Below are 144,179 nucleotides of genomic sequence, written 5' to 3' on the forward strand. Positions count from 1 at the left end.
CAGAAGAAAAATGTGCCGAGAAAAGACTATTCAAGATGTGCTTAATAGGAAGCACAACGGCTTCACAAAGGAAAATTTTATGCAGTCTTCATAGACTATACAAAAGCCTTCGACATAATAGACAGGAATATACCAATGTCAAAACTCCAAACTATGGCTGGAAATACTCCCCTTACAGCTCTAATAAGAAATATTCTGGCATACAACCAGATCACCATAGATGATGCGACCCATAAAACAAAGGAAATCACCCAAACTAATGGAGTGCTGCAAGGTGATCCACTCAGCCCCATACTATTCAATATTGCCACCGCGGACGTAACAAAAGCAATCAGAGAAAGAGCAAAGGATGCAGTGTTATGCAGACGACATGGTCCTGGGGTCAACAAAGAGGGAAGAGCTCCAACACGCTTTCTCAGCGCTGGCTGAATGGGCAGGAAATAACAGCCTGAAAATAAACTGGAAAAAAACTCAACAGATGGTCTTTCGGAAAGGCGGACGAAACGCAGCAAACGACAACGTAGAATACGAAGACGGCAAAGTGGAAATAGTAAACTCATTCAAATACCTGGGAATAACCTTACAGACTACAGGAACGTTCAGACTACACATAAAAGACAAAGCAGTTGCAGCCATGAAAGCCATGTACGACATCAACAATCTACAGCAGTTATCCTTAAAAACAGCTATGCGCCTATTTGACACAACGATCCTACCAATACTCACCTATGGAATCCACTTGATATGGGAAAGACTAACAAAGAGAGACCTGGCCACCATAGAAGGAGTTAAGGCAAAATTCCTAAAGACCATAATGGGCATCTCAAAATAAACGCGTTCCCGCCTAACATACGAACAAGCACGGGAACCCTTTCTTATTGAAGAACTGAGGATAAAACTACCACTGCCATCCACAATGAATGTAGAAGCACACCTAGCGGAGAGGCGGAACAAGAGAGAAGAAATTCCGCTAGAGTTCTACAGCACAGATGCCATGTTGGATCGAAATTGGACGAACGCCAACCAGAAGCTAAGACATGTGATAATAAAACTAGCAGTACACGGGTACCACCATAAAATATGTAAAAAATATGTCTTATCACGACCCAAATGAAAAATGTGAATGTTCACTGTGTGATCAGTTCTGTGACATGTATCACATCACAAGATGTAAAAACAACAACAAATCTCTATGCGATTATAGCAAAGACTAAAACGGTGAATGATCTTTGTAATGCACATTCGTGCGCTTTTCTAATAATAATTAATAGGCTCTTGATTGCATTTGACTGATGCATTTCAAGCATGGAAGAAAAAGACATCTTTTGATAAAGAAGTTTTAGATATGTTGCTGCCACCAACCATTAACTCTGGTTGTGAAACTGATTCAATTAGTAATAGTCCAGATTTTGACTAAAAGCACATACGGTTTTGTTATAAACACGCGTTTCTGTCAATTATGTTACCAAAATACCATTCAGAAAATGTTCGCCAACTTTTCTCCCTTCTTCGGTCCCATTGCATGTCGGGAGCCCTGCAGATGGTTTTCCGTGGTTTCCTCATTTCCATACCAGGCAAATGCTGGGGCTGTACCTTATTTAAAGCCACGGCCGCTTCCTTCCCTATCTCATCGTCGCCATAAGGCCTATCTGTGTCGGTGTAATGTAAAGCAAGTTATAAAAAACAAAAATTAAAAACATTCTGATGGTGAAGTGGCCTCCGTGGCTCAAGTGGCAGCGAACGGGCCTCTCACCGCTGGGTTCCGTGGTTCAAATCCCGGTCACTCCATGTGAGATTTGTGCTGGACAAAGCGGAGGCGGGACAGGTTTTCTCCGGGTACTCCGGTTTTCCCTGTCATATTTTCATTCCAGCAACAATCTCCAATATCATTTCATTCCATTCACTCATTAATCATTGCGCCAGAGGAGTGCGACAAGTCTCGGCAGCCGGCACAATTCCCATCCTCGCCGCTAGATGGGGGCTTCATTCATTCCATTCCTGACCCGATCACATGACTGGAAACAGGCTGTGGATTTTCATTTTCATTCTGATGGTGAAACTTTCTTTGACCAAAGTGACTTGAACCGGCTAACCGCGGTGTCAGACCATAATAATAATAATAATAATAATAATTAAGTATGACAAGAAAACATGTAAAAAAAACTCCTGTCTCGCTTTCTCAGATGATCTTGCGATCCTCGCAACAAATGAACAACAGGCAATCAGCCAAATCGAAACCCTCAAGAAATGCTCAGAAAAATTCGGCCTATAAATCTCCTTCTCAAAAAACCAAGGTCATGTGCAACCACTGCAACCTCCAGAATTTGAACACGAAATTTGGCACAATCGAAAAAGTTACTCAGTGCCCATATCTCGGAGAAATTGTAGTAAACAACAGGAAAAGAAGAGAAGGACCTCGAGGTCCGCATCCAGAAAATGAAGAGAGCCCTCGGCTGAACGAGAAAATTTACAACGAAAAATGCCTCTCAGCCTTCACCAAAATTCGGCATTACAACAGCATGATCAAACTTGAAATATTATACGTGAGTGAAACACTGGATCTTCACAAAAAAAATAGTATTCGAAGACATCGTGAAAGAGGAACGTAAAATCATCAGAAAAATTCTCGGCCCAAAACTGACTGACGAAGGATACCGACTGCAATCTCGTAAAAAAAACCGAGGAGCTCTCGAACCTTGCGACCGACATCAGAAAAAAAACACCTGAAATTTTATGGACACATCAAATTCCTTCCGGAAACCAAACCGACAAGAATCTTACTAGAGGCAACAGAAAACATCAAAACAAATAGGTGCGCAACGGGAATCCGCCAAAACCTGGATAAATGACGAAACAAAATGGGCAACATCGCTGACCGAACCTGCTACAGAACGAAAATCAGCAAATGGGAAGTAGAGTCAGAGAGAAACCACAAGAAGAAGACAGAAGCCAAGTGGACAGAAGAACGAAGAACCACGATGAGAGAAAAATTGAAGGCTGCCTGGCGAAAATGGAAATGCACAACTTCTAAGTGAGCTTTGCGTGATCAGTTTTCTGGTCTTTTTCGCATCTAATAATAATAAGAATAGAATTCTATTTACAAGGTCTAGATTATCTTTCACAATTATTATTATTATTATTATTATTATTATTATTATTATTATTATTATTATTATTATTATTATTATTATTATACCGGGAGGTACACCTCTACGCTGCACATTTAAATCTTGCGCCAATAAAACCTCCTCTACAGGAGAAGCATTGAACTTGAAACTAGATCTACTTAAACTTTTACTCAGAAGATGTCATCACCACCTTAATTTTGTGATTGTGAAGTTTCCAGTACTGTATGAAATTCTACGTGTTTTGTTTACCCTTTATCAAGAAGTTTGGACTTTCTGCAACAGATGTCACTACAAAAACTATGATCATGCACCCTGGTGCGAAGTGAAGGAACTTTATTTGAAGAAATTTTGTATTCATAAGTTTGTTCTTTACTAAATTATGTTCATCATTTTTGGGTTAGCAATATTGATCTTTTCTTTCCGCCAGTTTTGAATTCAGCCAATCCCTAATTTCTGTAATTAATTTTCGGCCTATCCCAGGCTTCTTCTTCGATTTGGTGTGTAACTTTACGCTAGCCAATAAAAGTAAGAGGGTGTGGCTTGATTATTCATGAAAGGTATCGAACTTTCCCCGAGGGTTTATATACTGCGGATTTTCACGGCTCTTGGCCACTTGATCAACATCTAACTAAGTGTGTGTATGTGAAGCAGGAGGCGGGAGGTGCCTCTTTCATCAGGCAGCAGTCCTTCAGCAAGGTAATGGCCGTTCATCATCTTCATTTCTTGCTCGCTCCGCAGTTTAACCCGAGGGATAGGTCCGAAACTTTAATATGTAACCTTCTTCTCTAAAATGTAAGTTTCTGCCGGCTAATGTGAAAATTTCCTAAAATTTGCAATTGTAATTCGGGGATAGAGAGTGATTCACCCTCTCGAGCTCCCCTTCATCTTGGTTTGAGGTGACTACGCTTTGTAACTGTTTTTCCTTCTGTAAAGTGTTAAAGTAATTTCTATACGAGTCACCTCAGTAGTTTGGGAATAGCCCCTGTTTCATCGGCCTAGAGCCCTTTAGGTCTTTTAGTTTTCATTTTTTGGAGCGCAGTGTACGCTTCCATTCCTTTTTCCGTTTTTGGCCAGTTATTTAACTTGTTCTTTTCCATGAAGGCCCCGTAGGTTGGGTATTAAATACCCGCGTATAAAATTAATTTCATATTGTAAGTTGTGCCTTGAAAGGCCAGTGATTGTAAATTGATGTCGCCTTGAGTAGGCTTGGAAAACTGAGAGCCTGTTGGCTATTTTTCAAAGTTTTGTAACTGTTAAGTGTGCCTCTGGGAGGCTAGATATTGTGATTTAGGGAGGAAGTGCTCTTGAATTAGGGGATTTCTGCCCCTAATTAAACTATACCACTTCCATTCGTAAAACTGTAAAACTAGGGGCTTGTAGCTCAGAACCTGTAAAAATCACTAATCTTGGACTTTACTAGTCTTGCTCTAAGATTGCTTTTGTACCTGATATGTTTTGTATGTTCACCAAGTGAAAATTGTTAAGTTGTTGTTTTCTGACAAAAATATAACCTTCAGTTCAAGTTTTAAATTAATTTTGATATTGTAGATAGACCCATTCAGCCCAGCACCTTCTTTAACCTCTTTCTGCTCCACGGGTATCCCCGGAGCAATTATTATTATTATTATTATTATTATTATTATTATTATTATTATTATTATTATTATTATTATTATTATTATTATTATTATTATTATTATATATTTCTCCCACACACCCGATTCTGGTGTACTCAAAGCCTACTCTTCCACCACTCCCTAAACAGTTGATTCTCATGTTCAGCTCTCTGCCAAAGACGGTGCATCATTGCAGCCATTGCAGACGTGATCCGATGGTGCATACGCGGGCGGAGTCTGTTTTGGCAGCTGTGGTATTTACAACCACAAGCGCCTTCTTTGCGGAAGGACCATTAGTGCACCGTAGTAAACTTCATTATTCTCTTAGTATACCTGTTTCCTCAACTCACCTGTCTGTTGTATACAGAACTTAACCGCCTACAAAATGCAAGACTCGCCAATACACCATCGTAAATCTTTCTACCTGTGTTTTGTGCCCTTCCATTTTGTGACATCGCTCGTAAATAAAAGACAAGTCGAAGAGATAAGTCGTTGACTCCGGGGTAGCTGGACGATCTGCACAAGTCCCGGTGTGGTTGGAGCGAAATACCTGGCGAGGGATGGTTTAAATTAGCCATGGGAAGGTGAAAGACTTGACAGTGCAATAACCTGCCCACAAAGGAGGATACTTGCCCCTTTCCGCTTTCAATACATTTTATTGCGTCAGGATGGGGATTTATCTTCATTGCTTACGTCTTGAAGACGCAAGACATCATTCTAAGAGACTGTGTGTTTTTACTGCCGGCTTGTCACAGAGCCTGTCACTAAGCATTTTAGGAGTTTCTGCCAGCATCCGCCAGTTCTTCATAACTTAGGGCAGCACTCAAAACAATATGGATTCCCAGCTATGTGAACGAATAGTATCCATCGAATTTCATTACTATTTTTGTCGTTAATGGAGCATAATAATTTCTTTCACGTGAAACAACATTTAAATTACCGGACGATTAATAAATTCCGTTATGACCAGGCAATGGTACGACGATAAACGGGGTTAAAAGTCAGGTTGTGAGTTTCACAAATAGGAAAAGTCGTCTCAGTTTTAATTACTGCGTTGATGGGGTGAAAGTTCCTTTTGGGGATCATTGATCTTCATTGGGGTATTCATAAAAATATGATTGTAAATATGGCGTGGAATGACATCAGTAGACGAATAAGTTTGAGTGGTGTCTTTAAAAGTAGAAAAGAACACAATGTGAAGATAAAATTGGAATTCAAGAGGACAAATTGGGGCAAATATTCATTCACAGGAAGGGGAGTTACGGATTGGAATAACATAACAGTTAATACAGGGAATCAAACAGGAATTTTGAAAAGGAATTGCAGTTCAAGGGAAGAAAATCAAAACGCTGAGATTTTCCAATGATATTGTTAGCCTTTTTTTCATCTGAGTCTAGAGCAATTGCTGAATTGTATGGGTATAAGAATACAAGATTAAAATAAATCAAAAAAGAAGGACTGCACTGCAGTCGAACGAAGTCAGATGACGCAGGAAATATTAGATTAGAAAATGAAGGAAGTAGATGAATGTTGTTACTTGGGTAGTAAAATAACTAACGGTGGCAAAAGTAAGGAGGACATAAGATGCAGACTAGCCCAAGCAAGGAAAGTCTTTCTTAAGAAAATAAATGTGTTCACTTCGAACAATGATATAGAATTAGAAAGACGTTTTTGAGGATTTTCTTCTGGAGCGTGGCACTATATGGAAGTAGTTCTGGAAAATGATCTTGGAGAGTTGGAGTACGTGAAGCTTTATCTGGCCCTGTAATAATTGAGATGGGAATTCCTCAAGGCAGTATTATCGGACTTTTATGTGAGAAGTTGCAAATTAACCTCGATAATGTTCGCGATACGGACAGTAGGCAATGGTATGATGATAAACGGGGTTGAGGGTCAGGTTGTGATTTTCACAAATAGGAAAAGTCCTCTCAATTTTAATTACTGCATTGATGGGGTGAAAGTTCCTTAAGGGGATCACTGGAAGTACCTAGAGGTTATAGGGAAAGATCTTCATTGGGGTAATCACATAAATTGGATTGTAAATAAAGGGTACAGATCTCTCCACATGGTTATGACGGCATTTAGGTGTTCCAGTAAGGATGTAAAGGAGAGGGCATATAAGTCTTTGGTCAGGCCCCCAACTGGAGTATGGTTCCAGTGTATGGGACCCTCATCAGGATTACCTAATTCAAGAACTGGAAAAAATCCACAGAAAAGCAGCTCGATTTGTTCTGGGTGATTTCCGACAAAAGGGTGGCGTTACAAAAATGTTGCAAAGTTTGGACTGGGAAGACTTGGGAGCAAGGAGACGAGCTGCTCGACTAAAGGGTATGTTCCGAGCTGTCAGTGGAGAGATGGCGTGGGAGGACATCAGGAGATGAATAAGTTTGAGTGGTGTCTTTAAAAGTAGGAAAGATCATAATATGAAGATAAAATTGGAATTCAAGAGGACAAATTGGGGTAAATATTCGTTTATAGGAAGGGGAGTTAGGGATTGGAATAACTTACCAAAGGATATGTTCAACAAATTTCCAATTTCTTTGCAATCATTTAAGAAACGTCTAGGAAAACAACAGATAGAGAATCTGCCACCTGGGCAACTGCATTAAATGCAGATCAGGATTGATTGATTGATTGATTGATTGATTGATTGATTGATTGATTGATTGATTGATTGATTGATTGATTGATTGATTGATTGATTGATTGATTGATTGATTGATTGATTGATTGATTGATTGATTGATTGATTGATTGATTGATTGATTGATTGATCTGAAATAGGACAATAACTAGCTCACAAACAGAATAGAAGCTTTTTAATCTGGTCTTACAGAAGAATGGTGAAGGTGAGATGGATAGTTCGAATCACGAATGAAGAGATAGAATGATAGCACACATCTTAAGACACCGAGGACTTGCTCAGTTCGTTTTTGCGGGGAAGTGTAGGCGGTAAGAACGGTAGGGGTCAACCAAGGTATGAATATGACAAACGGATTACAGTAGATGTAAGTTGTAGTAATTACGTAGAAATGAAAAGTTTAGCACAGGATAGGCTGGCATGGAGAGCTGCATGAACCAGTCTATGGACTAACGTATTCACTGTTGCACGTTTCTGTATGTTGTATGCAAATAAAAAGCTGTGTATTTTGATGATGACTAGGGCTCGGATATTTATGGCATGTCATATTTTATTTCCTTACATTATTTTCATGGAAAATATAAGTTAATCATGATTTTATCTACAGTGACTGAAATTATGCAATTTTCACGGGTCGTATAAAGTGATATTTTGGCATTTTCCTGTAATTGTTCATATTATGGTCATATTTCTCCCCGAATTTTCGTTTTTGTCATAATTGTATCTTTTTATTGCTTTGTCGCATTGCTGCTTTCAGTCTTCTCAGAAACGGATTTTTCACATCTCCTAATTGTCGTCTGTAATTTCTTAGACTACAATTATCTTTCTTACAAATATATATTTATATGAATCAAAAGGTAAGCTGTATAGAAAGAGACAGATGCGTGTAAAGCGACAGAATAGTGGGCCTCGGTTGAACTCTAATGATTTGACCTATTTCAAATATATTGCGATGCTGAGCAGTCTTTTTTCCCGTTACAAGTCACTGTTGCGTGAAAATAGAAGAAAACTTTAATATATATATAATTTGCTATCGTAATTCTTTATGATCGCCCATCAAAATGTGACATTCATTTCATTCTGTGCAGAGTCGAGAGTTACCTCTAGATTAAGTAATTAAATAAATTCAGAATATAATAATGAAATTAATATATTACTTATTTATTATTATTGAATATGCTAGACTTTTTCTTATTATTCTTATTTTTTTTTCTTCTGTTTACCCTCCAGGGTCAGTTTTTCTCTCGGATTCAACGAGTAATCCCACCTCTACCGCCTCAAGGGCAGTGTCCTGGAGCTCCAGACTCTGGGTCGTGGATACAACTGGGGAGTATGACCAGTACCTCGCCCAGGTGGCCTCGTCTGCTATGCCGAACAGGGGCCTTGTGGGGGATGGGAAAATTGGAAGGGATAGACAAGAAAAAGGGAAGGAAGCGGCCGTGGCCTTAAGTTAAGTACCATCCCGGCATTTGCCTGGAGGAGAAGTGGGAAACCCACAGAAAACCACTTCGGGGATGGCTGAGGTGGGAATCGAACCCAATCTACTCACTTGACCTTCCGAGGCTGAGTAGACCCCGTTCTAGCCCTCGTACCACTTTTCAAATTTCGTGGCAGAGCCGGGAATTGAACCCGGGCCTCTAATCACACTACACCACAGAGGCGAACGTGCTAGACTTTAACAGTATATTTTCAATATAACGTTAATTTAAACGTTGACAAGATTTTGAATATTTCGAAAACGTGACCAAAAAATCTTTCAAGTCATATTTATTGGCATATTTCTAACATTTTAGCTCATAAACATTCCCGCCCTAATTATGGCAAACATCTAGTTCCCGAGCCACGAGAACCAACCAGATGCAGCTAAAATTTCTTACTTACTGCTATTTGCTTTACGTCGCACCGACACAGATATGTCTTATGGCGACGATGGGATAGGAAAAGCCTAGGGATTGGAAGGAAGCGCCCGTGGCCTTAATTAAGGTACAGCCCCGGCATTTGCCTGGTGTGAAAATGGGAAACCACGGAAAACCATCTTCAGGGCTGCCGACAGTGGGGCTCGAACCCACTATCTCCCGATTACTGGATACTGGCCGCACTTAAGCGACTGCACCTATCGAGCTCGGTAGCTAAAATTTCTGCCCGATCGGGAATTGAACCAAGGGCCCCCTGAATCGAAGACCGCTATTTCAGCATCATATAGCTCCTCAGTTTGTCGTGACGTAGCCCTCAAATCCAGATAAAAATCCAAGACCCGGCCGGGAATAAATAAATAAATAAATAAATAAATAAAATAAATAAATAAATAGCACCGATATTTGTGACCGTGTGTAGGAGTAACTGCCAGTAACTGCCTTTCTGCAATAAATAATCTCTTCTTTGGCAGAGGAGGCAAGTTTCTACCCGAACTGCAACACCAACTCTTTTAATGATGGAAGAATAGAATGTACCTGTTGTTGGTGGGGACAACACTTAAAAAGGACAAGTTCCTTTGAAGCTGCAAATAAAGGAGAAGTACTTTGTGTGATCTTCAGTTCCGGTCAGGCGGGCGCTCATCTCCAGGGTGATTTATCTCCAGACCAAGACATCCAAAACACTGTCGTTGTTACCTGCAATATTTGCAAACAATCGCTCACCAGGTAATTTACAGTTTCACGCTTTAAGGGGCTACCTCTCCGTTATCCTCCCAACACTTCCTCTTCCTGCTCCCACGTCTCAAAGGAACCATACAAATACGCAGTTTAGATATGCGCTTATTTCTCTATAACAGGACCAGACTTTTAGTAGGTGTCGATTAATGGAAATGAGATGCTGTCGGACGAACAGCGAGTTTCAGTAGTTTCCAATACCAAGCGCGTTGACCTCGCGGGAAGGTACTTGCATTCAGGAAATAGTGATTTGTTTATAGTGATGCTGAGCTGATGTGTAGCGGTAACTGATGGCATAACGTATTGACAACGTGGCCATTCACACATTTCTATCCTCTCCTTGGCGACTTTGGGGCATGACTTGTGAGGGGCCCATGACTATTTCTTACTTCAGTAGCTGAAGAGTGAATTTACATATTGATAAAGCAACAGCACACAACACAGTAATATTTGTATTACAAACCAAACCAAACCAAACCCCATGGCACTACAGCCCCTGAAGGGCCATGGCCTACCAAGCGACCGCTGCTCAGCCCGAAGGCCTGCAGATTACGAGCTGCCGTGTGGTGAGCACGACGAATCCTCTCGGCCGTTATTCTTGGCTTTCTAGACCGGGGCCGCTATCTCACCGTCAGATAGCTCCTCAATTCTAATCACGTAGGCTGAGTGGACCTCGAACCAGCCCTCAGGTCCAGGTAAAACTCCCTGACCTGGCCGGGAATCGAACCCGGGGCCTCCGGGTAAGAGGCAGGCACGCTACCCCTACACCACGGGGCCGGCAATATTTGTATTACAGAGGGTTATTCCAACCTTCGGCAGTCCTAGCGCAAGGCTTCTTTCATCAATAGGAGTACGGTAGGTGGTGGTGGTGATTATTGTTTTAAGAGGAAGTATAACTGGGCAACCATCCTCTATATAACACTAATCAGAGAGAAAAAAGGAAGGGGTCCGACACTTTGAAAAATGAAGGTATCGACCAAAGGAAGACAAGGGCCACGAAGAGCGGGAAAATGAAAGACTCCCTAGGCCTCCATATGTAATGCCGTCGGGGTCGGAAAAGAACAAGAGTTGACCAAGAGAGGTCGTACAGGATAGATGAAAGTGAGGAGCCTGGCACAAGTAAGTGGAAGCAACGCCAGGACTCAGCTGAAGGCCCCGTGGTCGCCAACCCACGCTCCAAAGTTAAGAGCCCCTGGCGCCCCTTTTAGTCGCCTCTTACGACAGGCAGGGGATACCGTGGGTGTTATTCTACCGCCCCCACCCACAGGGGGAGAGTACGGTAGTTATTTCTTTTATGTATATGATTTTTTACAATTAACCGAGTCCTATCGTTTACTTTTATTAGCCAAGAAAATTTTGCAAGTCAAAGGATCCTTCGGGAACCTGTGATAAACTATGTCTATTTACAGATTTTTTTTCGTCTTTCAAGAATCATTTGAATGGATGAAAACCATAACGGTATAAGTGACATTTAAAAAAAAAAGTGAGTTAAGTGCAGGATGTAACTCTAGGAGGATGTATCTCTTCACCAGCAAAGAGATACAAGTGATAGCGGTAATATTCTGCGCTCTAGTGATTGATGGTATAACTACAAATAGCATGCTTTATATGAGTGTTAAGATGTTTAAATGCCTTTTTCTCTGAATGAACAAAATGCTACTTATACCGCTATGGTTTTCACCCATTCATTTTACACGTAACGACCCCACAACAACTCATTCTACCTCTCAGAACAAATTAAAGGCAGCACGAAACCTGAAGAAAAAACAATTTGAAAGCTTCATCATAGGCTGGTCAAAAATGCATGAGATGAGTTATACACAGAACAAGAGAAGGCAACATCTTAAAATGTATCCAGAATTTTAGTCAGGCCAAAAATATCATTGTCTTGTTGAAATGATCAGAACGTTATTTCCAAGTAATTGCGAAAGTGATTCAAGTTGCTGACTACTGCTACAAATTTGCACTGGGTATAACTGTACTGTATAGTGTTCGCACTAAACTCAAGCACGAAATGAGTGATACTTCTTTGTACTCTGTTGCTTTGGAAGAACCTTGTGTAACCAGGAACCAATCACAGCATGACCAGCACCTATCTTACTCAACCAAATATTTCGACCTCAGAACCCGCTTTATTGCAATATTAACATCAATTTTGGACCCCGGGGGAAAAAATGAAGATCAAGATTTTTAGTATTGGGTTAACGAAAACAGTAAATTGCTCTTTCTAAAAAAAAAAAACGGGATAAACCCATCGGGGACAAGAGTGACTGAATGGGTGGCTATATTTCTAGAAAATAGAACCCAGAACATTAGAGTAGGTGAAGCTTTATCTGACCCTGTAATCATTAAGAGGGGAATTCGTCAAGGTAGTATTATTGGAACTTTAAGTTTTCTTATATATATATATCAATGATTTGAGGAAAGAAGTGGAATCAGAGATAAGGCTTTTTGCAGATGATGTTATTAGAGATTGAGACGGTGGTGCTGTATAGAGTAATAAATAAGTTACAAGATTGTGAGCAACTGTAAAATGACGTCGATAATGTTGTGAGATGAACAACTGGCAATGGTATGGCGATAAACGGGGTTAAAAGTCAGGTTGTGAGTTTCACAAATAGGAAAAGTCCTTTCAGCTTTAATTACTGCCATGAGTGGGGGGAAAGTTCCTTATGGGGATCATTGCAAGTATCTAGATGTTAATATAAGGAAAGATAGTCATTGGGATAATCACATACATGGGATTGTAAATTGAAGGGTGCAAATCTCTGCACATGGTTATGAGGGTATTTAGGGGTTGTATTAAAGATGTAAAGGAGAGGGCATTTAAGTCTCTGGTAATACCTCAACTAGAGTATGGTTCCAGTGTATGAGACCCTCACCAGGATTACTTGATTCAAGAACTGGAAAAAAATCCAACGAAAAGCAGCTCGATTTGTTTTGGGTGATTTCTAACAAAAGAGTAGCGTTGCAAAGTTTGGGCTGGGAAGACTTGGGAGCAAGGAGACGAGCTGCTCGACTAAACGGTATGTTCCGAGCTGTCAGTGGAGAGATGGCGTGGAATGACATTAGTAGACGAATAAGTTTGAGTGGTGTCTTTAAAAGAAGGAAAGATCATAATATGAAGATAAAGATGGAATCCAAGAAGACAAATTGGGGCAAATAATCGTTTATAGGAAGGGGAGTTAGGGATTGGAATAACTTACCAAGGGAGACGTTCGATACATTTCAAATTTCTTAGCAATCATTTGAGAAAAGGCTAGGAAAATAACAGATAATGAATCTGCCATCTGGGTGACTGCGCCCCCTTTTCCCTTTAATTATTGGGAAAAAATCGGCTATTAGCGAAAAATCGCGGCTAACCGATTTGTAAAACAGCAAGCAGCGGACACTTTGCATGTGCCCTGAGGAAGGGTAGCAGAGTATATTTTTTGCCAAGTCAGTCTGGCAGTCTCTTTGGTGTCTGTTCGTTTCTTCGCGTGTAGTCAAATACTAAATGATTTTTAATTGTATAATCACACCGTACTCCTATTTAATTGTAATACATGTGTAATATTGTTCCTTTGGTGAAAATTGTATTGTAGAGTATTCAATCAAAATCTCAAAAATCTATTATTAGCGCACTAAAGTTGGTACAATGTCAATATTTACCTTTGCCGAAATTCGCTCAGAGAGCATAAAATACTTATCATTTTGTAGCTTCCTCCTTCCCGCACTTAAGTACTTAAGTTTGCTAAAGATCGCTTTAACTAACCCCGTTTTTACATGTACATCATAACCTTCCTTTTTCCGCCTTGAGAAAATTAAAAACTTACCTGCGCAGTAGCATGACGCAAGGAAAATTGAACGACCATGCAATCATGTCCATAACCTCGAAATTGTGGCGAACATTTTCATCAAACCATCGACTGTTCGTAGGAAGACTTTTTATGAGTGAAGTGAGACTTAAGCCTTTCAATTTCTCTTTTATTATTATTAATAATTTTAAAAAACGCCATATTTGAGGCAGTTTACTTTTTTTAACCCGATTTGGTATCATTCTAAGAGAAAACAAGACTATTATGTTTTATACTCTAAGATTTTAGTGACAATTTGTATTTCTTTAGCTTCCATCTTTTTAACTCAAACATTTTAAAATGTAAAATGTCTTACTTTTGATGCGTAAAACACTCATTACATTTACATTTTATGTGGACTTTTGTTTGTACTCATTCTTCTTCTTCTTCTTCCTCCTCTTCTTCTTCTTCTTCTTCTTCTTCTTCTTCTTTCGTAGCTATAGGCCGGCTAAGGACCACGATATTCAACGTTTGCGTTTTGGGGTGGGTTTGGGTGCTTGCTCAGTAATTGTGCAATCCTCTGTCTGTATTGTTCCTTCCTCTCCTTTACCCAGAGGGTACCTGTATTTCTCCTTGGCCGTTTGTCCTGGAACCTAATTTGTTTAAGTATCCTCCTGAGAGTTGTCCGATCTTTTAAGTCTCTTTCTATTCCTCCAAGTTCCTGCAATCTTTGTCTGATGGTCACTTGTTCTTCCTTCTTTGCCAGCAAACGAGAAGCTGGTTGGTTAAGTCTATTTCTGATCCTCCAAGTTCCTGCAATCTTTGTCTGATGGTCACTTGTTCTTCCTTCTTTGCCAGCAAACGAGAAGCTGGTTGGTTAAGTCTCTTTCTGTTCCTCCAAGTTCCTGCAATCTTTGTCTGATGGTCACTTGTTCTTCCTTCTTTGCCAGCAAACGAGAAGCTGGTTGGTTAAGTCTCTTTCTGATCCTCCAAGTTCCTGCAATCTTTGTCTGATGGTCACTTGTTCTTCCTTCTTTGCCAGCAAACGAGAAGCTGGTTGGTTAACCTAGCATGATATATCCTGTAGACGTGTTCATAAAATGCCAGACATCCCTTCCTGGCCACGTCCGTGAATTTTTTCACAATTTTTTGTCGAGTTGGGTCGCATTTTGTATTCACTCCCTTGAGTGGTCCACCCCAAAAACTGGTTCTATGCTCGCGATTTTCCAGATTAGCGGCCGTGAAAACCATTTTTGGAATTGTATCTCCATGGGGAGTACATATTTTTGAAAACGGAGAATTCACTTCTCCTTTAGCAGGTTGCTAACACAGCGTGACCACGGCACATTCAACTAAATGCAACAACAACACAAAACAATTTAATAATTTGTAAATTAATAACATCAAGAAAAGAACTCAAAAAGTGAACGAAAAGTATTAATCCTTGCGAATACTGTTATACTGAATAATAATCAAAAACTCTGAAATAAGAAGAAATGCATATAACATTAAAAATATAAATATTGTACAACTGTGTAAATTCATAAAAGTTTCAAACCAGGCGGGTGTGGGGCGGGACTCTCACTGTGTGACGCCTTCTTGTGACAACCCACACTCCAGAAACAATGAAGAAAACCTACAACATGTTTTCCAGTCATTGATCGGGTCCGGGAGGGAACTGTGCCGAGGCCTGTCGCACTCGTCTGGGGCAATGATTAATGACTGACAGATGAAATGAAATTATACTGGAGTGTGTTGCTGGAATGAAGATGAGAGGAAAAACCGAAGTACCCGGAGAAAAACCTGTCCCGCCTCCGCTTTGTCCAGCACAAATCTCACATGGAGTCAACGGGATTTGAACAACGGAACCCAGCGGTGACAGGCCGACGCGCTGCCGCCTGAGTCACGGAGACTGCACACGCCAGAAACAAGCACATCAATAGTTAGATAATTGGGTAACAAGACTCCCCTAGTTGGACTGGTGGCCCGTTCCCAAATAGCGAGAAGCAGTAGCAGCAGACCCGGTGGGCATGGCTCTGCCGTGGCTCTACGCTTCTGCACTCGGGAGACGGAGATGGGCTGTTCACCACCGTCGGCTGTCCCAAGAATGGTTTTCCGTGGTTTTCCATTCTCCTGCACTAAGGCGAATACCACGGCCGCCAACCCCCTCACCTTCTCCGAACATCTCCTTCACCGTAACAAATCTCCCGGTCTGAGAGACGGCGTCACCATCTAAGAGGCCCGCCTCCCTCCTTCAGGGGATGAATGAAAACCTTTTAGTAGTGGTAAAATAGTTGGTCGGCCATACTGCAATTACTAGTTGTTTTTTCTTGTTTTTTTTTGTTTTGTTTTTTTGCGTCGCACCGACACAGATAGGTCTTAAGGCGACGATGGGATAGGAGAGGCCTAGGAGTTGGAAGGAAGCGGCCATGGCCTCAATTAAGGTACAGCCCCAGCATTTGCCTGGTGTGAAAATGGGAAACCACGGAAAACCATTATTTTCAGGGCTGCCGATAGTGGGATTCGAACCTACTATCTCCCGGATGCAAGCTCACAGCCGCGCGCCTCTACGCGCACGGCCAACTCGCCCGGTGCAATATTACTAGTAAACCGCTCGCAATAAGAGATCATAATATCAATGACCACATGTTTACAACTAGGCTACCACATTGTTGACAACACTGACTCACTCTCTAACAGTGACCATTACGACTTATGAATGAAATTGAAGCAGGGAAATCAAAAACCCACTAACTCCAGTAAACCTAATTTTACAGGAGAGAGAAAAAACTGATAATCTCCCTTATTGATTTTAAATCTAATGCGTTTATGTGCTCACATTTAGTAAAAGTATGTCATTTATTAATTAAATGCTTCATAACTTAACTATTTATATTATTTAATGCTAAATTTAGAATTAAATAGTGGTGGAGTTAGGGGCTTTTTGACTTCCGGAGTGTATGAAATAATGAAATATAAAAAATGTGAGAGAAAAGGCACCAGTATACCATAACTACCATATGAAAGGATACAATATGAAAGTTCGTTATTAAAATTAGCACTGTTACATTTTTAAATTTCAAATGTACAGCGTGAGGCTGATATCCATTAAATACTCTAATCTTTTTTTTTTTTGCTAGGGGCTTTACGACGCACCGACACAGATAGGTCTTATGGCGACGATGGGATAGCAAAAAGGCTTAGGAGTTGGAAGGAAGCGGCCGTGGCCTTAATTAAGGTACAGCCCCAGCATTTGCCTGGTGTGAAAATGGGAAACCACGGAAAACCATTTTCAGGGCTGCCGATAGTGGGATTCGAACCTACTATCTCCCGGATGCAATACTCAAATCTAAATTATACCAAAATACATAATTAAAACCATAAAAAACTTCAAGACTTTCCTTACAGATATTCTGTTTCAGTTTCATTCTCTTGTTCAGTCTGAAAATCAGGGTTATTACTGTCAGCAAACAAGAGTTTTGTAATACATCCTACTTTTCTCCGAAGTGAAATTCATTAAATTTTGTAAGTCCTTTTGCTTTTCTATTCTCAGTGACAAGTGTGAGTTGTACTTTTGTTGAGTGGCAAAAGATGAAGTTGTATTGGGTCTCTGGATGTTAAATCGACTCCATATTGTACTTTTCACAGTTTTACTGATTTCATGGATTTCATTTTTGTGGGATGCCGAATATCGTATTACTTTACTTCGTGATATGAGGAATTTCTCGTTTCAATAATGTGTTGGTTTATTCCATCAGGGTATTTAGAAGAGCACTGCTTTTTGCACCTAGAAAATTACGAATGCTAATACTAACACATTTATTTAAAGCGTATGGTTATATATAACATTTATACTAGAGAAGAAAACTCCTATTTCACATCTCAGCAGTGATACATTGTTTAATGTTCAACTTTTCGGGTAATACAATATCAAATTAAACATTTCAGGTTAGGTAATTGCCCTTTGCTTTAAGCCTTTAAATATTATTTCGCTTCCAATTTTCTTCATTTATTCGTTTCTTTCCACTTATTTTCCTTTCGGAACTAGAATTTGATTCCATTTTAACCTTTCAATCTCTGGTTAAATGATGGTGTTGCCATCTACCTGGAAATAAAGCATGGAAAGCAAGAACTCTCTAATTCCATGGAGTAAGAGGTGTTTTGCTTTCCACGGATTTTAAAAACACCTTCTGTATGCGGATGAATGACGGAATTAGGGTATTTTTGCCTTCCATCGATGCAGAACACACTAAAAAGCCCCATCCAGCCCATAACTCAATTTCGCCAAAAATTGGAGTTAGTGGGTTTTTGATCTCCCTGCTTCAATCCGTAAGAAATATACAGTGTGTTAAGTAGCACTACCACATTTGTTTAAAATACAAAAAGTAACACCTCAAGAAAAGGACACAAAGACTCAAGCCAAACTGAGGCGTACAAAGCAATGAAAAATAAATGTATACAATGTATATAATGTTATGTAAATTATGTAAATACTATGTTGTTTTTATTGAAATACCTAAGAAACATATGTTAAACAGTACTTCCACAGTTGTCTTAAAAATACGCAAATTAACCACAAGAAATGGACACAAAGACTCAAGCCAAACAAGAGGCATATATATATTGCAAGTTGCTTTACGTCACACTGACACAGATAGGTCTTATGGCGACGATGGGAGAGGAAAGGACTAGGAGTGGGAAGAAAGCAGCCGTGGCCTTAATTAAGGTACAGCCCCAGCATTTGCTTGGTGTGAAAATGGGGAAACACGGAAAACCTCCTCAGGGCTGCCGACAGTGGGATTCGAACCCACTATCTCCCGAATACTGGATACTGGCCGCACTTAAGCGACTGCAGCTATCGAGCTCGGTAAGAGGCGTACAAAACAAATAGAAAAATAAAGGTATACAATGTATATTATACTATGTAAAATACGTAAATACTATGTACATAAAAATGCTAAAATAAACGGGAGAAAACTATGGGTGGGGGGGGGAGTGCGGGCCTCTCCTTGGGGTGCCCCTTGTGGCTCCGGCGATCCCTGCGCCAAAACCAAATAATGTAATAACATACAAATCCACCTATCAAAATCAACAGTTCTAAATCAAGTTTAGCTAGTCTAAAAAGGACAGGAATGAAATAACTTCGTTCGGTTGGATTCAGTTGGTCTGCCACTGCTAAGCAGAGTCTTGGAGGGCCGTGCGAATCCAACTGATGAGCCCAAATGGCACGTCTGTCTAAACTCTGCAAACGCACACGCCGTAACCACCCAAAAGCTGGTTCTATTACGTGATTTTTAGACCTCCGTCGTGAAAGTCATGTTTGGACCTAACACTGCATTTTCATGTGGGTTAAATTTCGGCATTTTCCGGGGGCCTTCCTACCAACACCCCCACATTTTTGGATTAATGTAGTAATTTTCAAAACCCGACGCCCTTGGGAGAACAGGTTAAACTAGGGTGAGGTCTGGTCTCTTTACCTTAAAACATAAATGATAACCATTATTAAACCCTAGCCGCCGTGCGTGCACGCAGACATCAGTATAACTAGGTTTCTGTGTGATTACGTCCCTCCCTCCGACCGCCCGCTCGCATCAAGTAGAGCAGTTCCACCGCCGTCATGGCGGGCTGCTCGTTCAACTTGTTCCGGTGCACTGCGCATGCTCAAGGGAAATAGAGCATGCCGGGAAGCAACACGTGACCTAGCACGCTGCCCAATCACATTCTTCTGTGAAAAGAGAAAGCGATCCCCTCATAATTTAATATTATAAGAACAAAAGAAGTGGATAGCAAACCGTGCGTTAACAAGGAATAATATTTACTTCAAATCGTTAAAAAAAAAAAAAAAAAAAAAAAGAGGATTGTGTCTCTGTTTATGTTCTTACTTCAAACAGCATTGTTTGCCTTTAAGGAGATGATAAACCTGTAACCATTCTCTGGAACACTGTACTCGTGAGCCTTTTAAACTGTAAAAATCAGAATTGTTCCGTTTTTTTTTTTTTTTTTTGCTCGAGGTACTAACAGTGTAATGCACGCTTTACTATGTCAGCAATCGTAATAGAGAGTAGGAAAACAATTTATTCATGTTAGTTTCTTATCATACCTCAGCTAATTTTAACGTAGAATAGTTTGTTTTTTTGGTAGACTTATTTGGTCAAAAGAACACAAAGATTGCGTTATCAACAGAGCCAGGATTTTGATGACCTAAACATGTTTAAAAAATGACGCCAAAAATTCAGTAAAATGATCCAAACAATGAAATGTCGTATGGCTTTTAGTGCCGGGATATCCCAGGATGGGTTCGGCTCGCCAGGTGCGGGTCTTTCTATTTGACTCCCGTAGGCGACCTGCGCGTCGTGATGAGGATGAAATGATGATGGAGAAAACACATACCCCCAGCCCCCGTGCCATTGGAATTAACCAATTAAGGTTAAAATCCCCTACCCGGCCGGGAATCGAACTCGGGACCCTCTGAAACGAAGGCCAGTACGCTGACCGTTCAGCCAACGAGTCGGACAATTTTACAATCAATTTACTAATCGAGTTGGTATAGCCTGTATTTATGTTGTAGACATTATAATCAGTTTTTGGGCTTTTGCCATGTCAAGAAAACAAGGTGAAATTCTTTACGTTTCGCAGAGAACTTTGCACTGAGTCTTTAGACATTGAAGACAGCCATTTTTGAATGTGCTACCCTCCAGAAATCGCAGGATTTGTAATGTTTTCTTTTAATTCTTTCAATGTTACGGTAAGCCATGATTAAAACAACTTTTGGAATATTTAGAAAGACCGCACTTTCTTCTACATAAAAACGAGTTTTAATTATCATAATAGTGCAGCAATTTTTAAAAATAAATTTATGAAAACATTAAGTTTTACAAACGAAAAAAAAACCAGACGCAGCTATGGATGCCAGCTCTGTTAATATTTCGAAATCTGTCTGATATTATGGACACATCTACCGAAACACAATAATACGGATTCTAACCTAATTGGCCAATTGGCACCGGTATCCTTGTTTACAATAAGGAATTTCTTCCCCACTGTTCGTTGTTTGACGACGGGGTTGCATCGAGTTGCTGCAGGTTGTCATCTGTACAAGGGAAACACCCACATTTTGAGGAAGCGGTATTTCAAGGATTGGAATAACTTACCAAGGGAGATGTTCAATAAATTTCCAATTTATTTGAAATCATTTAAGAAAAGATTAGGAAAACAAGAGATAGGGAATCTGCCACGTGGGCGACTGCCATAAATGCAGATCAGTAGTGACTGTTTGAAATTACGTTACTCTTCGCACCAATTTGAAATTAGCTCATTATCTAGATTTACTTGCCTAAAGCGCCAGAATCATCATGTTTACATTGTGTGTAATTGTTATCCTCATCCTCATTTCCAGAATCGCGTCTTCCATAAGAACATCCATTATGGAATCGCTGTCGAAATTTCGTACACTTGAATTAGATTCACAAGAATTACTCAAACAAGCCTGCCTCTCGAACACACACTCTTCCTGTCCGCAGGTGTGTTTGAGTCATCAGTCCATAGACTGGTTTGATGCAGCCCTCCATGCCACCCTATCCTGTGCTAACCTTTTCATTTCTACGTAACTATTGCATCCTACCTCTGCTCTAATCTGTTTGTCATATTCATACCTTGGTCTACCTACCCCTACCGTTCTTACCACCTACACTTCCTTCAAAAACCAACTACAAGTCCTGGGTGTCTTAAGATGTGTCCTATCATTCTATCTCTTCTTCTTGTCAAATTTAGCCTAATCGATTTCCTCTCACCAATTCGATTCAGTATCTCTTCATTCGTGATTCGATCTATCCATCTCACCTTCAGCATTCTTCTGTAACACCACATTTCAAAAGCTTCTATTCTCTTTCTTTCTGAGCTAGTTATCGTCCATGTTTCACTTGCATACAATGCCACGCTCCACACAAAGATCTTCAAAAACATCTTTCTAATTCGATCAATGTTTGAAGTGAGCAAATTTCTTTTCTTAAGAAAGCTCTTCCTTGCTTGTTCTAATCTGCATTTTATGCCCTCCTTACTTCTGCCATCGTTAGTTATTTTACTACCCAAGTAATAATATTCATCTACTTCCTTTAAGAATTCGTTTCCTAATCTAATATTTCCTACATCACCTGCCTTCGTTCGACTGCGCTCCATTACGTTTGTTTTGGACTTATTTATTTTCATCTTGTACTCCTTACCCAAGACTTCATACATACCATTCAGCAACTTCTCGAAATCTTCTGCAGTCTCAGATAAAATAACAATATCATCGGCAAATCTCAAGGTTTTGATTTCCTCTCCTTGGACTGTGATTCCCTTTCCAAATTTCTCTTTGATTTCCTTTGCTGCCTGTGCTATGTAAACATTGAAAAGGAGAGGGGACAAACTGCAGCCTTGCCTCACTCCTTTCTGTATTGCTACTTCTTTTTCAAAGCCCTCGATTCTTATCACTGCAGACTGATTTTTATACAGGTTGTAGATAATTCTTCGTTCTCGGTATCTGATCCCTATCATCTTCAGAATCATAAATAGCTTGTTCCAATCAACATTATCGAATGCCTTTTCTAGATCTACGAATGCCATGTACGTGGGCTTGTCCTTCTTGATTCGATCCTCTAAGATCAGACGTAAAGTCAGGATTGCTTCACGTCCGCAGGTACCGTACGTAATTTCCCGCTCATTTCATAGCTGAGAGTCAACGACGACGCAGCCCCAGGTTATGTAGGAACATGGCTGTGTTATCAATACCTTGAAAGAAGAGCTTCTGCTCATGGCTAGTACAATTTACGTTTATAGAAGCATTCAACAGTGAAGTCACAGCTTGCTGAAACGGCAGCTGCTATTTTTTAGCTATAGTGAAAACGTGCCCGTAGATTCTTCGCGTGGCGTCTCCAATGTGTTAGAAGAAAATCTCGACTGTTAACGACGTAGACTTCTCCAACTGGAGGTGTCTCTCCTGGAATGTGGACATTTCCAAGAAATAAGTGGTGAACAAAGTCTCTTTAGTCCCCAGATTGACAAAGCGTTGTGAAGATTATCAAGTCTTCGTATTCACCCTCACTTAAAGTTGCGATAATATCCAATACCACATACGTAAATGCTTCAAAATCCTCAAACGTAAGAAAATTACACAACAAGTATAAAATAGCCTAATCAATTCCATAAAATTACCAAATAACCATGTATAATTTTAGAAAATGACTTAAAAATTCAAATTTTTGGCAAAAAAAAAAGACAAAAAAATTACCTAAAAAAATTACTATGTCTACAATGTGGGAACTATGATTGGGATTTCTGTACAACTTAGCAATATCTGTTGTGAACCAATTAAAAGATGACATGTCATTAAAATCCTAGCCCTGATTATCAACCTCCATACAATGTGTGAGTGGACGCTCTGCCGCGGTCATTGTTAATACTAGCTAAAGTAGTGGTGGTGGTGATTATTGTTTTACGAGGAAATACAACTAGGCAACCATCCTCTATATAACACTAATCAGAAGGAAGAAATTGAAGGGATCCGACACTTCGAAAAATGAAGGTATCGGCCAAAGAAAGGCAAGGGTGAAGGGCGTGAAGATGAAGAACTCCCTAGGCTTCGAGTGCTCCAATACCGTTGGGGTCGGAAAAGAACACGATTTGACTAAGGGAGGTCGGATAGGATAGATGGCAGTGAGGAGGCTGGCACAAGTAATTGGAAGCAATGCCAACCCATGCTCCAAAGTTGAGAGCCCCTGGGTTCCCTTTTAGTCACCGTGGGTGTTATTCTACCGCCTCCACCCACAAGGGGACTAGCTAAAATACCCGAACTTCATACGGACTTATGAACAGAGATTAAAGTGGGCAATGGCGCAGTGTATAAGATGTATGATACATCCGATTTTCGGCAGAATGTTACATCTATTCCCAAGAAATCAGGTGCTCACAAGTGTGAAAACTACCGCACCATTAGTTTAGTATTATTTACAGAAGAATGGAAAGACAAGTTAAAACCGAGGTGAGAAAACATGAATTCAGAGGAAATGTGGGAACACGTGAAGCAATCCTGATCTTAGAGGACCAAATTAAGAAGGACGAGTCTATGCACACGGCTTTCGTAGATCTACAAAAGGCATTCGATATTGTTGATTGGACCAAGCTATTTGAGATTCTGCAGGTAATCGGGATCAGGTACGGAGAAAAAAGAATTATCAACAGTCTGTACAGAAAGCAGTCTGTCGTGATAAGAATCGAAGGCTATGAAAAAGCAGCAATCCAGAAAGGAGTGATGCAAAGCGGCTGCATTTTGTCCTTCCTCCTTTTCAGTGTTTACATAGAACATAGAACAGATTATAAAGGAAATCAAAGAGGAATTTGGAAAAGGAAACCAAAACTCTTGACATTTGCCTATCAGATTGTTATTTTGTCTGATTCTGGAGAGGATCTGGAGAGGATCTGGAGAAACTGCTGAATGGTTTGGGCACAGTCTTGGAGAAGGAGTACAAGATGAAAATAAATAAATCCAAGACAAAATTAGTGGAGTGCTGTCGAATGAAGGCAGGTGATGCAGGAAATATTAGATTAGGAAATGAAGTCTTAAAGAAAGTAGATGAATACTGCTACTTGGGTAGTAAAATAAGTAACAATGGCAGAAGTAAGGAGAACATAATGTGCAGACTAACAAAAGGAAGAACTTTCTTAAGAAAAGAAATATGCTCACCTCGAACGTTGATACAGATGATGATGATGTTGATGATGATGATGTTGATGATGACGACGACGACGACGCTTGTTCTTTAAAGGAGCCTAACATCTAGGTCATCGACCCCTAATGATACGAAATGTAATGGCAGTTTAAAAGTTCAAAATCATCCACTGACCAGAATAAACCATGCGATGAGGAATGAATGGATATGAATTTAAAACAATCAGTGGATCCGGCCCAGAAACAATAGTATTACTGACCAAGGAACTGTTTCTAAAGCAAAATCATGAATAGAGGATGCTTGTTGTCTAAAAGGGGTCCAAAATCCAAGTCAGCGGCCCCTCATAATGGTACTTATCGCTAGGAAAGTAGAACCATGGTATTTGTCATGTTGCGGTACTAATCAAAAGTAGCGAGGACTCGCGGCATTCCACACATTATGGTACTTTTCAGAGGTAATGAAATTCGCACATGTAATACAGACCTATGGTGTTCATCACAGAAGTGTACTAACCACAGGGACTCGTACTACCCCGTGGTGTTCCTGATATAGTGGGTACTAATCACAAACCTATTGTGTACCTAACACAGTGGTACTACGCGCAAGTAAAAGCGACCCATGGTGTTCCCCGCGTGGTGGTACTAATTACAAGTAGTTTCATGGTTCAAATTCGATCATCCCTCGGTCGCCCCTTTTAGTCGCATCTTACGACAGGCAGGGGATACCGTGGGTGTATTCTTCGTCTGCGTCCCCCGCCCACAGAGGTAGACAGAGAGGAAAAAGAAGAAAAAATATGGGAGCCGTCACTTCGAAAAATGAAGTAATGGACGAGGAACGGCTGTCGGAAAAGAACAAGAACGCCAGGACTCAGCTAAGGGCCCCAAGTTGAGCCCCTGGGACCCCTTTTAGTCGCCTCTTACGACAGGCAGGGGATATTGTGGGTGTATTCTTCATCCGTATCCCCACCCACAAGATACAGAAATTAGAAACACGTTTTTGAATAGTTTCGTCTGGCGTTCTGTGAATGTTAAACGTGGACGATATCTATCTCAGAAAGAAAGAAAGAGAATATAAGCTTTTGAAATGTAGTGTTACAGAAGAATGCTGAATTCTTTTTTTTCTTTTTTTTTTCTTTACGTCGCGCCGACACAGATAGGTCTTATGGCGACGATGGGACAGGGAAGGGCTGGGAGTGGGAAGGAAGCGGCCGTGGCCTTAATTAAGGTACAGCTTCAGCATTTGTCTGATCTGAAAATGGGAAACCACGGAAACAGTTCGTTTCTTAGAGAAGTGTTAGTGGTAAGAACGGTTGGGGTACACCAAGGTATGAAACCAGTCTATAGTCTGATGGCCCAAACAACATCATACAGTGGCTTTATTTTATTTTGTAAACACTTTGTCCTTTTTGTTTTGTAATTTACCATAGTTTTTATTCAGTATCTTGAGTATCAGTTTTGTTTCTTTTTCACAGCGATACAATATGAAGAGAAGAGAAGTACAAACGGCATTCGCCAGTCAACGTGTCTGCAGTTCGGGCTGAGGCGTGTCTATACTGCACCTCTTTCTACACCTTGTTTCTATTCTTACTGCTGATTCGCAAGTACGGTACTTGGGAAAAGACTAGTTTGTCCCAATATGCATAGCAGCAATCAGAGTGTGACACACAAAAGTGCACCCATACAAAATAACTGTGTACGATTGTTTTGTACAGTCATTATCTATAGTTTCACTTTTATTGGGTTTGTTAACATTGACATGTACAGACAGACGGTAAAGAAAATATGATGTAAGTTTAAAATATAAGACACAATTTAAGAACAGGAATTTTAAGTCTAAGGATGTCTGATAATGTTCGCATTAGACAGACATGGTTGGTGTACGTTTTGTGAAGATTTTGATTTTTAGAGAACTATTAGGCGTCGGCAGTAGTGTTGGCTACTGAATGCATGATTCGAAGCAGTGTATCGATTCATTCAAGTGTCCGAGTGAATCGATTCACAGGAACGGCGAGCTCACGGCACACGATTCAGCTTACTCCCAGCGGACAATGCTGAGTGGCGCACTCACTGGACGTTGACGGGGAGCCGAGCTTCCGCTGCAGCGAGACATACAGTGAGCCATGGCACATCGAAAGAATCGTGAACGAGCGCGGCTCAGTGAGACACATGATACACACGGCTCCTTGTCGGCTCACTGGACACGCGGAGAGCCGAGCTTCCGCTGCAGCGAGACATACAGTGAATCATGGCACATCGAAAGAATCGTGAACGAGCGCGGCTCAATGAGACACATGATACACACGGCTCCTTGTCGGCTCACTGGACACTGGCGGAGAGCCGAGCTTCCGCTGCAGCGAGACAGTGAATCATGGCACATCGAAAGAATCATGAACGAGCGCGGCTCAGTGAGACACATGATACACACGGCTCCTTATCGGCTCACTGGACACGTGGAGAGCCGAGCTTCCGCTGCAGCGAGACAGTGAATCATGGCACATCGAAAGAATCGTGAACGAGCGCGGCTCAGTGAGACACATGATACACACGGCTCCTTATCGGCTCACTGGACAAGAGGAGAGCCGAGCTTCCGCTGCAGCGAGACATACAGTGAGCCATGGCACACCGAAAGAATCATGAACGAGCCGGCTCAGTGAGACACAAGATACACACGGCTCCTTATCGGCTCACTGCAGCGAGACATAGAGTGAGCCATGCTACACTGAAAGAATCGTATGCTATAATGGACTCTCGAGCTCAGCTCATTTGAAAATAATACCCATTTGCATTCACTGTCCTCTTCTTACAGGGAGTTTGAAATAATAGATGGATTTATTTGCAGTGTTAAAAAGGTAGTCACAACATAATTCTGAAGTAGCTAGTAAGTAGGTAGGCTATTAGGTTATAATATTTATTAGTTTAATGAATCTTAGTATAATAACTTAGTTGGCATTTGACAATTAAACTCGACTCTAGCCTGCCCTATGACTATGAGTCATGCTCATGACCACTCAAAAGTACCTGTTTTATATTGGGAAGAACGGCTCAATATTCTCTCAGTTCATATGTCACATTGTTGCACAAGACTTCAATCATATGTGGACAGACGCAATAACAGTATGTTGAATCAGAAAACCAGCGGGCTACTGTACATCTCGGGTAGCCTATACAAAATATGACGATTAAAAAAATCCTCAGCTGATAGAAAAATACTTTTTTTTAAATGACTGAGCGAGTTGTTGTGCGGTTAATATCGCGTGGCTATGCGCTTGCATTCGGGGGATGGTGGGTTCGAATCCCACCGTCGGCAGCAGTTAAGATGGTTTTTCCGTAGTTTTCCCATTTTCACACCAGGAAATGCTGGGACTGTACCTTAATTCAGGCCATGGCTGCTACCTTCCTAACCTTTCCCACTCTGCGTCGGCGGAAACCTTCGATGTATTAGAGTAACTAGCATTTTTTCTAAGAAAGGAGTTCATAGTATGAAGACCAGATGGCAGCTGCGAGCACTGAATGCTGTTGCTGCTGTCTTACCAGCACATACTATACAGATGCAGTAGGAGCGGTGACCAATGAGCCGTGAATCGGATCACTGTATCGGTTCAGTAACGTGAACGGAATCAAATGAATCGATTCAGTAAAATGAATCGAATGTCCCATCACTAGTCGGCAGTAGCGTAGCCAGGTACTGAAGATGGGAAAGGCTTATCCCTTACTTACACTGAACATGTTTGTGACATAAAAGCTTCGGCTGTTAGCATCATTCTGAAGATTCACAAATAAAGGTTGATGATGATGATGATGATGATGATGATGATGATGATGATGATGATGATACTTGTTTTTAAAGGGGCCTAACAACTAGGGCATCGGCCCCCTAATGGTACGAAATGAGACGATATGAAATGACAAATTAAAAGCCAAAAACATCCACTGACCACAATTCAAAATGTGTGGACGAAGAATGAGTGGATGGATGGAAATGAATTTAAAAGAATCAGTGGATCCGACCTGCAATGCCCCACATTCCCAGAAACTGGCGTAGAACAATAGTATTACTGACCAAGGGACTGCTTCTAAAGCACAATGCTGAATCGATGGTACTTGTAGTCGAAGGGGGTCCAAAATCCAAGTCAGCGGCCCCTCACAATGGCACTTATCGCTAGGAAAGTAGAACCATGGTATTTGTCATGTTGCGGTACTAATCAAAAGACTCGCGGTATTCCACACATTATGGTACTACTCACAGGTAATGAAATTCGCACATGTATTACAGACCGACACTGTTTCGCATATTGTGGCTCCATTTACAGGCAACGCAAACCTATGGTGTTCATCACATAAGGATACTAACCACAGGGACTCTTACTATCCCGTGGTGCTCCTTATATAGTGGGTACTAATCAAAGCCAGAAACCATGGGTTCCCTCATCCCATGGTGTCGCTCATAGAGTGCTACTAATCACAAACCTATTTGGTACACAACATAGTGGTACTACGCGCAAGTAAAAGTAACCCATGGCGTTCCCCGCGTGGTGGTATTAATCACAAGTAGTTTCATGGCTCTGAGACAATCATCCCTTGAGTCGCCTCTTCCGACAGGCAGGGGATACCGTGGGTGAATTCTTCCTCTGCATCCCCCACCCACAGTGGGTTGTGTGTTTGGTCCGCGAGAGGTATTTTATTTCCCTCAAGTCCGCCGACAAGCCGGTTAGGACGCCCTATCCGCCACCTGGGACGCGCCACGTGGAAGTATCACCTCTCCCACTGCTACGCCAGCGTAGTAGGTTCGTGGCACAAATAAAGGGAGGGCCACCTACTTCACATACCTGTGACGGTATTTTCTGCTAATCTGTGGGGCTTTCTTTTCGCGAAATAGCTCTGCAATCATAAATTGAATCATGACTTGTCGAAAGTCCACAGAACCTAACTTTAAGAGACATAAACAAATGTTATTTATCAACCAATTAATTTTGTTCTTGTAAATTGCACTAGAGTATTCTAATTATTCAACCTGTAATGTATAACATGTAGGATACAAGTTCTTTAATTTTAATGTAATTTCACATCCAGATTAAGGTATTTAAAGTACATGGACTTAAGTCCTTTAACAATTCATTCTTGAATATTGTTAGTATGCGACATAGTTTGAAACCATACACAAGTAAATAGTTTCATTACGCCTGTTTATATATATATATTAATACCACTGAAGTTACATAGACACACGTTTTACAGACATGTTATAAATGGTCACGTTGTAGTGGCTGTTCGGTTTTCATTCCATTATATCATTTCTCAGCCATGATTCAACTCCTATTACAATATCTGGTATGTATGTATATATCTATTAAATTAATTAATTCTATTCCTTTCTTTACAATACTTCTACAGTTCAGCACTAACATTTTATGTCATCCCTACTTGATTTCCACTTCCCTGTTCCCTTATCACTGCTCCCTAGGCCACCCTGTTTCCCTGAATGTATCTCCCTATAACCCTTCTAAACAAATTTCCTAACTTATATGTACCACTGCGGTTTCTCTGACTGCCCATTATAGATACTTATTAGGTTAGTATAAAATGTCATTTGCAAGGTATTAAGATATCAAAGGCTAACAAAGTTATGAGTGTGACAATATTATTTCATTAGCCTTCACTGTTCCGCCACAGAATCTCCTGTAAAATGCGTCTTCTTCTGTACCACAAGGAATGTACGGTAGCACCTGTTGAATATTAGCTAGATTTTTTGTGTTGAGGGAAACGCTACCCTATGGGTATGCTAAAGCCTTTTGAACAACTATTGCCGCTACTCCTGGTTGTGCAAAGTCTGAAAATATGACAGACAGGACTGCTGATGTACGGAAAGGTAACTACACCAACTTTTCATATCTGCAGAGTAATCGAAACAAACTTTCAACGTATTAGGTCGTGTTACGTACATGTAGTACATGTTGAGGAGATGTTAAGTACAGAACAAAAATGGCCAGCCGGACACCAGTGGGATCCGAACCCACAACCTCCCGATTTCGCGTCGGTTGCTCTACCAATTGAGCTATGGTGGCCTAGGCCATCTTTGTTCTGTTTGAAAGGATCTGAGCTACAGGTCTGGCACTGCTGCTAACACACTGTAGAGTGCGTTTAAGTCGCCCGTTGTGGGGCATGTCAATGAATATTGAATTTTCACGACCGCATTGTAATCGAAACAGACTTTCAACGTATTAGGTCGTGTTACGTACATGTTGTGGGTTTGGATCCCACTGGTGTCCGGCTGGCCATTTTTGTTCTGTACTTAACATCTCCTCAACATGTACTACATGTACATAACACGACCTAATACGTTGAAAGTCTGTTTCGATTACAATGCGGTCGTGAAATTCAATATTCATATCTGCAAAGTATTTGAACCCCATGTATTCTGTAGGTTTGAAACTTACCTTCTCAGAATGTGGGACAGAACGTTTCATGGTTTCCAGTGATATTGTTGTTTCCTTAAATCCTATTAACACTTCAGCTCAGAAAAACATCTTCAATATTTTGCTGCAGGATTCCAGGGCTAAAGTTGTTTGTGTATTGAGCTCTGTAGACCTTGAATTGATACTTAACTCAAAATCGCTAAAAACTGGACTTAAGCCCTTTTAACAAGTCATGATTCAATTGTTAACCTCTGGGGATATGTATTTGCTTGTTTGTTCAATGGTTTCATTGTATTTTGTTTGTTTGCTACTTGTACTTTTATTTGTATTGGCTGTATCAAGTAACGAACGTTGTCGTTATGCAGCACCCTCCAGCAGGCGCGCCTTGAAATGGTACATGACCAGGCGCTTGGTGTACTTTATACCCCACACTTCAACAACACATAATACTAGTAAATATCTAATTTTCATCAAATTTTATTTATCCACATCACTAATAATTACAAATATTAGCATATTATACACTATACCAAGTGAAAATGCAACAATAAATGTTATTTGCACGTTTGAAAACTTTTCAGAAATTTGATCTTCTAATGCACAGGCACTGCGCAAGTTCTAATGTACATGTTCGTGTGAGTTACTGTGTCATCTACCATATCTTCATCACCTATTTTATGGAAGGAAGATATTTCATCTTTGATTCCTCTTGCATTACATTTAGGACCAGCAAATACTTTGACATCATTTTTGGTTTTAGTTTTGCATACCTTCGAAAAATCAGTTTTCCTCCACCTGGTGGTTTTGTTTTTTCCAATAAAATATTCATAAAGTTCATTTTCACTTTCTGAGTCAGATACACGTCCTCTGAATTGAGACCTTCCTCAGATTCGTGTTCACTTCACATTCCTTACCTGATTCTGCGCTGTCCAAGTTGCCTTCCTCTGGCTGTTCGTGAAGTAATTTTGGCTATTTCCTCAGGCGCCAATGTCCTAAATAAACGGAAAATATATTTTAATTAGAGAAATGATAATAAATTGAGTGTTTTAAACGGAGACGTGCTTGAAAATATTCGTAAATAATGTAGTCGAAATACTTACTCCATCGAGCGCGCGGGGTACTTTGTAGCCCGCCTGTGACACGTTCTGAATTGAAGCTACAATTCAGCACTCATAGAGACTCCAAACTATCACATTCAACAACTAAGGTCACACTGAAGGAAAAGCAGACGAGCAAGCAATCTTGGAAAAGTTATAGTGTTGCCAAGTTGAAAAAAATCAGCAGTGATGTACTTTATACCCCAGCGCGCCTCATGGAGGATTAACAGTAACAAAGACTCTCAAAAAAGGAAGGCAGGCAGCATACTTTTGCCACATTTTGCGTAACGAGAAATACCACCGCCAACAACTCATATATCAAGGAAAAGTAAGAGGAAGAAGAGGTCCTGGGCGACGACGCACTTCCTGGTCGGGAGGTGGTGGTGGTGATGATTATTGTTTTAAGAGGAAGTACAACTAGGCAACCATCCTCTATATAACACTAATCAGACGGAAAATTGGAAGGCGTCCGACACTTCGAAAAATGAAGATATCGGCCAAAGGAAGACAAGGGCCACGAAGGGCGTGAAAATGAAAGACTCCCTAGCCCTCGCAAACCTAATAGCGTCGGGGTCGGAAAAGAACAAGAGTTGACCAAGGGAGGTCGGATAGGATAGATGAAAGTGAGGAGCCTGGCACAAGTAAGTGGAAGCAATGTCAGGACTCAGCTGAGGGCCCCGTGGTCGCCAACCCACGCTCCAAAGTTCAGAACTCCTGGGGCCCCTTTTAGTCGCCTCTTACGACAGGCAGGGGATACCGTGGGTGTTATTCTACCGCCCCCACCCACAGGGGGAATCCTGGTCGGGAAACCTCCACCAGTGATCCAATTCTTCATCAGCTGGCTTACTTACAGCACCTGTCAGTAGGAAGGTCTGGACCAGAATGACCGCTAACGTCCACTGGTATATGGCACTTCCAGAAGAAGAAAATAGTACATTACATTGTCTGCTACCTTTTCTAACATTTCTTGCTAGACAAAGTAGCGGTCCCCGTAAAAGTAAGCAATTTCCTCAATTGTGCCGAATTTTGTAGGGCTAAAGGACCCGGAAATATTTCAAATACTCAGTCTTGAATAGCCCTATCAAACTTAAAAAAAAAAAAAATCGAAAAACTCCCGACCTATATTGTAACAGTAAATGTGGTACTTCGGTAGAGATGAAACGCAGGGCGTGTACCATTCGTTGAAGTGCATACAGAGGGAGAGGGTTTGTTTAAATAAATCTTTTTAAAAAAATTCCAGAGTTTATTAAGAAATTGAAAGTAATGTCACCTCTGTACAGCGGATACAGTAGAAAATGTTCCTCGTCCTATGGCTGGCGATGTCCTTGGATTCCGGCAGCTCCATTTTCCGTATCAGCGAACCACCATTCGTCCCCCGATGGAAGTTCTAGAAAATCCATTCGATGTCTTGAAGATCCATGCGACGTTAATGAATGGCGTTGAGGTAGTCCTTGTGAATGGTGAACATGAATGAACATCGTTAAGCCCTGGGGCGAGTTAATGTAAAGGCTGCTTCTGCACAGATGAGAAGAACGTTTATAAATGGTTTTAACAAAGTTCAAACACAAAACGTATCTTTATCACACGGTGAAATGTCACTCAATTTTGTCCCGTGTTAAGTGAAAGAATGCCACTAGACTCGAATAAGCATGTAAGTTACTACTCATAAAATAAAAGTCCACTCGAAACTTATCGTCGAGTTTAACAGAGTCACTTAAAGTTTGTGGCACTTGGTACAACGTAAGGTAATGCCGCATGACTTAATTCTTTGAAGCACTGTTCAACATAATTCATTCAAAATAAAGATGTTCCACTCGTGAATTAGAACTCATTCACGTATTGAAAATAACATGAAATCAAAAGACGAAATTAATCGAGTATTGACAGTCCTTGGTTCGACTGTTCGTAAACTGAATGTTCGCAGAATTGAAATGTGCTGTTTATTAGAATTGAAATGCACTGTTCACACATGCAAAGTTCACAGTTCATGACCTAAAATATTGACACAGTTCATGGAATAGTAAATTAAATTTGGATTCAAACACAGTCTTATAACTCGAAGTATTTAGTACTCGGTAAGGAGCAATCAGTTCTAAGTCCTGTCCATAACATAAAACTTCAATTTCGAGCACTCGAAAACGTTTGCGAGTCTTAGACACTCGTATAGAGTAACAGTCAATAGATAATGTCCAGACGAGACACAATTCATCTCACGTCCTATCGGAGTAAAAAGTTGTCACAGTATAAAGAAATCTGCATAAGTCCATATTCAACACGATTAGGTTAAAGTCCACGGACTTGAAACTTAATAGCGGCTTCACGCTCGATCACGGTGCCCGCGAACCGACTGTGCGAACACTACAGTCTAGCGTGCACATAGATACTCCGGCCACACACTGGCATCACACTCTGGCAACATGCTGTAACACACTGCAGCGCACTGCAGCACACTCTAACATGCTGGAACACACACTGGTCTGCTGAGCGAAGCAGTACGTATTTATATCTGATCCGGGCCTCCACCCCTTGTTCCATAACTTTATCGTCCCAAGTCAGATTCACGTGAAATTCGGCAGGAACATAGCTAAGGGATCAAGTTATATGGTGATGTTGTTCAATTTGTTCAATCATTATCGTGGGAAAAGTTATTACCCGTCGAAACTCGAAGAACATTCTACATCAGTCTAGGCTCTGTAGTGCGGCGAGGCATGCTGTGACGTCACCCGCTCACTACGTCACACGCGCACAGCTGTTGCTCGCCGTCCAGTCAGTCCTTCGTAAGCGGCCCGGAGCGTAACACGTAAGTTTTAAAATTTCTATGACGGGGACTTAGTTTGTACCGCCATTACCGGTACAATATGCAGTTCCGAAAAAAAGGCCTAAAATCGCTTGTTTTTTACTCGTTTTCTTTTTTATTCAAATCCTAGCCAAATTAAATTATTTACGTGATTCTCGGAGTAAACACATGGTGTAAAGACCTTGCAGTACTCCGTCTGTTAATACAGCTACATTCCTCAGCTGGTCTCCCATATCGGGACGTACAACACTTGATGAGTCGTGGTACTACACTCCACGTATACACTTAATCAAATAAGGGCAATGGTTACTGTAACCATCACAGAATAGAATTGAATACTATAATACGAAAGGGACCTAACCACACGGCCATGGAAGTGAAATATTTTGAGTTTTGCATTTGTCTTTATGCGTGAAATTTAGCGTATTAGCAATCACATTTTTGGTTCATAAACTAACTATTTATTTATTTATTTATTTATTTATTTATTTATTTATTTATTTATTTATTTATTTAATAAACGTGCCACCAACAGAGACACACTCCAATTATAGGTGGCTTTTACAAATTATTTGACACAAATAACACATCATCATCAGAGTTCTGCCATACGTCAGGTCTTCACATGGCAGCTTTCCATGCAATCCCGTCTCTTGCCACCCTCTTTGTTTCCTCATACTTGTATTCTATCCTGATACTGTCCAGCATCTGATATCTTCTCCGTCCTCTTTGTCTTTTTCCATTTACCGTTCCTTCTACAGCATCTATAAGCAAGCAATCTCTCCTCATCCAATGACCAATCCAATTGTGCTTTCTCTTCTTGATTACTTTTAATATATTTCCCTCTTCCCCAACTCTTCTCAAGACTTCTTCATTCTTTACTTTTTCTATCTATTGTATACGTTCCATTCTCCTCCAAATCCACATCTCAAATGCTTCAGTCTTCTTTCGTCCTCTTTTCTCAATGTCCAAGTCTCAACTCCATACAGTGCCACGCTCCATACAAAGCATTTCACGAATCGCTTCCTCAAGTCTCTATCCATGCCCCCACAAAAAAGTCTGCTCTTCTTATTAAATGCTTCCTTCTCCAATCGCAATACGAGTTTTCACCTCTCGACTGGACCTCATGTCCTCTGTTATTACAAATAACACAGAAATACCAAAACGAAGAAAATATGAAAATGCTATGTAAATAATGCTGTATGAAATGGATGAAAGAATATCTCATATACAGAAGCCCGTTAATACATAAGACAAAAAGATTGTAAGCAAATCATGTAAATATTATACATATGAACAAATCACTCTGATGAGAAAACTTCTTTTAATATACTTTCATATGTGTCATATTCATAAGCAAATTCAAGGTCTACATGATACTCATTAATTAAGTTATTGTATGTTTCACACATATTGATAAACGGAGAGTTCTTAAAAAATACAGTTTTGGAGACTGGAGTTATAAACAATTGCCGAAATCTTAAATTTCCTTTTCTAACATTAAAGTAAAACTCGTGAAGCAAACTATTATCGTCAATTAATGCATTAATAATCTTATATATATATATAAATTTGTTGAGCTATTACACGCCTACTGGCTAGCGATACATGCCGTATTGCACAATTAATGTTAATAATAATGTTACTGGTTTTACATCCCACTAACTACTTTTTTTCGGTTTTCGGAGACGCCGAGGTGCCGCAATTTAGTCCCGCGGGAGTTCTTTCACGTGCCAATAAATCTATCGACACGAGCCTGACGTATTTGAACACCTTCAAATTCAAACCGGACTGAGCCAAAAATCTGCAACCTGGGCGACTGCCCTAAATGCAGATCAGGATAGATAGATAGATAGATAGATAGATAGATAGATAGATAGATAGATAGATAGATAGATAGATAGATAGATAGATAGATTGATTGATGTATTGATTGATTGATTGATTGATTGATTGATTGATTGATTGATTGATTGATTGATTGATTGATTGATTGATTGATTGATTGATTGATTGATTGATTGATTGATTGATTGATTGATTGATTGATTGATTGATTGATTGATTGATTGATTGATTGATTGATTGATTGATTGATTGATTGATTGAACCAGCCACAGTTTATGTTACACACAATTTCAGTTACAAAGGATTTTTTTTTTACTTCAGGGAAGGAAATCTTTGCTTCGAGAAATTGAGAAATAAATACACGTGAAGCATAGGATAAACGGCCGGGAAATTTTAAGTTACTTCAAGATACTGAAACTTCTAGTAAGGAAGGTTCGAGATATTGAGGTTCGAGATATCCAGGTTCGACTGTATTCATATATTGTGGGCTAATACTCGTATATAATAGTAATATCCAAATATGTCAATAACTCGTATTTTTTTACGATTTGTGGGTTAGCTCCCTCTCGCATTCCAGTACACAATTGAATTTATTCCATCATTAACATAAATTGCCAAAGAAATAAAGATACATGCAAATTTCTCCGCGACACGAATAAGCATAAAATCATGGATTATTTTATTTTATTTTTTTTTTTTTTTTTTTTTTTTAGCTCAAAAGACGACAGAGCGGGTACAGATTCTTTGGTTCTTCCCCTCTTGGGAGCCTCTTACGACATGCAGGGGGTATAGAAATTGCATCCTTTGACTCCACGCACAGAAGGCATAAAGAGTTCCAATAAATGGAAAGAAATATGTAATATCATGATTAGGGCTCGGATGTTTAAGACCTTTTTTTTTTTTGCTAGGGGCTTTACGTCGCACCGACACAGATAGGTGTTATGGCGACGATGGGATAGGAAAGGCTTAGGAGTTGGAAGGAAGCGGCCGTGGCCTTAATTAAGGTACAGCCCCAGCATTTGCCTGGTGTGAAAATGGGAAACCACGGAAAACCATTTTCAGGGCTGCCGATAGTGGGATTCGAACCTACTATCTTCCGGATGCAAGCTCACAGCCGCGCGCCTCTACGCGCACGGCCAACTCGCCCGGTGTGTTTAAGACCTAAAAATAGCCCAAATAAGCAAGCAAATATGACCTCAAATGTGACGAAATATGACCTCAAAAGTGATGAAATATGACGCAAAAATTACAAAATATGACCCTAAAATTATTACTCTAAATATGGCCAAGTTAAAATAAATTATAAATCGAAACGGCAATTCCTTTGGTAGATTTTGTATTTATTCCTCCTTTCATAATGATTTTCTGAATATAGTCTACATGTTTAGCAGTTATTCACAGTCTAATTTCCTTGAATCACTTACCAAACATGTGTGAATACATACCTATAAAGTACGAAGTTCACTAAGATTATCAGATCACGCAGCATTTTGAAAGTCAGGACTTGTTTGCAACGTGTATTGCTGGTTTGAAATACGAGAAAACTAGAAATTTATCTACTTTCTAAAATATTCATTAATATTATTCAAATGCATTAAAGTTCAAATTGAGTACCACGAAACAAATTAAGGGCTGCAGGGCGTATAATGCAAACTCACACACGTTTTTCATTCTTCTCCGCGGCTGGAATTGAAGTGCATGACAAGATTCGTGTTTTGTGAACACTCGTTCGCATTCGGTAAGTTGGAGATGATTTTGCACAGCTACATCTGTCGTCAAACTGTCGAAAAATGACCGAAATATGACGTTTCTACGAAAATAGCTCAAAATATGACCTTATGACAAAAAGTAGCCAAAATATGCATTTGTATGACAAATAAAGATCACTAAGTTGTGACCATAATCACCTCGTCTGCACCAAAATCCAAACAGGCAAGAAAATAGAGACAAAGAAAAAATATGACTTTTCCTAAACATCCGAGCCCTAATCATGATGTACGTCCAACAAAATTGTCACAAATTTAGCACACAATGTTTTGGCCATACGTACGTAAGGTGCGTCAACACCAAGATGTTTTGGTTAACTTTGTTAACCAACAACAATGTTCATGAACATTTTTTACTATTATTAAACAAAATAGCGTGTTCGTTAACATTTCGAGCATGTTGACAAAAGAACTATCGTCATCTTCTGTAAATGAAACTGTTCATTAACTTTCCGTGTTTTCGATAACGTTTAGGCTCGCACATGCGCAAGAACGCAATTAGAGCACGCAAATTTGAAGCGCGGAATAAGATTTTTTCAATCACTACTGATCTGCATTTAGTGCAGTCGTTCAGGTGGCAGATTCCCTATCTGTTGCTTTCCTAGCCTTTTCCGAAATGATTTCAAAGAAATTGGAAATTTATTGAACATCTCCCTTGGTAAGTTATTCCAATCTCTAACTCCCCTTCCTATAAACGAATATTTGCCCAATTCGCCCTCTTGAATTCCAACTTTATTTTCATATTGTGATCTTTCCTACTTTTAAAGACACCATCCAAACGTATTCGTCTACTGTGTCATTCCACGCCATCTCTCAACTGACAGCTCGTCTCCTTTCTCCGAAGTCTTCCCAGCCCAAAGTTTGCAACATCTTTGTAACGCTACTCTTTTGTCAGAAATCACCTAGAACAAATCGAGCTGCTTTTCTTTGGATTTTTTTTCCAGTTCTTGAATCAAGCAATCCTGGTGAGGGTCCCATACACTGGAACCATACTCTAGTTGGGGTCTTACCAGAGACTTATATGCCCTCTCCTTTACATCCTTACTACAACCCATAAATAACCTCATAACCATGTGCAGAGATCTGTACCCTTTATTTACAATCACATTTACGTGATTACCCCAATGAAGATCTTTCCTTATATTAAGACTTAGATACTTACAATGATTCCCAAAGGGAACCACCTTTTTTTCTTTTTTTCTTTTTTTTTCTAGGGGTTTTACGTCGCACCGACACAGATAGGTCTTATGGCGACGATGGGATAGGAAAGGCCTAGGAGTTGGAAGGAAGCGGCCGTGGCCTTAATTAAGGTACAGCCCCAGCATTTACCTGGTGTCAAAATGGGAAACCACGGAAAACCATCTTCAGGGCTTCCGATAGTGGGATTCGAACCTACTATCTCCCGGATGCAAGCTCACAGCCACGCGCCTCTACGCGCACGGCCAACTCGTCCGGTAAGAGAACCTTCACCCCTATCAACGCGGTAATTAAAACTGAGAGAACTTTTCCTATTTGTGAAACTCATAACCTGACTTTTATCCCCGTTTATCAACATACCATTGCCTACTACCCATCTCACAACATTATCGAGGTCATTTTGCTGTGCTCACAACCGTGTAACTTATTTATTACTCTGTACAGAATAACGTCATCTGCAAAAAGCCGTATCTCTGATTCCACTTCTTTACACATATCATTGATAAATATAAGAAAACATAAAGGTCCAATAATACTGCCTTGAGGAACTCCCCTTAATTATTACACGGACAGATAAAGCTTCGCCTACTCTAATTCTCTGAGTTGTATTTTCTAGAAATATAGAAACCCATTCAGTCACTCTTTTGTCAAGTCCAATTGCACTAAATTTTGCCAGTAGTCTCCTATGATCTACCCTATCAAATTCCTTAGATAGGTCAATCGCGATACAGACCATTTGAACTCCTGAATGCAGGATATCTACTATATCTTGCTGGAATCCTGCAAGTTGAGCTTCAGTGGAATAACCTTCCTAAACCCAAACTGCCTTATATCAAACCAGTTATTAATTTCGTAAACATGTCTAATATAATCACAAAGAATGTTTTCCCAAAGCGTACATGCAATGCATGTCAAACTGACTGGCCTGTAATTTTCAGCTTTATGTCTATCAGATGATTTTTTTATTTCTTCTAAAAATGTACTATCAAATCGCAAGCGAAAGTTCTAATATACAGTATTTTTAATTCTAGATGGTATTCTTTTAGCTGTGATCTAACATACGTAGTTTTATTTTCCAACTTCGCTCCTCGCTGAATAAGCTAACCTTCCATAATCACTTGTATATGATCAAAATAATTCTATCCTAACTATGTACTGTAGGTTAAATTAATATTTTCTGCATTTCGTGCCTTTACCGATGCCTTGAGATGGTTGTATAAAGCACAATAACTGAATTTGCTTGTTTTGATACTCTAGACAAATATATACAGTCCGAGTCATTAGTGGGGTCGGCTTTCCGATAAACTATCATTTCTTACAATATCAGACCCAATTTTTACAGTCATCATGAACTGAAAGTGCTAACGTGAGTGTTCTCTCCAAACTTAATACCAAACACCTTTCCAATATTTTTCTTTGCCACACTTCGCGTCTATTTCCTTCTTCCTGACGCTATGCATCGTAACCTCATAAACAGCTTTCTTCATGTGGACAGAATGTTAAAGAAGTCTGTTGACTATGATGAGAAATGTTTTCATTAACATTGTTTATTAACTTTGGTGTGGACTAGTCATTATGAGAAACATTCTGCTAGCTTCGGTGGCGTTACTGCGTGTAATGGGCTTTGATGTGATCTAGACGAAACGCCAGTCAAAGACATCGGAAACTCGTTTTAAACCAAACACGGTGACATTTGTCCCTAGGTCTTCTGTATGTAGAAGACAAGAGTTCTGGCACACGTTAACAACGTGAGGAAGACGGCAACGTAGACATAGATGACGAACACTGGTTTCCATGCTTACCACAGAGTCGGTTTTCTGTCCAATTACCCCCAAAACATATCCATGTTAATAAAGCCTGAGGTGTACATACGCATGCTCAAATCGCCTTTTTCTAATTGTATTTGTGAATTTTTCTGTGCCTTTATAAAATTTCTGTGATTTCTATTCCTTCCAAATTCCATTTTCGTATTCTGGTCCTAAGATATTTCCCAGAATTTTCTTCTCTTGTTTCTCGATGTTTTAAAGTTATCATGGTTTCGGACGCATGAAGTGCCTCTGGATTGATGACCGTGTTGTAGTGTCGTAATTTTATATCTTTTATGTAGATTACTTGTTGTCTGTTCCAGGTAATTTTCTAAGCTCATTGCAATTTAGCAGTTCACTGTTCGTTTGCTTTCTGATTTACCTCGAGTGGTTGACATATTTCGCCCAGATATTTGCATTTTTCGACTTGAAAGATCTTTGCCGATGATGTTGTATTTTATCTGAGTGTGAAGAAGATCTGGAGAAATTGCTGAATGGTATGGACAGAGTCTTGGAGAGGGAATACAAGATGAAAATAAATAAATCCAAAGCAAATTTTGGGAGTGCGGTAGAACGAAATCTGGTGATGCAAAAAATATTACATTAGGAAATGAAGTCTTAAAGTAGATAGATGAATGTTGTTACTTAGGTATTAGAATAACTAGCGATGACAGAAGTAAGGAGGACCAACACAAGCAAGAAGGTCTTTATTAAGAAAAGAAATTCGCTCAAATGGAACGTTGATATAGAAATTAGAAAGATGCATCTGAAGACTTTCACCTGGAGCGTGGGTAGTAATGTATAGAAATGAACCATGGACGATAACTAGCTCGGAAAGGAAGAGAATAGAAGCTTTTGAAATGCGGTGTTACAGAAGAATGCTGAACGTGACAAGGGTAGATCGAATCACGAATGAAGAGATGCTGAATCGAATTAGGCGACATTTCACCAGAAGAAGGAGAAGAAGAAGAAGAATATGATGATGATGATGATGATCATGATGATGATGTTTGTTGTTTAAAGGAGCTTAACATCTAGATCATCCGCCCCTAATGGTACGAAATGAGATGAAATGGAATGACAAATTAAAAGTCCAAAATCCTCCGCTGACCAGAATTCAAAACGTGAGGACGAAGAATGAATGGATATGAATTTTAAAACAATCAGTGGATCAGACCCGCAATGCCTCACATTCACAGAAACTGACGTCAAACAAGAGTATTACTGACCAAGGGACTGCACCTATAGCATAATACTGAATCGATGAGGCTTTTAGTCTAAAGGGTTCCAAAATCCAAGTCATCGACCCCTCGTAATGGTACTTATCGCTAGGAAAGTAGAACCATGCTATTTTTCTTGTTGTGGTACTAATCAAAAGTAGCGTAGACTCGCGGTATTCCACACAGCATGGTACTACTCACAGGTAATGCAATTCGCACATGTAATACAGACCTATGGTGTTTCGCACATTGCGGCGCCATTTACAGGCAACACAAACCTATGGTGTTCATCACAGAAGTGTACTAACCACAGGGACTCGCGCTATCTCGTGGTGTTCCTCATATAGTGGGTATTAATCACAGGTAATGTAAAAGCCGGCACCGTACTCTTTTGCTACTAATCACAAACCTATTTGGTACCTAACATAGTGGTACTACGCGCAAGTAAAAGCAACCCATGGTGTTCCCCGCGTGGTAGTACTAATCACTAGTAGTTTCATGGTTCTGATTCAATCATCCCTTGATCGCCCCTTTTAGTCGCTTCTTACGACAGGCAGGGGATACCGGAAGAAGCGATAGAATGTTAGGGCACATCCCACGATTGGTCCAAGTGGGTTTTTAGAAAAGTGTAGGCTGTAAGAACGGTAGGAGTAGAGCTAGGTTTGAATATGACAAGCAGTTTAGAGTAGTCATTACGTAAAAATAAAAAGGTTAGCACGAGATGGGTGGGATAAAGAGCTACATGAAACCAGACAATAGATTGATGACTCGAAAACAACATGGTTGATTATCGAATATTTATTTAGTTCTCTTCAAATACTGCGTCTTCTCAAATGAAATTTGGAGTCCGCTTTTGGCCACTGTTTCATGACGTTTTTCTATGGACTGAATTGCGTCCTCTCTGTTGTTGGAGAGGATTGGAAAGTCATCTCGAAAAGCTAAGCAATGAAGGTGAATTTTGTTTCTAAGAAGTATTCCCTTTGGTTCCTTCTTTTCATTCACGAATCACTTTTTGATATCTAAACGGATATTAACATACCTTCAAGATAAGAAAGACAAAGGGTTATGGTTTACATAAGTTGAGAAAGATCTACGAGATACGGAAATTTCTCCTAAAGATATCCAGGAGCGTGTTCCGTTTAAGGAAAAACTACGTACGCACAAAGGTTTTCAGGAAAAGCCGAAGCTGAAGACAGGGAAGGCGTGGACCCAAGAGAGAAAAGAATAACACCGGAGACGAACGTAGGAGCATTGGGTGGCAGTTAAAGCTCAGAAAAGGAGACCGTTGAACTGACGTGGTCCCTGGTTGGCAGAAACGAAGAAATAGAAATAATAATAATAATAATAATAATAATAATAATAATAATAATAATAATAATAATAATAATAATAATAAGACATACATTATTATCACGGAAGAGGAAGTCATATTATTTGCCTGAAGTGGAGGAATGGTGCTATGTCGGTCACGAGAGACGGGACCTCATTGTGGTTTATTACTCATGAAGCCTCATTGCTGGCCGTTGAAAGTGAACGGTAAGCTTTTTATCTCGTCATTAACGAACTAAGAGCTCTTAATAACCCTTCATCCAATACCGCAGATGGAGTAAGTTGATAGAGATCGTGACAGAATTTGGAGGGACATAATTAGCTATAGTTTAACAACTTAGGAAAAAAATATTTCCTTTCTTCGAGTTGTTTCGTAGGCAGCGTTTATGTTAGGTTTAAAAAAAATCACAGTTCAATATTTAATATATGAAAACCCTTCCCGCGAGATCCTTTAGGCACAGTGGAAACTAGATTTTTTTTTAAAAAGTTCTATCCCTTCAGGCAAACAACTCGATGTTGAAAACATCCTAGGGATATGAGCTACGAATTTTAGGTAAATAAAAAATAAAGTATGAAAATATATTCTTTATTTATTTCTAAAAATTACAATCATTTTCTTAATCATCGTTATCCGGTCGATTAGATTAGCAGTTTGCCTTTTTCTACCACTACGAGTGCTAATGCGAGTTAATGCATTGTTTCACTTAAGCACCCCTACGAGCGCTAATGTGAGGCAATGCAGAGTTTCACTTAAGCACCACTACGAGCGCTAATGTGAGTCAATGCAGAGTTTCACTTAAGCACCACTACGAGTGCTAATGCGAGTTAATGCATTGTTTCACTTAAGCACCACTACGAGTGCTAATGCGAGTTAATGCAGAGTTTCACTTAAGCACCACTACGAGTGCTAATGCGAGTTAATGCAGAGTTTCACTTAAGCACCACTACGAGCGCTAATGTGAGTCAATGCAGAGTTTCACTTAAGCACCACTACGAGCGCTAATGTGAGTCAATGCAGAGTTTCACTTAAGCACCACTACGAGCGCTAATGTGAGTCAATGCAGAGTTTCACTTAATCACCACTACGAGCGCGAATGTGAGTTAATGCATTGTTTCACTTAAGCACCCCTACGAGCGCTAATGTGAGTCAATGCAGAGTTTCACTTAAGCACCATTACGAGCGCTAATGTGAGTCAATGCAGAGTTTCACTTAAGCACCCCTACGAGCGCTAATGTGAGTCAATGCAGAGTTTCACTTAAGCACCACTACGAGCGCTAATGCGAGTTAATGCATTGTTTCACTTAAGCACCACTACGGGCGCGAATGTGAGTTAATGCAGAGTTTCACTTAAGCACCACTACGAGCGCTAATGCGAGTTAATGCAGAGTTTCACTTAAGCACCTCTACGAGTGCTAATGCGAGTTAATGCAGAGTTTCACTTAAGCACCACTACGAGCGCTAATGTGAGTCGATGCAGAGTTTCACTTAAGCACCACTACGAGCGCTAATGTGAGTCAATGCAGAAATTCACTTAAGCACCACTACGAGCCCTAATGTGAGTTAATGCATTGTTTCACATAAGCACCCCTACGAGCGCTAATGTGATTTAATGCAGAGTTTCACTTAAGCACCAATACTAGCGCTAATGTGAGTCAATGCAGAGGTTCACTTAAGCACCACTATGAGCGCTAATGTGAGTCAATGCAGAGTTTCACTTAAGCACCACTACGAGCGCTAATGCGAGTTAATGCATTGTTTCACTTAAGCACCACTACGAGTGCTAATGTGAGTTAATGCAGAGTTTCACTTAAGCACCACTACTGCGCTAATGTGAGTCAATGCAGAGGTTCACTTAAGCACCACTATGAGCGCTAATGTGAGTCAATGCAGAGTTTCACTTAAGCACCACTACGAGCGCTAATGCGAGTTAATGCATTGTTTCACTTAAGCACCACTACGAGCGCTAATGCGAGTTAATGCACTGTTTCACTTAAGCACCACTACGAGTGCTAATGTGAGTTAATGCACTGTTTCACTTAAGCACCACTACAAGCGCTAATGTGAGTTAAAGCATTGTTTCACTTAAGCACCACTACGAGCGCTAATGTGAGTCAATGCATTGTTTCACTTAAGCACCACTACGAGCGCTAATATGAGTCAATGCATTGTTTCACTTAAGCACCACTACGAGCGCTAATGTGAGTCAATGCATTGTTTCACTTAAGCACCACTACGAGGGCTAATGTGAGTCAATGCAGAGTTTCACTTAAGCACCACTACGAGCGCTAATGCGAGTCAATGCAGAGTTTCACTTAAGCACCACTACGAGCGCTAATGTGAGTCAATGCATTGTTTCACTTAAGCACCACTACGAGCGCTAATATGAGTCAATGCATTGTTTCACTTAAGCACCACTACGAGGGCTAATGTGAGTCAATGCAGAGTTTCACTTAAGCACCACTACGAGCGCTAATGCGAGTCAATGCAGAGTTTCACTTAAGCACCACTACGAGCGCTAATGTGAGTCAATGCAGAGTTTCACTTAAGCACCACTACGAGCGCTAATATGAGTCAATGCATTGTTTCACTTAAGCACCACTATGAGCGCTAATGTGAGCCAATGCAGAGTTTCACTTAAGCCCTTATAACTACATTCTGTGTGGACATTTTTCAAAACTAAAAATGCCTGAGGGTATCGAACCAAGGAACACATTATAGAAATAATTATGTAAGTAGTATTTTTGGCTAGGATCTGAATTTTAAAAAGCTGTTCTTTTCGGAACTGCATTTAAGCCGGAAGTGATTTTTCGGAACGTGTTTATTTTTATTTTGATAGAGCTATCCAAGACTCACAATTTGAAACCTTTCTGGGCCCTTTAGCCCTTCAACGTTCAGCACAATTGAAGAAATTTATTACATTTACGGTTTTCGTAGTATGGAGACCTCTGCTTTCTCGGCTAAGATATGTTTTCAACATTAAAATCTTTCCTTTCTTCGAGTTGTTTTGTAGACACTGTTTCTGTTCGGTTTAAAAAAAATCACGGTTCAATATTTAATATGCGAAAACCTTCTTCCGCGAAATATTCTAGATATCAGTGAAAACCGGAAAAAAGTATCTCCAGCTGTTACTGAGTTATAGAATGCTCTTCTCGTACCTACTACAGAATTTCGACCGTTAACAAACATGAAAACTGCAATTAAAAATGATAGCGTTATTTATTTTATGGTTTCCTAACTACTTTTTCGGCTTGCGGAGATGCTGAGGTGCCGGAGTTTTGTCCCATAGCAGTTCTCCTACCTGCCTGTAAATCAACCTACAGGAGGCTGACGTATTTGAGCAACTTCAAATACCACCGGACCGGGCCGGGATCGAACCTCACAAGTTGGGGATCAGAACACAGAGGCTCTACCGACCGATCTGTTCAGCCCAGCATTATTCTATCATTTAGGCTACTCGACGCGATACAGCCTGCAAGATCACATCGACCATCTGTATTTTAAGGCACCTCTTTAAAAGTATGTCTCTCAGTTATGTCCATCTATTAATACATCACATCACAGCCTACAAGATCACATCGACATCTGTACTCTAACGCCACTCTTTGATAATATGTCCCTCAAACATGGCCATCTATTAATACTTCGCATCACAGCCTACAAGATCACATCGACATCTGTACTCTTAACGCCCCTCTTTGATAATATGTCCCTCAAACATGGCCATCTATTAATACTTCGCATCACAGCCTACAAGATCACATCGACCACCTGTACTCTAACGCCACGTTTTGAAAATATGTGTCTCAATCATGGCCATCCATCTATACCTCACATCACACCCTACAAGATCACATCTACCATCTGTACTCTAACGCCACGCTTTGAAAATATGCCACTCAGTCATGGCCATCCATCAATACTTCACATCACAGCCTGCACGGTTGCTAGGTAATATCGCGTGACAAATTTTGCATCGCTAACTTCAGATGATCCGCATCCATAAGGCATATTTATGTCATAAGAAATAAGTTTAATCCTTCAACACGTTGAGATATTGACAAAAGAAGGGGCGAGAATTCGGTATTTATTCATCTTATGTCAAGCAGGAGATAACGCGGACGTATGTTATGCCCCCTATATACAGGAGAACCCCCAGTTAATGTTCACATGTTGTAAGCTCCAAGAGCTATTAACTTGTGGATGTTTTCTCCACTACTCCGAGCAGTTCTGCAGACAAAAACGTACTTGCTATGAAGCCTTCATTTTCATTGTCAGTGTTGGTAGTTGGCCGTGAACAATGGACCATTGACTTCCACATCCACATGCGATGTAGGTCAGCCTCTTAACAGCTGAGCTCACGGACACACTTTGATCTTGCAATTTACCAACTCGAGCTCTATATTTTTAACCCTTAAGCGCACAATTCTTATGTCTTTGAAATAAATTGTTTCGTTCCAAAAATAATGCAGCTTTACTCTTACTTTTAACCTCCTCTCGAAATGATAATAATAATAATAATAATAATAATAATAATAATAATAATAATAATAATAATAATAAGTTCATAAGTTAGAAGTAACAGATATTGGGAACAATGGCAGGAGGGTACTCGGAACGAGGAGGTAAAAGCTAAGGAATGAACTCGATGGATGAAGTTGTGTGCATAAACCGGCTTCGGTGGTGGGGTCATGTGGGACGAATGGGGAGGAGGATAGGTTACCTAGGAGAATAATGGACTCTCTTATGGAGAGTAAGAGGAATAGAGGGAGACCAAGACGACGATGGTTAGACTCAGTTTCTAACGACTTAAAGAGAAAAGGTATAGAACTAAATGAAGCCACAGCACTAGTTACAAATAGAGGATTGTGGGGACGTTTAGTAAATTCACAGAGGCTTGCAGACTGAACCCTGAAAGGCATAACGATCTATAGTGATAATTTATGTATGAATAATAATAATAATAATAATAATAATAATAATAATAATAATAATAATAATAATAATAATAATAATAATAATAATAATAATAATAATAATAATAATAATAATAATCTCTTCTGATCAATTCACCAGTATACACTCCATTGTCAGTGGATAGGGCCTGCCACATTCCACTCTGATGAGTCTGGTGCCAGGCCTAAGATGAAATGCTGGTTTATGGAGTAAACCCCTGAAAAGACTTAGACCCATTTTTGTCATTCTTAAATGCCTATTTTCATTCTTTTACCATCTATTTACTAAATGTTAAGTGCTTCAGATAAATGTCTGAACTTCTTGACTGTAATTATAACATTGTCCACGGATAACGTTTTATCAGCACATATATACTAATCAGCCTTTACACAAATAAACGAAAGACAGGGAAAATTTCCCTTTAACATTTGAGAATGTATTAAAAAGCTAACCCTGAAAGAAAAGTACCATAGACACACGAAATCCTGTCAACATGCAAATTGGAATACAAGGTGGTGAACTAGCAAGCAGGGTTTCTTCACTGCATATGGGTTTTAGTGCCGGGAGAGTCCGAGGACTAGTTCGGCTCGGCAGATCCAGGTCTTTTGATTTTACTCCCGTAGGCGACCTGCGCGTCATGATGAGGATGAAATGATGATGAAGACGACACGTACACCAAGGCTCCGTGCCAGCGGAATGAACCAATTATGATTAAAATTCCCGACTCTGCCTGGAAACGAACCCAGGACCCCCGTGGCCAAAGGCCAGCACGGTAACCATTTACCCATGAAGTCGGATAAAACAACTATAAATCACTTCCTCCAGTAGTAATGCTCGCAGTGGTGGTGATTATTGTTTTAAGAGGAAGTACAACTAGACAACCATCCTCTATATGACATTAATCGTAACGAAAATATGGAAGGGATCCAGCACTTTGAAAAATGAAGGTATTAGGTCAAAGGAAGACAAGGGCCACGAAGGGCGTGAAAATGAAAGTTTCCCTAGATTTCGACTCACCAAGCTCGATAGCTGCAGTCGCTTAAATGCGGCCAGTATCCAGTAATCGGGAGATAGTGGGTTCGAGCCCCACTGTCGGCAGCCCTGAAGATGGTTTTCCGTGGTTTCCCATTTTCACACCAGGCAAATGCCGGGGCTGTACCTTAATTAAGGCCACGGCCGCTTCCTTCCACTTCCTATGCCCTTCCTCTCCCATCGTCGCCATAAGACATATCTGTGTCGGTGCGACGTAAAACAAAAAAGCAAAAAAAAAAAAAAAAATTTCGACTCGTAATACCGTCGGAGTCGGTAAAGAACAGAAGTTGAACAAGTGAGGTCGGATAGGATAGATGAAAGTAAGGAACGTGGCACAAGTGAGAGCAATGCCATACGTTAGCTCAGGGGCCCGTGGTCGCCAAGCTACGCTCTCAAGTTAAGATAACCTGGAGCCCCTTTTGGTCGCCTCTTACGACAGCGAGGAGATACCATGGGTGTATTCTACTTCCCCCACCCACACAAGGGGACAGTGTCAGAAGGCTGTACAATGATCAATGGCTTAAGGGGGAAACAACCCAGTAAGGTGGTGGTGGTGGTGGTGGTGGTGGTGGTGGTGGTGGTGGTGGTGGTGGTGGTGGTGGTGGTGGTGGTGGTGGTGGTGGTGGTGGTGGTGGTGGTGGTGGTGGTGGTGGTGGTGGTGGTGGTGGTGGTGGTGGTGGTGGTGGTGGTGGTGGTGGTGGTGGTGGTGGTGGTGGTGGTGGTGGTGGTGGTGGTGGTGGTGGTGGTGGTGGTGGTGGTGGTGGTGGTGGTGGTGGTGGTGGTGGTGGTGGTGGTGGTGGTGGTGGTGGTGGTGGTGGTGGTGGTGGTGGTGGTGGTGGTGGTGGTGGTGGTGGTGGTGGTGGTGGTGGTGGTGGTGGTGGTGGTGGTGGTGGTGGTGGTGGTGGTGGTGGTGGTGGTGGTGGTGGTGGTGGTGGTGGTGGTGGTGGTGGTGGTGGTGGTGGTGGTGGTGGTGGTGGTGGTGGTGGTGGTGGTGGTGGTGGTGGTGGTGGTGGTGGTGGTGGTGGTGGTGGTGGTGGTGGTGGTGGTGGTGGTGGTGGTGGTGGTGGTGGTGGTGGTGGTGGTGGTGGTGGTGGTTTTACGAGGAAGTGCAACCAGGCAACCATCTTCTATATAACACTAATCAGAGAGAAAAAAAGGAAGGGATCCGACAATTCGAAGAATGAAGATGTCGGCCAAAGAAAGACAAGGGCGTGAAAATGAAAGACTCCCTAGCCTTCGAGTGCTCTAATACCGTCGTGGTCGGAAAAGAACAAGAGTTGACCAAGGGAGGTCGGATGGAATAGTTGAAAGTGAGGAGCCTGGCACAAGTAAGTGGAAGCAATGCCGGGACTCCGCTAAGGGTCCCGTGGTCGGCAACCCACGCTCCCCAAATTAAGAGCCCCTGGGGCCCTTTGTAGTCGCCTCTTACGACAGGCAGTGTATGTATGCCGTGGGCGTTACTCTACAGCCCCCACCCACAGGGGGACAACAAACTTTCAGGTGAGGGAGTAAATTATCGTTTCAAAGGACTTACAAATGGCCAACCTCGTGCATTGAAGTAATGATTGCTATTTTATCTTTGAGCTCTCAGATTTCCTCTCGTCGGTGCTTCCATGGCTCAGGCGGCCCCTGATCGCTGGGTTCCGTGGTTCAAATCCCAGTCACTCCATGTAACATGTGTGCTGGACAAAGTGGAGGCGGCAAAGGTTTTTCTCCGGGTAAGCTAATCCGGTTTTTCCTGTCATCTTTCATTCCAGCGACATCATCCTTCAGTCATTAATCATTGCCCCAGAGGAAAGTGACGGGCTTCGGCAGCCTGCACAATTCTTATTCTCGCCGCTAGATGGGGGATTTATTCATTTCATTCCTAACCCGGTCGAATGACTGGAAACAGGCTGCGGATTTATTTCCTCTTGTCCGTGAGTAAAATCCCTCGGATCACACACACACACACACACACACACGAACGAACGAACGAACACCGATGGACGAACGACTCATTGCGTTCCGGACAGCGGACCATGAATAACCAAGACCATGCCTGACACAGCAGCAGGATCATCAGCTGCATCTGCCTCGTCTCCCGCCCAGGCTTTAGTGTTGAAGATTACTACTACATGAGTTTGCTCCTACAACGTCCTACGCCCACAAAACATCCCTTACCTATAGACATGATATTGTATAGGCTTTTGGGCTTGTGCCGTGTCAAGAATATAAAAACCGTGTTTGGCACCGCCACTAAAATTGCTCATAGTCTGAGTAAAACCAAGGACAAACTGTCCCCACTTTTACATCCTGGGGTATACGAAATTCCCTGTACGTGCGGCAAAGTATACATCAGCCAAACATGCCGGTCCATTGGTACCCGTATCAGAGAACATGAACGTAATATTCATCTCAACCAATCCGACAAATGGGCAATAGCTGAGCACGCTCTATCGTCGGGGCATGATATCACGTTACAAGATGCTCAAGCTCTTACCCACACTAGACACTACAGGTCCAGGATTATACGGGAAGCTGTGGAAATACGTAGAAATCCTAACAATTTCAACAGGGACACCGGCTATCAATTAAGTAATACCTGGTTGCCAGCCATTAAGAATTTACGTAGGTAGTTCCCTTCCCTGCCCCTTCACTATTATTATTTCGTCTCGGTGTTTTTTTCCAAATTTGCACGTTCCTCGTCGCCAGATATTTCATTCTATGCCTTACACCTGTCATATGTTACGCAAACACGTTATGTGAACTGCTTAGTCTGATTGTGATACTTCGGTCAGCTTCCGCTTCGAACGCTAGCGTTGTGCCACGTCCTGGGGGCCATCTGGTGGTGAATGAACGTACCATTTCCACTTCTACTTCTATTGTAACGTTTCAAATTCAAAAGTGTAATTCTTCTGAGGACGCAGAGCACAGTATTCTGCGAAAGGTTAAGAATTTCACCTTTTCTTGACACGGCACAAGCCCAAAAGCCTATACAATATCATGTCTATAAGTACCGGCCGTGAAAGCATTAATAGTATCCCTTATCTAGATAAATAAAGTTGTAAGGGGTCCGCTGTCTGCAATTTCGTTTATTTTGACAATTTTTCAGATATTTACCCGTTTTAGGTCAACTCAAAACCGTATCAGTAGTTTTTATTTTTCGTGTCTGTTTGTCTGTTTGTTTGTTCCACCATCACGGCGAAACGGCTGGATAGCTTTCTCTTCAAATGGCGGAGAAAATTATTATCATGGTATTTATTTATTTATTTTTTTTTTTTTTTTTTTTTTTTTGGCTCATGCTTTGCAAAGAATGACCGACATACCGACAACGAATTTGCTGGTTACCATGGCACCATCTATGGCTGCTTGCCAGTAGGGAAGTAAAGAATCCAATTTTCGTCATAATTCCTGTAAACTCGTTGTTCCTTGTGTAGAAAGCGAAAGAGAGGTCAAGCTGCCATTCTGCGGGATATTTGCTGAACACCGTTGGAGGTTACAATCGTCCTCGAATAGCACTAAGGGGGCTGTTAACATTTGAAGAGTACCGCGGAATACAGCCCATTATTTCACACAGTAAGGTGTTTTCTCTCATTTGCTATAATTTTTACAGTATTTCTCTTCTGTTTTCCGCTTTAATTTCTTGCCTCTTAGGCTTAAGTAATAACACAGTAAGTCAACTTCTCATCTGTTCACCTAAGAATTCCTGCGCCTAAATTTCTCCTCAGTTACCTTCTTATATCCGTAACTCACATCTTCACAATTTAGTGACGGACATTTCATTTACCAATACATCCACTTGGTATTTACATATTTGTCATATCCGGTTGTCCTCAGTTATAATTCTATTTTATATTATTTTCAACTGTCTTTACCTATTACTTTCTTCCTTAATTACTCTGTATGTATGCGAGTGCTAATCCCGAAACCTGGACACACTTTCCTTTGAGGAAAAATTCCAAGCAGTTCAAATGTAGGCTACAACTTTTTGGGCCCATAAAATATCGAAATACGGATGCAATTTTAAAACGGTCACGGCCTTCGTTTCGCGGTAATTGGTGGCTAAACGGTAGGTCGTATCATAGAACAGTTTATACAATCGCCGCTCAATTTGGAGAGATCTGCAACTTTGGTCCTATGACTTTCTGTCGTATCTCGATTCTTTACACGCTACATTTCTCGATTATAATCAAATCTCTCGAACTCGATTGTGATTGTCGTTAGAAAAAGGCGTTTTTATAATGAAAACTCTGCATTTCTATTTTAAATGACAGTTGGCAAGTGGGCCTGCCGTTACAGTAGGAACTCCTGAACTCGATTGTGAATTGTAGTAGGAAATGTGGCCTTCCGTTATCATCAAAACTTCCCCAATGCCTACCTTAAATCGAAAACAACGTATTGGCGTCCTTCCATTTTGTTTCTCGGATAGCCCTAGGAAACACGACATTTAATATATCTTACTCACTCTATCTTACAGTAATTTACGTAGAAATCCGTATAAATGGTAGAATACCGTAGCGAAGCAGGGGTACATTTTCGAGTACTAAATATGCTGCATTTTGAACTGAAGCAAAATCCAACCAAAATCAATCACTACGGATCTACATTCATGGCAGTCGCCCAGGCGGCAGATTTCCTATCTGTTGTTTACCGAGTCTTTTCCTCAATAATTTCCTTCTAATTGTGCCTAAGAAAAGTTAATCAGGGAATGTAGAAAAGTCCTGGAAGGAAAGGAAGTTCAAAATAGACTCATGTTTCGGGGATCTAAAATTAGACTTCATACAGCTTGCCTGGCTTTTGCAGATTTATTTATATCGTGTCAGAAGCAAAGTTACATATAAAGATGTACAAAAAATGTCTATAGAAAATAAATAAAAATAAATTGTGCACCAAAGATTCATATTGTGATGCACCGGAGATTAGCAAAGTCCAGTGCATTCCTTGTTGACTCAAGCAGATTTTTCTCCAGGACAAAGACGACATTCTAGCAGATAGGTCGCAATCTACACTTCACCACAGCCACACAAAACAGAATCCACCGAATATCCCCGCTTATGCAGATCGGTCTTGCACCTAGTAACACCCGAGAGCAGCCTATTTAGAGATCTCCAAGTCGTCCAGTACTCCATTGGCCGATTACAGAAACGATGACTAATTTTAAGCCTTAGACAACATCTACCTAAACAACGTCTAAATTACGCACGGTATTCCATTGCATAAACAATGTTCATCCGGTGTTTAACTAGACTTCGTTTAAAGTTTCAATATTGGTTCGAAAATGGAGATAGAAGTATCTTTCATGCAACTCTTTGCTTGTCGCAACCAATGAAATTCGTCGGTGCGCGCGCCGAACGCTAGTCAGCTGTTTTCTTCCTACACATTACTCGAATATTATGGCTAAGCATGAGTATGACTTGCCCACAGATAAGAATATCGCTTTCGGTGCAAATTAAGTCTCATAATATTATCGATACTAAGCGACACGCCACCGTACAGGGAAGTGTAGCTTTGTTTATTGACGTCCGAAACGGGGGAGGAGCTTACGGTCAGCTGTTTCCAATATGGCGGCGAGATAGTGACGGGAAGTAAACACGACAGTGATCGGGTGTGCGTCTGTAGGATTTATTAAGTGTTCAAAAGACATGCCAAAGCGTTAGCCAGGTGACGGGGGAGTTACCTGTCTTGTAAACTGTAATCTTGGGGAAGAAATAAAATAATAATTCTACTAAGTAAATGTTGTAAAGCAAATAAATCCTAGGCTATATACAGGCTTGTGTTGGCACAGCCCACATCCTAATCTTAATATTCTTCCATTTTTACCATCAGCACAAAAGTTAGAACTGACAATAATAAGTATAAAAATTATAACTACCTACAGAATATGCAGAGCAAAGTTTGAAAATTATAATTTAAGAGTACTATAACCTCTACAGTCACAGCTGTGTGGGGTTGAAGAATGCTTGGTTGTCCAATTCTACCAAATAATTAGGTTATGGCTTCTAATTTATGATGACCGGACGAGTTGGCCGTGCGGTTAGGATCGTGCAGCTGTGAGCTCGCATCCGGGAGATACCGTAGTGGGTTCGAACTCCACTGTCGGCAGCCCTGAAGATGGTTTTCCGTGGTTTCCCAAATGCTGGGGCTGTACCTTAATTAAGGTCACGGCCGCTTCCTTCCCATTCCTAGACCTTTCCTGTCCCATCGTCGCCATAAGACCTATCTGTGTTGGTGTGACGTAAAACAAATAGCAAAAAAAAGCTCATTTATGATGGCAAAATACTACATATTTTCTTTCATTGATAGAAGTTTTTTATAGGCAATTTAAATGCAGTGCTTAATTACTACCAGTTAAAGATATTACTCACACGTAGATAGTTAATTTACTGTCTGCTGTTACACATATGAAGAAGTTTACAAAGAGCGGATTACATTCTGTGTGCGGCACAGAAGTATTAGGCTACAAGTTTATCAGTATTTTTGATGTAGCTAAATCTTTGTGAATACAAATTAGAGACAATAACTATCAATGAGTACAATAAACAGTACCGGTACCTACGCTGTGGAAAGAAGTCGTCTTCACGAGAATGCAGACTGCACACTGTCATGTATCGCGTAACGCGTTTTCCAATTGACAGCGCGGAAGCCCATCTTTCTCTCTGAACTTTTTGTACAGGAAAGTAGTGAAGAGATTTCGCATCCGTTTTATACGATTTGCAACCGTATACAGAGCAGTACCTCCTCAAATTTGACCATTTTCTTTCTGTTTCCATCACGACGTCAATGCTTCGCCATGTAAATAAACCTCACCAGTCACTATGTTGCAGCTTCAACATTCTACCGCGTGGCTGCGCCATCCAACTTTTCTGACGTCAATAGTGTTATTACGGTGAGTGTAATCTAAATAGTTTCGGCGAAGGGAAGATGAAATAATAGTACTGTGTAACCGAATGAGTTGTACGACCCATATAGATGTAGCTTGTATTCTGGAGTTCATACGTTCGAAACGCATCATCGGCAGCCCAGAACATTGTTTTCAATAGTTTTCTTATTTTTGTATCAAGGCAAGTACTGTACTGGGGCTCTTCCTTCCCGGACCTTGTCTTCTCTATCTTCTAGTTGGCGAAAACTTATCTGAATCAGCTTGAGGAGTATCCACAAAACAAATCCCACACACAACTTCCTTGTATGTCACTACTGTTTGTGCTTACTTGGCAGTAAATATATTTGAACCCCCCCCCCCCCTGTTGATGTATGTGACAGCCCTCTGATATGTATGTAGTCGATGTGACATAATATTCCAGAGAAATTAACCAGAAAAATATATCGGTTGCCGAGAAGTGTAGTTAAGTTGACAGTTACAGGACTTTCCCTGAATCAGGCTCAAGAAACAAGTCCATTATATTATCTCTTGGAAAGCGACGTCGCTTTTTAAACTTTACATTCCCGTACATTTCAAATGAATTCCTACGATTTCACAACAGACGGCCGACAGGAGTCCGCCGGACTAAACTTTCTTCCCGGAATCGTCTGAAGATGATAATACAAATGATCACAGAACACCTATATATATTATCCGCGAAACTTTTAGTGATACTTCGGCTCCCCAGTGCTGAATCGGTAGACATCCGTTATCTTCGAGATTCGTATTGGCAACCTTTGACACAAAAACTACGATTCGATTATGCATCGCCGGGAGACATCTGGCGGTATAATTGCAACAATTTACGCACTGTTGTTGTTTACACAGCAAAGCCAAAATATAGGTTAGGATTGAACATGAGTGAGGAAAACATAACGGGAGACATGTCAGCAACTAACGACGACTGACCATCGTGGCATTCCATTCAATATCTGCCGCAGATTGGGAGGGGCATTATAGGAAGGTGAAAGAACTGGAAGAGGAATACTGGAGGAACGATGGTGTCATAAAAATAGTACTGCAGATAGCAGTGGCGATTGTGAAAGTGACATTTCTAAGAATTCATGCTAGGAACAAGATTCGCATCGAGAAATGTTATGTAATATTATATAATGTGCGTGAGATACAGTTGTTGGCTTAAGATAATAAAGGTTTAGTAAATTCATATCGATCGATCATACTATCGATTCAATTCAGATTTCATTTCCATTCAGTTTTTTTTTTTTTTTTTTTGCTAGATGTTTTACGTCGCACCGACACAAATAGGTCTTACGGCGACGATGGGACAGGAAAGGGCTAGGAGTGGGAAGGAAGCGGCCGTGGCCTTAATTAAGGTACAGCCCCAGCATTGCCTGGCGTGAAAATGGGAAACCACGGAAAACCATTTTCAGGGCTGCCGACAGTGGGGTTCGAACCTACTATCTCCCGAATACTGGATACTGGCCGCACTTAAGCGACTGCAGCTATCGAGCTCGGTATCCATTCAGTTGGCAGTATGACCGGAACCGGGGTAGCTCCCTCCATACACCTCACCCCCGTAAAACGAAGTATCACTGAAAGTTTCGCGGATAATAATGATATGCGTCATGGTACATAACCTGTGATTTTGATTCGCTCCTAAATTTTGACAGGAGTCCGTCGGACTAAACTTCCTTCTCGGAATCGTCTCAAGATGATAATACAAACGATCACAGAACACCTGTATATATATTATCCGCGAAACTTTTAGTGATACTTCGGCTCCCCAGTGCTGAATCGGTAGACCTCCGTTATCTTCGAGATTCGTATTGGCAACCTTTGACATAATTTGACGTTAAAAGGTGTCCTCGACGTGTTTAAACATGGCCGGTTGAACATCGGTTTTAGACAGTGTCTAAGTGATAAATAACGTCTTTCCAATGCGGCAGCCATATTTAGACATTGTTTAACCGTAAACATCGTCTAAATACCGTTCCTGGAATCGGCCCCATGTGTCCAGCTGGTAATTCTTCACAAGGTGTTTTCCATCGTCCAAGGTGCTCAACCCTAGCTCGCCACAAAGTGAGTCTTGTATGCTGTTGTGTTCTTTCAAGTTTCTGTGTGGTTTTCAAGAAACGTTTGCGTGATCTTCACCGTGATGTTGCTGGTTGGAGTCCATACAATGGATGAGCTTGGGATTTTAATGAAGTGGTCTCCTTACGAGCTGTTACCTCACGTCGGATATCAGGAGGTGTGATGCCAGCAAGATAGTACATTTTTTCTGGCGGTGTAGGCCTTAGACAGCCTGTGACGATGTGACACGTTTCACTGAGATAATCTTGCACCGTCCGTTAAAGCAGATGAGCAACAGATTGAGGAACTTTTATCATCAGACAGGCAAAATAAGACTTAAAGTCTCAGTTGATACAACAAAATGCATGGCCAATATTAAGATAAAAATAACACAGGGTGATGTTCAAAAGTTTGAAGCTTTCAAATATTTAGGAGAGTGGCTAGAAATGAGGAATGATGAGAAACAGGGTTAAAATGATATTAGAAAGAAGAATGAGAATAAAGACTGAAGGAGAGTTACAAGAGGAACAATATGGCTTCAAGAGTGGAAGATCTACAGTGGACCCAATCTTTAGCATGAGACAGCTGATGGAAAAGAACTGGGAATATAAAGGATCTGGTCGTGACTTTCATAGATATAGAAAGGGCGTATGGTAGTGTCCCCAGAGAGAAGGTTTGGAAACCCATGGTAAAAAGAGAAACACTGAAGAGAAATGGTACAAGCAATGTACAACAACTGTGCTAGTAGAGTACTGATCCCAGCTGGAAAGACAGAATGGCTTACGAATAAGACTGGACTAGGACAGGGGAGTGTGCTGTCACCTCTTTTGTTTATTATGTTCATGGATGAAATTATAAAGGAAACAAAGGAAGCCTATGGAAATAAAGATATGAAGATACTGCTATTTGCAGATGATGTTGTGATCTGGGAAAATAACAGCAAAGAAGTGCAACAACAACTCGATGTACTGAACGAAAAATTTGAAAAGTATGGCATGAAAATCAGTACAGAGTAAAGCAAGACTATGGTGATGTCGAGAGGGGATAGTGCACTGCGGAAATTGGAAGTCAGAGTCTGGAAATTGTGGACAGCTTCAAATACCTAGGAAGTGAATTAATTAAAAGTGCTAGGGTGGACATGGAGATTAGCAGAAGGGTACAGCAGAGCAATGCATTCTACCAAAGTGTAAGAAAACTCGTTTGGAGCAAAGAAGTGCCAAGGAAAAGAAAAGAGATAATGTACAATATGTACTATGTACCGATACTGACTTCTGCAGCTGAGACTTGGACTTTGACTAGCAGGCAAGAGAGTAGAATTCAAACCATTGAGATGAAATTCCTAGAAAGTATGATAGGAAAGACAAGGAAATGAAGATTTTAGGAAGGAAGTTGGGATAGGAAAGCTAAATGAGAGAGTTGAAAAGAATAAACTAAGGTGGTTTGGACATGTGAAGAGGATGGAGGAGAATAGAATTCCAAGACAGATGCTGGAGGCAAAGTGGGAGGGCAAGAGAGCAAGAGGAAGACCTAGAACAAGGTGGACTGAATCAGTCAAGAGCGGTATAAGAAGACTAAATTTAGACTGGAAAAAGATCGTGGAAGAGGAATAGTGGAAGGAAAGAGGAAGATGGAGAACTGCCATATAGATACCCCGACCCGGCAGGAGCTGGATAAGGAGAAATGATGATGATGATGACGGTGTGGAGGCGAAATTAACTGAAATGAAGGCAGCCTACATGAAGATCAGAAGATTTCTATGCATCAGAAATACTGCGCTTGAGAAACAAAGCCTCGAAACGAGAACTGGAGAAACTAGAACGAAGGACAGGGAGAAAGATCTTAGGACTCATTAAAAAGGAAAGAACATGGAAGCTCAGAAGAAATGAAGAAGTTCATAACAAGGTGGGCGAAGTAACAGACGCCATCACGAAAAGGAGGCTGACTTTCTTCGGCCATATGTCCTGTATGTCTGACAGCAGGCTGACGAAACAGATCCTAACACAAGTTTGGAACGTCAAAGACAAACCTAAATGGCACCAAGCAATGGCTCGGCGGGATAACAGAGCAAGATGTCCCAGATAGAGGCATTTTAAACCCAAAAAATGCAGGATTGAAGAGTACCTGAAGATGAGGACAAACCAGTGAAACGACTTCCCTGATCAGAGGACAGGTGGTGGTGGTGATTATTGTTTTAAGAGGAAGTACAACTAGGCAACCATCCTCTATATAACACTAATCAGAGGGAAAAACGGAAGGGATCCGACACTTCGGAAAATGAAGGTATCGGTCAAAGAAAGACAAGGGCCACGAAGGACGTGAAAATGAAAGACTCCCTAGCCCTCGCAAACATAATAGCGTCGGGGTCGGAAAAGAACAAGAGTTGACCAAGTGAGGTCGAAGAGGATAGATTAAAGTGAGGAGTTTGGCACAAGTAAGTGGAAGCAATGCCAGGACTCAGCTAAGGGCCCCGTGGTCGCCAACCCACGCTCCAATGTTCAGAGCCCCAGGGGCCCCTTTCAGTCGCCTCTTACGACAGGCAGGGGTTACCGTGGGTGATATTCTACCGCCCCCACCCACAGGAGGTGATCAGAGGACAGAAGAAATGCTCACGTTAAGAGAATGAAGTACATGTGGACAAGGATACGTAAACAAGGTTGGAAACCTAAATAAACGAGGTCCAACGGCGCCGTAACGATGTTAAAAGAATTGCTAAGAAATTACAAATTTATTGAACATCTACCTTAGTAAATTATTCCAATCCCTAACTCCCCTTCTCAATTTGTCCTTTTGAATTCAGACTTCATATTGTGATCTTTCCTACTTTTAAAAACACAACTCAAACTTATTCGTCTACTACTGTCATTCCATGCCATCTCTCCAATAACAACTCGGAACATACCGGTTAGTCGAGCAGCTCGTCTCCTTTCTCCCGAGTCTTTCCAGCTTAACATTGATCAATTTTGGCGTACTTTACAAATATATCTCTCTACAGTCGTTCCACTCATGACTGAGTATCGTGACCAAAGGACTTCGTTGCTTATTTTATAAGCTGATGCCATTCTGTACGAAGTTGCGTTTTCCGGATAGTAATTCTCTATGGTAAGTCCATGATCTCTCTTACTTGATCAACCCATCTTTTTTACGACCCGTCCTCGTGACCTTGTGCCAAAAACGTTTCCTTGGACAATTAATATTTCCAAGTTGGCAGCCTCTCTTCTCATAATGTGACCAAAGAATTGCAGGATTCTCTGGTACACAACCTGGCATAGACTTTCTTGTATTCCAATCTCCCGGATGACAGAATCATTTGTTCGCCTGGCTGTCGATGGTATTCGCAACATTCTTCTCCAACGCCACATTTCAAAGGCGTTGTTCGGTAGCTGTATTTAGCTTTTGTAGTCCAAGTTTTGCATCCATACAGGAAGAATGAGAACAGAAGTATTCATAGATACTGCTCTATCTTGCCAGCCTACATGAAGACTCTTGAGACATTCAATAAGAGCGCATTATCATCGGGTGTTAAGGTGACACTTCGGAGATAAAATATATATTTTTACCTAATGCAAGGATCTTCACGAAACTTTGTGGGAATGTTACCTACGTAAAAGTAGAGATATCACGATCATTTCTCTCATATACAATTAATAGCTTTTACAAAAAAAAATTGAAATTTTCATTCCATTTTTCATGAAATTTAATTAATATGTTAACTTAATGTAAATTCGTAATTAGGTAGATAATACTTCTTTTAAAAGCACTACGTATCGATTTTTCTGTACATAATTCATATAAAGAGATATGCAGTGTTGCCAACTTATATTTTCAAGATCCGCTAAATACTACTAAAAATCCGCTAAAATTCCGCCAAGAAATCCGATCTCAAATAATGAGTAATAATTATAATAATAATAATAAATAATGTCTGTACTCACCTGATCTGTGAGTTTCACTGGGATTAACCCCCTGCCTGCGAGCCGGCGAGCTAAAACTTGTAGGCTTTTTACTGCCGGGTGCAAACAAGGTGAATCCCCTACCTCAAGGGCCACACACAGAACAGGCCAGTTCATTAAACGGTCTTCCTTCATAGCATAAATATAAATGCTACTCTCTCACAGTTTCATTATCTGTCGTCATTCGTCAACTAAGAGATAAGTACCCTTTCCCCACTCATTACAAAATTAATGATACCACGACCTCATAACATCAAATCCAAATAACACATTTTCCTCATGTGATTACTCGCTCCTGATAAAAAATACGGAAAAGCTCGGAGACAGACTGGCGTACAAATTTTTTAAAAGCGCAAAATTGATAAAACGCTAAATTTCGCTATAATAAGTCTAGAATTCCGCCAAAAAATCCGCTGTCCGCTAAATGATATTTTTCTCCGCCGACAGTCTTCTAATTCCGCCAAATTTAGCGGAAAATCCACTAAGTTGGCAACACTGGAGATATGTCGTACTAGTCTATTTTTACGTTCTAAAATTTGGGACTTAAAAATCACTACTACTGGAAAAAATTCTGCAATCAGAAATTCCATACGCAGGTTTCTTAATATAGCTGTGATACATATACCACAGAAATTTCGTTACATTTGGCAGAATATTATGGGAGAAAAATGTTATTTAAACGCAAAATTACAATTGACAAACAAAGCATTATTACAGTGATAAATTGTTTGAATTCAGCGAAATAACTTCGTGACAAGAAAAAAGTAACTCAATCCTTTCAATTTTAGTCAAAAAATTTCACTAAAATGACCCAAATACCGATTATTATCTTCGGAGTGTCGCCTTAAGATTCGACACTACCAGACAGTTGTAAGACCAGGAGTTTTATATCCATCAGAAACGCTGAGCTTGAGATATTGTTAAATATACATCTCTTACTCCTCACATCATTAACCACTGCTTAATAAAATATTCATAATTGCCATTAAAAACTGTGAAAATTAAAATTTGAAAGAATAAATGAAACGGTATAAACAGTCTCATTACCGGGCGAGTTGGCCGTGCGGTTAGAAGCGCGCAGCTGTGAGTTAGCACCCGGGAGATAGTGGGTTCGAGCCCCACTGTCGGCAGCCCTGAAGTAGGTTTTTCGTTGTTTCCCATTTTCACACCAGGGGCTTTATCTTAATTAAGTTCACGGCCATTTCCTTCCCACTCCTAGCCCTTTCCTATCCCATCGTCGCCAAAAGACCTCTCTGTGTCGGTGCGACGTAAAACAAATTGTAAAAGAAAATCTCATTGGCCCGATTGCAGAAACGATGACTAGTTTTAAGCCTTAGACATCGTCTACATAAACAACGTCTAAATCGAGTACGATTTTCCATTGCATAAACAATGTTCCGTCGATGTTTAACTAGACATCGCTTAAAGTTTCAATTTTGGTTTGAAAATGGAGACAGAAGTATCTTTCATGCAACTCTTTGCTTGTCGCAACCAATGAAATTCGTCCGTGCGCGCGCCGAACGCCAGTCAGCTGTTTGTCCGACACTAAAGCGACACGCCACCGTACGGGGAAGTGTAGCTTTCATTATAGCGTTGTTACAGTGAGTATAATCTACTCATAAATACGGTAGCTTCGACGAAGGGAAGATGAAGCAATAGTAATGTGTAACCGAGTGTGTTGTACGGGCCATACAGATGTAGCTTGCATTCTGGAGATCGTAGGTTCGAAACGGTGGTGGTGGCGGTGGTGATTATTGTTTTAAGAGGAAGTACAACTAGGCAACCATCCTCTATATAACACTAATCAGAGGGAAAATATGGAAGGGGTCCGACACTTCGAAGAATGAAGGTATCGGCCAAAGGAAGACAAGGGCCACGAAGGGCGTGAAAATGAAAGACTCCCTAGCCCTCGCAAACCTAATAGCGTCGGGGTCGGAAAAGAACAAGAGTTGACCAAGGGAGGTCTGAGAGGATAGGTGAATGTGAGGAGCCTGGCACAAGTAAGCGGAAGCAACGCCAGCACTCAGCTTGGGGCCCCGTGGTCGCCACCCCACGCTCCAAAGTTCAGAGCCCCTGAGGCCCCTTTTAGTCGCCTCTTACGACAGGCAGAGGATACCGTGGGTGTTATTCTACCGTCCCCACCCACAGGGGGGGGGAGGTTCGAAACGCATCATCGGCAGCCGTGAATATTGTTTTCCGTAGTTTCCCTATTTTTAAACCAGGCAAATACTAGGGCTGTTATTATGGCCACGGCCCTTCTTCCCCAGTCCTCTTTAAACAATAATCACCACCACTTGCCTTTTCCTATCTGATAGTTGCCGAAAACTTATATATATATATATATAAAACCCTTACAACCTTTTTAGTTTTCACTATTATGTGTGTTTACTTGGCAGTAAATATAAGTGAATCCCTCCCGGTTGATGTGACAGCCGTCTGACGATCGCGGCACGTAATTCTTATATGCATGTAGTCGAAGTGACCTATAAATCCATGGAAATTACCCCATGTATATAATAAAATATATCGGTTGCCAAGAATTGTATTCAAGTTGAGAGTTACCGGACTGTCCCTTTGTCAGTCTCAAGAAACAAGTCTATCGAAAAGCGAAACCTTATTTTAAAATCCATCTCCCCGTGCATGTCAAACGTATTGCAGCGATTTAGCAGCGGACGACCCACAGAGAGGCCGTCGGACTAACCTTTCTTCCCGGAATTGTCTCAACATGATAATGCAAATTACATATTTCATGGTCCCTAACCTCTTATTGTGATTCACTCCTGTCATTTGAGGTTAAACAGTGCTCTCGGCAGTGTTTAAACATGACCGGTTGAACATCGGTTTTAGACGGTGTCTGAGTGATAAATAACGTCTCTGCAATGCGGCAGCCATACTTAGGCATTGTTTAACCGTAGACATCGTCTAAATACCCTTTCTGCAATCGGCCCATTATTTCTAACGACCAGAGTCCGGATTTGTAGGCAGTGTTAGGTTAGAATGCAAAGCGAGTAACAAGTATAGTCCACCCAACACAACGGTTATGTTATGGAGTTTGCATAAACATCAGGGGTACGGCCCATTAGAACCCCTAGGATTGATGTTACTCTCGCTACATTACGGAAGAGCGGGATGCTCAACACGTCCTACTAACAAAATTAGTTTGACGTTCTAACCTATTACTGGCTAAAATGTCGGTGTCTACTAATGACAATACTCTAGAGACGTTTACCATACAAAGCTCTGTTATTTTATTTCCGTACTATATTTTTATTTATTTCTTCTCTTAGGAACGAACATTTTAAAACTTTATATTTATTTCTTCACTACTGCGTTAGAAGGTAACGTTGGAATTATTCATAACAGTGAATTCAATCAAGGATAAAGATTTTTTATTCACTCCTAAAACTGTTAAAACATTTCTGCCTACACTGGTGGTGATCTTTTTGTTTTATTTGTTTAGAATTAGCTTTACGACACTGGTGGTGGTGGTGGTGGTGGTGGTGGTGGTGGTGATTTTTGTTTTAAGAGGGAATAAAACTAGGCAACCATCATCTATATAACACTGACCAGAGAGAAAAAATGGAAGGGATCCGAAACTTCGAAAAATGAAGGTATCAGCCAAAGGAAGTCAAGGGCGACGAAGGGCGTGAAAATGAAACACTCCATAACACTTACAACCTAATACCATCGGAATCGTAAAAGAAATAGAGTTGACCAAGGATAGGAAAGATGAAAGTGAGGAGCCTGGCACAAGTGGAAGCAATGCTAGGACTCAGCTAAGGGCCTCGTGGTCGCCAAACTACGCTCCGAAGTTCAGAGCCCCTGGGGCCCCTTTTAGTCGCCTCTTAGGACAGGCAGGGGATACCATGGGTGATATTCTACAGAGTGGTGGTAGTGATTATTGTTTTAAGAGGAAGTACAACTAGGCAACCGTCCTTTAATCAGAGAGAAAAAATGGAAGGGGTCCGACACTTCGAAAAATGAAGGTATCGGCCAAAGAAAGACAAGGGCCACGAAGTGCGTGAAAATGAAAGACTCCCTAGGCCTCGAGTACTCTAATACCATCGGGGTCGGAAAAGAACAACAGTTGACCAAGGAAGGTCGGATAGGATAGATGAATGTGAGGAGTCTTGCACAAGTAAGTGGAACCAATGCTACGACTCAGCTAAGGGCCCCGTGGTCACCAACCCACGCTCCAAAGTTCAGAGTCCCTGGGGCTTGACCAAGAGAGGTCGGATAGGATAGATAAAAGTGAGGGGCCTGGTACAAGTAAGTGGAAGCAATATCACGACTCAGCTCAGGGCCCTGTGGTCGCAACCGACGCTCTTGAGTTAAGAGCCCCTCGGGCCGTTTTAGTCGCCTCTTACGAGAGGTAGGGGATACCGTGCGTGTAATTGTACCGCCCCCACCCACAGGGGAAAATACTCTATTACCGTCGGCCTGGTGGTGGTGGTGGTGGTGGTGGTGGTGGTGGTGGTGGTGGTGATTATTGTTTTAAGAGGTAGTACAACTAGGCAACCGTCCTTTATACAGTATAACACTAATCAGAGAGAAAAAATGGAAGGGATCCGACACTTCGAAAAATGAAGGTATCGGACAAAGTAAGACAAGAGCCACGAAGGGCGTGAAAATGAAAGACTCCCTAGCCCTCGCAAATCTAATTGCGTCGGGGTCGGAAAAGAACAAGAGTTGACCAAGGGAGGTCGGATAGGATAGATGAAATTGAAGAGCCTTGCACAAGTAAGTGGAAGCAATGCTAGAACTCAGCTAAGGGCCCCGTGGTCGCCAAACCACTCTCCGAAGTTCAGAGCCCCTGGGGCCCCTTTTAGTCTCCTCTTACGACAGGCAGGGGATGCCGTGGGTGTTATTCTACCGCCCCCACCCATAGGGTTTTTTACTGCCAACAGTCCCACATAATTATCTCCAATGCTTAAACTTCCACAAACATATTCATCGTTTTAGTTTATTTATTCTATATCTCCTTGGCAACATGCATTATTGCCATCAATAACAGCAGATAATGGAATGACAAACGCCTACTGTCCGTCAAACGGCATTGCCCTAGGCTCTTAACTTTCTACTCGTGAATAAATGCCCAATCTATTCTCTTGTAACATAGACTAATGATTATTTATTTGTTTATTTACCAAAATATTAGGAAAATAGCGTCCAACTCTACTTCGTAAATTATGGCTGTGATTATATCGGACAACTTGCTGACCTTATTTTTAGCGCAGCTCACTGTTCTTCTAACGGTATGGTAGCACTGTTTGAAGATACAACACTGTAGACTCCCTGGGACGTAAGACTATACACTGGGTACAACCTTACCCTTTCTCCCCTGTTAATATTGAAGGTAGTGGTGTTTAATTACTTTCTAAGTGTAGGGTTCGATTCAGTGTCGTTAACCATACAGTTTAGGGACCCTACTTGCCGATACGATGTCTTGATGATGATGATGATGATGCTTGTTGTTTAGAGGGGCCTAACATCTAGGTCATCGGCCCCTAATGGTACGAAATGAGACGAAATGCAATGACAATATAAAAGTACAAATTTCGTCCACTGACCAGAATTCAAAACGTGATGATGAAGATGAATTTAAAACAATCAGTGGATCCGACCCGCAATGCCTCACCTGACCAGAAACAATATTACGGACCAAGGGACTGTTTCCAAAGCGCAATCCTGAATCGATGATGCTTGTTGCCTAAAGGAGTTCAATATCCACGTCAACGGTCCCTCATAATGGTACTTATCGCTAGTAAAGGAAAACCGTGGTGTTTCTCAGGTTGTGGTACTAATCAAAGGTAGCGTAAACTCATGGTGTTCCAAACATTAGGGTACTACTCACAAGTAGTGTACGTCGTACAGGTGACGCAGAACCTCTGGTGTTTCTCACATAATGGCGAATCTCATAGGCAACGCAAACCCATAGTGTTCCTCACCTAGGTGTACTAATCAGGGACGCCGGTGTTCCCGCGGTGTTCCACATATAGTGGGTACTAATCATAGGCAAAGAAGACCCACAGTTTCGCTCATATTGTGCTACTAACCACAGGCAACACCCAGACCCGTGGTGTTTCTCACTTAATGGTACTAAGCACAGGTACTGGAAACCCACAGTGAACCCCGCTCTACTGCTACGAATCACAAAACTATTGAGTACCTAACAGAGTGGTACTACTCGCAAGTAAAGGCGACCCATGGTGTTCCCCGCATGATGGTACTAATCACAAGTAGTTTCATGGTTCTGATACAATCATCCCTTGGGTCTCACCGCTTTTAGTCTCCTCTTACGACAGGCAGGGGATACCCGTGGGTGTATTCTTCGTAAGCGTCCCTCACCCACAGGGGGTAGACAAAGAGAAAAAATAAGAAAAAATTAGGGATCCGTCACTTCGAAAAATGAAGTAACGGACGAAGAAAGGCAAGGGCCACGAAGGGCGTGAAAATGAAAGACTCCCTAGGCCTCGAATGCTCTAATACAGTCAGGGTCGGAAAAGAACAAGAGTTGACCAAGGGAGGTCGGACAGGATAGATGAAAGCTAGGAGTCTGGCACAAGTAAGGGGAAGCAATGCCAGGACTCAGCTAAGAGCCCCGTGGTCGCCAATTCACTCTTTTCCCCCGTTGAGAGCCCCTGGGGCCCCTTTTAGTCGCCTCCTACAACAGGCAGGGGATACCGTGGGTGTATTCTTCATCTGCATCCCCCACCCACAAGGGGTAGATACGACACCTTACAGTTACTGTTAATCTGGCACGTTGGCACTATACATTCATGGTTCATTTCGTGATTTGCGAGAATTACGTCTTGCCACTGACGTATTGTTAAAAACACTAGGGTTACATTTGCGCCTATAATTAAAGCATATTTTCTTTTTCTGTGGTATTGTAAGTCTCTTTGGGTAATACCAGGTAAATAGAATTGTGGCCTGTTCGAATAATACATTTAATAACATAGTTAATGTGAAATTACGAACGCGGCATTTTATTAATTAATTGCGATCTTATTTCGTCCAATACTTACTTAATAGAATTGAATTAGGATGTCTAAGAAGCAAGAAAAATCTGCAAGAACTCCTCCGAAAAGGAAAGTAACATTACCTCCTCTATAAAGATCAGTTTATCATTTCGATCCCCGGTACTGCCAGATATTTAAGAATGGCAAGAGGGCTGGTATGTGGTTCAAATGGTACATGCAGCTCACCTCCAATGGGGGTGTGCCTGGAAAGAGCTGCACCACCTCGGGATGAGGACACGATTTTTTTTTTTTTTTTTTTTTTTAGGGCATCTAATACGGTCACCAGGAAATAGAATCAGTAGAAAAATTATGGCGGAGTAAGAATAATATTAGATGGATCACAGAACTTAAAGAAGACATGAGAGAGTTGCATATCACAATATGTAAAATACAAAACAAATACACTCAAGATATTGAAAGATAAACACACTAGACTACAGACGAAAATCAACAAGCAGAGAATAGGAAGCGTGATTCCAAAAGCAGAAAGAAAATTACGTTCAGAAAGGTTGAAACAGTATTGGGCTGACAAAAAGAAGATAAACCTCCATAAACCTGACTAAAGTAGTCCTCATAGATGCCATCAGAAGAAATCGTCTGACTTTCTATGGACCCCTACATAGAATGGATCCTGATAGATTATCCCATAAGATCTTCAAGGTTGCTAACAAAGACAAAGCTACTGGATTCCCCTGGACCAAGCAGGTGGACAATATTAATATTAATCAAGCCGCCATAACTGACAGGAATACGTACCGTTTAATGGTCAAAACTAAACCTTTCCTAACATCCCTTACATCAGCTAGCCACACAGGAGCCGGGAATCGGTCAGAGGAGCGCGGGAAAGAATTCAGCGTGAAAATGAAGGAATGCTGGGCCAATAGGAAGGCTCAAGAGGCCGGTAAGAACACAATCCAGTACGCCAAAAACACAGCTAGAACACAAGCACCGTGGTCCACAGATGTCCTAAACGCAAAGAAAAAATTAATAATAAAGATCAGTTCAGTTCAAATGGAAGGAAATTTCGTTATCAACCTAACCTAACTGTAACCTAACCTAACCTAACCTAACTGTAACCTAACCTAACCTAACCTAACTGTAACCTAACTTAACTTAACCTAACTTAACCGTAACCTAACTGTAACCTAACCTAACCTAACCTAACCTAACGTAACTGTAACCTAACCTAACTTAACTGTAACCTAACCTAACCGTAACCTAACCTAACCGTAACCTAACCTAACCGTAACCTAACCTAACCTAACCTAACCTAACCTAACTGTAACCTAACCTAACCTAACCTAACCTAACTGTAACCTAACCTTGTCTTGTCACAACTTCGGTACGGTTTGCAGACTTAGCCTCTGTGTATTCTTATTGACTTACGGCATATGTACATGTAATATACAGTATTTGCTTGTGTCAGCGTGGTTTCCCTTCAGTCCGACAAATAACAGCAAATTCCAAGACGGGAGCTGAATTATTTACACCAGGCAAACGCCGAGGAATACGGTTATAGTAATGCGTGTATCAAAATAAAGGCAGAAATATGCAACATTTAATTGAGTGAGGGTGAGAGAGAGCGTGTGTATTTCATTAATTTCTCATTAAGCTTGAAAACCGACTTAATAAATGATCAATCAAGATATTCATAATTATCATTTATTTGAGTAAGGCAAAACTAATCGGTACTTACATTGAGGTTAGTTTCAGTGGCGACGATAAGGACCTTGCAAGATCCCGCGGGGGGCGGGGGGAGGCATAACTTGTGAGGGGCCCATGACTGTTTCTTAATTCAGTACCTGAAGAGTGATTTTACATACTGATAAAGCTACAGCACACAACACAGTATTATTTGTATTACAGAGGGTCATTCCAAACTTAGGCCGTCGTAGTGCAGAGCTTCTTTCGTCAGTAGGAGTACTGTAGTTATTTCTAAAAGAATGTGGTTTTCCTAACCTGTTCCTATAATAACCATCCCTTGCTTCCCCTCACAACAATCAACAAGCCTTTTGACGTAATTACCCAGTTCTGAGACCACAATAAGAGAAGATGCGATAACAAAGACATCCTCCTTATGTAAACCATAAATACTGAAATTTAGAGCCTGTTTATATCTCTCGGCAATAAGTAGGCCTACGGCGCACAGGTGAGTTGTAAATTGTTTGGTCCTAGGAACGAGATTACTTCTTAATACTGTGACGGTCAGCATGTTTTGGTTACTATAACTGGAATATGCATGTCTTGTGCGCTCGTACTATATAAGTGTAAGTTTGGTTTTTTTTTTTATAGGGGCTTTACGTCGCACGACACAGATAGATCTTATGGCGACGATGGGATAGGCCTAGGAGTTGGAAGGAAGCGGCCGTGGCCTTAATTAAGGTACAGCCCCAGCATTTGCCTGGTGGGAAAATGGGAAACCACGGAAAACCATCTTCAGGGCTGCCGATAGTGGGATTCGAACCTACTATCTCCCGGATGCAAGCTCACAGCTCGCCCGGTAGTAATTATTTTAATTCCTTCGGATTTCAAAACTAAATTTGAAACATTATTATTATTATTATTATTATTATTATTATTATTATTATTATTATTATTAATTCGTTATGCCCAAGTAAGGAGTGAGCGTGAACTTATTAGCGCATTCTTGATTTTTTTCTTCTTATCTTCCCAATATCTCTTTATCCGCCCGCCGTGTTCCTGTATTTAGTCGGATGGGCTTTACAGAAAATTTGTGTTTATGAATTAAGATTCGGAATTTTATTCTATCTTGAATGGTTTTTTTCATTAATGCCAATTTCATTTAGGTCTTCACTGATTTCTTTTAGCCAGTTTTATTGTGATTTTTCATTGATAAGGCTAAGTTTACAAGCCTCCGTGGCTCACGCAGCAGCAGGTCGGCTTCTCACCGCTGGGTTCCGTGGTTCAAATTCCGGTCACTCCATGTGAGATTTGTGCTGGACAAAACGGAGGCGGGACAGGGTTTCCTCCGGGTACTCCGGTTTTCCTTGTCACCTTTCATTCCAGCAACACACTCCATTATCATTTCATTTTATCAGTCAGTCATCAATCATTGCCCCAGAGTGGTGCGACAGGCTTCGGCAGCCGGCACGATTCCTATTCTAGCCGCTAGATGGGGGCTTCATTCATTACATCCCTGACCGTTCACTGACTGGAAAACAGGTTGTAGGTTTTCATTTTATCATTATTATCCATTCTATATAAGTGACCATAAAATTGTAATGGTCGTTCCCTGATTGTATCTTCTGTAACTTGATAGGAATCATGTGATTTCTTTTTCATCCAAATTCCATTTTCGCATTTTGGTCCTAAGATTTCCTGAGGAATTTTCTTCCTTGTTTTTCGATCATCTTTATTCGAGATCTGCCATCAATTATAATAGTTCCAGATGCACAAAGTGCTTCTATTTTAAGTATTGTGTTATCATGTCGTAATTTTGCCGTTTTGGTTATAGTTCTTTTACTTTATCTGTTCCAAGTAATTTTGTATGCTGTTTGAAGTTTTACAAATCTGTCTTTGTTAGCTTGCTGATTTAACCCTGTTGGTTCAATAATTTCACCTAGGTACTTAAATTTGTCTACTTGAGCGATATTTCCATATTTGATGATTAATGGTTGATTGTTGAAGCCTGATCTAGTCTCATATGTACTTTGTCTTTTCATAAGAAATTTGGAGTCCTGTTTTGACTGCTAATTTATTATTATTATTATTATTATTATTATTATTTCTTTGCGTTTAGGCCATCTGCGGACCACGGTGCTTGTGTTCTAGTTGTGTTTTTGTCGTCCTCTGTCCCTTTTGGCATACTGGATTGTGTTCTTAGCGGCCTCTTGAGCCTTCCTGTTGGCCCAATATTCCTTCATTTTCTCGCTGAATTCTTTCCAGCGCTCCTTTGACCAATTCCCGGCTCCTTTGTGACTAGCTGATGTAAGGGATGTTAGGAAAGGTTTAGTTTTGACCATTAAACGGTATCCATTCCTGTCAGTTATGGCGGCTTCATTAATATTAAGCTCTGCAAGATCTTTGTCCACTTGCTTGGTCCACGGGAATCCAGTAGCTTTGCCTTTGTTAGCAACCTTGAAGATCTTATGGGATAATCTATTAGGATCCATTCTGTGTAGGTGTCCATAGAAAGTCAAACGTTTTCTCCTGATGGCATCCATGAGGTTTTCTTGATGCTGGTAGAGCTCATTGTTGGGTTTGTACCATCCCCTTCCATCTGGTAGGATCCTTGGCCCTATTATTCTTCTCAGGAATTTCCGTTCTTGCACTTCCAGGGCTCCCAGAGGGGTCTTTTTAGTTAGGGATAGGCATTCTGCTGCGTAGAGGACTGATGGTCTGACTATTGCATTCTAGTGTCTCAGTTTTACATTCTTTGAGGCATACAGTTTTCTGCAGGCATGGTAGGCCTTGTCTAATTTGATTTTCCTTTGTTCAAGAGCCATCGTTTCACTTAGGTCGTCCGATTATTATTATTATTATTATTATTATTATTATTATTATTATTATTATTATTATTATTATTATTATTATTGTCGTCGTTGCTCTCCATTGTAATAATATACAAGCTTGTGCTACGAAGTAAACTTGCAACGTTCCTCATTAGGAAACGAGAGCCCATTTTCAATTATCATTATCAATCAATCAATCAATCAATCAATCAATCAATCACTACTGATCTGCATTTAGGGCAGTCGTCCAGGTGGCAGATTCCCTATCTGTTGTTTTCCTAGCCATTTCTTAAATGATCGCAAAGAAATTGGAAATTTATTGAACATCTCCCTTGGTAAGTTATTCAAATCCCTAACTCCCCTTCCTATGAACGAATATATGCTCCAATTTGTCCACTTGTATTCCAGCTTTATCCTCATATTGTGATCTTTCCTACTTTTCAGACATATTCGTCTACTGATGTCATTCCACGCCATCTCTTCCACTGACAGCTCAGAACATACCACTTAGTCGAGGAGCTCGTCTCCTTTCTCCCAAGTCTTCCCAGACCAAACTTTGCAACAATTTTTGTAACGCTGCGGTAGGTGGGGGGCTTCTTAACGCTGCTCCTTGTTAGTTTTTATATTTATATCTCGTGATTTTAATATGGTCCGCCTCTGTGGTGTAGTGGTTAGCGTGATTAGCTGCCACCCCCGGAGGTCCGGGTTCGATTCCCGGCTCTGCCACGAAATTTGAAAAGTGGTATGAGGGCTGGAACGGGGTCCACTCAGCCTCGGGAGGTCAACTGAGTAGAGGTGGGTTCGATTCCCACCTCAGCCATCCTGGAAGTGGTTTTCCATGGTTTCCCACTTCTCCTCCAGGCGAATGCCGGGATGGTACCTAACATAAGGCCACGGCCGCTTCCTTCCCTTTTCCTTGCCTATCCCTTCCAATCTTCCCATCCCTCCACAAGGCCCCTGTTCAGCATAGCAGGTGAGGCCGCCTGGGCGAGGTACTGGTCATTCTCCCTAGTTGTATGCCCGACCAAGAGTCTGAAGCTCCAGGACACTGCCCTTGAGGCGGTAGAGGTGGGATCCCTCGCTGTGTCCGAGGGAAAAGCCGACCCTGGAGGGTAAACAGATGATGATGATGATGATGATGATGATTTTAATATGGCCGGCCCCGTGGTGTAGGGGTAGCGTGCCTGCCTCTTACCCGGAGGCCCCTGGTTCGATTCCCGGCCAGGTCAGGGATTTTTACCTGGACCTGAGGGTTGGTTCGAGGTCCACTCAGCCTACGCGATTAGAATTGAGGAGCTATCTGACGGTGAGATAGCGGCCCCGGTCTAGAAAGCCAAGAATAACGGCCGAGAGGATTACGACACCTCGTAATCTGCAGGCCTTCGGGCTGAGCAGCGGTCGCTTGGTAGGCCAAGGCCCTTCAAGGGCTGTAGTGCCATGGGGTTTGGTTTTTTGATTTTAATATGTAACTAGTCAAGACGGCAGTAGTGATGAGCCATTAAAAAAAGAGAATAGTGCGGCGATATTTTCCTTTTAGTGTATAGTCTTGTGTCGAGAACTATAGTATTGTTGTCTAAATTGCCGGTCATGTAATGTGAATCCAGTAGCGAACAGAGTATGTGTGTCAGTCAGAGCTGCGTCATGTTATGGGAGCACGTGATAAGCGTCACACCGAAAGCAAAAGCTTCTTCTTGACTTCACCTACTTGGCTGTGTGTGGAGGTGAAACTATGCCACAACCAACCAGGCCAGTGGCTCCAGCGCTAAACGACCCACTTCCAGTTGGCTGGGAGCTTCCAACAAGCGTTCAGAGAGGGCATCACCTGTCGAAGTCAAACTCTTTGAAGAAGCTGACTAGCGTGTTTGTCCAGTTCGAAGGTTTGTGCAAACTCTAACCTAATTCATCTACCGGTACGTCACAAATGAATAAACTAAGCGCCCTAGTTCGTCAAATGTTATGAAAGAAATCGCAGAACTCTCGCTATTTACAGTTAAATGATGATGATGATGATAATGATGCTTGTTGTTTTAAGGGGCCTAACTTCGAAGGTCATCGGCCCCTAATGGAACGAAATGAAATGGCAACAAAAAAAAATCACCCACTGACCAAAATAAGAAAAAGGCATGAAGAATAAATGGATGGACATGAAACCAAAAGGAAACCAAAAAAAAAATACACAAACGAAAAACAGTGGATCCAACGCAAAAAGGATCAGAAAAAATAGTATTACTGACCAAGGGACCACATATAAAGCATAATCCTGAATCGAGGATGCTTGATGTCTAAAGGGGTCCAAAATCCATGGCTAAGGCCCCACAGAATGGTTCGTGTCACGAGTAAAGTAGAACCATGGTATTTGTCATTTTGGGGTACTAATCAAAAGTACCGAAGACTCACGGTGGTCCACACAAGATGGTACTACTCACAAGTATTGTACTTCGTACAGGTAACGCAGACTTATGGTGTTTCGCACACAATGGCGCCACCTACAGCCAACGTAAACCGATGAGTTTCCTCACCTAGGGTACTAGTCACGGGTGCCGGTCCCACGGGCCCCGTGGTGTTCCTCACATAGTGAGTACTAATCACAGGCAACGCAGACCCACGGTGTCGCTCATATAGTGGTACAACTCACAGGCTACGCCCAGACCCACGGTGTTGCCCACATGGGTACAACGTACGGGTACTGGAATCCACCAGGCCAGGCTTTTTACTGCAACTAATCACAAACCTATTTCGTACCAATTTAGTGATACTACTCGCAAGTACATGCAACCCATGGTTTTCCCCGCATGATGGTACGAATCAAGAGTAGTTTCATAGTTCTAATTCAATCATCCCTTGGTCGCCCCTTGTAGTCGCCTCTTACGACAGGTAGGGGATACCGCGGGTGTATTCTACATGTGCGTCCCCCACCCGCAGGGGGTAGTGTGTTTGGTCCGCGAGAGGTATTTTATTTCCCTCAAGTCCGCCGGCAAGCCGGTTAGGACCCCCTATCCGCCACCTGGGACGCGCCACGTGGGAGTATCACCTCTCCCCCTGCTACGCCTGCGTAGCAGGTTCGTGGACAGTTAAATGTAAATAACTTGAATGACATATTAGTCAGAGTATAGCTATTATTAATTCACCCATCCCGGAGAAAAACAGATGTTCTTTTTCTCCTTTCGATTTTCTTATTTTAGAGGGGAACCAACTAATGATAAACAGAGTTAGAAGTCAGGTAGTGAGTTTCACAAACAGATAAAGTCCACTCAGTTTTAATTACTGCGTCGATGGGGTAATATAATAATAATAATAATAATAATAATAATAATAATAATAATAATAATAATAATAATAATAATAATAATAATATCATCATCATCATCATCATCATCATTTCTTCGCTCCAGCAAGCCGGGTGCAGTTGTGTACGAGCCTCCTCCAGTTTGTCCTATCCATCCACAGATGCTGCTCATATACGCGACGCCAGTTCACATCTCTAATTTCAAGGTCCTTCATTATCTGTTTTATCCAAACATCACGAAGTCTTCCTCTGGGTCACTTCCCAGGAACATTGTGATCAAAGTATGTTCTATGTATCTTGTGATCTGGAGGCCGACACTCTACCACTGATCCACAGAGGGGGGGAATGTTCCTTATGGGAATCATTGTAAGTACCTTGGTGTTAATATAAGGAAATATCTTCATTGGGGTAATCGCATAAATATGATTGTAAATAAAGGGTACAGATCTCTGCACATGGTTATGAGGGTATTTAGGGGTTGCAGAAAGGATGTAAAGGAGATGGCATATAAGTCTCTGGTAAGACCCCAACTAGAGTATAGTTCCAGTGTATGGGACCCTCACCAGGATTACTTGATTCAAGAACTGGATAAAATCCAAAGAAAAGCGCCTGGATTTGTTCTGGGTGATTTCGGACAAAAGAGTAGCGTTACGAAAATGTTGCAAAGTTTGGGCTGGGAAGACTTGGGAGAAAAGAGATGAACTTCTCGACTAAGTGGTATGTTCCGACTTATCAGTGGAATTGCATTTCTAGACGAATAAGTTTGAGTAGTGTCTTTAAAAGTAGGAAAGATCACAATATGAAGATTAAAGTTGGAATTCTAGAGGACAAATTGGGGCAAATATTTGTTTATAGGTATGAGAGTTAGGGATTGGAAAAACTTACCAAGGGAGATGTTCAATAAATTTCCAGTTTCTTTGCAATCATTTACGAAACCTGGACAACTGCCCTAAATGCAGATCAGTAGTGATTGATTTCAGTGCTTTCCATCACATGACACCAACAAGATAAGTACTTTCTTCACGTTGTTGTTTGGATAATCAGTCCCTAGACTGGTTCGATGCAGCTCTCCATGCCACCCTATCCTGTGCTAATCTTTTCACGTCTACTTAACTACTACATCCTACATCTACTCCAACTACCGTACCATTAGTTTAGTACGTCACGCTTGCAAAATTTGAACACGTATTATTTACAGAGGAATGGAAAGACAAGTTGAAGCTGAGTTGAGAGAAGATGTTTGGCTTCAGAGGAATATGTAGTAACACGTAAACCATTCCTGCCTTTATTCTGATCTTTAGGAAAGCAACAGGAAACTACCTCACTCCTCATTTCCCTAGTATGTCTCTTCAGTGACACCTAGGCTATCAATGACAGCTGTTGGCGGAACTGTGGAGGATCAAACCAGCCTTCGGGCTGAATACCCAACATACATTCTGATCTTAGAGGATCGAATTAAGAAAGCAAGCCCACGTGCAGGGCATTTATAGAACTAGAAAATGCATTTCACACTGTTGATTGGACCAAGCTTTTTTGAGATTCTGAAGATGGTCGGGATCGAATACCGAGAACGAAGAATTATCTACAATCCGTATAAAAATGAGGCTTTGGAAAAGCAGCAACAATCCAGAAAGGAGTGAGGCATGACTGCAGTTTGTCACCTCTCCTTTTCATTGTTTACATAGAACAGGCGATAAAGGAAATCAAAGAGGAATTCGGAATAAGAATCACAATCCAAGGTGAGAAAATCAAACCTCTGAGATTTGCCGATGATATTGTTATTCTGTCTGAATCTGCACAAGATCTGGAGAAACTGTTGAATGGTCTGGACACAGTCTTGGAGAAGGATTACAAGATGAAAATAAATAAATTCAAAACAAAAGTAGTGGAGTGCAGTCGAATGAAGTCAGGTGACGCAGGAAATATTAGATTAGGAAATTGTTACTTGGGTAGTAAAATAACTACCAATGGCAGAAATAAGGACATAAAATGCAGACCAGCACAAGCAAGGAAATTTCCTCACTTCAAACATTGACATAGGAATTAGAAAGACGTTTTTGAAGACTTTCGTCTGGAGCGTGGCATTGCATGGAAGTGAAACATGGACGATAACTAGCTCAGAAAGAAAGAGAATAGAAGCTTTTGAAATGTGGTGTTATAGAAGAATGGTAAATGAAATGGCGTATGGCTTTTAGTGCCGGGAGTGTCCGAGACGGGACCCCTGTGACCAAAGACCAGCACGCTAACCATTTAGCCGGACAGAAGAATGGTGAAGGTGAGATGGTAGTTCGAATCACAAATGAAGAGATACTGAATCAAATTGGTGAGAGGAGGAAGATTTGATGAGAAGAAGAGACATCTTAAGACACACAGGACTTGTTTGGTCAGTTTTTGAGGTGGTGGTGGTGATTACTGTTTTCAGAGGAAATACAAATGAGCAACCATCCTCTATATACCGTAACACTAATCAAAGAAAAAAATGGAAAGGATCCGAAACTTCAAAAAATGAAAGACAATGGCCATGATGGGTATGAAAATGAAAAACTATTAGCCCTCAAATGCCCTAATAGCGTCGGGGTTGGAAATGAACAAGAGTTGACCAAGGAAGGTCGGACAGGATAGATGAAAATGAGGAGTCTCACACAAGTAGAAGTAATACCATGACTCAGCTAAGGGCCTCAGGGTCGCCAATCCCCACTAGGGTCCCTTTTAGTCACCTCTTATGAGAGGCAGGGAATACCCTGGACGTTATTCTACCACCCCCACCCACAGGGGGAGCTCCACCAAGAGTCCATCCCACTTTAGTCTCAATGAATGTGAGACCACCGTAAGCGGGATGATATTTCCAGTGAAAAATTATGCATAAAAAAGTCTATTTGTTCGGGGCGTCGACCTATAGAGTTATTTTGCCCCTACTTCCACCATGTGATATGAACATGCGTGTAATTGGAATGGAAGACTTGTAGAGTGTTGAATGTGAGGAAAGGAACATTAAGGGCAACACAAACACCCAGTCCCCAGGCCAGGGATATTTATCATTTACAATTAAATAACTCTGACCCAGCCGGGAATCGAAACCGAGGCCACCGGGTGACAGGCAGACGCGTTGTCCCCCACACCGCGGGGCCAGACGAATTTAGGCATACTTCAGCCTCAGTTCATTCATCAAAATGGGGCATCTTGAATTGCGGGGAATGATTTGACAAATTCTTGACTGACACAGCGGAAACTTCCTCTCGACTTAATTCTGAACCTCTTGTCGTTTGATGTCTGACCCCCCTCCAAATAAAACATGACTCACCATCTCTTCAGCACAAGGTTTCAGTCCAAACTCGTCAGATGTTTCTTCAGGAAGTACGGCCGTTGAGATTCACAACTAAAAAAAGAAGGCCCTTATCATTTTTTGCTTACAGGTCCGATGCAGGGTAGCCACAAGCGTTTGCAATATTTCCTGACTGATTCATATGCGATTTCCCTTTCCAAAAGTCATCTACTATTGGCATGGTTCCCTATTCTTTCTTGTATTTTTCTCAGTCTCGAATATTTTTGGACGCATCACTAGCATGAGTATTATCACAAGCTTAGCAATGAAAATTTGATTTTAAGTTACATTTTTTCGACAGGTAATTAGATCGCAAACACACGAAACAGCGTATCTTTTCCTTAGGCTTTGTCCACCTTTCACCAAGGGTCAAGCTGGGCTGCTATAAAGGGCTGCACATTTCGTCTTGAATTTGTTTCTTTAGCTTCGAACAACAACCATTCTTTTCTTGCGTGTCTTTCACCTCCAAATTCCCAAAACCTCTCTGAGCCAACAGAATCTGCGGTTCATTTTGGACCTCAGATTTGAAAAATGTCATAACATTCCAACCGAGTTATCTTCTATCAATGTCTTCGTGATGTACAGGCCGTACTGTACCTCCGATGACATCACACAAAGAGGCGAACTGTTTCCCTCGTCCGACCGGTGTAATGCAAGGACATGATGCGTCTGTACCTTTTGTAATTATCAACTATTTACAAATGTTGTATTAAAATACAGGTGAGATCACTAAAACCTCTAATCGCATCATAACTCGTAAGTCAGGTCTATGTAATTTTAGGACAAGTAGGTTTGAAGTGCGATCTACGCTGTCAAAGCTTCAGTGTTTTTCTCGTCAATGTACCCAACATATAACTATTATGCATTAATACAAATATGGACAAAACAATAATAAAATTTACTTCCATACCTCTAGGTGGCCATAAATGCAGTAGCTTTCTTGTTTTTTTTTTTTTTTTTTTGTTTTTTTTTTTTTGTTATTGCTGTTGTTGACTATCATTCGAAGACTTCTTGAGACCCTTTCTTCTATACAAACATTTGTGTCACTTTTTGTTTAGGAATAAGCCATGTTTTCCCAATTATTAATGCAGTGATCAGCCAGATCTATTAGTTACTTCCCACATTCACGGAAACTACCGAGCAATGGTTTTTACTCGCATTAATTTTGGGGAGAAAAGGCAGCGCGTACTCAACATTACGTACCCAAGAAGTAACCATATGTACGTTCTATTGGTTACTGTCCACTTTTATACATGTTCTGTATCAAGAATAAAACGCTCTGCTGTAAATCTGTGAAACAAGAAAGTCAAAATCAGAACTCATCATCAGCTCTGGAAAATGAGTGAAACATACAACTTTATTCTTCGTAACAGGTAATTTTTCGGTTTGGATTTTCGTTTTTCATAAAGGTAACCTGCCCCTATACGAAGAAAACGGAAATATTAATGTCTATTTATTTGTACTGTTGTATTTTCGCCGTGGCACGCGGAAGTTCTTAGCATTCTGGCAAATGCGAACTTTCACACACTGTATTTAAATTTGTAGCACATTATATTTCCACAAAAACGTATTATACGATGACAATTAAACGAATAAATTACACGAGAAGTATTACGTCCCTTGAATTTACATACTCACCATGTGAAGATACCATGCCTAACCTTAACTATGAGATCTCATTATCTTAAAAACAGAAGTTTACGTAAATCCTGATGTGATAAATTTGAAGAAAAAACATGCAGTATAGTTAAATATAAATTTTTGTCCCTCAACGGTCACAGTTATCCTAAGAATGCTCCCAATCCTTATGGATTACATTCACTAGTACAATTTGTAACATTCGCTTAGCTCGCCTCAATTGATCAGCTGATTGGCTTGGCGCGCTTTCTAGAGTACGGCCTGTATATTACGAAGGCAGTGCTTCTATTCTATACTTCCAACTTGTATGGAAAGTTGACTTCTCTTCTTAGGACAGGCTGGATTCTAGGAGAGGGGACAACCACGTGCTTGGATCTGCAGAGGAGGCGTTTGATGGCTTTTCATTGAAAGTTGATAGTTATGCGCTAATTAGTTTATTTTTTATTGTGTAGTGTGGTGATTTGATTTTTTTAAATTATGTTTACAAATCTTGAAATATGTTATATCGCTGTGCGCCTTTTTGTACTTCGAACAGAAATTTTCTGCAAACAAGAACAAATGTAATGAGTGACTCAAAGTGATTTCTCGTCGTAACTTCGTCCTAAATAAGAATTCTAATTTATGCGCTAATTCGTTTATTGTGTAGTATAGTGATTTGTTTGTCTTTAACTATGTTTGGTAATATTGGAAAATGAATTGTGTGTGCCTTTTTGTACTTCGAACAGGAAAAAGAGCAAAGGGACACTTAACATTTCACAAATTCCCTGCAGACCAGGACAAAACTAAGGAGTAGCTCAAAGCAATGTCTCGCGATAACTTTGTCCCTAACACTAATTCTGCTTCTTCTGCTCTCTGTAGCCTTCATGTCAGGAAATCACTTCAAAGGTTTTGCATTTTTCAGAAATCATTCATTGCCTCCCACTACAACTAACAAGACCCAAAGCTGAGAACACTGCGTTGAAATCTATGAAGAAAAAAAAAAAAAAAAAATCTGATGAATTCTGATATTGTTGAGATTTACTTATAAATTCATTTTCAAATGTCAATTTCACTGTAGAACAACTAACAAAGTGGAGATATTCCTGAAGGAGAAATTACATTACAAACACAAGGATGACTGAAACACCTATGTTTGTATTATAGCTCCCTACAACCACCCTTGAATTAGCACTTTCAATATAGTTTGTCGTATCTATTTTCGGGTATTCATTACCCCCAAATGTTCTTTCATTGAATAATCCTTTAGTTGGAGTCATATTTGCCACCTGACAATAACAACACATTTTTTTCCAAGATAATCTGAACTTTAACATTTAAACACTGACAAGTAGGAACCATTACTATTATGACAGAAAGGCCGACGTATGAAGCTGTTACCTATGCAATGAACAGATTGCCAAGTATTTACTCAAAATACTTTTCTCTCCCTAAATATTTATTGAAAATTCTAGTGCAAGGTATGAATGAAATGTAATCCGAAACTATATACCGTACAGTATAGGTATACTGAAATCAAAATCTAAGCATGTTTGAGTCAAAATATTTTTGTTATCTATACACCGAATGTGTAAGTAGAAAAAAACAAGACTTTCATTTTTGACCACACCCCCTTCCTGACAGCAGCACTCGAAGAATTTTAAAACTCTAATTGAACAAAACTCTAATCTTAAGATTGACATCAGAAGAAAAGTATTTGTGGTTAAATTCCGCTATATATCTAAGTGCTATGGATAATATAAATAATTACTATTATTCCTCACAGCTGAGGAACATCAGTCCATCTCTCCGCAGTTTCATTTCACGACGTTATTTTGGCACATATCAACGAAAGTAGCTACATCATTTTCTTCTTCTTCTCTTGTTCTTTATCTGTTTACCCTCCAGGGTCGGTTTTTCCCTCGGACTCAGCGGGGGATCTCACCTCTACCGCCTCAAGGGCAGTGTCCTAGAGCTTCAGGTCGGGGAATGAAACTGGGGAGGATGACCAGTACCTCGCCCAGGCGTCCTCACCTGCTATGCTGAACAGGGGCCTTGCGGGGGGATGGGAAGATTGGAAGGGATAGACAAGGAAGAGGGAAGGAAGCGGCAGTGTTACCATCGCGGAATTTGCCTGGAGGAGAAGTGGGAAACCACGGAAAACCATTTCGAGGATGGCTGAAGTGGGAGTCGAACCCCCTCCACTCAGTTGACCTCCCGAGGCTGAGTGGACGCCGTTCCAGCCCTCGTAGTGTGGCAGAGCCGGGAATCAAACTCGGGCCTCCGTTGGGGGGGGGCAGCTAATCACACAAACCACTACACCACAGAGGCGGATATCATTTTAACAGTATTAATCAATATAACATACTCCTTCGTTACTCTAAATTAAGATAATCGGCAATCAAAGTCAATATCAGAACGTCAGCTGCACTACTCCATCTCTCCGCAGTTTCATTTCACGACATTATTTTGGCCAATATCAACAAACGTAGGATGAATCATGTAACATTCTCCACCTCCATACCTCTAAATTACGATAAATCGGCAATCAAATTCAATATCCTTTCCATAGAGGAGTAAGCATTTCTACCGCAAAAACTTAGGTCGCCAGCGCCACGTGTCGGGCTATGAAACTACTCCAATTACAGTTGCGTGGACCCGATTGTAGAGGCCGGTAAGAAGCTAGCTAGAGCGGCGCATCGAGTCGGCCGTGGATAAATATACAACTAATAACTCTGTTTTAGAACAGTTATCCTCATAGCTCCATCTGTGGATCAGTGGTAGAGTGTCTGCCTCGGGATCCCAAGTCGCGGGTTCGAAGCCCGGCAGAGGGAGCCGAATTTTTTCAAGAGCGGAAAAGACCATTCGACATGCCATGTCGTTTTATTCGCCATGTAAAAGATCTTTGGTGACACATTTTGGTGCTCACCCGACAAAATTCATTAAAACAACCGTAGATGTCCAAGATTATGTACTCTGCCATCTAGTAGCCTTACATGCCATATTATTATTATTCAATTGTTTCTAAGAAATGGTGTCTTGACTTCCAAGTTACTACATATTTAATAAATATTATGGAAGTTTAACAGACTCTCCTGATCTATTTAAGGCTTTCATTAGAGATTCGTGGTAAACTGAAGATGGATAAAAGCGAATCAGCAATTGAGAATTGTAGTGACCAGACTATATTCTGTGCGCTGTTATTAACTTTCATATAGTGTCTGACTTCGACAAATATATTCTGCACATTTTGCGGAAGGAATTGTTAGTTCTCACCCATATCATGTTCTGAACTGCAACAAATGCACTAAAGCAGTGACTGAACTCCATGCCGAAGGCTAAAACATTTGTAATTACACACTTGTGAGTGTTTTATCTCAATAATAATTACAGAATCTAGACTTCTTATGTTTGGTTATGTGTTGTTTTATGGTGTTATTTAAGACAGAATTGGATTGCACCTTCCCTAAATAGAGGACCAAAGCATTTATTTATGGTTGCCATGTCATTAGTTACCGTACCACTATTCACAACCCTGATCAAGTGTTGTACCACGTAAGTAACGGTAAAGAAATACAACAACTTTAACTTTTAAATACTGTATGAGCAATTCCGCATAACTAACTATGCGGAAAAATAAAGCGAACACAAGCTTATCTACACATTTGTGAGGTTAACGGCAAATGCTTTCCTGAAATTTTATAACGTAGTTCATGCCATTTATATATACACGATGTTTAAAAGTATTTAATCATTCATAAAATAAGTACGTAAGGGTAATATATAACAGATGACTTCGAATGACAGATATCGATCATCTACATCAGACGACAGTGTACCTAGTTTAGTTTATTGCCTTTCTTATATGGCGGGGCTCAGGCTATGAGCCTGCTATTATGCCAAACCATATAATACAACTCCGTTATACAATTTATAGAGTACTGTGAATCATTAGTTTTAAACATCATATTTCTAAGCATCACTACAATTAATTTACTTAACCTCTAGAATGTATTGATAGTTAAGGACTAAATATTAGTTTTGTTACGTTAGTGAGTTCTACTTTCTACAGGTTTGAGTACCACATTAAACATTTCCTTTTAAACAGCCTGGGATTGCCTCTGCCTCTAATTTCAATTGGGATTGAGTTTCAGGAACGTATGGTAGCAGGTATGAATGAGTTGTATGAGTTACTATGATGAATGGGACTGGACAAGTGGGATCGTGTGGATGACCTTGAGGGAGCTCTATCAGAAGGGGAGAGGTATTGAAAGTCTATTCAGAGATAGTCTGGTTTGTTTGCAGAACACTGTGGAGAACGGAAACAACGTAGTGTTTACGTCGTTTGGTCAATCTTAGCCACGGCAGCTAAGACAGGAAGGGTTTTAGAAATGCCAATAATGGATAGGTCATGTCGATAAGACATAACGACATTTGCTCAAAAAAAGTTAAGAGGTATAGAACTAAATGAGGCCACAGCACTACTTGCAAATCGAGGATTGTGGCAACCTTTAGTAAATTCACAGAGGCTTGCAGACTGAACGCTGAAAGGCATAACAGTCTATAATGATAATGTACGTATAATCTACTGTACCATAATTACGTTGTAGGCACAAACTTTATAACAGTATTTTGATGTTTCATTTTCTAAATGAATAGTTTAAAACCCGTATTTTTCTTCACATTTAGCCTTCTCTCAATAATAATCTCTCTTAATCGAGTCATGAAATTTCTGACGACTATGATAAAAATGAAGTGAGACTTTAATAACTTCTGAATTTATCACTGAAAAAACTCTTTCAACATATGCATATGAACGAGGACTTACAACATAAGATACCAGTATTAGTCTAGGGAACACCATCTAAATTACCTTTAAAGAAAAAACGCATCCATTCTGAGTTAGATGTAGAGAGTTTGAAGTACCTGGGAAGTATCATAGAGGAAAGTGGAAGAAATTATAAGGAAATAATCGGGCGTGGAAGAAAAAGCAGGAGCTTTCCTGAAAAGCATCAGAAGCTTGGATTGGAGCAAGGATGCCCCTCAGAGAAGCAAAGGAGTGATATATAGGATGTATTATGTACTTATTCTGACGTAATGAGGCAGAGAGCTGTGATTCGGAAACAGGGAAGTGAAATTAAATTCCTGAGAAGCAGGAGAGGAGTGACAAGAATGGATAAGCTGAGAAATGTTAAGGTTAGAGATATAGTAAAATAAGAGCCACTACAGTACAGGATAGAGGCGTCGAGACTTAGATGGTATGGACACGTGAAGAGAATGACAGAGGAAAAGATACCCAAGAGAATGCACGAAATGTAAATAACAGGAAAACGACCAATAAGAAGATCCAGAGACAGGTAGATAAAAGGAGTGAAAGAGTCTGTACAGAGAAGAGTAGAGGACTGGGCAAGAGTGAAGAGGGAGAAGTTGTGGGAAGAAAGACAAGAGGAGATGGAGAGGCTTATGTTCCAAGCAGACCTGGCCAACAGCTGGAAACTGCATATGATGATGATGATGATGATGATTATCACAACTCTGATCACTATCAGTACAGGTACCGTATATCCAGCTCCAACATCACGGAATTCAATGTTATGGGAAGAAAATTCTTTATAAAAGCTGTTCAAATTAAAAGATGGACAAATTTCAGTACATTTAAAAGAATTAATAATTTCTTCAAAACAAGAAAACGTACAATCTTTCAAATGTACTGTGAAAACCCTATATTTCTCGCTTATGCTGTCTAGTCTAGAGTACCGCACTGAAGTGTGGATCCCTTAGAGTACAGATCAGATTCTCAAGCTGGATCAGTGAAAAGTGTTTCGGTATCAAGCAGTCATCGATAGATTATGATCTGTTTCGTACAAAGATGCGAACTGAGTCACATAGAACTAGACGCAAGTATGTCAATGCATGTTTCATGCACAAATGTATCGGCAATTTCCTTGATTGTCCTAATTTACTCCAGCTGCTACCAATTCATATTCCTTCCCGTAACACCCGACAGGCTGTCACCTTTCACTTACCAGGTGCAGAAGTGAATCACACAGGAGCTCTTGGTGTATGCAGGCTCTAAGATCCATGAATGGTGAATGTATAACCACTCGTCAGCTAATGAAATTCGTAGACATCCTTATGGACGCCTCATGGACAGAAAGCTCCTTGTAGGCCTATCCGGTTCTGCATGTTTGGTAACAGTTATATTTCCTTTTTTTTTATCCATCTGTCATTTCAAATGTATAAACACTTCTCTGTTTTCATGTTCTCTTCCGTGCGTATTGTATATTGCTTAGTTAGTATACTTGCAGGATTCCAGCAAGATATAGCAGATATCATGGATTCAGGAGGTCAAATGGACTGTATCGCGATTTACCTGTCTAAAGCATTTCATAGGGTGGATCATGGGAGACTACTTGCATAAAATGAGTGCGATTGGACTAGACAAAAGAGTGACTGAATGGGTTGCTATATTTCTAGAAAACAGATCTCAGAGAATTAGAGTAGGCGAAGCTTCGTCTGACCCTGTAATAATTAAGAGGGGAATTCCTCAAGGCAGTATTATCGGACTTTTATGTTTTCTTATATATATAAATGATATGAGTAAAGGAGTGGTATCGAAGGTAAGGCTTTTTGCGGATGATGTTATTCTGTATAGAGTAATAAATAATTTACAAGATTTTGAGCAACTGCAACGTGACCTCGATAATGTTGTGAGATGGACAGCAGGCAATGGTATGTTGATAAACGGGGTTAAAAGTCAGGTTGTGAGTTTCACAAATAGAAAAAGTCCTCTCAGTTTTAATTACCGCGTTGACGTGGTGAAAGTTCCTGTTGGGGATCATTGTAAGTACCTAGGTGTTAATATAAGGAAAGATCTTCATTGGGGTAATCACAATATGATTGTAAATAAATGGTACAGATCTCTGCACATGGTTATGAGGGTGTTTAGGGGCTGTAGTAAGGATGTAAAGGAGAGGGCATATAAGTCTCTGGTAAGACCCCAACTAGAGTATGGTTCCAGTGTATGGGACCCTCACCAGGATTACCTGATTCAAGAATTGGAAAAAATCCAAAGAAAAGCAGCTCGATTTGTTCTGGGTGATTTCCGACAAAAGAGTAGCGTTACAAAAATGTTGCAATGTTTGGGTTGGGAAGAATTGAGAGAAAGAAGAAGAGCTGCTCGACTAAGTGGTATGTTCCGTGCTGTCAGGGGAGAGATGGCGTGGAATGACATTAGTAGACGAATAAGTTTGAGTGGCGTTTATAAAAGTAGGAAAGATCACAATATGAAGATAAAGTTGGAATTCAAGAGGACAAACTGGGGCAAATATTTGTTTATAGGAAGGGGAGTTAGAGATTGGAATAACTTACCAAGGGAGATTCTCAATAAATTTCCAATTTCTTTGAAATCATTTAAGAAAGGGCTAGGAAAACAACAGATAGGGAATCTGCCACCTGGGCGACTGCCCTAAATGCAGATCAGTATTGATTGACTGATTGAGTAGTAGTAGTAGTGCTGTTAATATTGTTATTTGAATGTATTATATCATCTGTTATTGGATGGTAATTTTTGTTATTTAAAGGAGCCTATGTAATCGACCCCTGATGGTAAGAGGTGCAACGAAATGAAAATTAAAACTTCAAAATGTATCCACTGACTACAATCTAAAACAAATGATGAAGAAATGATAGTGAAACATAAACAATCAGTGGATCCACTACGCAAAGCCTGAATTACTGGGATGATACTTATTATCTAAAGGGGTCCACAATCCAGGTCACCGGCCCCTCACAATGGTATGAGTCCTGGCATTGCTTCCACTTACTTGTGCCAGGCTCCTCACTTTCATCTATCCTATCCGACCTCCCTTGGTCAACTCTTGTTCTTTTCCGACCCCGACGCTATTAGGTTTGCGAGGGCTAGGGAGTCTTTCATTTTCACGCCCTTCAAGGCCCTTGTCTTCTTTTGGCCGATACCTTCATTTTTCGAAGTGTCGGATCCCTTCCCTTTTTCCCTCTGATTAGTGTTATATAGAGGATGGTTGCCTAGTTGTACTTCCTCTTAAAACAATAATCACCACCACCACCACCTCACAATGGTACTAATCACAAGTAATGTAGACCCATGGTATGTCACACACTATGGCACCACTCACAGGCAACGTAGACCCATGGTGTTCCTCATAAAGTGGCACCACTCACAGGTAACGAGACCCATTCTAAACACAGTGGAACCGACCGGTGGAATACACACGGTGACAGGTATCACAAACCACGCCCAGACCAGTAGTGTTCCTCGCACAAAGACCCCCTGTGGGTGGGGGCAGTAGAATAACACCCACGGTATCCCCTGCCTGTCGTAAGAGGCGACTAAAAGGGGCCTCAGGGGCTCTGAACTTTGGAGCGTGGGTTGGCGACCACGGGGCCCTCAGCTGAGTCCTGGCATTGCTTCCACTTACTTGTGCCGGGCTCCTCACTTTCATCTATCCTATCCGACCTCCCTTGGTCAACTCTTGTTCTTTTCCGACCCCAACGCTATTAGGTTTGCGAAGGCTAGGGAGTCTTTCATTTTCACGCCCTTCGAGGCCCTTGTCTTCCTCTGACCGATATCTTCATTTTTCGAAGTGTCGGACCCCTTCCATTTTTCTCTCTGATTAGTGTTATATAGAGGATGGTTGCCTAGTTGTACTTCCTCTTAAAACAATAATCACCACCACCACCTCGCACAAAGGTACTGTTCCTATGTGACGTAGACCCATGGTGTTCAGCACGTAATGGTACTAATTACAAGTATTCTCATGGTTCTAATGTCATCATCCCTTGATCGCCCCTTTAAGTCGCCTCGTACGACAGGCAGGGGATATCGTGGGTGTATTCTTTGTCTGCGACCCCCCACCCACAGGGGGTCCTGTAATTGGAGAAGTAATAACTCTGCTACTTAAAAATCTTAACATCACAGTGAACAGATAATTTTTAACCATGGCAGAAAATACTTTTGTATAAATACGGGGGAGAATAGAGTCCCTTATGCTGTTAAAACAGGACGGTTATTCGACCTTCAAATACGGGAAACCTGGCAAACCTAACTGGGTCTGAGTATATATTTGTGCTGTCTTCCTTACATAAACGCCTCGTCCATTCCGATAAATTTACCATTCAGAGATCAGTTTTCGTGCCTATATTCCACATGAGGTGTGAGTGAAAGTTAAAAGCTGTGGTCATTTCAACACTTTTCTTAATGACTGCCTCCAACCTGTTGCTATTGTGGTATAGAGTGCAGGCAGACCTCTTTTGCCAGCTGTTTGACACACATTACAGTGGTGAATATGTCCTTCAGCTGGGTCCAGCTAACCTCTGCCAATGCACTGTCATTGCCATGGGCAAGGAGAAAGTTAGTTGTGTAGTGTGTATTAACCAATAACACACAGTGCTTGGCCCCAATTAAATATTTATAAAGCCAACAGATGTTTACACGTAAAGTCATCAATTATAAGAAGTGGCTCATTTGTTCTTTGCACAACTGTACAGTGAATCGCGGTAGTGTTTTAACCTTTAAATGCAGACCATTAAAAAAAAAAGTATATAATTTGCCTGAAATTTCAGGTAATAATAAGAAGAACTATTATTCATATTTTCTCCCCCCATACACATACACAGTAGCGGCGATTGGGGATTAAAAGGACAACAAACAGTACCCGGGTTTGTTGGATATAGCGGGGGGGAGGAGGGTATATACATCAAAACTGAAGAAACAAGGTACAAAATGGTAAGTTTCTTGATGATCTCTGAGCGAATTTCGACAGAGGTAAAAATTGAGAGTTTACCAATTTAAGTGCGGTAATAACAGCTTTTTTAAAAAAAACATTTTGATCCAATACTATACAATTAAACTTTCACAAAAGGCACAGTATCACGCATCTATCTATAATTATAAAAGAAAGTGTCTGTCTGTCTGTCTGTCTGTCTGTCTGTCTGTCTGTCTGTCTGCCTGTGCGCGATGTCCAGCAAAATCTACAGCACTGAGATATCTGAAATTTTGAACATAGCTCGATGGAAAGGGGTCCGAATGCACCTCGAAGCCGGAATTTTCATTTTCGCTTTCGTTGGTGAGTTATGAACGAAAAACCATCGGAAAACGTGCATTGGGATATGACAATCCAACCTGCTGTCACCAAGATTAAATGCATCGAGACGCTGTCGCTAGGCAACGTACGTAAGATAGGTACAGAACACAGTATTCAAGGAGCCATTTTACGTCCATGGCGTAGGAGACCGTTTTTGGTCTTATGTGGTGTGAGGGCATATGACACTGTTGATGCTCTGCAATGAACACGGCTCTGAAACTGATGACGAATATTATTGAAGCCACCATCATGACTTAGCATGCCGCGGGCGAAGTAGTATTCCTCGGACTGTAAGTCCATTGAGTAGGAAGCCATTTTCGGTCCGCGACACGAGGAGCCCTCAGCCCGTAATATTCGAAAGCGTTTGGGTGTATGTGTGCGAAGCCCAGTCAAATCTACGGCACACAGAGATCTGAAATTTCGACATGGGACAATCGCTTAAAGTTGTAGGACTCCATCTTCGAAAACGGTGCTTTTGCCATTGTCAACTGTACGTAGATTGTTCAAGAGTTCGAAAGGCAAACACAATACACTTTACATCTTACCTCCAAATAGAAGGACATTAATATTTATTCCGAAGCTCTATAAGGAAACAATATATTTTGTATTATATAACATGGTCTTTTACATGGTTTTAATATTATTTGTACCATCCATCAACCCGGTATCTTAAGCATTGAAAGTAACAATATAATAAAAATAAAATAATGTATTTCATGCAATTTACGTCAAAACGATGTGAGTTAATAAATATAATGTTTTAATTTGCTTTTAAATACATAGTTTAGAAACATCTAACGGTTCAATTAATAAACGCGGGCAAAGCCGCGGGCACATGCTAGTTTATTTATATATTTAAAAACAATATGGAAACTAAAGTCAGTCAGTCCGGCCATTCTATCCGGTCAATTTCCTTCATTTTTTTAACTGAAAGGTATTCATGCACAGATTTGTCATCAGGCACTATAAATCACTTAACCTCCGCCTTCCTCAAATTATTAGATTTTTCAATTTTTTGTCTCTTTGAAGCAATCATCTCTTTGGTTCTAATTGAGGTACGGAGTTCGTTTTTGGCCTAAGAACACTCAGTGGATCAAGCCCTTTCATTTCAGCTCGTAACTAAGGTATTCACATCGGTTGATTATGAGGAAAGTTATGAGTGCACATTCAATTTGACGTCGCATTTCTTCAGCATTTTTTCTCATTGAAGCAACCATATCTTTCATTCTAATTGAGGTACGTAGTTCGTTTTGGTCTAAAACCACTCAGTGGATCAAGCGCTTTCTTTTGAGGTAATAACTACTTAAATTGGTAGATTCTGAGAAAAGTTATGAGTACATTTGTCTCCACGACGAAGATCTTTGAAGAACATTTTAACAGTTCGGCGCGTAGTGTTGTTCCAAGGAACGTTTAATTCAATTTCTTTGTGTGATCTATTTTCAAGTGTTTTGTTGACATAATATTACATTCTATTACCGCAGCAGATCATGTGCTTTATTTCATTAACTCGAAACTTTCCAAATACATCCGCGAGGATAGTAACGAACAATAGCATGCTTTGTACATTGCGGGCGGAGCCAGCGGGAAACTGCTAGTTACTATTAAACAGAAGTACGGCGTGATTATACAATTAAAATCAGTTAGTACTTGACTACGCACTAAGAAACTAACAGACACTGAAGAGACTGCCAGACTGAGGAATACGCGCGGCAAGCGGGTGAATCGTACCTCAGTGTCCATGAACTTGCAAAAAACACCTCTACGAACAAATGGATGGTGTTGCCATGGGATCGCCATTGGCACCAGTCATCGCTAATTTCTATATGCAATATTTTGAAGAGCGTTGTCTTCAATCTTGCACGCTCAAGCCGTCCATCTGGTTGAGATTTGTCGATGACACATTTGTTATCTGGCCCCATGGTGAACACGAATTATCTATATTTTTGGATCACTTGAACAGCATACATCCAAACATTAAATTTACCATGGAGACTGAACGTGGAGGATGTTTGCCGTTCTTGGATGTTTTGGTTTCTAAGAAATCAGATGGAACTTTAGGTCATTCGGTTTACCGTAAACCTACCCATAGGCCTACTAATAGATACCTTCATGGGTCCTCTCATCACCATCCATGCCAAAAGTGTGCTATGCTTAACACTCTTATCAGCCGAGCAAGGGAAGTTTGTGAGGAGGATAAATTAAACGGTGAATTTGAGTTCCTATCCAGAACATTTCTGAGCAATGGCTATTCAGGGAAACAGATTGACGAAGTGCTACATCCTAAGCCAAAAGACAGATTGTCACGTGATTCTCGTCCTTTGAGTCTGGCCTTCTTGCCATACGTGCAATCTGTCACGGATAGGATTGGCAATATTCTCAGAAAGCACAATATCAAGACCATTTTTAAGCCTAACATCACCATAGGCAATTGTTTGCGATCTGTCAAAGATCCTATTGGTTTAAACTGCGCTGGAATATATATGATTCCTTGCTCTTGTGGATCGGTTTATGTCGGCCAAACATGTAGGAAAGTAGCAACAAGGGTTAAAGAACATCGCAGGCACTTACGTCTTTGCCAGCCAGAGAAGTCTGCTGTGGCAGAACATGCCATACATAATGACCATCAAATAATTTTTGATGCAACTTCTGTCATTTGTAAAGAGAAACATTTTATTCCCAGAATCATTCGTGAGGCGATAGAAATTGCTAAACGCCCGAATAATTTTAACAAAGGTGACGGCTATATACTGAGTAGATCATGGCTACCCTCCATAGTTAACTCGTCAACATCTTTCTCCGTGACTCTGAAGGCCCTGGAATGAACTACATTTCTAACAGGATCTCTTCTATCTTGAGTCTGTTTACTATGGAGAGACCGTAGCCATTTTGCTTTGTTGTTGCTCTGAAGACGATCCTGGTCGCAGGATTGAAACGCGTCAGCTGGTATTATTTATTATTACACGACCTAATATCCCCAAATAATTATCATAATGTCATTTAGTGGTCGTGAAAGTCTACGTATTAAGATTACCTCTATTGCACTTACAGCCCGTGCTAAGTCTCCACTACCTGCTGTGACGCTATACAAATTGGTTAGATGGGACGAACGACGTTTTGTGCGCATGTCCGCTAGTAATTGTTAATAATTAAAGAAAATAAAGCAAAATAAAGGAAAGAATTAGCTGATAAGACAACAGGGCTTGTCCAAGTTGCCTTTTTTAACAATCCCTAGTTTCCGTCGGCTAAAATGCGAATAAAAATGTAATATATTCTCCAAAAAGTGGGGGCAACTGCCCTCCCCCCTCGCCTCCCTAATCGCCGCTACTTCCCCCCACACACAACCACCACGGCTTAGTGTTATGGCAGGATGCCCTTCCTGACACAAACCCTACGTGAAGAGATGTATTCACTATTGCGCGTTTCTGTTGTGGTTGATAGCAGTGACGTACGGTAGGAGAAGCATTCTTCAGTCATCAATGATCCGCATTTAGGATCGTCGCCCAGGTGGCAGATTGCCTTTCAGTTGTTTATGTGACTTTTTCTCGAACGTTTTCAAAGAACTTGAAAGTTTATCGAACAATTCCCTTGATAATTTATTCCAGTCTCTTACTCCTTGTTCTATAAATGAATATTTGCTTTAATTTTTCCTACTTTTAAAAGCTCCACTCAAAGCTAATTATTTTGTCTACTAATGTCGTTCCACGCCAGCTCTCCACTGACAGCTCGAAACATCTCGTCTCCTTACTCCCAAGTCTTCCCAGTCTAAACTTTGCAACATTTTCATAACACTGCTCTTTTGTCAGAAATCATCCAGAACCAATCGCACTGCTTTCCTTTGGAACTTTTCCAGTTCTCGTGTCAAGTAGTCCTGGCGTGGGTCCCATACACTGGAAACCCCCTGTAGGTGGGAGTGGTAGAATAACACCCTCGGTATCCCCTGTATGTCGTAAGAGGTGACCGGGCGCACTCAACTTGGTGCGTGGGTTGGCGACCCGCCATTGCTTCCACTTGCATGTGCCATACTCCTCACATTCAACTCTCCTATCCGATCTCCCTTGGTCAACTCTTGTTCTTTTCCCATCCCGACAGTGTTAGGTTGCGAGGCTTAGGGGGTCTTTCATTTTCACGCCCTTCGTGCCCTTGTCTTCCTTTGGACGATATCTTCATTTTTGGAAGTGTCGGATCCCTTCCCATTTTTTTATTTCTGATTAGTGTTATATAGAGGATGATTGCGTAGTTGTACTTCCTCTTAAAACAATCACCACCACCATCATACACTGAAACCGTACTCTATCTGCGGTCTTACTACAGTCGTGTACGCTCTCTTTTACTTCGTTGCTACAACCCCTAAATACTCTCAACCATGTGAAGATATTTGTAACCTATCTCAACAACCTCGGTAGACACCTAGGTACTTACATTGCAGGCCCCGTGGTGTAGGGGTAGCGTGCCTGCATCTTATCCAGAGACCCCGTCTTCGATTACCGGCCAGGTCAGGGATTTTTACCTGCATCTGAGGGCTCCTTCGAGGTTCACTCAGCCTACGTGATTACAATTGAGGAGCTCTTTGACGGTGAAATAGCGACCCCGGTCTAGAAAGCCAAGAATAACGGCCGAGAGGATTCGTCGTGCTGACTACACGACACCTTGTAATCTGCAGGCCTTCGGGCTGAGCAGCGGTCGCTTGGTAGGCCAAGGCCCTTCAGGGCTGTAGTGCCGTAAGTAGATACTTACATTATTCCCTATGAGGTAGTGAGAGGACTTTCAACACTTGCACATCTGTTTCAATTGAAGTATATAATAATAATAATAATAATAATAATAATAATAATAATAATAATAATAATAATAATAATATCTACAACAAAAGATCAGTGGCCCCAACGCCACGCTTAGGCATCAGCCGTCCGTTCCCGCTGTGGGTGGGGGCGGTAGAGTAACACCCACGGTACTCCCTGCCTATCGTAAGAGGAGACTGAAAGGGGCCCCACGGGCTCTGAACTTTGGAGCGTGGGTTCGGGACCACGGGACCCTTAGCTGAGTCCTGGCATTGATTTCACTTGCTTGTGCCAAGCTCCTCACTTTCATCTAACCTATCCGACTTTTCTTGGTCAACTCTTGTTCTTTTCCGACCCCGACGCTATTAGGTTTGCGAAGGCTAGGGAGTCTTTGATTTTCACGCCATTGGAGGCCCTTGTCTTCCTTTGGCCGAAATCTTAATTTTTCGAAGTGTCGGACCCCTTCCATTTTTTTCCCCTCTGATTAGTGTTATATAGAAGATGGTTGCCTAGTTGTATTTCCTCTCAAAACAATAATCACCACCACCACCTCAGCCATCCGTCCTTAGGTCCTGTATGCAGCAGAATGCCTTGCATTGAACAGGAAGGGTCTGATCGAAAAATTAGAAGCGAAAGAAAGAAAAATAACAAGAAAAATCCTAGGACCAATCAGAGATAATGGTGAGTACAGAGACGGCATAACAAGGAACTGTATCTGTATGTGGACAAGATAACGGACACCACTCGAAAAAGGAGGATTAATGTTTATGGCCACATAACACGTATGAGCTCGCAGAGATTGACCAAGCGAATCTTTTCCTACTTTGTAAACAAGAAAACCAAGGGGCCCTACCTTCACCGAAGTTAAAAGAAGACCTTCAAGAAATAGGGATCACACATGAAGACATCCAGGAACGTGTTCCTCTCCTGAAGAAAGTTCGAGCATACCAGCAATTCCAAGAAAAGCCGAAGTTGAAAACAGGCAGGAAGTGGACTGATGAAAGAACGGAGGTTCACAGAAAGCGAATGCGGGAATACCGAGACAAAATTAAAGCTCAAGGATGCAATAACGTGCAATTGAATGCAATTGAAATAACGTGATCCACAGCCCAAACGAAGCAGAGGAACAAGAAGAAGAAGAAGAAGAAGAAGAAGAAGAATAAGAAGAAGAGCCGGGCTTAGTAGCTCAGGCGGTAGAGCGCTGGTCTTCTGAGCCCATCTTGGCAGGTACTATCCTGGCTCAGTCCAACGGTATTTGAAGGTCTTCAAATATGTCAGCCTCTCGTCGGCAGATTTACTGGCATGAAAGTGAACTCCTGAGAGACGAACTTCCAGTACCTTCCGGGTTCTAAGCCACCTCGTCAACATTTTTGTGCTGAGTCAGCACCCGAGGTCATTGACCCCGACCACGTTACCGTGACGTCACGGCCACGTGCTATTGTTTACAAACAAAGCCACGTCATGTTGACAGATGCTAACCTCGCCTTTTTGAAAAAGAGAACGTCGCTAACCTCACTGCTGCCATCTTGAAGGTCCTAACCTTCATTTTTGTGAAAAAGTGAACATGGCTAACCTCACTGCTGCCATCTTAACCACGTCGGCGCGGAATCTGAATATGTGACAGCTGTGAACCTCGCAGTGAGGTTAGCGACGTTCTCTTGTTCAAAAAGTACCATTAAGAATGTAGTTAAATTTGACAGAAAACCAACATTTGCAACATTTTCATATCACTCTTTTCTTTTTGTCAGAAATTACCCAGAACGAATTGTGTTGCTTTCAATGAGCTTCACAGCTAGAATTTCATATTTCTCATCTTTAAATTTTCATAATATACAAAATTCTTCTTTCACCAGTATGAAAACTCGTACTATCGAATCTATCCTGTCTCTATGATTAACACTCCAGTTTCATGAGAAAATTTCCGCACCGTAATATCACTTCTTAAAAAAACTTCTTAGTCGTGATTCAGTTCCTATTAAAATATCTTATTTATATTATTTCCTTACAATACTTGTACAGTTTAGCACCAACAATTTTTATACTGTCACCCTTATTTGACTTCCAACTTCCTGTACTCTGATCACCAGTCCACCGTATTTCCCAGAATGTACTTCCCTGTAACCATTCTAAACAAACTTCCCAACTTACATGTACTAGCGCGGTTCAAGTTAAGACCATCTGAGTGTAGATCCCTACCTCATACCCACCCATTAGGATCTACAAATCTCATACCCAGTTTCCTACATAACCACTCCATAGCCTCATTTAAATCCCTGATAATCTCTGCTCCCTTAAACCTCTCCCTACTGCATTAACCAGATCCAACACATCCCCAGCTATGTTGGTACCTCTATCTGCTTGCCTTATGTTTTTGGTACAAATGTGAAAAACTGTAACCTTCTACTTACGCTCCTTCGCTTCTACTTTTCTCAACATCTGTCTTAACTTAATTCTTAAATAACACTTTATTCTGTTTCCTTTCCTGTGTCTTCCACAACTTCCTCCATTCCTTTCCCTCCTTCTTGTCTACCAATCTTACTCTGTACATTGTTTGAGGGAGAACTCCCTTCTTTCCTCTCCAGTTACCTCTCACAAACATTCCTTTTTTCTCTCATACTCCTCAATTGCCACTCACATCCACAGTCCATACACCTGCATTCCTTGGATTCCAAGGATGTAAAGCATGTGAGCTTAATGGGCTGGAATATCCAGAAACACATAAAGGACTTCATATTTAGGCCAATAATTTCAAGACATTCAGGGCAAGATAGCAATCACATTGACAGCTGCAAGGCCAAGATAACAAGGGAACTCAGTTGGTCCACATGAGCTTGTTGGCTCAATAATAAAAGTTTGCATGTGTTTTCAAAAAAAAAAACTTAAGCTCAGGAACTTTGGGTGCTCTGAAAACCATAAAAGTAATTAGTGGGACATAAAACAAATTTTATTATTCTTTCTTCTTTGTTCGTATCGGCCTATGAAAAACCATGTTATTTCAGCATTTTTCTCTGGGCTTTGATCTTTGCCCAATGTTCTTTCATGCGTTACCGGTGTTGCTCTTTTCTTTCCTCCATCCACATCTTCCCCATTTTCAACTTTGGCCTTTCTTGAAAACCCTGGTGGTCTTTTAGTTCCCTCCTGAGTGGGTTGCATTCTTGTATATCTTCATAGTGATCCCCATCTCCTGTAGGTCCCTTTCCACCTCCTTGGACCAAGTTGGCTGGGTCTTGTTAGCTTTTAAAATAGGTAAATATCTGGTTTGATAATCGTGTGGATTTCATTCTTAACAAGTGGCCATAAAAATGCAATTCTCCTTCTACGCATGACATCAGAGATCTTCTGGACATGAATATACAGCTCATGGTTATGCCGATGTCTATATTCATCTTTGTCTTTAATCGGGCAAAGAATTTTCCTTCAAGATATTTCTTTCTTTAGTTTCCAATTTTTCTACCAGGCCTTTCTTGTTCATAGCGAGGCATTCCGCTCCTTGTAAAGCCTCTGGTCTTATGACAGTGCAATAATGTTCGAGTTTTGCATTCAAGGATATGGACGTTTTGTTGTAAATATTTGTTATTATTATTATTATTATTATTATTATTATTATTATTATTATTATTATTATTATTATTATTATTATTATTATTATTATTTCAGGGAAATGAGAGGCTTAATTATTAATTCACCATAGCCACCATGGAAGGGAATCTAGGAAGAGAGTAATCAGAATTTGAATGGGAATGGCAGTGCTCTATTTGAGATTAAAAAAGATGAAAGAATTAAAAGTGACTCTTCATCCTGAAATTAACATCAACCCTCACTAGAGTCCTCTTCAACACCAAGAAAAAAGTGAAATCACCACAAGTATGCACAAAGTGGAGAAAAATTGGTGTTATACCGTACATAATAAGTGAAATGATCAGAGGAAGTCCGTATGGTAGGGAGGAGTTGACCAGGATTGTAAAGAAAATTAAAATAAAATATGACCTTAAAATGTATGCAGCTATATTCTACCTATTATCAACAGAATTACATTTGTATTTACAAAACTTCCACAAAACTGCCACAATGGACAAAGCATAACAAACAAATTAAATTATAATTTTGATTTACAATACTTTTGTTGATTACATTATTCTCATAATGTTTTTAAACTATAAGAGTTATAACTCATAGCAATGATTTCTCAGTAATGAAACTGAACTTCAAAAAGCTAATAAAGACAGAGTTTGTAGTTCCATAACCTCTAAATTAAACTGCTTCCAAAAATTCACAATGAATCGAGGAATAGTCCCTCGAGCACCCATCATTAATCATGTCACTTTAATGTCTTTCAATCCAAATTTATCTTTACAATAAATTATGATCAGTTCATAGATAAGCTTTCTTTCTCTATCAACGTCTTCTGGCTGGTCTGTGGAGATTTCAAAATGAATTGTGGGGTCTATTATAAATCCCAAATCCTCTGATCCCTTGTAGAAATTTTCACAAAGTTATAGTGAGAACAGTACTGTATATTATCATAATTTCATTAAATTACATTCAGCAGTATTAATCATTAATTAATTAACATTCATAAGATAGAGAATAATACAATTCAGTTACAAAATCATTCATTCATGAGAGGAAGTCTTGAACGGACACGTTACTACTCACACATTGTTATACATTTGGTATATTCTTAAGTTCCTTGTTACATAAAAGGTTTGAAAGTCTGACAAATTGTTCTTAGAAAAACCTGGATCTGCTGCTATGACAGTGATGATTTCTGAATGTCACCAAATATCAGTGAGCCTTAATTAAGAACTTTAATTTAGTTTACTAGTCCACCAAATCAATACACCTCACTTTACAAGCAAAAATACATTTATTCTTGAATTATTTATGCATAATTTGGTACATGTTTCATCTTCTTTTGAAAACCACCTCAGCCATAGCATCTCAGTAAAATATCTAGGGACTTAATACTAATGAGTACGGTACATGTCCTTTCAAGGATATTTAAAAAATAAAAAAATTATTTGTACAAGCAGCTTTGTTGCAGTTATGTTCTACCACTTCCTTGCAATAATTTTAAAATTATGTGTTAAAGAGAACATTGTAATATAAAATGAAATTGTTGACTGAAGTTTGGTTTAGCTTCAGTGTACTGATAGAATGTTGAAATCACGGTGTAGGGGTAGCATGCCTGCCTCTTACCCAGAGGCCACGGGTTTGATTCCTGGCCAAGCCAGAAATTTTTTTACCTGCATCTGAGGGCTGGTTCGAGGTCAACTCAGCCTATGTGATTAAAATTGAGGATCTGTTTGACGGTTTGAAAGCCAAGAATAACGGCCGAGAGGATGTGGGAGAAAAATGAAACCTTGTCTGCTCTTGTTTGATCAACAGGAGGGCACCGAAGCTTTAAAACTGAAAAAATTAAATGACAGGGTCCTTTAGTATGTTCCTCCCTATGGCTGGTTACCTTCCGAGCCTAGCTCTGGTCTGTTCCTCGCTACACTACTGCCATGTACTGTACTTGTGTACACTGAAGCTAAACCAAACTTCAATCAACATTTTTATAAAGGAGGATTATGAATATACACTTTATATAAACCCTGTTGTTTATTTTGGAATTATGACTTTACTAATTCAGGACAAATATTCCCTATGGGAATCAATATCTACAGCGTATGTCTTATAAACCCAGACTGAGCACGTGGTGTTTGTACTGGTATGCTACGGCATCTGCCTCAGTCCAACTTACATTGCGTATGGCCGCCCTGCTTTAAACATGTATACAACCTTATATGAAATCTTACCTTATAAAAGATGCTGGAAGTGTCATTCTTAATAATGAGGGACTTCATAAATGCCATTAGAATTTTCTGCACACCAATAGCAAAAGTTATGACTGATCACACGACCTCATCCGAAAAGAACACAAGCTTTGGGTCGAATAAACTATCATTCAATGATGCAAGATACCACTCACAATATCTCACTCTAGTGACTGGATCAGCGGGTTTTAAACAGTCGGCTCGAGTAAATCTGTACGGTTTGATGTGTAACAGTTTTGTAGCTCTGTGTGCAGAAGAAACCGAAATCCCTACTTGTTGTGCTAATTTTGTGAGTGATTTATTTGGTGCCATTCAATATTCGCACCAATGTCATCAAGCTTTCCCTCTGTTAAAACTGTTCATGTGCACGCATGTTTTTTATTGAGCACTGAGCTAGTAGTTTCAAATTTACAATTACGTGAATCTGTGCTCATGAAGGTGTCACTTCACCAGGAAATTGCTGAACAAATGCATCACGTCCCCGTCGAGCCGACTCGTAATTAAAATAACTTTTACGTACGAAAATACGGTGTTGCAATGATAACTGTCTCACCATGTTAAGAGCTGAGATTCAGAGTGGCTACTGATGCTAGATTACAAGTAACAACTCTCATTATTGTTTCATATTGAAGGCATAGATATCAAGGATAATTTAATAAAAAACCACCTGTTCAATACTTTCCAAAATCTCAGCTACTGTATTGATAATATGTGTTTCGTTTTTCTTGCTAGGCCAGTTATGTTTTAAGCCTCTATTCAAGATCCCCATTTCTTCTTCAGAGAACTGTACGTCTGTTAAATTAACTACTGTGGGTGTATTGTTCTGAGAGGGAGCCACTTTTTGCGTGTCTGAACTACGTTTTGGTAACCGTGATTGGGATGCTTTTAATTGAGATAGTTTCTTGTCGAGAGTAACTTGCTTCCTATCCAACAAAACAATCAATTTATTGTCCACATGTAGTTGTAAAGAGTTCCATTCTAACGGATGTAAAGCCTGAGCTAACGCTAAATGAACTTTATATAACTGTAGATTTAAAAGTGACTTCTCTTTATATAACGCTTTAATTTCATTTCTTAACCAAATGTCGTTGACCTTGTTTTGAACTCTATTCAAACTTTGGTTAGTTAAGTTTTTTCGCTGTGTAAGCTTCAAAAATTTTGGGATCAATTTTAGTTCTAGACACTGTTTTAGAAAGGCTATGTCTTTTGTTAGTTTACAAATCTTGACCTTAAGGTTGAAGTACCTATTTAAACGGTATTTTGCTTGGTTGGCTACCAAATTACAAGTAACAACTCTCATTATTGTTCTGTATTGAAGATGACATTAGGCATAGATATCAAGGATAATTTAATAAAAAACCACCTATTCAATATTCAAGTATGATGTTATATGATATTATGTGACAATATTCAATACTTGAATATTGAATAGGTGGTTTTTTATTAAATTATCCTTGATATCTATGCCTATTGATGCTAGGTCGAACAAGTGCACACTCCTTGCAAGGTCAAGAACTATGTGCGCACCTCCCATACTGCTGCTTAGGCCTCAGAGAGTAGAAACACTGCTGGACAGTCTGGGTTTATAGGAAAGACCCTGTAGTGATACATAATCATTAATATTTTGCAAATTAAACTTATTGAATTTCAGATTTTAAAATAATATTTCATCCATACATCATGAATAACTTTAGAGATATGTAATTATAGATCCTGAAGTTTGTACAGCAGTTTATATCATAATGAACCTTTGACATAGTTCTGTATAGGACGTGCTAACTAAATTGTAAATAGGGAGGAAAGAGCACAAGAAATATTATTTCCTGAGCTCTGACAAGAAAATATTTTGTCATTGCACCTCGAAATACCATTATGTGACAATGTTGAGTGGAGAAATACTGACCCGCATTACTAAGAATGAAAATTTGTTGAAATACTTCATAAAATACTGAACCTTAGATGACAGAACCTTGCTGATCAGAGTTCTAAGCCGAAATATTATCACACGCTCAACAACGATTTCTGAAATACAAAATTTTTCAGAGAATTAAGCAAAATAGCTAGAACTATTATAACATCAATACATTCTTGCTTAAGAAGTAATTTTTTTTCTACGATCTCCTGCATAGCGTAAGGAACTAATGAAAGGGTGAGGTGGGTGTAGTCCACTTCAGTTTGACACTCGTTTCTTCTACTAGTGATGTGTTGTTCAATTCACTGAAACAGAAAGATTAGTTATTATGTTCCGATACAGGGTGTGAAAAAAAATATATATATATATTAAAATTCCCTATTGGAAAATCATACGATACAATACGATACGAGATATGGTTTAGTACACAGGTAATAGGCCCAATACAGTATATTCTTAACCTTTTCACTCCCAAGTTTTTTAAACCTTATGCATGTCCCATACCAGATTTTGCTTGATGTTTCGACGAAGGTTGAAATAGGCTAAAAATAACTTGTATTAGCTACTGGACAGTCATAGTACGACAACATTAGCAATAGTTTTCTCTTGGCACTTTTACCAGAACTTGACAAATGTTTACAGCTTGTTCTACTACAACTTGTCTTCACTATACTCATAAAAGTAAGGCTCATCATTATTCTGTAACATTTCTAAAATATAATCTTCCTTCATGCTTTCTGTGAAAGACAGCTGTGAAAGAAAAGCACAAGGCACATAATTATTGTCAAAATACGGTAAGGCAATTTAGAAATTGTCCGTCGTCTGAACAGAGCATGTGATGAACTACAAAATTACAGCGTCAGACTGGACTCGGAAGTGGAGAAGAGTGCAGTGCTTGAAATCTGAGTTAAATCGTGTTTGGGACAGCGGGAGAGTTGCTGACATCCGAGTTAACTCGGGCATGGGATGGAAAAGGTTAAGAAGAATGAAAAGAAGAAAATACATATACAGAGAAAATAATCTGAAGTACAACAAGGATATTTCTACACTATAAAAATAAAGGAATTAAAACAAATATATAACTAAAGCAGTAAGTGACTACAATAATAAATACCTTAAGGAATACTGATCATCAATAAAAGAGTGTAACATCTGAATTTATAAATTACAAACATGGGCCTTCAAATGTTTATTAATGCCAGTGTGTGATTCTGAAAATAAATCTATTCCTGCAGCAAATATATTGTAAAAACTTAGCATTTTAATAAATGGTGAATTCACGTGACGAGATGTTCTGGATCTTTGAACGTGAAATGCTGTTCATTTGCAAGTTCTAATTTGTGGAACATGAAAGGAGATAACATTCAACAGTCCTATGGAACCAAAATGTATTGTTCACAATTTTGTTCAATGTTTTTAACAAAATGATAATTCTTCTGTTACGCAGCTACATCAGGTTAACATTACTTCTTAAACGCTGTGTTGATGAATCAAAAGGGTAAAAGGTCTTATTTGTTTTATAATACAGATACCATAAAAAATTATTTTGAACAATTGCATTATCAGGTATTTGTTCCTTTGAGCTCGGGTCCCAAATTACAGATGTAATTACAGATTCCTAAGAGGTATCGAGAGAAAGACCAGAAAGGAGAGAATTAGAAATGAAGAGATAAAGAAAAGGACAGGAGAGAAACAACAAAGCTAAAGTGGTATGGGCATATGAGAATGGGAGAAAAGAGAGTGCCAAAAAAAGGTTTTTTCAGAGAAGTTAACAGGAAAGAGACCACGAGGAAGACCCCAAAAGAGGTAGACAGATTCATTGTGGGAGTGCATAGAGAAGAGGGGAGGAAAACCAGAAGATGTACTTTAAAAAGGAGAAGAGTGATGGAGAGACAGGCAGCGATGGAGGTCCTTGATTCACAACCCAACCTGGGAAGCTGGAAACGGGAAATGAAGATGATAATGATGATTCTAATTTATTCCGAACAATAATATTTTTATACGTAGCGAATATATATATATATATATATATATATAATATATATATTATATATACTTATTTGATTGTTAAGCACATCTCCCAATTTTTAGTTCAGAAAAAAGCAAAGAAAACTATTCTAATTATCAGAATATTTAGCCACGCCCAATAATCTAACACACTAATATTATTAACTTTGGACCCCATATTATGTAAATAAAACATGTTTTTATACAATCTTTGATGTATAGCATTGAAAATATGATTTTCCATATCAACTTTGAACTCAATTTTTTCAAAAACTACGGAGTGTCTAGCAAAACGCCAAAAAAAGTGTCTGTATTTTCAATATAGAATGTCCCTGCAAAATGTTATCAAAATCGGTCAGACCTGCCCCTTCTCACTTAATTTATGACTGGTAAGTACTTCAGTCCCTTGAAACTAATTTATGAATAAATTAATTTAGAAGCTACCTGTAAAAGAAAACATATAACAGAATTATATCTGAAAAGGAAACAACTTAATTTTTACCTTTAAATTAAGTTTTTTTTCCTGGTATAATTCGGTTATCATATGTTTTCTTTTTCAAGTAGCTTCTGAATTAATTCAACACCAAGCTCAATAGCTGAGTTGCTTAAGTGCAGCCAGTATCCAGTATTCAGGAGATAGTGGGTTCGAACCCCACTGTCAGCAGCTCTGAAAATGGTTTTCCGTGGTTTCCCATTTTCACACCGTAATTAAGGCCACGGCCACTTCCTCCCCACTCCTAGCCCTTTCCTGTCCTATTGTCACCATGAGACCTATCTGTGTCGGTGCAACGTAAAGCAACTTATAAACAAAAATCATACATTAGTTTTAACAGACTGAGGACTCTTAACAGTTATAAATGACAAAATCATGACAATTACTTACTCATATCTGAGATAGCATCAAGGTACTGCACTCTTGATAGCAGTCCTGGATAGCTGGAGTGACAAAAATGCCTAGAACATATGACTCGGCTCCTCAATTTCTTCCGAGAAAGCTACTGTAGCTGTTGGTCCCCCACATCCTCCAGCCACTATCTGCACGTCAGGCCATATTGCAGAAAGTGGATAGAATATTATATGCTGCTGCCAAATCACCTTGTTATTGGCATACAATCCACAAATTCAACAACTGTCATGCACATTCTGTGGAACAAAAAGGAAAGGAAATAAACACCAGAGAACAGTCATCAGTTTACTTTCTTATTAATAGTCTATTACTTTAACTCCGCCATTGTCCGGTCCCAAATCCGGAATGAGAAAGGAGGAGGGTTTGCTGGTCTGGGACCCAGCTGTAAAATTGCCAACGCCGAGTGTTGGGCGGCGGGAAATAAACTGACTCCCTAACGGGGCCGGCGGCTTCGGGCGAATGAGCCCCTTTGGGTAGGGTGATGGTCCCCACAGTGGAGGAAATGCCACTGGAATCCAGCGTCTGTTCTCCAGGTTAGGGGCGGCTGCACAAGGCGTCTGTACTCCAGAGGAGCGGCCTCATTATCACCTCACTGGATCACATCCAGAGTTGTAATTCGGGACCTAGTCCCACACAGGTGACACCTTGACAGTCAACCATGGAAGGTCTTTTAAGGAATACTCCACCGGCTGAACCAAGAGTTCAGAGAAGGCAGCATTCGGATACGGTGGGCTGCCACCTGAAAGATACCGTGAAGTCGGAGGCACGGAAATACCCCAGTATTACATACACGAATGAGACAAAATCAAGAATCAAACCAAAGCAGATAACATACTTCTCTACACACAACATAAACTCACTCATGCAAACCGGTAAACTAAAAGTGATCACCGACGTAATGGACCAACACAAAATTCTTATCATGGGATTACAGGAAATTAGAAACACTGACCAGGATGCCTTGGAATCTCAAGGGTACAGACTTTATAAAGGTATACCCGGGAAGAGAGTGATGAAGAATGTCCCACAATTTGGAACAGGATTTTTGGTCAGCCTTAAAATAATAAACTCAGTTCAAGAATTCAGATCACAGTCTCCACAGATCACAGTCTCCACGACTCTCAACGCTCACCTTAAAGGCATCTAATAAAATTTATACTATAATAAATGCCCATGCTCCCACTAATGATAAAAACAACTCCTCAAAAGACCAGGAGGAAACAGGAGAATTTTGGGACCTATTGGACCAGACCATAGATAACATCCCCAAACACCATATAAAATTATTAATAGGCGACTTCAACGCTCAACTAGGCAGAGAAAGAAAATACCGTGACATCATTGAAAAATGGCCAGCACACAAGAAAACAAATAAAAATGGAGAGAGACTAGTTGACCTGTGTAGAAACCATAATTTAATCTCAAAATCTACATGTTTTAAGAGGAAACCTCAAAAACTCAAAACATGGAAACACCCTAACTACACTAAAGGAGAATGGCAACTGGACCACGTCTGCATGGACAAATACCACCACAAAGAGATCTATAACGTCAAAGTCCTCTGAGGAATAGACACAGGTTCAGATCACTACGTAGTTAAAATTAAAATTAAACTCACTCCCCAGAGGAGACAACAAAAGCAAGCCCTTAAAACTAAAAGAAAAATAGATCCTACCCAGCTAATCAACAACAAAAATTACCAGAAAGCAACTGAAAAAATAAAAATCACAGACAAACTTGAAGACTTAGTACACAACCTTAAACAAATTGCAGAAGACCTAGCTCCAATTAAACCACGTAAAAAACACCAATGGTGGAACAGTGAATGTGATGAAACAGTGGAGAAAAGACATCAGGCATGGCTATTACATCAGTCCCAAAAGACAGAAATATCCTATCAAAAGCTAGTAAAACAGAGAAAAGAAACTACCCAAGTCTTAAGAAGAATGAAAAGACAACATCATAAGGACACCCTGCAGTTAATTGAAGAACAGTTCAGTAAAACTCAATCAAGGGACTACTACAAAACCTTCAGAAAGCAGCTCCAAAAATATGAACCCCTGACCCTACCGATGAAGGATGAAGATGGTAAGCTGGCCCATAACAATAAAGACAATGCAGAAATTCTGGCTAAACATTTCAACAAGCTTTTAAATTGTGAGGAACCTACAGAACTCCTCCATTTGGACACCAACACCCCGATAAAAACATCACCAGAAAACATCAATCCCCCCACAATAAAGGAAGTCTACCAAGCTCTGAATAAATTAAAAAACTACAAAGCGCCAGGAGAAGATCAGACCTTTGTGGAAATCTGGAAATATGCAGGAACCTCAGCAAAAGTTGCCCTCCATCAACAACTTGTCTCTATCTGGATTAAAGAAGAATTACCAGAACACTGGACAACAGTCCTCATCCATCCTCTGCACAAAAAAGGGGACAAAACCGACCCTAATAACTACAGGGGAATCTCGCTCCTAGACATAACATACAAAATATTTTCAATAATCATCCTTAATAGGATAAGTTTACAACTTGAGAAAGAACTAGGAGAATACAAGGAGGTTTCAGACCCTGGAGGAGCTGTCCTGATCAGATCATGAGTCTTAAGTTGATAACGGACTATAACAGGAGAAGAAACAGAGATATGGTGATAACATTTGTAGATTTCAAGAAAGCTTATGATTGCATCCATAGAGAATCTCTGTTTAAAATTTTAAGACACCTTGGACTACACCCCAAATTAATAAACATGATAAAATTGACTCTCACCAATACCAAATCAAAAGTGAAGTTTAGGGGTGAAACATCAGAGACATTTGAAATTAAAACTGGACTACGGCAGGGAGATGGGCTCTCACCACTATTATTTAACTGTGCTCTAGAATCGGTAATGAGGGAATGGTTTAGAAAATGTCCCCCCAAAATAAAGATTGGCTGAAAAATCAAAACAAATTGCCTGGGTTTTGCTGACGATTTAGCATTACTAGCAGTGGACATAAAAGAAGCAAAAACCCAGATATCAGAACTTGAAAACATTGCAAATAAAATTGGCCTCAAAATATCATTTGAAAAAACAGAAATTATGCTCCAAAAACCAACACAGCTAAAAGAAGTCACCATAAATGGTAATAAAATCAAAATAGTAACTCAGTTTAAATATCTTGGAGAAGAAATAACACATAACTTAAATGAAAAAATCTCAATCCAAGTAAGAACAAATAGATTAGCTAAAGCACAAAAATTAACATGGGATATCTACAAAAAGAAATGTCTATCAATAAATACAAAAATAAAACACTACAACACAGTTATAAAACCGGAAGCTACATATGCAGCAGAAACACTATTTTACCTGAATAAACAATCAAAGACTGACAGACTTCAGAAAATTGAAAGGAGGATTGGAAGAACGTGCATCAACAAAAAATACCAGAAAGATGGACAGTGGCGATTAATACCTAACAAAGTCGTGTACAAAGAGCTAGAACCCATTACAGATACTATGCGTAAGAGGAGACTGGGATTCTTTGGACATATCATGAGGATGCAGGACTCGAGACTTCTGAAACAACTAGTACAACACAATCTCGTCTCAAAAAATACCACAACAGGATGTAAATGGATCAGAGAAGTAAGAGAGGATCTGAAGGAAATAGGCCTTACAACAGAAGACACCAAAAATAAGATAAAATTGAATACAAAACTCAAGAATACAAACCTCCGCTTTACCCTTACACAAAACAAACCAACAACACGCACATTTTCAACTGAGGAAAGGGCACGAAGATCGGAGCGTCTGAAGAAGTACTGGGAGGACCGCAAAGCCCGAACAATCCCTTCAAAGAGACCTGAACGACGGACTGACTAAAGTGATCCTATGTGGTCATAAAAGAAGAAGAAGAAGTCTATTACTTTAAAAAGGACACTGAATTAATATTGTTCGTTCGTAATCTGTTCACCCTCCAGGTTCGGTTTTTCCCTCGGACTCAGCAAGGGATCCCACCTCTACCGCCTCAAGGGCAGTGTCCTGGAGCTTCAGACTCTGGGTCGGGGGATACAACCGGGGAGTATGACCAGTACCTCGCCCAGGCGGCCTCACCTGCTATGCTGAACAGGGGCCTTGTGGGGGGATAGGAAGATTGGAAGGGATAAACAAGGAAGTGGGAAGGAAGCGGCCGTGGCCTTAAGTTAGGTACCATCCCGGCATTTGCCTGGAGGAGAAGTGGGAAATCACGGAAAACCTCTTCCAGGATGGCTGAGGTGGGGATCGAACCCACCCCTACTCAGTTGACCTCCCGAGGCTGAGTGGACCCCGTTCCTGCCCTCGTACCACTTTTCAAATTTCGTGGCAGAGCCAGGAATCGAACCCGGGCCTCCGGGGGTGGTAGCTAATCACACTAACCACTACACCACAGAGGCGGACAAATTAATATTGTCAGGTACAAAATAAGTTTACATCAACTGTCTTAAGGTATCTCCTTGAAGGCTACAACTCAATGGCACCCACGCCCGGGGGGCGCCCCACCCTAGCTCTTAGGGAAAGGCAAAAATCTACTAATGTAGTCAAGTTTTTTTCTTCTTCTTCTTCTTCTTGTTATTATTACTATTTGTCTTCGTCTTCGTATTATTATTATTATTATTATATTATTATTATTATTATTATTAGCTACCTCTGTGGATCAGTGGTAGAGTGTCGGCCTCCGGATCCCAAGATAGCGGGTTCAAACCCGGCGGAGGTAGTCGGATTTTTGAAGGGTGGAAAAAAGTCCATTCGACACTCCATGTCGTACAATGTCGGCATGTAAAAGATCTCTGGTGACACATTTGGTGTTTACCCAACAAAATTAATTAAATCTCAGCCATAGACGCCAAAGAGAGCTTCGGTTTACTCAGTCTGCCATCTAGTAGGCCTAGAGTAAAACGGAACGTCGAAATTGACGAGCAGACAGCCAGATGGCGTCAACTTGAAATGTCTGCACACGGTAGCTGAGGCCATACGATTATTATTATTATTTTGTATAGGCCGACTAATGACCACGATATTCAACTTTTGCGTTTGGGGTGGGTTTTGATGTTTGCCCAGTAATTGCGCATCCTCTGTATTTTTCCTTCCTCTCCTTTGTCCTGCAACCTCTTTTGTTTAAGCATCATCCTGAGAGATGTCCAGTCATTTAAATCTCTTTCTCTTCCTCCCAGTTCCTGCAGATCTTTGTTCACTTCCATGAACCATGGAGACTTCGTCTTCCTCTTTTGTAAGTAAACGAGAAGATCATTGTTTAGCCTAGAATGATGCATCCTGTAGATGTGTTCATAAAATGTTAGGCGTCTCTTCCTGGCCATGTCCATGAATTTTTCACGGTATTTGTAGAGCTCTTAGTTAGGTCGCCTTTTGTATTTATTCCCTTCCTTGACTGGTCCTAATATCTTCCTCAATATTTTTCTCTCCTGGATTTCGAGCTTGTCCGCAAGTCCTTCCCAGTTGAGTATTAGACATTCTGAATACAATACAATACAATCAATACTGATCTGCATTTAGGGCAGTCGCCCAGGTGGCAGATTCCCTATCTGTTGCTTTCCTAGCTTTTTCCTAAATGATTTCAAAGAAATTGGAAATTTATTGAACATCTCCCTTGGTAAGTTATTCCAGTCCCTAACTCCCCTTCCTATAAATGAATATTTGCCCCAGTTTGTCCTCTTGAATTCCAACTTTATCTTCATATTATGATCTTTCCTACTTTTATAAACGCCATTCAAACTTATTCCTCTACTAATGTCATTCCACGCCATCTCTCCGCTGACAGCTCGGAACATACCACTGAGTCGAGCAGCTCCTCTTCTTTCTCTCAATTCTTCCCAACCCAAACTTTGCAACATTTTTGTAACGCTACTCTTTTGTCGGAAATCACCCAGAACAAATCGAGCTGCTTTTCTTTGGATTTTTTCCAGTTCTTGAATCAGGTAATCCTGGTGAGGGTCCCATACACTGGAACCATACTCTAGTTGGGGTCTTACCAGAGACTTATATGCCCTCTCCTTTACATCCTTACTACAACCCCTAAACACCCTCATAACCATGTGCAGAGTTCTGTACCCTTTATTTACAATCCTATTTATGTGATTACCCCAATGAAGATCTTTCGTTATATTAACATCTAGATACTTACAATGATCCCCAAAAGGAACTTTCACCCCATCAACGCAGTAATTAAAACTGAGAGGACTTTTCCTATTTGTGAAACTCACAACCTGACTTTTAACTCCATTTATCAACATACCATTGCCTGCTGTCCATCTCACAACATTTTCGAGGTCACGTTGCAGTTGCTCACAATCTTCTAACTTATTTATCACTCTATAGAGAATAACATCATCCGCAAAAAGCCTTACCTCCGATTCCACTCTTTTACTCATATCATTTATATATATAAGAAAACATTGAGGTCCGATAATACTGCCTTGAGGAATTCCCCTCTTAATTATTACAGGGTCAGTTAAAGCTTCACCTACTCTAATTCTCTCAGATATATTTTCTAGAAATATAGCAACCCATTCAGTCACTCTTTTGTCTAGTCCAATTGCACTCATTTTTGCCAGTAGTCTCCCATGATCCACCCTATCAAATGCTTTAGACAGGTCAATCGCGATACAGTCCATTTGACCTCCAGAATCCAAGATATCTGCTATATCTTGCTGGAATCCTACAAGTTGAGCTTCAGTGGAATAACCTTTCCTAAAACCGAATTGCCTTCTATCGAACCACTTATTAATTTCACAAACATGTCTAATATAATCAGAAAGAATGCCTTCCCAAAGCTTACATACAATGCATGTCAAACTTACTGGCCTGTAATTTTCAGCTTTATGTCTATAACCCTTTCCTTTATACACAGGGGCTAGTATAGCAACTCTCCATTCATCTGGTATAGCTCCTCCGACCAAACAATAATCAAATAAGTACTTCTGATATGGTACTGAAGCAGACAGGGCGGATGACTGTCTGGTAATGCTTCCTTTTAATATTTCGGGGGAGACACTTTTTATTGTAGATGTTTTTGGTTAGTTGGTACAACAGTTCTAGCTTATTAACTTGAGATGAAAATGCCACTCTTTCAGAAAGACTGGGCTCCAGCGATTCTACCAGGTACTTAAACCTGTTTGTTTTCTTGATCGTTCCTTGCTCCAGATGCAGTGTACAAGATTCACTGATGTTTGTGATGTATTGTGTATTCTCAAGTGAAATGTGAAGCTCTACCTTTGTTGCTTATTGTCTGAGAACATTGAGTTGTTTCATAGTTGTTTCTTTTGAATTAGAAAGAAGTGTCAGGTCACCTGTGAATGCCAGACAATCAACATTCAGTCCATTGCACTTGTGTCCCAGAGATATACCACACGATATTGCCTGTCTAGTTAACTCCTTTTGCCAATCTCTTATCACCTTCTCCAGTGTACAGTTAAAGAGGAGTGGGGAGAGGCTGTCTCCTTGTCTTGATTTCAAAACTTTCCCGAGAGCATTCCTCTGAACTACACTCATGACCTGGTGTTATTTTAAGTCAGCTGGATAAGGTTATGGGTCTTCTGGTCCAGTCCTAATTCTTGCAGAATTTTCATGAGAGTAGGTCTGTCAACAGTTATATGCCTTTCATAGTCTACAAAGACAATATATTTCTTACTGGCCATTTTTACCCGACTGAACACTGACTTCAGATTGAGTATATGTTCAGTATAAGAGCGCCCTTTTCTGAATCCCCCTTGGTATTCTCCGAGTTGTGAATCTAGTTGGAGTTCTGCTCTGTTTAATAAGACCTTTGAAAAAAATATTGTATGCGACAGGTACCAATGAGATTCCTCGATAATTATTCATGTCGGTCAGGTCTCCTTTCTTGTGCAAGGGATGAATCAGAGCAGAAGTCCAATCACTAGGTCACCAGTTCGGCTACTATGGAGTCTTCTCCCGGTGCTTTGTTGGTTTTCAGAGACTCAATGATTTTACTATCTCTTCTTTAGTACTTTTACTATTAATTTTCTTTTTGTTTTGTTTTTCGAATTGAGCCTGCAGGCTTTGACATCCTGCCAGTATCTCTTGAGCCCATCGTTCAGCTCTTTCTTCCACTCCTCTGGTAAAGTGCTTCTCCGTCTTCTGGGTTCTGTCTTCACCATAAAACCCTGACAGCTTTTCACCATCCTTCTGAAACTAACCCTGTCATTGATTTTATCCTCCGTAATGCCCACCCCTCTCAGATCTTTCTCACACTCTCGGAACAATCTCAACTTAGATGCCTTTGGTTTTAGAAAATTCCAGATTTTCTTTGTGAGCCAGTCATTATTCATACAGAAGATCCACCCATAAAACAGCCGTCTTATCTTTCTAATTGCTGTTGTTATCGTTTCCATCTTGCTGTATACTTTAATGGATTTCAGTGGAACCTACCCGTCAACCAATCTGTTGCCCAAGATCTTCCGTGGTAGTCTGCGTTCTCTTTTAAGCAGTTGATTTACTTGTCCTTTTCGATTCATGCACAGGGTCTCCCTTCTGGTCTAACAACAGTGCTGTAATGTCTTAATTTGGCTCCAAAACTCGGAATCTCACTATAGATGTTTTTATTGAATTGGAAGGTTCGCTTTAATTTCCAAATGCAGATATTGGCTGCTTCTTGTTCTAGACCAGGGGTTTCCAAATGGCGGCCCGCGAAGCCATTTTTGCGGCTCGCGAGAGCACTGTAAGAAATATTGTGAAGAAAAGTCACAAAAATATTTATTAGCTCGTTCAAAAACGTATTAATTTTTATACACTTTTTAGACCCAAGTAAGACCTAATTATTCTTTAATACTAGTTCCCCTTTTCAAATATTCACTTGTTCTCAACAGATTATTTTTTATTTTAAAGCATTTAAAATATAAATTTCTAGTAATAATGTTATTCTTTTGTCCCACTGACTACTTTTGATGGTTTTCGAAGACGCCAAGGTGTCAAAATTTTGTCCCACAGGAATTCTTTTACGTGCCAGTAAATATAACAACACGAGGCTAACGTATTTGAGCACCTTCAAATACCACCGGACTGAGCCAGAATCGAACCTGCAAAGCTGGGATCAGAAGGCCAGCACTTCAACCGTCTCAGACACTCAGCCAGCTCCAAATATCACTCTTTTATGCAATTTTAAAATAATGTTTAAGCGTTTATAATGATCAATCCCTTATTTCAATTGAACTATGCATATTATTTCATAATGGTGCTTCTGTACCGTTTGCAGAATTTTACGAAAATTGGCCTATTCAAGTGTGGCCCACGAACATAACTAAAGTATCCAAAATGGCCCTTGAGCCCTTACCAATTGGAAACCCCTGTTCTAGACTATTCTCTTGGATTACTTCACCTAGGTACTTAAACTTCTTGACTGTTCTAATCTTTCCATTCTGATGAAAATTGTCAAAGTAAAGGAGAAAATAGGACAAAAGATAACAAGAAAAAATTCTCAACAGCAAGCATGTAAACATGAAATAAATAAAAACTAGACTGATCCTGCAAAAAATTTGATAGATTTCTTTAATGTTGTAATAAACAGTACAGTTATGATGAAAGAAATAATTTATAATAATTTTCTATGAATGATTAGAAGAGTCCTTGGAGTGCTGCATATGCATGTATCAGTGCTAATGGAGTACATTTTGAACCTTTCATGTGGTATGCTGATACGTTCTGTTCCTCTGTGTTTCTTACGATAAATGTACTATGTAGTTCTAATATGGAAACAAAGCATTTCCTGACTCGATATCTGTGTAACATTTTTTCTTCTTTCACGTGTGAGGAATGCGTCCTGGAAGTTTGGCTGTACCTTACTGATACACCCCATATACTTGACTTACTTTGATTTTTTTCCTGTTGCTCCTCCTGGAGCATAGGGCTTCCGTGAAACTCTTCCATCTGTTCCTATTGTTGGCTAACCTCTTCACTTCGTTCCAAGTTTTTCCCACTGTTAGACATTGCTCTTCGATCGTCCTTTTCCAGGTCTTCTTCGGACGTCCGCGCTTTCTAGCGCCTTAGGGGTTCCAGTCGTTACTGTCTTTTCAATGGCTCCAGCGGGCTTCCTTAAAGTATGTCCTATCCAACGCCATTTTCTCTCCCTTATCTGCATTTCAGTTGGCTGCTGGTTAGTTTCTTCCCATAGATCTTCATTTGAAGCAACATCCGGCCATCTTCTGTTGATGATACGTCTTAGACAGCAATTCACAAAGACTTGCAGTTGTTTAGTCGTCTTCTGGGTAACTTTCCACGTTTCACAGCTGTAAAGCAGAACGGACTTCACATTTGTGTTTAAAAAGTCGTAGCTCAGTTTTCTAGAATTGTTCGTGTTTTTCCATATAGGATACAAGTGAACAAAAGCACCATTTGCTTTCCTGATACGACTCTTAATGTCTTCTTCTGCTCCTCCAGTCGTAGTAACCATACTCCCAAGGTATATGAAGGATTCTACTTGTTCTACCTCTTTATCGTCTATAGACAATTTATCATCAATCTTGGAATTGACCCTCATCTCCTTGGTCTTATTAATATTTAAGTCCAGCATCCTCTGCCTCCTCCTTCAACCGCTTAATCTCTTCCATATCTCTGAACCGTTGAGCCAGTAGGCAGATGTCATCTGCAAAAACAAGGTCTTCTAACCTATCTTGTAAGCCCCATTGGATCCCCCTTTCCCGAATTCAATACACTCTCCTAAGCACACTATCCAACACAAGTTGGAAAAGCGTCGGAGAAAGAATACAGCCCTGTCAAACTCCCGAGGTCACATCTATTGGTTCATTAAGATCTCCCATTTGCAGAACCTCACTTATATAACCCTCATACATATCCTTTATAATATTCAGAATCTTTCGTGGTATACCATATTCTTCAAGTGTTTGCCCCTAACTCTTCTATTTACAGAGTCGAAGGCCTTCTCAAAATCAATGAAAGTCAAGTAGAGGATGTTCTGCCATTCTGCACTTTGTTCCAAGATGATTCTCAGAGTGTTTATGAGATTGACACTGCTACGGTGTTTACGAAAACCAGCCTGTTCCCTTCTAAGGCGCAATTCCACAACATCCTTCACCCGCTCTAAAATGATCCTTGAAAGCACCTTACTTGGTACCGACAACAATGTAATTCCTCTCCAATTATCACACTTAGTAATATCCCCTCTCTTTAGTATCTTAACAATCAGGTCTTTTTTCCATTCAGCTGGTAGCTTTTCTTCATTCCAGATCCTTTCCAACAGGGGGTGCAATAATTTTGCCGAGGTCTCAACATTTGTTGTAAGTATTTCTGGCGCGATATTATCCATACAGGGTGCTTTTCCAGTTCTTATCCAGAGGACGTAAATTTATTCTTGGGTCACTACCTACTGGTTCCATTTGTTGGTTACCATTCTGTTCTGTATCTCTATTGAGCAACTCTGAGAAATGTTCCTTCCATCTCCGTAGCTGTTCTTCCTGGGTGGTCAGTAGTTCACCTCTCTTGTTTTTAACAGGTTTATTACTGATAAATCCTCTCCTTGACAGTTTCTTTGTGATACTATACAATTCCTTAACATCTCCCCTTGCTGATGCCTCTTCTGCCATTTGTGCTTGTTCATCTAACCACTGTATATGATCTTTTCTTACACTTTTCTTCACACTCTTATCAGCTTCCACATATTCCTTTTGTGCTGCGGCTTTCTGTTGTCTTGTTTTACACATATTAATCTTTGCCTTAACTAGCTTTCTAGCCTCTATTTTTTTCCAAGTATCATCAGACATCCATTCCTTCCTGAGATAATTGTGAAATCCAAGCACCTTCTCACTAACGTCTAAATATGTGTCCTTGACTTTCTTCCATGATAATTCAACATCCATCATAAGTTCTGGTTCAACAGGAAGAGCTTCAAAGCGGTTTCTTGGAATTCTTTCCTTTTACTTTCATCTTGCAAATTTACCTGAATCAAATTTCTTGTTTCACCTTTCAAATTTCCTTCCACTTGCCACAAATTTCATTCTAAACTCTGCAACTATCAGGTGATAATCACTTCCAATATCTGCCCCTCTTCTATTTCTAACATCAGTCAATGATCTTCTAAACTTTCTCCTTACAACGATGTGGTCTATCTGGTTTTCTGTAACCTGATCTGGCGACAGCCATGTAATCTTATGGCATCGTTTATGAGGGAATAAAGTGCCACCCACTACCAAATCATGGCTAGCACAGAAATCAATGAAAAGCTCCCCATTTTCGTTACAGTCACCAACTCCATGCACTCCCATAATTTGTGTCAGTCCCTCATTGTTAGAACCAACCTTTGCATTTATATCCCCCATCACAATAATAATATCTCTCTTTCCCACTTTCTTAAGTCTCATTTAGCTGGCAGTAGAATTCTTCCTTTTTTTTTTCAATCTCTGACATTTCTGTGGGATCATAACACTGGATCACAGTCACATTGTGAACCCGGGTCTTGAATCGAGCTGTCATCAGTCTTTCTGAGATGGGTTCCGAATCAAGGAGGCTCTTCTTTGCAGTTTCATTCAATAGCAATCCTACACCTTCTCTATGTTCTGCATCCTCCCCCATTTGCCCAGAACACAGGAATGTGTACCTATTAAGAGTCTGTATTTCTCCAAATTCTGGCCACCGGACTTCACTTAATCCAAGGATATCCAGCCTGTATTCCTCCATCACTTAAGCCACTTGCTTCAATTTACTGCTCTCTCTCTCAGGGTTCTGACATTCCAGAAACCTATTCTCGTTTTCCGTTTCCAGAGATGCCAACTTTCAAGAAAGGCAAATCGTAATGCAGCTGTAGGGCACGGGGGGCAGGGGCAGTCGTAGATATTTTTTTTTTGTGATCTTACTAACTTACATATCATTTAAAGCTTGTAGTTGCTGTTTGGTAAACGTACACTGGTGACATGCTTATTCTTTTCATATCATGTGCATCCTCTGCACTAACAGAGCACTTAACAGTTCGGAGTTCATATTAGCACGAAATTCAGTCTTGTTCTTCTTCTTCATGCACATCCGAAACACCGCGGCTACACACACTACAAAACACGTGTGAATGAGATTTTGAGGAACGCATTAAACACGGCCATTCTTCGGAGTATACCTCCCTAAATTTTTCAACTATATTTATTACTAGCGTCACTAGTCACGGTAACGTAGTTTCCTGCACAAGAAATCGCTTCATTATTTCAAACCTTTCACATGTCGTAACACACGATTAGCATATATCCTAGAAGAGCAATATATGTAAATTTGGCAACCAAAATCGCAATGAATGTTTCTTTTTTTTTTGCTAGGGGCTTTACGTCGCATCAACACAGATAGGTCTTATGACGCACACAGTATTCACAATTAAACGGAGTTTGTCACCACTTTACTACCAAAACAAAAACAAAAAAGAACTCGCGTACTTGCATGGAAGTCTGATCATGTGACGAACAAAGACTACAACTCCGCAAGATATACCACTTCACAGGTGCCTATATTACCGGTACTGGAAGCACGTGAAAACTTGAAATATTCTTAAACGAGGGACAGGAAAGGGATATAAATTATTACTGAGAAATCCGAAAATAATATTCTGAGAATTCAAGACGCCTTGTGTATCCTTTTTAACACTTCATACACTTAGATTTAAAAATCAACAAAAAATCGTAATTTGTGGTGTGCCATTCGTAAAGGCGTAATTATATTGGGTAATTCGTAATTATTACGATTGAATCGTAATAGTTGGCATCTCTGCGTTTCATGCCAAAAGTCATCAACTTATTATCCATCCAGTTGTGTTTCACTTCGGTTTCTTTAATAGTTTATATATAAGGCTGGGCGAGTTATTAGCCCACAGCACCCCGAGCATAGTGGTGGGACTGCCACCTAAGCCTCCAAGCCTGCTGTTTTCTGTAGGGGTTGTCTCCCTTAACCTTTGAAGATCCCTCTTCACAAGGCAGTGGTTCCCCGTGTTTCTTTAAACCCCACGGGAAGAGGGTTGCCTCGTCTGCCAGATTTGCCGTTCCAAAAGTATCTTTATCCGTCGCATTTGCCATTGAGGACTTCACCAGAGCCCCGTTAGCTGTTACTTTTCAGGGTTCCTGTAGGGCCTTCACAGCTACCGTAGCGGTCATGGGGCATACACAGTCCCCTCTATACATCACCCCTGCAGGCAATCCCTTACTTCATGCCCACATCCCACGACGTGGACGAGGGATTGGACTTATGGGAGGCAACACCCCATATACCATTGTAAAAATTAAATGAATAATATACAGAGTGGTCAAAAACAACAGTGCGCAACATGCTTGCAGCATGGCAATGAGCATCTGGCCTCTCCAACCAAACTCCACAACTATAGGGTCGATGCATAAGTTTGTGCAGTATTCTTTTGGGTTGGCAAAAATGCAGCGTGAAGGGATTGCTTATCATTATTCCATTGTTTGTGTGTTGTGAAACACAGGTTTTCTTGATTGTGAACATATTTTGGTATATTTCAGACAAACGGATGTGGAATGTCAAGTTGAGAAAAGTGAGCATTTCCAACATACTTTGCTCTGAGTTTAATCGAGGAGCCAGTGCAACAGGAGCTGCGAGGACAATTTGCGAAGTGTACAGGAATGAGGCAATTGCTGAAAGAACAGCACAAATATGGTTTTCCCGCTTTCAAGCAGGACGGTTTGACTTGTCTGATGATCCACATTCTGGAAGACCTTCAGATTTTGACGACAATCGCTTGAATGAGTTGCTTCATGAGAATCCTTGTCAAACAATGCATGAAATGGTGCAAGATTTTTAATGTGATCAGTCAACCATTGTATGCCATTTGCATTCAATGGGTAAGGTACAGAAATTAGGTATATGGGTACCACATGTAACAAGTAACAAAATTCAACGAGTAAACATCTGTCCATTGGCTTGTGATAGGCATGAAGCATTCCTTTCAAACGTTGTCACTGGTAATGAGAAATGGTGCCTGTATGTCAACATGAAGAAGGGGAATGAGTGGCTCAGCCCCTTAAAAAAAAAGAAAGAAAAAAGAAAAGCAACTCCCCGTGCCAAGAATCATGTGTGTTTGGTAGAACAAAGATGTCATTCTTCACCATGAAGTTCTTCCGAAAAATGTAACGATTACGTCTGCTGTGTATAGTGACCAGCTAAGACGGCTTGCCATTGCTATTGACAACAAAAGACGAAGACAACAACCTGTCTTATTGCTCCATGATAACGCTCGTCCGCATACAGCACAATTAACTAAAGGTGTATTTGCTGAACTTGGCTGGGAACCTCTTACTCATCCTCCGTGTCACCCTGTCCTTGCCCCCTCAGATTTTCATTTTTTCCACTCTCTTTCTAACCACATTCAGGGGCAAGTGTTTCCTATTTTGAACTTGTGATATTATTTTTAAATATTATTTGACTGAGTGGTGTTTAAAAAAACAGTTATGTAATTTTCTCACTCTCTGTAATGCTTTGTTGTCACTTGGTTCCTCACGTAACATTTAGCAGGGTCTTTCTGTAAGAAGCTTTCTGATCCTAGAATGCTCTGTAATACAATTTATTCCTCCAATCAACCTTTGGTTGGTACCAAAGATTTTAAAATTGACTACCTTAAAGCAATAATTATAATTCAAATTTCAATATTTGATGTAAACCTACAGTATTTCCTGCACAGCATCCTAATTCTTTGCCATGAGCTGCTATTCTAGTGTTCTTTTGAATGATACTGCCTTCACTATCATTTAGTGGAAGAGAAATTCAGGTTGTGAAATTGGAGGGGAAGGAGGGAGGGTTTTCTCCCCCACTGATGATTTTATCTCAAAGGTTCGTCCCACGAAAATTGCCTGGGGTGGGGGGAGGATTCTTTCATCATAAAATAGTGAGGGAAGTGTAGAACACATAAATGAAATAAAAAATTTTTACTGTGCATATTTTTAGAACGACATCAGCAATAATACACACAATATAGAAATAATAGAATTACTGCCACACCTTGAGCAACAAAGCATCGTAGCAGTGGCAACTCTGCACCTGCAGCCTATTGCTCATGTACCACTCTGGCAAGTCCATCGGAAACCCGGGCAAAAATGCTCATTTCAAGCCCTTTTCCCTTATCATAGCTCCAAGTAGCTTGAGCTTACACATCTCCTGTACTTCTTGGAGAGGGTGTGTTTCCGATAGGTAGCCAATAGGACAATATTCATTTAAGGAGTGTACAAACCAACAAATTTGTTCAGCGAGCACTAAGCCCTGGTCAAGGAAGGTTCCACTAATAAAGCAATAAATCAGGACAAATCGCACCTCATCTGGCCTTTCTTAAAAAAGGACAGTCTCTCAGAAACTTCTCAGCCGATTGGAATAGCTTTCTAATGTCTATCATTCTTGTTACAACAAAGAATTCAAACAAAAAGAGGGAAGATTATCTAATGGCACAAAACCTTAGTCGCACATTAGATATGTTTTGTAGGTGAATGAGCCCATGTGCTACACCGTGAGCAAGAAGGAGGAAATTTAACTTTGCTACCTGTTACAGATTATTTTTTCAATTTTTTTTTTCTTGTAATATCTGAAACCATCTCTTATCAGTTTCAAATCAGTTAATTTTTAAATATTCTATTTGAATTATTTTTTTCTTTTTCAAATATAATACTGTTACCATGCAGGGTTTTTTTTTCAGGCAGTATATAAATTTATTACTCAAAATTAGCTTCTTCAGTTTGCTGACTTTAAAAACTTGAAATTGAAGTCTTCTCATCGGCTCCTGGTAAATGAATGCCCTTGTCTGTGCTGCTTCCACGGTTAGCAGGCCAGCTGGAGACTTCTTTAATGTGACAGGCTTCATTTCACTCCCAGTAGCACAGCAGTTGTTACCACCTCCCCCTTCCACTACCTTCCTTCCCAGGGGCATAACGTTAGGGCCTGCAATGCAGGTGGACCCAGGCCTTTAACGGGCCCTGCAGACACTTTGGAAAAATTTTACATGTCTAGCCTATTGTCACTCTGCACGGAAATGGTCCGGGCAGTTTTGTAGTATCAATCTAAATACAAGTAGGCCTTGTTATGCGTGATAGTTATGTTCCGCGGAACTGTCACGCATGATATAGATGTTGATTCCCATAGTGAATAGACCAACTATACTGGTATTATAAATTTACTCACTCGGGACTAATATTTCAAGTTCCCTATGGGAATCAACATCTATATCATCTGATGGCCAGGCAGGCATTAATTTTTCAAAATGAGCAAGTCTCTCGTAGTGCATTGGCACTGCCGGTGGCTCCAAGTAGCCTACGCAGTGGCCTCCACGGTATCCACTAACCATGTGTCTTGGTAGGTGTGCTATTGACCAACTGATGAGCCCAACTTAGCACACTGGGGCGAAACGCTGGCAACCAGGAATGAGTTAGCTGGAAAATTTATAATGTCCAATAATGGACCCACTATATTGGTATTACTGCCACACATACCAAATTTGCGTAAACTGAGAGTCACTTTATATGTAAAATACAGTGTTAGGTTTTCATTTAAAAAAACATAACCATTATCATGTTTCTGAAATGCATTTTAATGCAAACTTTATACACTTAAAAATTTAACACCGAAATGCACAATAATAAACTAAACTCAGCATAAAAGCTCTTGGCTTTAGCTTGAATAACAGCACCAGAGAAAGGCATGTGTTGTTGGTTTTTCCAGCGCTTCCAAGTGAGAATTGGTCACTTCAGTCACACTTACATTAGTAGAAAATTGAGCAATTTTCCTAACTGATTACGCATTCTCATGAATAGTTCTTGCAGTGGATTCACTAAGTTCCAAAGCACGCTGAATGTCAACAATATGCTCACCTTTCTCATAGTGATCTGAAACCTCTAACAGAGTTTTTGGAACACATGTCTGTACCCGTCTTAAAATATTACAGTTTGCGTGAGAATTAGAGTAGGTGAAGCTTTATCTGACCCTGTAATAATTAAGAGGGGAATTCCTCAAGGCAGTATTATCAGACCTTTATATTTTCTTATATATATATAAATGATATGAGTAAAGGAATGGAATCGGAGGCAAGGCTTTTTTGCGGATGATGTTATTCTGTATAGAGTAATAAATAATTTACAAAATTTTGAGCAACTGCAACGTGACCTCTATAACGTTGTGAGATGGACAGCAGGCAATGGTATGTTGATAAACGGGGTTAAAAGTCAGGCTGTGAGTTTCACAAATAGAAAAAGTCCTCTCAGTTTTAATTACTGTGTTGATGGGGTGAAAGTTCCTGTTGGGGATCATGGTAAGTACCTAGGTGTTAATATAAGGAAAGACCTTCATTGGGGTAATCACATAAATAGGATTGTAAATAAAGGGTACAGATCTCTGAACATGGTTATGAGGGTGTTTAGGGGTTGTAGTAAGGATGTAAAGGAGAGGGCATATAAGTCTCTGGTAAGACCCCAACTAGAGTATGGTTCCAGTGTATGGGACCCTCACCAGGATTACCTGATTCAAGAATTGGAAAAAATCCAAAGAAAAGCAGCTCGATTTGTTCTGGGTGATTTCCAATAAAAGAGTAGCGTTACAAAAATGTTGCAAAGTTTGTGTTGGGAAGAATTGAGAGAAAGAAGAAGAGCTGCTCGACTAAGTGGTATGTCCCGAGCTTTCAGCGGAGAGATGGCGTGGAATGACATTAGTAGACGAATAAGTTTGAGTGGCGTTTATAAAAGTAGGAAAGATCATAATATGAAGATAAAGTTGGAATTCAAGAGGACAAACTGGGGCAAATATTCATTTATAGGAAGGGGAGTTAGGGATTGGAATAACGTACAAAGGGAGATGTTCAATAAATTTCCAATTTCTTTGAAATCATATAGGAAAAGGCTAGGAAAACAACAGATAGGGAATCTGCCACCTTGGCGACTGCCCTAAACGCAGATCAGTATTGATTAATTGATTGATTGATGTACTGTTAACAGATGGCAGCACTTGACTTAAAACCAAAATCGCGTATTTGTACGTAGAGGAATTGCCATTTGGTTGCATCTAGCAGCAGTTGTTATAGCACAGCTGTAAACAGCAATGAAAACTGATATCAAAATATCACATTTTAGTTAGAAAATGACTCGCCTTGATGTGTAGCGCACCTGAGTGTTTGTTGAACACTTACCTTTTATCACATATTTATTCGACAATAATGTATAATACGAATAAGAAGGTGTAGCAACACTGACGATTCAGTTTTGAACAAGCTCTCCTTGCATGAAGGCTATCAGTTGTGCTGTTTGATATTTTTCAAGCTTTATTTGAATAGTTTGATTTAATTTTGTTCATATATTTTCCTGTGTTGTAATCGAATATATGATTATAACTGAGGCTTTGGTATATGTAACAGAGTATAGTTCCATAGTTGACTTGCTCTAAAGTGAAACCAGTTTTAAGTTCGAACAACTAAGTAGTGATTGGTTCAGCAGCTTAGCCATTAAACCACAGAGGCAGACAAATAAAACCTATTAAAATTATATTTTAATAAACGTATAATAGTGAATATTCCTTTTTCTTGTATCATATGACAAATTATTGCATATTATCTACCTGCTGAAATTAAATTTATGTTAGTTATTCGTACGTTTTACATTTTATTTGAGAGGGCCCAAATTTTTATTTTGGCAGGCAGACCCGTATTATATTCGTTGCACCCCTGTTCCTTCCCCTCCAAGCTCGTGGCTTTGTGCAGGTTTGTGCCGTCAGACAGTAATCTCTCTCAAAATTACCTGCAGCATTTTCAACCACAACACTTTTGAATGATGGTGTCTCTAGGAATATAGTAAGAAATCAGAAAAACTGGATAAATGCATAAAGATAATTTTTCATAAAATTTGATTACATGCAGTATTTTAAATATAAATCTGGTCAGGTCAATCTTTTCAGTTTTTTTTTTTTTTACACCAACTCAGATGGATCTTATGACAATTTTGAGGATAGAACTAGGAAGAGGAAGGAAGTGAGCGTGACATTAAACTACAGCCCTAACACTGGTCAGGTGTGAAAATGGAAAATGAAATCTTCAGGGCTGCCAACAATGGGGTTTGAAACCACTCTCTCCAGAATGCAATTTCACCACTTTATGACATGAACCATACAGTCAATTTGCTCGGTATGTAATTACATGATAGATATGCACACTGATATCACACTTGCTGTATATAGAAACAAATTACCTAATGGTTAGTCCACACCAAAGTTAATAAACAATGTTAACGAAAACATTTTTTGAGATGTTAATAAACTTTTGTTAAGAAACGTCTTTAACATTGTGTCCACACCAAAATATCTGTTTGTGAGGTTACAATGGATAGGGTCAGGAAGAAGAAAATACTTACAGCTGCAGCTTTCATTATTTAAAATGAGTGCAATTAGAGAAAAGCGCAGACACAAAGTGTGGCAAAGAAAAATATTGGAAAAGCGTTTAGAATTAAGTTTGGAGAGGACACTTAGGCCTATTTCAGAACTTTTAATTCATGATGTAGCAGGCTTTCAAACTTTCTGAGGATGTCCCTACAAGACTTTTAGTTCTTGTTGACAGCAATTGGGTCTGAAATTGAAGAAATGATACAAATTATCGGAATGTCATCTCCAATAATGTTAGGCTAAGTATAACTTGAAGATTCCTAGTGACTGGTGACTCCTAGCAAGAATTATGCAAGAGAAATACTCCTACACTTCACTTACTATCTGTGCACTTTTTAGCGATAGATTTACACAATAGTGCTGAAGCGGTTGACCTCGACAAGTTTGACCTTGGCAATCTTCGAGATTCGTACTGGCAATCTTTGAAACACAAACTATGAATTGCTGTGCAACATCTGGTGTACACTTTACGTACTAGTACTGTTATTTACACAGCAAAGCCAAACTATAGAATTCACTCTAGGAGTAAGATTCACATCGAGAAATGTTATATAATGTGTGTGTGACACAGTTGTTGGCTTAAAATAACAAAGGTTCAGAAAATTCATATCGATTGATCATATTATCGATTCAATTCAGATTTCATTTCCATTCAGTTGGCAGTGCTAACGGAACCAAAAGTGCTCCCTCCTTACTCCTCAAACCCGTACACAAATCTATCGCTAAAAAGTGCGCAGATAGTATGTATTTGCATGGTGTGTATACAAGTTGCTTGCGATTCGACAGTCGATTTCGAAAAATAAAAAAAGTTTTGTATTCCGCGCTACGAATATGCGTCTTCTAATTGCGTCTTTGCGCATGTGCGAACCGAAATATTAATGAAAACATGAAATGTTACTGAAAAGTTTCATTCACAAAAGTTAAAGAAATTTTGTTTTTCAACATGCTCGAAAAGTTAATGAACACGATATTTTGTTTATAAACAGATAGAAATGTTCATGAACATTGTTCATCAACAATGTTTATTAACAAAGTTAACGAAAACATCTTGGTGTGGACGTACCTTTACTCAGTATCACTTTTATGAATATTATTAAATATTTTACGCCCACATTGGAGCACTGAAATCAATACATTTGAGTTAATTTCTTCTTCTTCTTCTCCCAGAACTTTTTCATCCTCTCCGACCTGGAAGCCCTTTGTGTGTCCGATATAGTATATTGTTTCCGTTCAACTGCTTTTAGTTTGAGACTTATGCTTTTGTTCTTCAAAATCCTCTTCTCTTTTCTGTCTTTGATTTGTTGCCGAGTTATACCCAATTCTTCCAAATCGTCCTGAACTTCTTTGAACCAATTATTATTGATTTTATTCTTCAAAAAGTAATCGAATAGTTGTTTCAATATCCTGGTGTCTGCTAATCTTGATATGTGACAGAAAAAGGAAATTCTTCTTTTACGCATTGTAGATATTATTGATTCACATTCACGATAGACAATGTTGTTAGGCAACAATCTCCACTGTCCATCAACTTGGTGTTTTTTATTAATAATTGTTCTAAGAATTCTTCTCTCAGTTTTCTGTAATTTGTCTGTTGTAGATTTTACATTTAATTTGAATAAAGTTTAACTATGGAAATATAGTGTTTCAGCTTAGCGTTTATCGAAAGAGATTTTTTTTTATAGGTTGGCCAGGTAAGTCTTTGTGCTTGTTTAAATTTAGTTGTTCTGTGTTCTATTGCTTCTTTTTCATTTGTGTTCCATGTTATTATTTCCCCAAGATATTTGAATTTCTCAGTATCAGTTTTATGAATATTATTAAATATTTTATCCAAAGTATTCTACTTAAGAAAGCCAAATTGCACAAAAAATAAATTATAAATTAGAGTACAGATATATAAATTTGTTGACCTTCATTAGATACAAATTATAGACTGCAAATGCATTTCACAAATATAGTCAACTGTGGCATTTTATCTCTGAAATACAGTTCAGTTACCTGAATAACACATTGTTCATATACTCCAAGTACCATATCAGTTTAACCTTTTCACTCCAGCATAGCAATAGCAGAATGGCTGGCCCTCCTCGCTGTATGAAACACTTTCCGCTCTCCATTTTCTCACTCTGATTTGCGTATGTCATTGTCAAAACATAAGTTATGAGTTTCATTGTGGCTCATATTGACAACTGGTCACTATCGAAGGGTAGAGAAGGTTCCACCTATTCAATACCATAAACTTTTATACTGTCTTATAAAAGTGGGACTAGTTTTGACCCCATATATATTGGGTCATCTTCAGCCATGCTACAATTGGAAGACATACACACACATATAACCAATAATTAATTAAACACTTTGATATGCCACAATTTACAATCTTAATTTAAAACATTGATGAACTTCGAACAACACATCCAAATTTGAAACTAAATGACACATCAAAACTGCTGTGGTTGATGCCGAACTATGTCGTCGCTCCTACAGCAGCCAAATGTTCTCGAGTTGATCTGGAAGTTGGCATTCCTATCTGCATAGAAGAGCAACTTTATTTATAAGTTATGTTTGTTCAGTGTAATATGGGTAATGATTTTATGTAGCTTGAAGGGGAACATTCGTAATTTGAATAGGTATTCCTTTTCGTCAGATGTAGTGATCTATTGTTTAATTTGGTTTGAAGTGAATGTCTGAAAAAAAAGTAATTTGAAGAAAATTGAGAAAAGAAGGGAAGCTAGAAAATCGAAATAAATAAATACAGTTATATGTGACTCACCCCTCTGTTCTTCGTAAGTTGCGTGCATCTGATATGCTACATTATCATTTTGGTGGTCCAAGTATTATGGTGTGGGAAGGCATAATGTTTCATGGGCATACCGACCTCCAAATATTTGAATGGGGTACACTCACTGGTCAATGTTCTTGTGACTGTCTACTCCTTCCCCATGTGCATCTTTTTAGGGGTGCATTTAGCCCTGACTTCATTTTTATGGATGACAATGCACAACTGCATCAAACAGAGCAGGTCGAGGAGCTCGTGAAACAAGAGGATATTCGGTAAATAGACTGGCCTGCCTGTTCTCCCGATTTAAATCCCATCAAGCACGTGTGGGACATGTTGCGCAGACATATGCACCGATAACCATCCAGCAGTTGTCAACCGCGCTGGTGGAGGAATGGAACGCCCTACTACAAGAACTCCTTACCAATCTTGTGGCTAGAATGGGAACACATTGCAGAGCATGCATTGCTGTCCATGGTGATTACTCACCCTTTTAAGAACCATATTTCTTCGTTTGTGATATCGAGGGGACCATCAAGAGTCAGTAACTTATGTGTAATTTATCATCTGTATAAAAGTGGTATTTCTATCTCCTCACATATTCCTTTCAGTTGCCTACTGTACCATACTGTAGCAGTTCTTCCTATATGGTTCAAGTTTCATCAAGCTATGTTACTTGGCAGAGACAAGATGAGAAAGTTACTTTCGTCCAAGTTTTGCACGGCAGTGGATTTGCTGTTCTGTATTCACAGCAATAACTTTAAATAATCTTGAAAAGAAGTTATTCTGATTCCACCTTACTCAAGACCAGTCAAGATTCATAAAATCTATATGATGGTCATCATCACCTTGATCTTGCACATTTTTTAAAAAATATGTATTTTGTCCTTATTATAGGGCTTCTTCACCCATAACACTTCATAAAACATATTGAACTTACTGATACATGATTAAGAAAAGTTGTATCAATAAGTTTTATCAAGTGAAGAAGTCTTATAATAAGAATGAAACATATGCCCACAAAATATACAATTTGTAAATCTTAGTAAGTTCATGATTTTAGGAATCTGTTTGGTACTGAATAAGGAGGAAGCAGAATCATTTCCTTTCAAGATTATTGTATGAGGTGGCTAAAGTTTATTATATAAATAAAATTTGATCAAATATCACAGTATATTTTAGTTATTTTCATTCATGCAAATCTTCCCTACCTCCTTTTAGTTCCGTAGCATTGGATATTGCACTTGCAGAGTTAATTATTCCAGTCTTAGTCTCTTTCAAAGTTGCGACCTAGTATGAGGGTAAGCACTTGAACAGTACAGAGTTTCTCCGATGTTATGGATACCAAAACTCTTTGAAAAAATGTATAGGAGCGCCAACACACTGGCAGAGAACCGCAACTAGGCGGAAAAGTGAACTTTGTGATGAGCGTGAAGGTCACTCAAACCCTTACATCTGAACTGACTTCTCCTGACATCTCATCTGGAGACTTTACTAGTAACTACAGGCTCTCAAGATGGCTGCTAAATATCACCAGGGTTGAACTTCACTGGCAGCCTACTGTATTGAAACACAAGATGCCGAGCAATGCACGATAGCTACAGCAGTCCACCAGAGTGAAAAGGTTAATGAACACCATCGTCTTAACTGAATTATTACAGAAGCTGAGCATTACAAAAAAGACTAGGATATAAGTTCACAGACATAACATTATTATATAGTAAAAACAACTGTTATTAATAACATTTTATACAAGTAACATGACATGTTTAGCACATATTGTCAACTTTGAACAGTTTCAAGATATTAGCATTAAAGGTAAAGGTGAGAATTTTGATGTTAATATCTTTATAAACTGTATAAAATTGTATGTTAAATATAACATATGTTGCAAATAAGTCACAAAGAATTAAACTACCTACTAGTTTTTTCATGGATACATTTAATTTTACACCTAAACATACAAAGTGTGCATGTAATACGTATTATACAGAGTGTAGCATGCAATGCAGTTTAACACAGTGACTGCCAGAACACACAAGGAATCTCCCAGTGGCAAAATCTTTCTTCCTACTGTGTATATAGTAAATCAGAAGTAAAACAATATTCCAAGTGATATTTCACTTAAGTATTCAATACAAGTACTAAATAAAATAAAATTCCTAGCACCCCGAGACACAACCATGGCCGCACACAAATTTTCACTGTACAGTTTGGGCTAGAGATGGCCAGAGCGGTACAATCTAGCAATACTAGAAGCTCATTGGAACCAACAGACTGTGCAGCAATTTGCTTACTAGCCCTTATCACTACAATCACAAGACACTTTTTACAGTAGGGTGTGTGTGTGTGAAATACTTCAGATATTTCTCTATGTTTTTATGTCAGTTATCAGAGAGTTTAATTATCAAAAATGAAACTGTTCTGTTTACAAACTCTGAGGATGATTACACTAGTCCTTTAGTCTTGAGAATTTGGTAAGTAGTGTCCATTTCAAGCTGATCTATTAAGTTTCGAAAGACAAAAAAATGCTTTAACAAACTGAATTTGAAATATATAAAAAATAAAAACTCTAATTTGGAAACTAAGCATGCTGGGATTTGCTGAGAGGCCATAGCGATACACTAGCATAGTGAAGTCAAAAGCTCAGCAGTCTACTGGCCCAGCAGGATAAGTCATTTAACAACACCTGTCAGCAGTACTTCGTACCCTCACCATGGCCACACTAGAAACTCATTCAGCCAGGGTGCGAAATCGCAGGGAAGGGATGGGGGTGAGGGAGGGACAATTCCCCCCCCCCCCCCCACAACAGACTATTTTATCTCAAAAGGTTCCACCCCACTAAAATTATTGTGGGGGGGCGGGGGTGATTCTTTCATTACAAAATAATGAGGAAAATCTAGAACGCATACTATGAAATTCATGTCTTTTACTGTGCATACTTGCAACAAAAACATTAGCAATAATAGCTATATCTTTGTCCTACAAGGAACTCCTCATGGATTACAAAATTATTGACTGTCTGATATGATTTTTATTAAGTAATAAGTAGGCTTTAATATGGTACACATATGATTTATAGACATATTTGGAATGACCCTTGTAGTTATTAATCAAATTTTCACTCTGGAAAGCCAATCTGAAACTCAGGCAAAAATGTAACTTACTTGAAGCTCTTCTCCCTTGACACAGCTCTAAGTAGCTCGAACTTACACCACTCCTGTACTACTCCTGTGTTTCTGATAGTTAGCCAACAGGACAATATTCACTTAAGGAGTATACAAGTGAAATAACTTTCCAATATTTATTAATTGTTATTATAACAACAGAATTGAAACAAAAAGATTTAAGATGTACATTTACTTACTGAGGAATTATATATTCCCTCGCTCATCGGGTAATGCCTGAAATAAACACTATTAGTTAAGCCCTGTGATTCTTCTCCCCACCCCCCACACAGCATTTCTTTCTGATTTCGCACCCTGTACTCAGCAGTACAATGTACCACTCCGGCAGCCAACATGTTAATGAATACAGTTTCCAACATGATCAAGACAGAAGTACCACTACAAAAAGGAGGGTAAGAGCTTGTACATGATAATTTTCTTTGAACATACACAATTTACATAACAAACATGCCCTATGAATCTGACAGATCATGTAGTTTTATGTGTGAGATATATTTAATGACATAATACAGATACACATGACATACAGGAGGAAAACAAAAGAGGACGTACAAAAGGCAGGTTAGTGTGTGAAGGAGCAATAAAAATAAGAAATAGAGACAAACGTGAAAACAATAAAGGACAATTTTCACATCTTCAAATGGATAGAATCTCTCCACATAAATCCCAGTTCTTCTACATCCATCTCTTCTCAGCCCTCGACGAGCTCGTTTCTGTTTCCCAGCTTCATCAGGAGTGCGAGCATCAACACTCATTGACTGGCGATCTTGACAGATTTTCAGTCTCAATGTGGGAAGTGTAGAATAAGAAGAGAACCGGTTAAGCACAGAGAAAGGGAAGAAACATAAGCGAAGATAAGCTGGGAAACAAAAACAAAATTGTTGCAGGCTGAGAACTGGGATTGGTGAGAAAAGAGCCTATATATTTGTAGACTGTTTGTGGAGATTATCCTTGTCCCATTATTTTCATATTTGTCATTTTCTTCTCTTTCTGTTGCTCCCTCTTCACAGACTGACCTGCCATTGTGTTTGTCCTATATTATGTTCTTTTTTTTTGTTCATCCTACCTATATAAGACTTGATTTGACACTTTTTCATTCTTTTCTAATATGAAGGCGGATCTAATATAAACGGGAATTTGAATGTATTGCTACTGTTAGTGAGGGCGAGGCTTTGCCAGTATGTTGGTGGGGGTGTCTGGAGAAGGGATTTGCGCACGCAAATGACTGTGCAGAGCTGGGCTGCTTCAGTACACCATGAGTGAGCAAGAGGTGCACACGTCTGTTGCGCAATGCATCATTACCAAATTTCTCGCAAAAGAGGGCGCCAAACCTTCCGACATTTTGAGACTGCTCCGCGCACAGTTTGGGGAACAAACGCTTTCACAGATTCGAGTAATATAAGAGGGAAAAAAAAATTTTGGCAGGAAGAGAAGTTGTGGAAAATGAACCTTGCCATTCGTGACCTTATTGGTAAAGATCGGCGAATAAAAATTTTGCAAATTGTTTTAGCCATAGGAATAAGTTAGAGAAGTGTTAAAACCATCATCCGAGATGAACTCCATTTCAGAACATTGTCTGCCAGGTGGTTTCCTCATCTTCTCAACCAAGAACAAAAAGACCTTTACGCCAGGAAGTTTGTCAGACTCTTGCGTTGCTATGAGGAGGAAGCAGAGGTTTTCTTTCATCGTATTGTGACTTATGATGAAACTTGGGTGCATCATTACACCCCCAAGTCCAAGCAAGGAAGCATGGAGTGACAGTGAAGAGACGAAGCAGGTCCGGTCACGGACAAAACATACCCATCTGCTGGAAAGGTGCTTGGAACCGTTTTCTGGGACTCCACGGGAGTTTTGCTGGTGGATTTTCTTCACAAACAAAGGACAATTAATGCAGCCTATTACTGTTGCCTTTTGGATGAAGCAAAAGCTGTGTATCGCAACAAGCGATGCTGGCAACTGATCCAAAATGTAATTCTCCACGACAACGCAAGGCTGCATACTGCCGCTTTAACGTGGGAAAAACTGGAGGAAATTCAATAGACACCTCTGGAACACTCCGTATAGTCTAGATTTATCGCCCTATGACTACCATTTGTTTTAAACACTCAACAAGAACTAGGAGGACAGCTGTTTGATGATTGATGCAAGTGCAGAAGAGTTTGTGCGCAACTGGCTCCACACATGCCCCTCTTCTTTCTATCAGGGTGGCATCAAAAACTTATCAATCCAATGAAGAAAATGTGTATCGAAGGCAGGACACTAATGTAGAAAAGTGATCTCTATATGTGGTTTTTTGGTTGATGCAATAAATTTAAAAATATAATTCCCATTTATATTTGATCTGCCATCATATTTATATATCTGACATAGTATATTTTTTGTGTATAAAAATATACTAACATTATGTTAGTATAAAGTATCTGAACAAGTTAAGAAAATGTTAAGTAGGAGCATTTCCCATTTATGATAATAATAATAATAATAATAATAATAATAATAATAATAATAATAATAATAATAATAATAATAATAATAATAATAATAATAATAATAATAATAATGATCTTTGTGTAATTTTTTAATTGTACATTATATCAATCTGGTGGATCACCCACCATATCATCAACGGGCTATATTTAATTAAATAATACAGATAAAATACAGATAAACATTATACAAATATTATCTACAGTCTCAAAACTAGTGCATGGTAGTGCTAATATCAACATCAACCAGACCTGAACAACTTAATGTTTGGGGCTGGAGGAAAGAGAGAATGCCTGCTCAACATTATTGTTCATCGAAGAAAAACTGAACTTAAATGTCACCCTGTTCTGACATAGACGACCAATGATATCGGTCATTTCCATTTGTAAACAGTCTACCTGATTTCAATGATACTCCTCCAGCCAACCACTTTTTATTCAATGCTGAACTTATTTCTAGTCAAATTACTACTAATTCTAATTACAGCAAGACCGGAAAATAACCTATTTTTGAACAAAATTGAGTTTCTAATGTACATAATAAAATTCTTTCCGTCTTATTGGTTTTATTCTTATGTACTAATGTTTTGTATGTATGTCTTGTTTCTTCAAGCTGAAGATAAAAAAAAATGTAAAAAAATAAAAAATAAAAAAATTATGTACTGGTACTGTAAATCTGGTGGACCACCAACCAAAGAATTTGTACATGTCATACATTAAGGTACAGCCAAACTTTGAGGACATTCCTCACACGTAGAAGAAAATACAGAGTCTTTCACTCGAAGTGGGGCCAGCCAGCGCAGCACAGTGGGTAGATGGGCGAGCTGAAGGTCAGACGAGCACATGGCAACTGTGAGCTTGGGGCTAGGAGAGCACCCGTATGAATTACATGTATATAACAAGCACACATAATAACGCATAATCAATGTAAAATAATTTCTCACCTTGTCACAGAAGATGTTGAAAATGTCCACCTGCATCTACACATTTCTGGCTTCATCTAAGTAAATTCTCATTCATACGCATTATTTCATCTACCAAGATAAACAAAATATCATGAGACAAATTGAGGCAGAGTTCATCTAGAGTGTGAAAATGGGAGTGTTGGCAGCAGTGACTGCAGACAGGATAATATGGCCTATAGTTTTTGAAACCACAACCACTGGGTAGAGATATAGGAATAATATTCTCATACCATTTTTTAACAATTGACGGACAATGAATGCCAGTCTGGATATTTCCAGCAAGACTTGGCAACCGCGCATACGACTAACGAGTCATTAAGCTTAATTGAGGAAATTTGTAAACCAATGTGGCCCACAAGATCCCCAAATCTTATGGTTTGAGATTTTCATTTATGGGGAAAATTGAAAAATAAAATTTACGCAACAAACCCTCACACTCTAGATGAACTCTAACAAAATATCACAAGAGAAATTGAGATTCTCGGTAGATGAACCGACTTGCTGGAGGAAGCAGGCAAGCCATGTAAACAAAGGAGTGGATAGGGAACAACCGTCAGTACTTGTTCTACATCACACATTAGAGGCGAGTCTGTGCAATAATTTTTCTCCCTTTTTAATTTATTTTCTGTATGTTTATTCACTCCTAATTCTGGCTATCATTTCCAGATTTACTTCTTTGTCTGAGCTCGTAAGTCAACTTGAAGACATCATTTTGTGACAAGAAGATCATAACCATAATTTTTGTTATTGTTATATGTATTTGAATGTTATAATTATTCCTGCAACATTGTCTTTTTATGGTATACATATGTTTTAGTTATCACATTCATTATCTGTTAAATATTATTTGGCTGAAGATGGCCAGCAAGTGCTGAAACTAGTCCTAAGACTGATGTAATATTTATTTGATATATTGTATTAAAATTTATAGCTTATAATAAATCTGGGATTAAATGCAAAGGCAGGGCATTTTGAACATTTCAACTTGTATGCTGATACATTCTGTTTATCTGTTTTTCCCATGATTAATGTACTGTGTAAAGTTGTAGAAAATGAGTTCTAACATGCAAATAAAGAGTTTCCAGACTCACATCCATATAACATTTCCCTTTTCTCTGTGTGAGGAATGTGTCCTGCAAGTTTGGCCATACCCTATTGTTATACATTGGAGGGCAGTTGTCCCCACACTTTGTGGAGAAAACATTACATTTCGATTCCATTTTATCCGGCTGAAACTAGGAATTGTATGAATTGCTAAAACAAGTAATTTGTACAAACCTTGTTGCCTTATCAGCTAATTACCTACTTTATTTTCTTTAATTATTAACAAAATTATGAACTGAAATACATACAAGTTTTTTGTCGCAGCTAACAGATTTCTATAGTGCCACAGCAAGTATTGGAGACTTTGCATGTGCTGTGAGGAAGGGTAGCAGGGGTATATGTCTTTTGCTAAGGTCATGGACGCTGAGGTATGATTCATGCGCCTACCGCACACGTTCGTCAGTCTGGCAGTCTCTTTAATGCCTGTTAGTTTCTTAGTCTCAAGTCAAATGCTAAAATATTTTAAATTGTATAATTACACCGTACTTCTGCTTAATTGTAATGTGTGTGTAATGTTTCTTTGATGAAAGTTTTATCGTAGAATATTGAACCAAAATCTCAAAAAAATGATTACCGACTTAAGCTGATGGACTGTCAACCTTTATCTCTGTTGAAATTCACTCAGAGAGCATAAACAAACTTACCATTTTGTAGGGTTTATTTTTTTTTTCTTTCAGTTTTGACACATCCCCCGCTGCGCACCCGCTATATCCCAAGGTCCCAGCAACTTTTTGTTGTCTGTACATTTCCCCCCCCCCTCTAATTACCAATTGGTGCTACTGTTATTACACACTATTGTTACACCCTGTATTTTAATATATAACTGTGCACATTTGTATATTATAGATACTATTATTGTAGCAAATCCTTTCAGGACCTGATGTGGACGTCCACGCTGATCGAGTTGTTTTCTCTGAAGAAACTTTGGGACCGTGTTGAAGAATGACAGCACACACTATTTTCTGAAACAGAGATTGCCAATTTGTTAAATTTGTTGAAAGTAACCCAACTAGATGGCAGCTCTTAGCCTGTGCAACACTCAACAGGCTCTGTTTATAAATCTCACTGGAGATAGAGACACAAAATGGAGATTTAGTCTAGGATATCAAAATGTTAAAATACTCTTAAGACACTCTAGAATTTGATATGCAACTTACTGCATGCAGTGGCAGTTCTTGGAGGAATAGTTTGAGTGGGCCCAAAGTTACTTGCATACTTATTTTTGCACAAATTCAAAACTGGCAAAATATTCAGAATGTTGCATTTATGTTATTAGAATATTTAACAGAATGATTCAGATTCAGCCTCCATTGCCAGCTTCTCACCGCTGGGTTGCGTTGTTCAAATCCCAGCGACTCCATGCAAGATTTGAGCTCGACAAAGTGAAAGCAGGGCAGGCTATTCTCCTGGTACTCTGCTTTTCCCCTGCCATTTTTCATTCCAGCAACACACTTCATTATCATTTCATTTCATCTGTCAGTCAATTATTGCCCCAGAGGAGTGCAACAGACTTCAGCTGCCGGCACGGTTCCTATCCTTGCCGCTAGATGGAGACTTCATTCATTCCATTCCTGACCCAGTCAAATGACTGGAAGCACTTTGTTTCCAAATTTTAGAATATATAACAAGTACGATTATGCTATAACATGAACATATGTGATTATAAAATGCATTCATTGCTCAAGTGTCGTGCTATGAAAGAAACAAATGTCTGCATGCTTTCCGGAAGGTGAGCATGTCAATGACGTCTGGTTCACATATAGGAGCAGCTTTTCTCTCACTGTTAGGTTAGCAATGCATTCTCTATACGTAGTTGCACAAGAGTTTTCATAAGTTTCATTGTCAAGGAACTTCGCTATCGTGATAATAGTCGCAGGAAGAACTAACAATTTCTTAATAAATCTTTCACCTCCTTCAAACAGCTGTTCAAATTTTTGTTAATACGATCCATATCTGTGGCTAATACTTTTTTGTTTAGAATCTTTTACAGATTTAGTTGAAATTATATTGTTATATGCTCATAGTTTACATCTTTTCTTCCTGGCTTCCATTGTAGTTTTTTCCTAAGGTAAGTTTCTACAGCATTTGAAAATCAGTATACAGTGTACCCAGGCCCACTCAAACAAAAATTGCCACTGACTGCATGTAGTATATAATACTTTTCATGCCCTCAGTTCTTGCTGTATCTTCCAACAAATGGCTATAACACATGCAGCACAAATAAAATCGAATTGGTGTAAAGGAGTAATTACACTTCCTGACAAAACAATTGAAGCACCCAGAAGAAATGATCGGATATCAGTGTAACTTCGTTCACGCACACACCATTCGCAGGTATATAACTTAGAGCGACTTAGTGTTGCTCATGTTTAGTGCTGTTACCAGGCCTGGTAGGGTACATAAAGCGCGTGATCACATGTGAGTGATCAATGAAGGACACAGATGCTGCTTACTCATGAGACAGAGTTGTCACCACCTGGCAGAGTTTGAAAGGATCTCATTACAGTTTTGCATTTAAACACCTGGTTGAATTTGTGCAATATCCAGATTTGTGGGGCATTTGAATGCAACAGTGCCCTGATGTTGGACTGTATGGAAACGTGAGGCCAGGCATACTAGTCAAGTTTCTGGCGACCACGTCTGACCACCACAAGGGACGATCACCGTATTGTGCATCAAGCACATTGTAAGCCCTTTACATCTGCGCCTGCCATCTGAGAACAAATAGTGGACTTCCTGGAACTTTGTATCATTCCGCACCATTGGTCTGAGACTAGCAACAGCCGGACTAGGGAATTACCATCCCATATGCAGGCTGTTGTTAACACCACAACACAAACAGCTGTGTTTCAAGTGGTGCCATGACCAGGAAGTATGGAGTGCTGATGAATGGCATCGCAATGTGTTCAGTAATGAATCACGGTTCTGCACTACCCTGGATGACCATCGTCAGAGTATGGCGGTGACCCGGGGAGAGGTCCCGTCCTTCCAATATTTTGGAGAGGCACAGCGGTGTTACTCTTGGTTAACGTAAGAAATTTCATTTTTTTGTCCATATTGAACTGAGAATTACAATAAATAAACTATCTGTCCACCTTTTCAATACAATAATAATGTTGTTAAATAGATGTGATTAAAACATATTAATTATTTACTCTTGGTGTCATGGTGTGGAGAGACATCGAGTATGACTTCAGATCACGGCTGATAGCGATTGAGAAACTGACGTCACAAGATTACGTCAGACATCCAGCGTCCTCATGTGTTACCTTTCATGCGACAGTATCGAGGTGCCATGTTTCAACAGGACAATGCTTCTCCACAAGGCACATGTCTCTATGAACTCTGTGTGACAATGAGGTACTCCTATGGCCAGCAAGATTCCCAGATGTGTCCAATAGAAAAGTGTGGGACCAGCTTAGATGTCAACTCCATTTCAATGCCAGTATTCAGGATATCAAGGACCAGTTACAACAGTTGTGGACTAGCTTGCCTCAGGAGAGGATAAAACAGCTTTATGACACCCTTCCCAATTGAATGAGTAAATGCATCTAGGCCAGAGGGGATACAAACATCATACTGATAAGTGGGCTTGTAATGCTAAGTTCTTTGTAAATTTTAATATTTTGTTATCGCTGAAATAACATTACATACTCTCTCAACACATTTAAATTTAATTTTGTTTCCTCTCCTCCTCCTGGTGCTTCAATTTTTTTTGCCAGGCAGTGTATTTACAACACTAACAAACTTCTGTCACCCAGAGTTGATACAACCCACAATCATCTTCTCCCCATATTGTAAACTCTAAACAAGAAGTGGGTTGATGAGATCATATGATTTTTGTTGCATCTCTGAAGGAGAACTCCTGATCAACAGAAAAGGTAAAACAGCATTTCAGTTGTCGGGCTAGCAAAATTGCCTTTAGTCTTACAAGAATTGAGTTTTGAGTCCTAAACTAATTTCAGCCAAAGCCATTACTTATTTGCTCAATTTTAAATCTTCTATTCTTTGATTTTGAACAATTTATTTTTGAAATAGACAGCATAAGGAAGAAAGAGTTTGTGCCTCAAGCTCCGTAATGTATGGTAGTGAGTTGAATGGTGCACAGTTACCAGGACTTACCACGTGGAGGTGTCTGCCTCAAGTCCCGGGGCAGAGGTAAAGATCCTCTACCCCCCAGAGAATGTAAATTCCATTCTCTGGAACATTCAAGGTTCAGATAGACCTTGAGCCAGTGTGTTAAAGAACTGAACTCTCAAACTAACTACTTGTGAAGACAACAGCTGGAAGGAATGTACACAAATATCAACATCAATCCAACTCCATCTTTAGGTAAAGATGGAGTTAATTACTGCACATTCTTCATAGCTGGTAGACCCAGGCAGGATTATATTGCAAGCTGGAAAAGATATAAGCACATGTAATATATAAAATGACATTAGGAGCAGCAAACCGCATCAGATTCAGAGTGATGTTAGCTGCAGCAGCTATGCTAAGAAATATATCAAGAGTAGAGAAGGAATATTGATTAAGATAGGTACCAACACAGCTATAAATACATTATGAGCTACAGAGTTAAGAACTATAGATCCATTACATATAGAAATGGGAAGTTAACATGGAAAAGTAAGAGGAACAAATATACCAAAATGAAATAACATTCATTTAATGATTTTAAAATGGGCACAAATGGCACTGTGATGTGGAAAAATAACAATTACTCTACAAATTAAGATATACAGTACTATGGTACACCACAGTGAAACATTAGGCTAATTAAATAAACAGTCTGGAACATCTGAAAATTCAGTAAAACAAGGATTAAGATGTGTCGAGAATAAAAAAAACTCGACAATTCTGAAACAGTGAGGATAAGAACAAGCCATAAATAAGAGCTGAAAAAGTAACATTATCAGAGGAAATTAATAGGTACAAGAACAGTAATACATTAAAAGAACCGTAGTCTAGGGAGCAAATACTTAAGCCATAAACTAGGGCTGAAAATGGATCGTTATTCTAGGGAATTAAGAATAGGTACATTACAAGCTAGAATATTAGTCTGTGGAATGAATGTGCAATGCAATATACATTAAGAGCTGAAATGAATATGCACAAGAACAGATTCCATTAAATAAACCTTAGTCTAGG

The sequence above is a fragment of the Anabrus simplex genome, chromosome 14 (assembly GCF_040414725.1).
Source record: "Anabrus simplex isolate iqAnaSimp1 chromosome 14, ASM4041472v1, whole genome shotgun sequence".
Taxonomy (NCBI): domain Eukaryota; kingdom Metazoa; phylum Arthropoda; class Insecta; order Orthoptera; family Tettigoniidae; genus Anabrus; species Anabrus simplex.